Consider the following 144,179-nt stretch of genomic DNA (forward strand, 5'->3'; position numbering starts at 1 on the left):
ATGGGCACCTTGAGCTTGTTGGAAGTGTTGGTTGGTCCCCCCGCCTGCTGTGGTCCAACCGACTGCATCGTAATGCAGCAGTCGGACCACTGTGCTGGATTTCAGTGTCATCGCCACCGATGTCCTGTAGGTGGCGGTCCCACCAACATCATAATTGGGCCCAAAGTAGTCAATTGCACTTTTCTATGCCAGAGAATGGCCAATCTGGCTGACAATACTGTGCCCATGCAGGTCTGGAGAATGGAATGGTCAAGTGGCAATACATATGAATAATGGAGCTGTGGTAGGGCATGAGTGAGATTTTTGTGGTGGGATACCCCACAAAAACTATATTTCAATGTGGTACAATCTCGTTGTTGGGCAGAAATGCAGCCCTTTGACCAACACTACCGTGTATACCTATGGTAAGTTCACTTAACCTTAACCTTCCTTTCTGTATTAAGTTATCAGTCTTCCCTACAACAACCAACGCTCTTTTTAAAAATGTATAGAAGAGAGATACCACCTTCACTCTTAGGCTTTATGTAGTGAATAATTCAGCTTCGTAGATTTGCTTTTGATCTGGTGAGTCTAATGTGCACAAATGTATGTATTATTTTAGTGTGTTAGAAGATATTCAAAGCATCCTTGCATCCTCTTCATCAATGCATTACTGCTTTCGCAAGGAGGATATGATTGAATCTGAAAGTCTTTGCCAGGGATCATATTTGCAGTTTGTTGTTAGTTAGCATAATACAGAAACCAAAACGTTTGAATGTTTTTCACTGCACTGACTTATCTTTCATTGTACACTCTTCTTGTCAGAGATTTCAACAAGTGAGGGAGTCTAGAAGCACCACTATTGGAGAAAAATAGATAGAAACTTTTTAAAGCCTTATAAAAATTTACCACTTTTGGGAGTGCAAACCTATTTGCAGTTTAGAAGTGCTGGCATGACGATGAAGTTTGTGGGTGGCTGTTTAGAATCCAGTGGCTTAAAAATACAAGCTTCGAAAATATTTTGCCTCCAGTTAGTTGTTTCCCATCTCACCCAAGGGAGCAGTAGTGAGCACATGTTCACACCATGTGTGGGCTCTTTTGGTGTTTGACTGTGAAATCAGTTCACAGTTAGAAAAAGGTTCCTAATGTCAGGCATTCATTTGACATTCAGCCACCTCCAGGGATTGAACAAATGCAGCACACACAACTGCACGCTTGCACGGTTGAGGCACTTTGTAATGCAACGTTACAAAAGGCCATGGCTTTCAGTTCTTAAAATGGCTTCTTTCTTGAGCAGTGGAATGGCACCAGAGAGCCAGAGTTCATGACACAATACAGGCACCTGTTCAACATTTTAGCTCCTGGGTGTTTGCAAAGCACAGTTACAAACGCTGCAGCAAATAGGTTCCAGTGAATTAAGAAGCAGACAGGGGTAACATATCAAAACTGCTTACCTACTTTGTTTGCACAACAGCTATGCATTATGAGAAAAATATTTTCCGGTATTTAACTAGAAAGGAACATGTCTGTGGTTTTCTGCGGAGTGATGTGGTCCGTTTTCCTTCTTCTGATGAAATGTGGATATCTAGAAAGGGTATGCTACTCTTATCTGAGTGGCAGGTGACTTGCAGATGAGGTTGGGTGTGATTGTGATATGTAACAAGCTCTTGCAATGTATCCTATGACTCCCTCCCTTTGTTAATGATATCATCGATGTATCTTTTCCAGCACACAATGGATGCCATATAAGGGTTGTTGAATGTCAGGACATGTTCGTGTTCAAAGGCGCCCATTTAAATGTTTGCAAATTTTGATGCAAAAATGATTACATTCCTCATGTTCTCAGTGCATACTTCGCCCATTTGATTAAGGTTCCCCCCTTCAGCTCCACAGCCATTCCTGCATGATTAGCATGCTCACTTTGCATGCCTTGCCCCATCATTAGGGCCCACAGCTAATTGTTAGCCCCTTCTCCATCTCATTGATTTTTCATTTCTGTTTCACACAGTATGTCCCATTATTGTCAGTCCTGATGAGAACCCTGCATCCAGTTGTGGGTCGAAACGTCGTCGACAGTATAAACAGACAAACGTGCTTATTATTTCCCGTAAACCATTGATAGTATTAAGCTCTTTTAGGAGTTGTCGCCTAACAACAACTTTATTTCTTTCTGTATATACTCTTGTGTTTGTTATATTTTTGTGTTGTGTTCTTTGGCACCTGGGTCATATTATATGTATTGGTATGCACACTAGACCTACCTAAAACTGGGGCTCTAGGATAGAAAAAGTATTTACATTCTGTCATGCCCATTGTATTATTGTTTATTTTTTTGGTCATTATATGTATGTGACTTGTCTGAGGCAGTGCTGATTAGATTTGGTGAGAGTCCTTTTTTCACAAACCCCTTTTTACCTTTTTCGTGTGGTACAATCTTTATTGAATATAATATACTATGTTTTATGGTTGCCTGTGGGAACCATTGTAGCACTTAAGAATTGTATACCCAGGTTCCCATGGGGTAGAGGGTTGCTCTTGCAGCTATGATCCTTCTTGGAATAAGGGCCTTACTCAGTTGAGATAATTTCTGTTCCAGCCATACTCACAAAACAAGTATATTTTAACAACACTTAAAAATATGCATTTGTTTACATAAGGTGTAAGTACAGATACTGAGAATACAGCAGTAAATGCATTTTACTAAATATTGAAAGCAAGCACCAAAACCCTCTATGTCAAAAGACAAGAATGCTCGAAAACCAAGCAGATGTTCTTCTGTGTCTGGCAACCATATGTGGAAAACCCGTACCAGAATAGCACATTTAAGAGGTTTTACAAGTCTCTGTACTCCACAATGTTAAATTGTTGTTTTTATAAATCTCCAATTATGTTCTCCACGTTACCATTATGCGCATCAATTTGGTCTCAGATGGTATCTGGAATTTACGGTTTGCTTGGGTTAGTTAGAAGTTATTCTGCAGTTTCTATGATTTGTAATGCGTATGCATTAGAGCTCTCGTCCAAATAATTGTGTGAACCAGATTACAGAGCTCAGACAGATGTGTGGCGTTCTCTAGACTAGCAAAGCAATTCGACGTACCTTGTATAGCCGAAATCATAAACTAAGTCATTCTGCAAAACAAGTCCCATTTCGATGCATTTTTTATTTGGAAAACACTCATTTTAAATCACAAGGACATCATTCATGTTCGAAATGCTTACATACTGAATAAAACAGATCGAGAAATAAAACATCATGCCAAATAAAGACCACACAACTTGTCTGTTTGTACGTTCTCAGGGAAGCAACATCTTAAATGCAGACTGCATGTTCCCTGGTAAATCTTTAAGTGCACCCTCAATCGTTGTCCTGCTTTCGCACCTTCTCAATATTATTGCTTGTGCTCTTGATGTTTTTTTCTTTTTTTGCTGAGTTTGAGAGGATTCTAGCCCAAGGCCTCAAACTATATTCATCAAATGGTCCAAGGATAGAATATTGTTGGATCCTTTATGGCCTCTCTACTCTTTAGTCTTGAGAGTGTAGCTCCGAACACCATTCCAGCGATCCTGGCTTGTAGTTTTTTGGGGTGCAGTAGTAACATGCAAGGTTGATGACTACCGGCTCCCATTGCAAGTTAAGTCCACCCCTGGTAAACATGGTCCCTTTTGTGTTGATGGAACTAAACTTTAGTGAACATAATCTGGATTGAGAACATAAGAACAAATTGGACCTGAAGACCGACCACAATCCCTTCAGCCATCTTTTGTTAGGTTAAATTTACATGATTGTGAATATCTTTTGGTTTTTATAGTGAAGGTTAGAAGAGAATAGATGCTTATCACAGAGAAACAATAGAGACGGCACATCCACTACTTCATCCTCTGTCTGCTTCTTTGTCTTGTGGAGTTTGTTGAAGGAAATACACAACACTCTTTCCCCGAAGAAAGTCGCTCCCGGGTGTTACTCAGCAACAGCGCCCACAGTGCATTCTGAGAACAGGACAAGGCTTTTTCTCCCGAGGATCATCTTCTCGGTGGGGGAATTCCCTGACCTAGTATGAATGGTTGGATTGTCAAAGGTTGAGGATGCATTGATAGTGGACAGATGCCTATCTGCCATGGACAGTGCTTATATGGAGGAAGGCCCCTCCGTTAAATGAAAGATCTCTATGGTCCCTGATGTAATGCTACTCGAAAACAATTGTGTGTGAATCCTATTATGTCAAGGCTAGGACTAAGCCTGAGACAATACTGAAACCCTATGGCCCAACGGCATAGGAAGTAGGGGTACCGGAGGTTCTGCAGAACCCCCAAGATGACCGTGCAGGAGATCAGAAGGCGAATGGCAATAAAGAGGCCATTCAATTTTGTTTTTCACTTGTCCATTTGGTTTTAGTTCAAAGCATAGATAAAGTGTCAGACCTGGTCCCCTGACAAACAGATGCTTATTTAACATGGAGATTGGTTTTTACTTTTCCTTTCCTCAATATCAATGTGAGGGGAATTAGTAATGTGAATCAAGAGACAGTCTTGTTGGAGTGCAGAAAGTATGAATGAAAAGTCTGCAGGATCTCAAATGTTTTCTAACAATATTTAAATACATGAAGATAATCTAAAATCTTTCAAAATATATCAGCAGAAAAGGACAAATGAGGGATATTTTTTGAAATTCTGAAGTGTGGTGGAAACAAACCAAGAGACTTCACTTGTGAGCTGCACAAATTATACATATGCACAGACATGAATTTCACACGTTATCAGTTGTGCACCATATAGTTTTAGCAGGTAAACTGCATGTTTGATGCAAATTTAGTTACCATTTCAGGAGCCCATTTCAATGGAAATTGTGCTCTTTGTAAATGACATTAATATAGCACACATGCTTTAGTGATATATTTTCGACATTGTGTTCCAAAATGCACCAGTGGACACACACTACTCCCCACACCGTTCTGAACAGGCAGAGCTCATTTCTCACATTTGTTCTTCGTGCTTGAATTTTCCACTATTCCTATGACTTTACTGATGTAAAATTGATCGTAGCACCCCCACGCTTAAGATTGTTTCAGATCCTCTGCTGCAGCCATACACCACTGCTTCTTGTGTCCTTAAGGGTGTGGAAGAACCAAGGCCACCCCAGAAGTCCTGAGACATCCACAGAGAGTAACAATAAGTTCTCAATGCCTCCTACCAGAGTCTAGAGATCAGCTACGCTGTGCGATGGCCCTCCCTGTTGATCGCTCTCTGTCCCTGTGCCAATGCTTGCTTCATTTGTTCATGTTTGTTGGTCCCCCAACTATATCGTTGCTATCCTACAGTGATGGCAATGATGTTATATTATCTGGATTTATAAAGTGCGGCTTATCACCTGGTAGGGTACCAGGGGCTCCAGCAGGCCTGTAGGCATCAGTTTGGGGTCAGACATGGAGTTATTTTGTTTGTCTACACACTCAGCATTTCCCAACACCCACTAGTATCCGTCCAGCACTCAGGAGCACCTCCCCCCTCAGTGGTCTCGGTGCTATAAAAGGTGTTCCTGATGTACACGTTGGGGCATCTTCACTTTGCCTTTCTGGGCAGAGGCTCATGGTCCAGCTTGCTTGCATGCTAGCTGAATTCAGGATCTGTTGGAACCCTCTGACATGTTTCATGTGGGATGCCCTAGGTCTGATGGCTGTTCCTAAATGTCGGTCTGGATCTCACTGTACAGTTGGTCTCAGCTGCATCTCACTAACACAGCAACAAAGGCCGTACCCAGTCTGCGGTTGCTTATATTTTTATTTGTAGAAGACCAGGCCTGAATAAGACATTCCAAAGCTCCACAGATTTTAGGACAAATAAAAAACTCCTCTTCTTTCTGATATTCTCTGTGAATTATCTAATGCCCCCAGGTTATGCATCTGTATTTTAAACAGTTGATGAAAACAAGCTGGATTCATGCTAAAACGTGAGACCAGCTTGCCATTTTGTGCTGCCAGGGTGAATATCTTTGTTCTTGCAGCTTTCTGTTTTTGTCGGCAGCTACTAGTGAATATTTTTTATTATACCATTTTGATTTGCTTATTGCCTATGCATGTAGGTTTCGCTAAAATATTAGCGATTCGTACATATTCCTTAATTGCGAATAGCAAATTGCGATTCACAATTACGGAATAGCTTCCAATTCATACCTATGGGCCTAGAGGCCCTTCGGTATGAATGGAAATCGCATGCACAATTTGCGAGTACCAAATAGGTACTCGCACATTGCACATGCAATTTCAAGGGTGCAAGGGAGTCAAAAGGCCACCCTGATACACCCCCAAAATTGGGTTGTGTGCACATGTGGCACACACACTTACCCTAAGGGCACATGGCACTTTGAAAAATGCACTTTTGTGAATTTTACAAAGTTTTTGCAAATTACCATCAACTTGCAGTAGATGGTAATTTGCGTTTCCTAAATGCGATGTCGCATGTAGGAAATGCTTGTTACATTCCAAATAGGAAATAGCAATTTGTGATTCCCCAATGCATTCACAACTTGGATAATCACAAAATGTGTGATTACCTAAACTGTGAATTTGCATTTGGGTTGATGCATCCCAAATGCAAAAATACAGATCGTAAGGGGAGAGATTCTTGTGATCATTATTTTCATTCATGCATGTGCCTCCAGGTTCCTCAGGCTCTTTTGACTTACATTTTTGAATTGATTAATTCTAAAATAATTTGACCATGTCCTGAATAGTGGACTAACTGCTAATGCCTATACTTGATTAAAAGATCCAAAATGATAAAAGACACACAATTGATGGACAGAATGCAGAACACATCAAAACATTCACCCCAGTCAAGTGATCTGGGTTGAATCCATCATTCTTTTGCTCACCATGACACCCCAGTTTAGACCTGGCCATATGCAACTCAGTCTTAACCCTGTGCCTTATACGAACAGACCAGCCTGAACTGCCAAGCCAGGTCCTCCCTGGACCTGAAACAAGCATCCTAGGACCAGTTTCAGGGTTTCACCCACATCAGCCAGGATAGCTTGATTCCAGAGGCACAGAGAGCCCAGGACACACGTCTGAGCATACCTGGATCACTTAGGGCGAGAAAGCAAAAGAAACACAATTGATGGACAGAATGCAGAACAAATCAAAACATTCACCCCAGTCAAGAGATCTGGGTTGAATCCATCATTCTTTTTCTCACCATACCACCCCAATTTAGACCTGGCCATATGCAAATCAATCTTGACCCTGTGCCTTATGGGAACAGTCCAACCCGAACTGCCAGGCCATGTCCTACCTGGACCGGAAACAAGCTTCCTAGGACCGGTTTTGGTCTACCGTACATCATTGGTTTGCGTAGCACATTTCACCCTAAGTGGGATGGGTATGCCCAGATGTGAGTCACTTGCTAACTGTTCCATCGGATTCAAGCTACCCTGGCTGATGACTGGTAAAATCCAGAAACCGGTCACAGGATAATAGTTTCCGGTCCAGGGAGGACCGGAAACTAGCATCCAGGCTTGGCAGTTTGGTCTGGACTGTTCCCATGAGGCACAGGGTCAAGACTGATTTGCATATGGCTGGGTCTACACAGGGGTGGCATGGTGAACAAGAGAACAATGGATTTAACCAGGTCTCTTGACTGGGGTGAATGTATGATTTATTCAGCATTCCATCCATCATTTCTTTGCGTAGCACTCTATTTAGTTTGAATCATTGAAATTTGATTATCACATTGTCATCTAATATGCCTTATATATGTATTAGTAACCCCCTATAAGCACTAGCATATTTGCCCAAGGAGACATGGAGACACACAAGTCATTATTTGATTCCAATCATCGATTATTTCCTATAAGTGTATGTTTGTTATGATGAAAGAAAGTGAGAGGCACTCCTATAGTCTAATAGCATGCTTCTAGTTCATATATTCATATATCTGTATTTCAATTCTTGATACTTAGAGAAAGGTATTAGGGTTGTAATGTGTTTGTGTATTAGAAATATCGCTCTTTACCACCATGTGACATAATGAATCACAATGTTGATTTTTCCCGAACAATGGCATGATTGATGTAAATGTCGGACTCAGACCACTCAGTAAGACTTGGATTCAAGGATGAGCAGCCAGCAGAGTTGTTCTGGATACAATGGCACCTAGGTTATTGTCTCATAAACTTGCAGACAGAGGCACAATTCAACCTTGTCTCTGAGGCAGGTTCTAGGATTGGAATATGATTGGCAAAAGATCTAGGACAGACGATCTGGATGTGGGCCAGTTAGTGCCTGTCAACTCAAGGGACCTAGACACTCTCGCTATACCCGTACCTATAAATTTACATGAAGAGGACATTTTGAAGCGGATGAAGACTATGGTTTCTTTTTTATTGAACCCTGTCCTGCATAAAGTAACTAAAATAGAAGAAAGGTTGTCATTACTGAAGACTGGCCTCAGATTGCAAATTACTCATGATTCTAGATCTCAGGCCAATCCAACAGAGGGGGTGTTGACACAAATACAGAATACTCCGGCCATAGTTACATTCCCAAGCCTGGAGACAGATAGCCATGACTCTAACCAGTCTTCTGGGCCCATTGCGTCCATAGTGGGGCCAGCTCTTCAAACAACAAAGGGTCCTGTACTGTCTACTAATAATATAAATAACTTACAAGGTGAAACTCTAGGAACCAGAAGGGACCAGCCAAATTTACCCTTGGCTGTAGCTTCCACTAGACCTACTCCTTTTACTAATCCCCACTTGGAACAAAGGGGTGGGGTGACAAAGTAGCCAATCAAAGTCAGTATATGAATAGTGAGAATCACTCTATTCATCTCCCCCCGGCAGCATGCCATTAGTAATAGTACTGAGAAATGTTCCATCTTTGAGGGAGGGCCAAGTGAAAACTACTCTGCAGCTTATAGACAAGTCCCTTCACTGGCTGAATTGTTATGTAGTGGGCCCTAGTAGTGGGGTCCCATCCCTAGCGAACCAAATCATTATGGCCAGAAGGGCAGGGTGGGTGGGCGCATCCCACAAAACTTCCTTAGGCGATTGCATTGTAATACATTTTTATAATTCCTATGTCGTAAAAATTCATTTGGACCATTTGTCCAGATTTCCTCCCGTTGGGACGCAGATTTTCGCAGTTTTGCTAGGTTATTTTTACAGGCCATTTTCACCTCCTGTGTTGGGCCCTTTACTTCATATCATGAAAAACCTAGGAAATTTGAACGAGACAAACAACCAAGGAATCCCGCCAGAGAATAGATTTGCCCCCCTTTCAGGGCTAGATCAGTGCGACTGACTTCCAGAGAGCAGAGAGATGGAGCAGGTGGTACCGCCCATAACAAGTCCCACAACTTAAATTAGTGTAGAAGTGACTATAACCCAGAGTAACACCATAAGCAGGTTGTCAAAGGTAATAAAAATAGCATCCTGGAATGTGGCAGGTCTTGCAAACAAACTTGGGGACACCGAATGGCTCAGTCTGTGGCAGGGCTATGAAATCACCTGCATTCAAGAGACATGGGCCATAGAAGATATTTTTGTAAATGGTTACCGCTCTTTCCAAACAAAAGCTACTCCATCCCCATTGGGAAGAGCAAAGGGGGGACTAATCATTTTAATTACCAATACACTACCAGTAAAAGTAAAGATGATGGAAGGAACTTGCCCAAATTTTCATCTCATGATCTTAGAGTTTACGAATCGAGACCAATGGCTTTTATACATTTTTATAATAATATTTTTGGCATAAATAGCTTTAAAATCTTGGATGAAGTGAACTGTGCCGTTGACAAGGTAACTATTTATATTAAAAAAAAATGGCCCTTAATATTCTATGGTTGGGAGACTTTGATCTACATCCGTGCAAACACAATTTAGAGAGGTTTTGTGGTGTGGGGGATTTGACGGGCAATCCTGTCCATCACTTCTCGCACAATACTTATGGAAATTCTCTCAATACCTTAATGTCAATAAGAAATACGGTTATGGTTAATAAATTAGCCTCTAGAAATTATACCCTATTGACAACATTTTGTAGGGCTCACCAGCAATCGACAATTGATTTTATATTGGCTTCAAATTCCTTGAATATTAGATGTAGTAAAGTAACTACTGAATTCAATATTTTTAGTGATCATGCAATTTTAATGTGTGAAATTAAATTTATCCAGAAGTTGGTGACAAAACCTCAGATAACAGATCAACTAATATTAGCAGGGCAAAACGAATATCAACTGAAGTGGCCAAAAGTTAATAAAAAGAAGGTCATACCAAAAATCATCAGGAGTGCCCTTCCCTCCATTAGTATTTGTTTAGATCCTGACAACGACCCCCAGTCTGTGACATCTTCCTTTGTAGATTTTTTGGAATGTATAAGGACATCACTTATCAAGAACAGTACTTACAAGTTGAAAAGGGGGAAGGGATGGTTTGACTCTATTTGTTCCCAGAAAAAGAAAGCGCTTATTAAAGCTTTAGGGGTCAAGCCTAGAAATATGTCAGACATTTCTATACTTAGAAGGGAATATAAAACGGTGTGGAAAAATAGGGAAAAGGAACTCAAAATGGAAATCTGGACAAACTTAGAGCAGACCTCAGCCTCAGGCAACTCAAAGGAGTTCTAAGGAATATTAAATGGCCCGCATTTTAAAACTTCAAATAACCCAGCTCTTGATGTTAATGTGGGGGAGGAGGATTGGGTGACTCATTTTAAAGGCATTTTTTTTTTCCAACTGATTACGTATCACCACCAGTAACCTTTACCCCTGAGATTTACCTGTCATTCAACTATAATGAAGTCAGGAACGGGATTCAGGCATGCAGCAGTGGGAAAGCCCCAGGGCCCGATGGTATCCCAATGGATTTTTTCTTTGAGAACATAGATATATGGTTTCCCTTTTTAACTAATCTTTTTAATAAAATTGCCATAATGGGCCCCCCTAAGTCCTGAAAAACAAGTATTATTGTCCCCATTCATAACAAGCATTGGAAATGCAATAGGTCTCGCATTAGAAAAGTTGGAGCTATTGGTCTTGTAAATGACAAATATTTTATTTATTTGTTGGTTTTTAAAACAGCTAAATTGATAGCTTTGTCATTTACAATGCCAATAGTTATAACTTTCGCGAATGTGACACCTAAAGCATTTGGAATGCAACACTGAAGAGAGGGTGGTGCCACAGCACTTAGTCATTCAAACTAAAACCTCCCTCCTCTAGATTTGCTTGGTGTGTTTGGACCATGGAGGCTGCGAGCATTGGAGGTTCGGGCACTGTGGCGGTGGTGTGTGTGTGTGGGAGGGTCTCTGTTTACAATAAGAGCTGAGCATAGGTATGTAACCACCTCCCGCCTCACGGGGTTCACCGGTGGCCTACAAGTTGGAGACCCCCGGGTGAAATGCGCTGGGCCGGAGGCTCCCCGGATACATATTTTGGCACCTATAAGAAGTGGTGGACGGACGAAGTGGGAGAGTGGTGGGGGGGGGGGTCAAATGGGGAGGCTAGAGAATGGAAGATATCCCGTGACGGGCTCCTGATCAGCTGCGACTTTGTGCTGATAAAATGTGTTTTCATGTTACAGCTATAGAGATGCACCTGCTCTCGCGCGCGCTTGTCCACATGCCACAAGCCTGTACTGTACTTCCCAAGACATGTCTGCTAGGATCACACCCCCTTTTTGCTATGTACAACGGAATCCAACAATTCCACAGTTGCTGCTCCACTCAGTTTGCACTGAGCCCAGCAACTTAAACCTGACTTTGGCCACATTATTTCTAATTTGCTTATTTGCTGCTTTTTGCACCGTCTCCATAAACGTGTCCCTACTTCGAATGAAAAAAGACTCATCTTTTATAAAAAGTCGACAAAAACACCAACATCGCTGGATACATAAGAAAATGGAATACTGTATTTGATTTAGAAAGTTCTTTTTACATATAGATAAACACGCAACTTAAGGAAACAATGGCCAGCGCCCGAGGTAGCTTAGCGGGGGCCATAAGCTGCTATCATATTCTCAGCAGAGCCTTTGCATAAAATGACTACAGCTGGCTCCTAAGCTCTCCAGAGGCCGGGGGCTCCTGGGCCCCCGGGGTCGAACAGTCAGGTTTGTCTGGGAACGGTAAGTGCGGGAGAGAGTGAGCGATGAGTGAGCATAGTGGAAGAAGTGGGGGGATGAAACAAAGAAAGAGAGAAGGGGCGAGAGGAGGAGGAAGGATAGAAAGATGAGAGATGGAGAGAGGGGAAAAGAAATCAAGAGAAATAGAAGAGAGACGAGGGAGAAAACAGATGCTCACAGACGGAGAAACAGCACGAGAGGGGTTGTGTGGAGATATAGAGAGAGAAATAAAAAAAAGACTGAGAGGGGGGTAGCGACAGAGAGAGAAAACATGGGAAAGGTGACAAAAGAAAGATGAAAGCGATATATTAGGGAAAAATGCGATCTGAAAGGGCAGAGCGTAACAGAACGAGCTGTCAAGAGAGGGAGACGTAGAGAGCGGGAGACCGTCAGGTAAATGGAGGAGAGTGAAACAGAGCAGGAGATATGAAAGAGAGGGCAGGGGGAAGACACGAGCCGGGGAAGGAAGGGTTGGTGGAAATAATGGGGATAGTGCAGAGATAAAGTGAGAGGGTGATTCAGGTAGACAATGAAAGATAAGAGAGTGGAAATGTGTGAAACACTGACAGAGAGGATTGGAGAAAGAAAGAAAAAGAAAGTGGGGGGAGAAGGGAGCAAAAAGAGATGAAGGTGGGACACGAGTGAGGCTGAGAAACATAAAAATTATTAAAAAATGCAGCAAGTGTAACAGAAATAAATGATTTACTAAGTAGGACATTTTGAGTGAGAGAAAAAAGTAAGAAAGTGGGACTGAGACAAAGAGAGGAATGGAGCGGCAAAGTAGAGACTGACAGCGAGGTATGAGAGTGAGAGAAGAGAGTGATTAGGAGAAATGGGCGAAGCTAGGAGAGAGAAATGAAAAAGGGGAGGCTGAAAAAATAACACGGCCTGGCGGCCATGAGAGAGAGGGGAGGTGCTGGCGGCTGGGGGGGGGGAGGAGAAATGCGAGCAAAATAACATGGCCTGGAGGCCGTGAGAGAGAGGGGAGGTGCTGGCGGCCGGGGAGAGGGAGGAGGAATGCGAGCAAGGGTTTGTGAAATGCGAGCAAAATAACACGGCCTGGCGGCCGTGAGAGAGAGGGGAGGTGCTGGCGGCTGGGGAGGGGGACCAGATGGCAAGAACTGGCGATTTGATGCTGTGCACGCGCATTTTAACTCATTGCGCTTACGCATTGAGCAAAAAGCGCACATGCACTTCATCAAATCGCCAGTCTAGTTAAAGTCTGTTTAAGCCCCTATAGTCTTGCTCCGCTCAATGCGCATGCGCATTGACAGGCGAGACCTAAAAAGGGAGACAAAAATAATCCCAGAAATTATCGACCTATCTCACTGATCGATGCAACGGCCAAACTTATGGGCCGCCTACTTTTAACGAGACTAGAGGCATGGGCAAGGAGTAAAAACATTTTAATGGAGTCCCAATATGGATTCCAAGAGGGAAAAAGAACAATAGACCAATGCCTGAATCTGTCATTGATCATGGATAGATATGTCAGAGCTAAGAGTGGGAAGATCTATCTCGCCTTTATGGATTTATCCGCAGCTTTCGACTATGTGTTACACCATAGACTCTGGCAGATAATGGAGGACATGGGAATAGATCAGGCACTGGTGGATTTCATCAGTCAGTTGTATTCAGACGCCTCATACTCAGTCCGCCATGGGAGGAACGGGGAATGTACCCGCTCATTTAAGATCTTGAGAGGGGTAAGACAAGACTGCGTCCTGGCACCATTTTTATTTTCCATCTACACTAATGGTGTGGGAAAACATCTTGAGGGCGCAGCCTTGGACGTCTCCAAGCTCGCCAACCATCAGCGGTTACCAATGTTAGCATATGCGGACGACTCCGTATTGATGGCAAGAACTGAAAGGGGGCTCCAGCATCTTATATCTGCGTATTCAACTTTTATGGCATCATTAGATTTAAAGGTCAACCAGAGCAAATCTTTTATTATCATTGCGGGTGGGGGGGCAACACGACAGACCTCCTTCTTGGACTATTTGTTTAGATCCTGACAACGACCCCCAGTCTGTGACATCTTCCTTTGTAGATTTTTTGGAATGTATAAGGACATCACTTATCAAGAACAGTACTTACAAGTTGAAAAGGGGGAAGGGATGGTTTGACTCTATTTGTTCCCAGAAAAAGAAAGCGCTTATTAAAGCTTTAGGGGTCAAGCCTAGAAATATGTCAGACATTTCTATACTTAGAAGGGAATATAAAACGGTGTGGAAAAATAGGGAAAAGGAACTCAAAATGGAAATCTGGACAAACTTAGAGCAGACCTCAGCCTCAGGCAACTCAAAGGAGTTCTAAGGAATATTAAATGGCCCGCATTTTAAAACTTCAAATAACCCAGCTCTTGATGTTAATGTGGGGGAGGAGGATTGGGTGACTCATTTTAAAGGCATTTTTTTTTTCCAACTGATTACGTATCACCACCAGTAACCTTTACCCCTGAGATTTACCTGTCATTCAACTATAATGAAGTCAGGAACGGGATTCAGGCATGCAGCAGTGGGAAAGCCCCAGGGCCCGATGGTATCCCAATGGATTTTTTCTTTGAGAACATAGATATATGGTTTCCCTTTTTAACTAATCTTTTTAATAAAATTGCCATAATGGGCCCCCCTAAGTCCTGAAAAACAAGTATTATTGTCCCCATTCATAACAAGCATTGGAAATGCAATAGGTCTCGCATTAGAAAAGTTGGAGCTATTGGTCTTGTAAATGACAAATATTTTATTTATTTGTTGGTTTTTAAAACAGCTAAATTGATAGCTTTGTCATTTACAATGCCAATAGTTATAACTTTCGCGAATGTGACACCTAAAGCATTTGGAATGCAACACTGAAGAGAGGGTGGTGCCACAGCACTTAGTCATTCAAACTAAAACCTCCCTCCTCTAGATTTGCTTGGTGTGTTTGGACCATGGAGGCTGCGAGCATTGGAGGTTCGGGCACTGTGGCGGTGGTGTGTGTGTGTGGGAGGGTCTCTGTTTACAATAAGAGCTGAGCATAGGTATGTAACCACCTCCCGCCTCACGGGGTTCACCGGTGGCCTACAAGTTGGAGACCCCCGGGTGAAATGCGCTGGGCCGGAGGCTCCCCGGATACATATTTTGGCACCTATAAGAAGTGGTGGACGGACGAAGTGGGAGAGTGGTGGGGGGGGGGTCAAATGGGGAGGCTAGAGAATGGAAGATATCCCGTGACGGGCTCCTGATCAGCTGCGACTTTGTGCTGATAAAATGTGTTTTCATGTTACAGCTATAGAGATGCACCTGCTCTCGCGCGCGCTTGTCCACATGCCACAAGCCTGTACTGTACTTCCCAAGACATGTCTGCTAGGATCACACCCCCTTTTTGCTATGTACAACGGAATCCAACAATTCCACAGTTGCTGCTCCACTCAGTTTGCACTGAGCCCAGCAACTTAAACCTGACTTTGGCCACATTATTTCTAATTTGCTTATTTGCTGCTTTTTGCACCGTCTCCATAAACGTGTCCCTACTTCGAATGAAAAAAGACTCATCTTTTATAAAAAGTCGACAAAAACACCAACATCGCTGGATACATAAGAAAATGGAATACTGTATTTGATTTAGAAAGTTCTTTTTACATATAGATAAACACGCAACTTAAGGAAACAATGGCCAGCGCCCGAGGTAGCTTAGCGGGGGCCATAAGCTGCTATCATATTCTCAGCAGAGCCTTTGCATAAAATGACTACAGCTGGCTCCTAAGCTCTCCAGAGGCCGGGGGCTCCTGGGCCCCCGGGGTCGAACAGTCAGGTTTGTCTGGGAACGGTAAGTGCGGGAGAGAGTGAGCGATGAGTGAGCATAGTGGAAGAAGTGGGGGGATGAAACAAAGAAAGAGAGAAGGGGCGAGAGGAGGAGGAAGGATAGAAAGATGAGAGATGGAGAGAGGGGAAAAGAAATCAAGAGAAATAGAAGAGAGACGAGGGAGAAAACAGATGCTCACAGACGGAGAAACAGCACGAGAGGGGTTGTGTGGAGATATAGAGAGAGAAATAAAAAAAAGACTGAGAGGGGGGTAGCGACAGAGAGAGAAAACATGGGAAAGGTGACAAAAGAAAGATGAAAGCGATATATTAGGGAAAAATGCGATCTGTTACCAATGTTAGCATATGCGGACGACTCCGTATTGATGGCAAGAACTGAAAGGGGGCTCCAGCATCTTATATCTGCGTATTCAACTTTTATGGCATCATTAGATTTAAAGGTCAACCAGAGCAAATCTTTTATTATCATTGCGGGTGGGGGGGCAACACGACAGACCTCCTTCTTGGACTCCGGCAAGATTGAGGTGGTGGACTTGTTCCCCTATTTAGGAGTCCTTTTTCATAGAAATCAATCATGGTCTAAATTATTAGAGGGAAGAGCATTGGGCATGCACAGAAACCTTATGGCACTGAATACACTCACTAAAAGGCTGGGCGTTAAACCTCTAATCCCAATGAAAAACATTTCTCATGCTAAAACAAAGGCGGCAGCAATATATGGGGCAGCAATTTGGGGGATGGCTCCCTATGATACTCTGCAGGCCATAGAGAACAATTTTTAAAAGTCCTTTACTTCTGTTCCACAGTCATACTCAAACTATGTTTTACACATGGAACTGGCTTTACCATACATCATTGACACAATTAAAATGGCACAACTCCTACTGTGGCACTCTATCTGGTGCAGGGTGACAGTCCCCCTCACTCAAAATTTGATAACACTTATTTCAAAGTCAGACAATTATAGTAGGGTTAAGTGGATACAGTATGTGGAGTCGGAATTATCTGCTATTGGTTTAAGCCCCCTTTTTAAAGACCCCTCTACTTGTAAGTCCATGTCTAAGCAGAAACTGGCTGAGATATTAATTTTGAGAGCTCAATATCTGAGAAAGGAAAAAAACTCCCACACCCAGGCGGCTCGTCTTCATGAACTAACACCTGTGCTGATGGAGGGAAGTTTTTTGTATCTGGCGAATGTCACATTCTCACACCACAAATATATACTACTGAGATTTCGCTTAAATATGATTCCATTGATTATAGGATTTCCAGGGAAGTTATACAAACATTCTGATCTCTCAGTATGTCCTTGTGACAACAAGTCCCCACAAAATGATCTCCACGTCTTGTTTTTTTGTGGTTTTTATTGTCAAGAACTATACAAATTTATTGTACCAATTGTAAGAGTCACAATTTTAAATGTTGCTGTGTACCTCTGTTTTTCCTTAAATCCTTGCAGAATTCTTATATTTGTTTTTCTCTAGCCTCATTTCTCTGGGAATGTCTGAAAAAGAGAAAGAAGTTGGGCCCTTAATATACAGCAGGATGGCTTACCATGTTTTTATTGTATATATATTGATGAATTAGCTTTTATGATATAATGAATTTTAGCATCATTTTCATACTTGGGTTTATGATAATTTTTATTATGTTTTTCATAAGCTGTGACTGTAAACACTTTTATGATCTTATGAGCAAGATCGAATAAAGTACTGGAGATTGGCATTTATGTACTGGTATGTGACAATATTTAAATGTGACAGAGCATTGATGTGAATATTAGACATATAAGGGTCATCAAATTGTATTGTGTACTATATTGTCTATTTTAACAATTTTTAAATTTGAAAGAAGTAAAAATCCCTTAGAATGTATACAAACATACTGCTGTTTGTATGTCATCTACAAAATGGTTATGGTAAGCTAGTCATATTTCAGTGAGATGAATTCATCCCAGAGTAAAAGGGAACCCACATGGTACAGGTTTCAGCCAGAATTAGATGGCTCAATTATGCAGAAATCTGTGAGAAGCCTGGAGGTCAAACACTCTAATGCCAATAATATTGCTTGGGTGGGTAATGTTTCTATAAGAGCAGTGGTCTTCAAACTATTTTGCTCTTGAACCCCTAAGCTAAATGTTTTGAAGTCACCCCCTCTAAAACTTTATGTCAAGGATTTGACGAGGTGGAGAGTCATGAGTGAGCACAGGGGAGTTGTGAGGAAGAGCAGTCCGGAACCCCTGCAAAGGAACATTTTCCCCATTATCTTTCCCTGTCTCCTCTCATGTATTTGCAGAGCTGGCCCGAGGAGTGCTGGTCCTTTAATGCGACGGGTCAGTCGAGCGGGTCACGTGGGGAGGAGGTCTTCAAATCGGGGGCCGCCGGAGGAAGCGGGTGTTCTCTGGGACCAACGGACGAAGAACGCCAGAAGAAGACACTTGCACAAACCTTCCTGGTGAGCCCGTGGGTGAAAGCAGGGAACCTACAAGACTCGGCAACCGAGGAGAAGAATCGGAGCGGATCGGAGCCAGCCGAAGAAACAGACGGGCAGCCAGACCCTACCTGGCAACTTGCAGACTCGAGCCACGGCCCCGGAGGGACGTGGCTCCACAAGGTACGGGGACGGTTTTCCTCGGTGTGGGGATGCGCATTAGAGGGCTCTAAAGGGGGAGTGAAAAGGGGAGACCAAGTCTCTGGCTCTTTCTCAGCGTATTAGTAACGCGCCCTGCACGGCACGTAAAACTGGTGACTGTATTGGTGGCAATTCCCTGCACTTCCCCTGACTCCCTGCGCCACTGTTGCGATAAACAAACAAGTCCCTTATTGGGATTTTCTTTCTTTTTATTTCTTTCCTTATGGTACCGATGGGGCACGGCCGCCAAGCTTAAGATCCAGCTGAACTCCCACCTTCCATCAGAGAGTTCAAGAGGAGTGGCTAAACCACACTACAACATCCAGAATTCCTCGCCCAGAGACCCGGGTTACTTTGTCTTTTGCCTTTCGCCCTTTGCCTTTTGACTTTTACTAGGGGAAAGAGTGGGACATGTTGCTTCCATTGGCCTTATACGTGGTAAGAAGTCAGGTGCAGTCAAGCTTAGGCTGTTCCCTATTCCAACTACTGTATGGAAGGGAACCAAGGAGTCTCCTAGAGATTACTAAAGAAGTATGGGAGCAAGAAAAGGAGGAAGAAACAAAGTCCTTTCTTGACTATACCAGAGCCCTGCGCTCCAAAGTGCATAAACTAAGGGAGTTTGCTGATTCAAACCTAGAGAAAGCACAAACAAAACAACAAATACTGTACAATAGAGGAAAGAAGTGGAGGCAGTTGTCTGTTGGTGACTGGGTTTTGGTCCTTTTACCTACTGCCATAGGAAAAACCAAATCAGGGTGGCAAGGACCCTATAAGGTAACAGAAAAGGTTGGGTTAACGTCTTACAAGGTACAGGTTAACCCCCGAAAATGTCAACTATACCATATAAATCTTCTAATGAAATGGATAGGTCCTCCCCCTCAAGACATACAACACGTCGAGGACCTCTCATCTTCCACGTCTACAGTAAAACAATTGGTCATTAATCCAGAATTAACCAAGGAACAGGAGGACACCCTTCAGAAAACACTAACCCCTTTTGAACCTGTCTTTTCTTATCTGCCAGGGAGAACTACTCTAGCAGAGCATTCTATCAACACAGAGCCAGGGAAATTAGTGAAACAAAAGCCATATAGGATACCAGCTGCAAGGAGACAGGCTATAGAAAAGGAAGTAGAAAGCATGCTGGTCTAGGCGTTATCAAACCATCAAAAAGTAACTGGTCTTCCCCTATAGTATTGGTCCCAAAACCAGACGTATCTGTCCGCTTCTGCATAGATTTTCGCGCTGTGAATGCCATCTCTAAGTGCGACTCATACCCCATCCCTAGGGTGGATGAACTTATAGAGAAACTAGGAGAGGCCCAGTTCATCTGTACTCTTGACCTTACAAAAGGATATTGGCAGTTACCACTCAAACCGGAGGACCAGGAAAAGACAGCCTTCGCTACCCCCAGCGGCCTCTATGAGTTCACAGTCCTTCCCTTTGGGCTACATGGGGCCCCTGCCACTTTCCAACGACTAATGAACCAGGTGTTGCAAAGCCACCAGGAATATTCCTCGGCTTACCTGGACAACATAGTCATATTCAGCCCTGACTGGGATACCCATCTGCAACATTGTACCCAAGTAATCACCGCCCTTCAAGACGCAGGTTTGCATATTAATGCAAAGAAATCAAAAGTTGGGTTTAGAAAGGTGAAATACCTGGGTTATCTTTTGGGTAATGGAGTCATAGAGCCTCAGTCAGAGAAGGTGAAGGCTATCGTAGAAGCCCCCTTTCCTTCCACAAAAAAGGAAGTTCGGGCGTTCCTGGGGCTCCTTGGGTATTATAGGCGGTTCATACCTCAATACTCTGAGCTAGCGACACCCTTGACTGATTTACTGCAAAAGAATGTCAAGAGCAGGGACCTCTAGCAACCCACACCTGCGGCTAGGAAGGCTTTCCAAGACTTAAAAACAGCCATAACAACTGCTCCTGTTCTCCGCTCTCCCGATTTCACAAAACCCTTCTTACTACATACAGACGCAGCTGAACATGGTCTGGGTGCCGTGTTGTCCCAAGCTTCACCTGAAGGCATTGAACATCCTGTCCTTTTCATCAGTCGAAAACTGTTTCCTCGGGAGCAGAAATACCCTGTAATCGAGAAGGAGTGCCTCGCCATTAAATGGGCAGTTGAGAAACTCTGATACTATCTAGAGGGCGCCCACTTCCTCCTCTTAACGGATCATGCCCCATTGCTGTGGATGAGTCGCAATAAGGGGAATAACCCGTGCGTTCTCCGGTGGTTCCTCTCCTTACAGCCATACTCGTTTGAGGTAATCCATTGGAAAGGTACTGAGAATGCGAATGCAGACTTCCTTTCGCGTTTTCCATTGTTCCCCGATCGTGAAGAAACTGGGGGAGGGGTGTGTGAGGAAGAGCAGTCCGGAACCCCTGCAAAGGAACATTTTCCCCATTATCTTTCCCCGTCTCCTCTCATGTATTTGCAGAGCTGGCCCGAGGAGTGCTGGTCATTTAAGGCGACAGACTTCCCAGGTCAGTTGAGCGGGTCACGTGGGGAGGAGGTTTTCAAATCGGAGGCCACCGGAGGAAGCGGGTGTTCTCTGGGACCAACGGACGAAGAACGCCAGGAGAAGACGCTTGCACGAACCTTCCTGGTGAGCCCGTGGGTGAAAGCAGGGGACCTACACGACTTGGCAACCGAGGAGAAGAACCGGAGCGGATCGGAGCCAGCCGAAGAAACAGACGGGCAGCCAGACCCTACCTGGCAACGCGTAGACTCGAGCCACGGCCCCGGAGGGACGTTGCTCCACAAGGTACGGGGACGGGTTTCCTTGGTGTGGGGACGCGCATTAGAGGGCTCTAAAGGGGGAGTGAAAAGGGGAGACCAAGTCTCTGGCTCTTTCTCGGCGTAGTAGTAACGCGCGCTGCACGGCACGTAACACTGGTGACGGTATTGGTGGCAATTCCCTACACTTCCCCTGACTCCCTGTGCCACTGTTGCGATAAACAAACAAGCCCCTTACTGGGATTTTCTTTCTTTTTGTTTCATTCCTTATGGTACCGACGGGTCACGGCCGCCAAGCTTAAGATCCAGCTGAACTCCTACCTTCCATCAGAGAGTTCAAGAGGAGTGGCTAAACCACACTACAACATCCAGAATTCCTCGCTCAGAGACCCGGGTTACTTTGTCTTTTGCCTTTCGCCTTTTGCCTTTTGACTTTTACTTTGGACCAAAGAGTATACCGAACGAAAGTATTGCCTGTTTTATCCTACTGATATTAAAATCCTTAAATAGGAAACCTGCCTACCCTGGTCTGCTTCTCCACCGCGCCACAGGAGTGTTGTTTATGGGATCATTTCAGAGATACTTTTTGTGTAGCTGATAATCCACACTAAGGGCTAGATTCCAATCTCATTTGGAAAGCATACCGAACGACTTGGTTCCAGAATGCTTTCCATACGACTCGGATTGGGGGAGTCCGACCAAACGAGTATGATGCATCCGTATACTATACGGATGCAATGGGAGCTTGTGTTCCGCACTTGAACACAGGCTTCCATTGAAGAAAGGGGTGGTTGGGAAAAACCTTGCACTCTGTGCCGGGCACCCCATGGTGCCTGTCACACATTGCATGGTTGTGAAGAGGGGACACATGGGTACTCCTATGGGCCCGGTTCGGAGGGCCCTAAGTAAAGGGGGACCTGCTATGGGCTCCCAAAGACCAATTTCAGCAGCCATTTAGTTCCGGGCAAATCAATTCGGAAAGACTGTCCGAATCGGTCATCATACTTGCTTGCTTGGAAACCCAGTCCATAGAGCTGTACGAATCAGCTCTGGAAAAGCTTGAACTATTGAATGCCTTTTGGAACCGATTCAGTCAGCACTAACAGTTTCCAGACATCATACTTGGTCGTTTGGAACTGGGAACGAGTCAGTCGGAAACAAGGGCTCTAGATCGCAATCGGAATCGACCCCAAGAATGAAACTTACAAAAAGGTAAATGGATACAAATAAGAAATTGATCAACAAACACTGATCCACACGATTGCTGTGTTCTGAGCCCCTCACACTCCTGGACCCCATTTCAACATTACCTGCTTCTCTAATGATAGATACAGTCGTAGGTAGCCGAGTATCTTCTGCCCCTTCACCTCAATGCGTGGCCATCACTCCAGTGTTAAAACACACTCTCTATTCCTTTCAGAAAATAAATTGCCCTCATGTGTTGCCCCACTCCGTGCAGCAAGCTCTAATGCCAGTAAGGAATATGAGCCAGGATGCTCCTCTTGTAAAGTAAGACATTGATAATTTTAATACAGATAGTGCCTCACTCTCTTCGGCTCCAGTACCACTGCACCTGCTTCATTAATTATAGCTACTAGCTACCTCCTTGCAAGTGGCCTGGTTCCTTTTCACTTTTATAGAACTATGGGTTCCTGTCTTCCAACACCCTTCCCTCGTTTTCTCTGGGGCCCAAGCTAAGGTGTTGCCTATGCTTTAGTGTTGCCCACCCCTGTGCAATTGCTCCTAGGCCCAAAGCAACAGTTGCACTGCATGGGTACACTGGGCCCTAATGCAGGCCAGGTAGAATAGTAAAACAAAAATAATTGGGGTTTATTTAGCCACTCACACCAATTAGCCCTCGTACCACTTCTCCTGCAGCACCAATGATACCTACAGGCTGTCTCCTTTGCCAACGCCACTGGACTATTACTCTTAGCCCTAACACCTGAACAGCTGTCTGCCCTGTTGAGTGAAAAAATTGAAAAAGCCCCACACATCACCTGTCTTTTGCTTGAGCCCTGCACAGCAAGGGTCACATGGTCCTTAATGCTATCAAGAAAAATGTGCATGTAAACAGAGTTGAAAGCAGGCAGAATCTATGGGGAATGACACTTCCAAACACTTTCATGGCTTTGCACACTTTCAATAACCTTTTGTGAAAAAACAACCAGTCTATCCCTGAACTGTTAATATGGACCTTGGGGGCCCTCTTCCTGAAATCAAGGAAGGGGCAGGTCTCCTCTTCTGGAAAGCATAGGGAAGGACAGAGAACTAAAGAAGAAATAGGACGTCTCACCATGGTGCCTGCTAACTGAAAAGAATGTAAATGTATACAATAGGTAATCACAGTGTGCAGACAAAGATCGAGTTTGATATGTCGAAGTACAGAAATTTCGAGTTCTAAATATCATGAGTGAGAAATATCGACAGCATGAATATTGTGGTCGAGAAAATTGATTTAAGGTACGAAATATCAATTTAAAAACTATTGAAGTCATTAGTATCGTTTGCAATAATATAGTTGTTTAAAATATCGATTGTTTAATTAGTGTTGTGTATTTATTATATATTTTAAATGTAAGTGATGTATTTGTTTTGTATAAGAATTGTTTATATTTTTTAATACATGTGTTAAATTGTTAGTACTTTCAATTTAATTATAATTAAGTTTAGCATTTTTTAGTTCTGTGGTGGGTTGTTAGTTTATAAGGGAATAGGGTGGGCAGTTATTTACTTTTAATAAATTAATGATTATTTTTTATTTATGAATATTTATTTTATTGAGATGTTATAGTGTTAATTGTGTGAAGTAATTTATTATTCATTCATTAATAAATGGTTGTTAGGTAATTAATTATGGTAATTGTGCAATTATTTTAGGTGCAGGTTCTGGGGTTTACAGGGGTAAAGGGTGGAAAGTAATTTTTTTATGGGAATTGAGCAATTAATTTTAGGTGTAGGTTGTGGGAGTATAGGGGCAAAGGGTGGGAAATAATATATGTTTAATTAATTAATAATTAGTTGTTAATTAATATTAATTAATTAACTGATATTTAATTAGGGTATTTGTTTATTTTTGTGTATGGGTTTTAGTTTTATAGTGGTAGTGGCGGCGGAGTAAATACATTTTAGTTACTTTATAATTTGTTGTTTAAAATTAATAGTTTTTTAATTGAAAATAAGTTTTAATTGTATAAATTATTCTTATACAGTTCAATTTTACCTGTAGGTTGTGAGGATTATAGGGGTAAATTGTGGGAAGATAATTCATTTGTATTAGTTTTTTTTAATAATAATATTTATTTTATTGGTAATTCATATGTTAAGTCTGGAAGAACATGTTTATTTACGTTTAGATGTGGTGTGTGAATTTTGTGGTGTTATAGGGTAGGAAATAAAAAAATGAAATTTATGTAATAATTAATGTTTTTGTTTCTAAATATTTTCTAATTAAAAATATTTATTTGTTTGAAGTTTATTTTTTGTTTTATTTAATATAATACTTGTAGGTAGTTGGTATATGTAATTAACATTATAATATGTTCACATTTCTTTAATTGTGAATATTGAATATATGTGTTTTAATTTTAAAAATATTTACATATTTATTAGATTTTCGTAAATTTGTTTATTGTAGTTAATATTTTGTTTATTTTTAATTTTGAACTGACTGGAGTAGGAACAGTAATTTTTACCACTCTGCTAGCCAACACTTTCACTATTGTTGCACTCACTGGAGGAGGAATAGTATTTTTTAGCCCTCCTCTATCCAACACTTTTCCTACTATTGCACTGACTGGAATAGGAATATTAGATTGTATTCCTAAGCTATCAGGCACTTTCCCTACTGTTGCACTCATTGGAGTGGGAATAGTTATATTTACCAACTGACCATGTCATGAATGATGTAATATGTGACAACATCAGCAGTGGATTGCGGGCGCGCGAGTTATGGTTTGTACAGGGAAATTTCAATGGTTTTGTATGAGTGAAATGTCCAACTAACTATAACACCCCTAAAACAGATGTATGATGTTACAACGCAGGCTATTACAACGTCTGCCTTTACAACGCGGTTTTTACATCGCATACCTTTACAACGCATAGCGCTTAGAGGTGCTGGATAGTGAAAAGTTTAATTTTCTATTCCAACTCCAGTCCCCGTGGACACTAGGGAAGGTGTTGGATAGAAAATTAAACGTATTCCCTATCCTAGAGCGCCCCCGCGCAATGCGTTGTAATGGTTTGCGTTGTAATGACCGCGTTGTAACAGTAGTGTGTTGTAAAAGTTTTGTTGTAAAGGGTGTTTACCCCCCTAAAACCTATGGTTTTTTCTGTGAATTTCCAAGGTTTTTCAAATGCTAATTCCTAACTATAACATGTCTGATACCTATGTTTTTTTTCAGTGATTTTCAAAGGTTTTTTAAATGCTAGTTCCTAACTATAACATGTCTGAAACCTATGTTTTTTCAGTGAATTTCAAAGGTTTTGTAAATGACAATTTTTAAATGTATTAATTCTTATATTAATTTTTTGATACTGATTTACTACATTTTTTCAAACTATTTATTTTTAGATATTTTATTTTTTAAATTACATTATACAATACATTACAAAATATACTTTCTCAGAATGAATTAGTTTAGTTTAAATACTTTGCAAATAGGCAATAGACTTTTAAGTACAGTAGTTACTGTTGTTGTAATGCGGAACACAATTTCAGACACAATGCAACATTGAGCTCAATGTGAATTTCTAGTTAAATGCAATTAGTTACTTTTTGGATTACTTTTCTAACCCCAAGACTAGATCCTAGATTCAGTCCTGGGATATCTCCTGTAAACAGTTTAGAAAAAACATTTTGGTTACATTAGTGATTTTTAAGTAATATTATTGTATTTTAAAAGTTGACAGAAACTTTTTCACATAGAATCAATATGTTATCCTATAGGAGGAAATTCACTTATCAGGTAAGTAGTGTTAACTTTACTTTTTCTTACTCAGTGGTGGATCCTGGATCCAGCACGGGTGCATCTCCTGTAAACAGTTGAAAGAATGCATTTAATTCATACAGGCAATATTGAAGGAATATTTTAAGTTTGTGAAAATAGACACTAAGAAACCCATTAGGATAGCGGGTGGAAAATCACCCCGACCGCCTTGGAGGCGGGAAAGAACTGCCCGCCGGGACCGCACATAAACCGGCGGTCAAATTAGGACCGAAACCACCCGACGCGGGTGGTGACGTCCAAAAACCGACCGCGGTGGTTGGAAGCGCTGCAGAAAAGATACAACCCGCCGCAAGCAAAGCGGAGACACCGCACGGGAAATTAGGATATCCCCGATGGTCCCGCAGTACGATCCGCTGTTTCTGACCGCCGCGGTCGCAGACAGGAGTGAATGGGAGAGACAGCTGAAGAGCTGCAGCATAGCCACCGCAGCGGACGGTACATGAAAAACATGGCGGACGATGCCAAAATACTGCAACAACGCCAAACTTTGCACAAATCAAAGTAGCCATGCCCTCCAAATACACAAAACACATACCAATGAAAAAACATAAGCCAAAAAACAAATACATACAATTCCCAAGACAACACCCACAACACACCTGACAGCAAAATCCCATTTGGACACACCCACACAGCTGAGTATAAAGCCAGCCCCTTTACTGAATACAATCCTTTGCAACACTCCAGAAGAGAAGGGCACACACCAGATCTGACAGGAGAGGCAAATGAACACAGCACAAACACCACCACCACCACCGCCACCATCACTACCACCATCACACCAACACCAAAAATCCTCCACCACACAACACACCTCAAACATCAACACCACACCCACCACACACACCTGCACCCACAAACACTTCAAACATCACGCACCATGGCAGCACATAAAATGCCCAAATTCACAGAGAGTGAGTTAACAGTCATGGTAAATGAGATAGTGAGAGTGGAACCACAACTGTTTGGTAGCCTGATCCAACAGACACCATTAGCCACAAGGACACAAATATGGGAAAGGATAGTTCAAAGGGTCAATGCAGTAGGGACCAAGATCATGAAGCGGTGGCATGATCTCAAGAGGGTTGTCAAAGAGAGGAGGAGCAAGAACTGGGAGCTAGCTAACCGGACTGGCAGTGGCCCTCCCATCCCACTGAAAACATTCACACAATGGGAGGAGAAGGTGCTTGCCATACTGCATCCTGAGAGTCTCACAGGAGTATCTGGGGGAATGGAGGCTGGTAAGTACAAATAAATGGCAACCAACACACTGATAAGTACTTCCTTGTACAACCCAAACACCATTGCATTGTTCACCCTCACCTAACAGGTAGCTAGCCATCTTACTTGGGAAGCTTGTTTGTGGGTGGGAGGCCTGTACAACGACTACCACCATGCTCACTGTCCCACACCTGAGCAGGATAGAGGCCTCCCCCACCCAGGAGCATGTGTCAGCCGTTGCACTGTTCACCCTCACCTAACAGGTAGATAGCCATCTTGCTTGGGAGGCTTGTTTGGGGCTGGGAGGCATGTACCACGACTCCCACCATGCCCCCTGTCCCACACCCAAGCAGGATAGAGGCCTCACCCACCCAGGAGCATGTGTTAGCCATTGCACGGTTCACCCTCACCTAACAAGTAGGTAGCCATCTTGCTTGGGAGGCTTGTTTGGGGTGGGAGGCCTGTACCACGACTCCCACCATGCCCCCTGTCCCACACCCCAGCAGCATGAACCACTCCCTCCCACCCACCCAGGAGCTACTGGAAGGCATTGCACTGTTCACCAAACAAACTTACAGGTAGGTAGTCATCTTCACTGGTCTGGCTGTTTGGGGGTGGGAGACCTGCATCACTACACGCAGACACAATTGCAAGCAATGCATCGATACCTGACATGTACGAGTAATTGATGTTCCTCTGCACCATGTAATTACGCCCAGTATTGCACTTAATAATAATAGTGAAGATCTCTCAATTGTGTAGTGTACAGGCAGTCGATGACACGCAGCTAACACAATACTTGCACAGTACCCAACAAAGAACATTCCCCATCTAATCCACAGGTGATGAAGAACTCGCTGCTGAGGACAACAACGACCAGCAGAGCCAGTCTCTACCCCCGGTACATGGACTCTCGGATGTTGATTCCCAGGATAGTTTGGACGATGAGCTCCAGGCCGGCCCATCTAGTGTGCCAGGGACCAACAGGTCCCAGGCCCCCATCCTCCCCACCACCATGTCTGCTGCAACAACAACAGCACAGCAGACCCCTGCAGTCACAGCCTGTGCCTCCACCGCTGCCACCTCTGCCACCACCACCACCAACAACTGTGGAGGGCAGGGAGAGCGTGCGTGGACCCACAGTGGTGAGACAACATGTCCGTGGCATCAGGGCAGGTGGGAGGGCCAGGGTCTCCCCCATACCTCAGGAGGTTGGCACACCATCCCTGGACCACTTCACCAGAGTCATTGGGGCATATGAACAGGTCCAGGGACAAAGTGGCCAGTCTAACAAACTATTAGGTGAGCTCATCCTGCTGATGAGGTCCATCGACACACGCATTGGACAAATGGTTGACCTCATGGCCCAGCAAGTGGCGTTACTGAGGGACAGGCCTGCGTTCCAAACATCACCTCCAACCCCCTCCGTTGTGCTGCAGGATGACAGTGCACCATCCTCCCCTGCGGCCACAGAGAGGGGTGAGTCCTCAGACACCGCTGGCCATGCAGCACACCCCCGCCAAACTCGATCAAGGGGGCGTCCAAAGATGAGCCTGGGAGTCTCTGGAGGCAAAGCACTAGCCACACGCCAGTCACAGAGCCAGCCCTAATGGCAACCCTCTTCCCCACTGCATTGACTGTTTGGACTGTCCTTCCCCACAATGCCTTGTAAATGGCACCTGTCTGTTGGACTGGGTCACCACATCGATGTGGTGTCTACTCTTGCATCTCTTTTACCATGAATGTCAACTCACTGCTCCATCACCACCTTCATGTAAATATGCCCACACCCCTCACATGTCAACGTTTGTAATAAAATACCTTACACACTTGAATTTGTGCAGTTTTGTTTTCAGTGCAATATTTACAGTGTAGAAAATGTCCATAATGTATCCAAAAGATGTACAGTATGTAGGCCTGGACAATTTTGCGGCACCTAGGGTGACACAACAGAATAACAGTCACTGGCGTTAGTGTGGCATCACAGACATAACACCACACCAAACATCCATAAAAGTCTACAGGCAGACAACACAATGTGCAGCAAGTGTCAACAAACAGAGTTCTGTATACGTTCACATGTGACATGTCACTGCCACATTTCCAAACACTAGTGACTCAACATGTGCCTGTCTGTACCATCGGCGCATAGCCCTTCACAACAACAGCAATCCCACCAGGCAATGTACAAGTCGTACCTTGTCACCCACCTGCAAGTGAAGTAGTGGATGTAGCGCATGTCAACTCCTTCCTCCTCTCCACTGTCCTCATCACTGGACTCAGGGCCCTGAACAGGCAGGGGCTTTGGGTCCTCACCATCATCCAGGAGCAGGGCCATGTTGTGCAGCATACAGCATGCCACAATGATCTTGCAGACCTTCCCAGGCGAGTATGACAGTGCACCTCCAGTCCTGTCAAGGCAGCGGAATCTTGACTTGAGCAGGCCAAAAGTCCACTCATTGACACGTTAGGTCCTGCCATGAGCCTCATTGTACCAGCTGGGGTCCTGGGATTCTGTAGTGGGCTCAGCAGCCATGGACGGCTAGGATATGCAGAGTCACCTGTGAATGACAAACACACATTGCAATTTTGCACAGGCAGAGGGCAGCAGGTCACACACACAGCACCCCATATCACTAGGCATACTCACCCACAATCCAAGCACGCTCGGGAAGCAGATTTGCCATCATCAGGGGCACCATTCTGTTTCTCAGGATGAACAAATAATGGGCTGAGCCAGGGAATCTTGCACATATGTGATATGGTCATGCCTGCAAGGCATTCCACCTGCACATTGATTGAATGATAATGTTTACAATTTCTAAAAATGTTCTCACTTGCCTGTGGTGGCACCATACCTACATGGGTGCAATTGATGGCACCAACAACATGGGGGATGTGCCCAAGGGGATAGAAGTCACCCTTAACACTGGCCAATTCTGCTCCTCTGGGGAAATGTATGTATCGATCCGTATATATCATCATGGCTGCAAGAACATCCCTCAGCACCAGGCTGAACATGGGTTGCGACATCCCTGCAGTGCTGGCCACGGTCTCCTGGAAGGAATCAGTTGCAAAAAAGTGGAGGGCTGCCATCACTTTGTATGTGGATGTGAATGATGTTGGGTAGTGCCAACGAGCCTGCATTTGGGGCTCCAACAGATCACGAAGGGTCTTCAGTGTCGGTCTGTCGAGGTGGAATTTGCGAATGATCGCTATATCCTCCATGTCCTCCAGCACTGTCAGGTGACGTATGAGATTAGGCCTGATTGGAGATGTAAATGGACAAATGTCACTGACAGCCATCATGAGATGGCCGAGATCCGTTAAGGATGTCACGGAAAACCAAAGACTGCCATGAGAGATGCGTGGCACACCAGGTTACATGGGTGTACATTTGAGACACACAAAGGGCGCACCTCTCTATTTAAAATACACAAGTGCCGCAAACAACACATAGGTCAGTGTGAATGCACACATACTGAACCCCACATTTCACATGTCCACGCTTCGTACCGTACCATCCACCAATGTGTGTAAAATGACCATGACTGTCTCATATCCATCTGCTGTACCTGTCACACCTCAGTGCATCATGTGAACTTGGCACACATCCACAACACAATTATCACAGTAGCTGGAAAACTGTCACTTGTGTGCATGAACTGATATGAAAGCACAAGTAAGTAACAACACCATAAGTGAGACAAGCCTTGCCAAGGTCAGCACTGACCCACAAACACATTGATTTGTTACACATTATTGACACCAGCTAAACACTGTGAAGCATCATCAACTATCAAATGCATAAGTGACATGGCAGGGACCACAGACCAATGTGTGTCACACATAATGTGCGTCCACCTGTGGATTATATGGAATAATGGCATTGTGTGCCCAAAGATGTGCCCTCAACCATGCTGCTGCTGTGTACTGATGCAGTGTTCATGATGGACATTGGCATTGCATGTGCCACAAATCACGGTAGCTACCGCCTGGCCACGGCGGTGTGACACCAGCACCACCCCCTTTACAAGTGCGGTAGCCATTGGCATGGAGACATGGGTAAATGGCTGTGGGCATGCTCCGCCACCCAAATCACGGTAGCTACCAGCACCACCCCCTTCACAAGTGCGGTAGCCATTGGCATGGAGACATGGGTAGACGGTGGTGGGCATGCTCTGCCACCCAAATCGCGGTAGCTGCTGCCTGGCCACGGCAGTGTGACACAGTGGGCATGCTCCGCCTCTCAAATCGCGGTATCCACTGCCTGGCCATGGCGGTGTCACACCGCCATGGGGCATTGCCTACAGCCAATGATTGCAATGGCATGATGCAGTTTTGAAAAGCGTGGAAGGCATGCTACGTCACCATGGAGGCGGTCATTAAATGCATTTGAACGATGCACCATCGCGGTAGCGCACCACGGGCCCCTGTGGTGCATCACTACCATGGAGCATTGCCTACAGCCAAATGGGAGCGATGATTGCGGTAGCATGATGCAGTTTTGAAAATCGCGGAAGGCATGCTCAGCTACCGCGGAGGCGGTCATTGAATGCATTTGAATGAGGCAGACCTGGAAAACCAATTGTTGCAGCTTTGCACCTTACAAACGACCCCAGGGAGGTATAAATCTGTGGGAGTGACCCTCTCATTTCCACTGCTCACAGAACCTGCTGCCTGGGACCCTCTCCTGCGCTGACTCAAGTGCCTGCTGCCAGGGACCCTCTCCTGTTGCTGCCTCAAGTGCCTGCTGCCTGGGACCCTCTCCTGCTGCTGCCTCAAGTGTCTGCCGCCTGGGACCCTTCACCACTCACTTCCACCACAGGTGTTCCATGTCCACAGGGATGGCAAAGACAGAGAAGATCCGTGCCAGTCCATTCTCAAGCGAGGAGCTGGAGGTCCTAGTGGATGAGGTGCTGGCACAGTACCCAAGGCTGTATGGTGGACCCAATGTAGTGGTAAGTCATCATTAAGGGAGCTGGAGGGCAGGGGGGGTGTCAGACATGTAGTTGTGCTGCTGCAGTATATGCCTGAGGGTGTGGGGTTGTGTCATACACTCACAAACAAGCTGTCTCCAGGGCAAGGGAGTGTGTGTGTCCACATGCCACTGTTTTCCCTGCTTGCAGTTGTATGTGTGAGAGGAGTGTGTTACATTGTCAGCCATACAGAGCCACAGGATGTTGGACATGTAGGTGCCAGGACACTAATTGCTCGGGAGAATGTTTCTGTGTGTCCCTATTGTCCGACTCAGTGTGAACCCAGAGACTAGGCCCAGTGCCTGCCCACCCAAATGACAACACACCACCGAACTTACATGGTCCTTGCTCCTGTTCATTCACACTGAACAGAAGATATGCACCATCTCAGCCCTGTATGATTGCACACAAACACACTTCTGTAGATGGCTATTACGTTGTTGAGTCCATGTGCCCCGAGGCCATACACATTACAAACACATATGTTCACAGAACAAGCTCATTGAATGCTGCCCAATCATGCACACAGTGCTTATAGACACAGAAACAGGTAGATATGTGAGGTATGTAGTGGGCAGACATGCATGGGACTGGTGATGTCTGGAAGCCACTGAGGGGGTACAGTGCAGTCATCCAGCATGTGTCTGAGATTATCAGGGACCCTCTACGCCCTCATGTATGCATGCAATCACACCTGTTTGGCTCATGCAGAGTGCCCTTGTGAGGTGTCCCCCAGTTTGGGATGATGGAGATTACAATAGGTCCTGAGTCTGTGTCCTGCTACTGTACTGATAGATGTTGGTACATGACACTGTGTAACTTGTCATTTACCCTTCTTTTATCCCATACCTGCAGCTCAAGGTACACCAGCGTAAGGCCATGTGGAGGGCCATTGCATCAAAGGTGTGAGCCCTGGGAGTATCCAAACGACGACGCACCCACTGCCACAAGAGGTGGGATGACATCAGCCGGCTGGCAAAGAACGTGGCAGAGATGGCATTTGGGCTGCTACCACATACTGGGCATTTGGCACTGCGCAACATAACACCACTGATGGTCCGCATATTGGCAGTGACTAATCCGGAGCTGGATGCATGTCTGAAGGAGCATCGCCAGCAAGGCAGGGCTGAATATTTGTGTGGGGTGACTTTGGCTGGGATCGGATGCATGTGTACAGGGCCTGTGGCAGCGGTGGCCCATGTGATATTCGTGTGGTGGTACTGTGCTGTGTCATGTGAGTGGCTGCTGGGTGGTGTGCCAGTGTCAGGCATTGGGCCAAACTGGCCTTACAAAGCTGATCCTCCCTGCTGTGCTTTCACATAGCCAGATGTGTTAAGATCTACATGGTCATTCAGCATTGGGATAGTGTGGGGAATCTATTAGGGGATGAACAGCAGGGTCCACTCTCTGAGTGTGACTTCATGTATGCCTACTTTGCATGCACCATGATCAAAGAGGCCTACACAACTGACAACAAGGTGCCCCAGAGTACCACATGGTGCTTGGTATGGCCTACTTGGCATTGTGGACTGTCATGTCCTAATAGGTGTGTGTGTTGTCCCCTCCTGTTCCCTGAAGGTCTGTCAGTGGCAATTAGTGTTGTCCCCACATCATGTCCCTAGGTGTGGGCAGGGCAAGTTGTGTGTCTGGTACACTTCATCCACGGGCAGGAAGTGAGCTGTGTGGCCTCAAACTTGGCTCTGTCATGGAAGATATCCAGGGTTACAGGCACTGTTGTGGTCTATGTAGTGTGTTGCTGCAATGTGTTTGCAGGGTGTGGTGGTCACCATGTTGATTTGGGCATCTCCTGTACTGCATTGATTGGATTGCTTTGTCCTGATGATGACACTAACACAACCCTGCTTCTGTCTCTTATGCAGAATTGACAGTGGACACAGAGGAACGGGAGCCGGAAACCAGTGGTGGCGAGAGTAGCACCACAGCTGCACCGGAGGCCAGTGACACAGAGCTCACCAGCGTATCTGAGGAGGACCGTAATATGCAGGAGGAATCTGTGGCTGAGACACAGAGTACTACATCATCTGATGCCAGCGGTGATGCATCCATCTTGGCAGGCACAGGGGATGGTAAGTCTGCAACATCATCTACCAAACAGCGGCCAGTGCCCAGCCTCCCATCCACTTCATCTGGTGCTGCCCGTGTCCATGTCATTAAGAGGGGATGAGTTACATTCACACCTGGCACCGCTGAGCCTGCACCTGTCCCCCCTGCTGCCCTCATTGCAGAGTCTGTAGAGCTCCTGAGCCAGCGTTGTGTGGGCCAGATCGCCCTGCTCAATGTCTTCAGTAACCATGACAAGAAATTAGGCCAGGTGGTTGCCTACATGGAGGGCGTACACTCTGACGTGGGTGGGCTACACCGTACAGTCCAGGCTTTGTCATCCGCAGTGACATCTGCCCTTCAACAGGCACATGCTCCCATTCCTGCTCAGGTGCCTCTGTCCACCCCCCAGTCAGTTGCCACATCAGATGACAGTGACCACGGTTCGCATGCGTCACAGACACGATACAGCACAAGGAGCACACAGCAGACACAACCCAAGCGGTCACGCCCACAGACACCATCCCCACAGTAGACCAAAGCCAGCCCAGAATACAAAGACAAGAACCCATCAGGGAAGAGCAAGGCTGAAAAATCTATGGGGCTGATATCAGGCTCACATGCCTCAGAGGCATCACCAGCAAAGGACTCTACTGTCCCTAAAACTTAACGCAGAGCTAGGCATGCAGTGTCTGTGCCCAATGAGGAGGTGTTGTATGGCAGGGGTATACCTAGGAAGGGCACAGGCCCACATCCCCCCACCACATCAACTCCAATTCCAAGCCCAGTGAAGCAGGTGGAGGAGGGCACTGTTGGGGCCACCCCTGGCAAAGAGGCAAAGGAAGGCACTGTAAGTGGGACACCTGGCAAACAGGGGAAGGTGGTCCAGAGGCGTAGCCAGGTAAAGCGTGCCACAGGATCCAGCACATCACCAGAGGGAGTGCTAGTGTCTGCACCTGATGCGGGACAGTTGGTGTGTGCCTGTTGTGTCATCACCAGTTCCCATTAACTCCAAGACAGAGAAGACATTTCGTATTCCCAAGAAGTGGAAGGGCACCCCTCTAACCTCTACCACCCACACTGTGTTACATGTCTGCATGACTCCACCTCCACGGGCCACTATACCACCTGGTCCAAACAACCCTCCAGCTTACCAAGCCACTGATAGCCCTACCTCACCTGGGCCTCTGTCTCCCCAGTCAAGTGTTTCTGCTATCTCCGATACACAGCCAGCTCCAAGTCCGCCTGACAGCCAAATGTGAGTGGCAGTCCCCCTTATACACCTGTCTCTCATATAGGTGTGCTAGTCCTGCCCATTGTCTGGCACCTGGGTGTGTTGCTGGTCAGGGAAGGGTACAGTCAAACACACTCACTGTGCAGCTTCTCATGTTCTGACTCCGCATTTCTCCCTGGCAACTTAAATTGTAATTCACTGCTGTGTTGTACTCTCACCTGTGCCATGGCCACTGGCCCTGTTGCTCTGCTGTGTTGGAGTCTCCCCTATGCAGCCTCTTATGCATTTGCTGTGCCACCTGCCACGGACACTGGCCCTGTTGCTCTGCTGTGTTGTACTCTCCCCTGTGCCATGGACAATGGCCCTGTTGCTCTGCTGTGTTTGAGTCTCACCTGTGCCATGGACACTGGCCCTGTTGCTCTGCTGTGCTGGAGTCTCACCTGTGCCATGGACACTGGCCCTGTTGCTCTGCTGTATTGTACTCTCCCCTGTGCCATGGACACTGGCCCTGTTGCTCTGCTGTGTTGGAGTCTCACCTGTGCCAGGGACACTGTCCCTGTTGCCCTGCTGTGTTGGAGTCTCCCCTGTGCCATGGACACTGGCCCTGTTGCTCTTCTGTGTTGGAGTCTCACCTGTGGTGCCACGGACACTGGCCCTGTTGCTCTGTTGTGTTGGAGTCACCCCTTTGCCATGGACACTGGCCCTGTTGCTCTGCTACGTTGGAGTCTCCCCTGTGCAGTCTCTCATGTACCTGCTGTGCCACCTGCCATGGACACTGGCCCTGTTGCTCTGCTGTGTTGTACTCACCCCTGTGCCATGGACACTGGCCATGTTGCTCTGCTGTGTTGAAGTCTCCCCTGTGCAGCCTCTCTTGTACTTGCTGTGCCACCTGTCATGGACACTGGCTCTGTTGTTCTGCTGTGTTGGACTCTCCCCTGTGCTATGGACACTGGCCCTGTTGCTCTGCTGTGTTGGAGGCTCACCTGTGCAGCCTCTCATGTACTTGCTGTGCCACCTGCCATGGACACTGGCCATGTTGCTCTGCTGTGTTAAAGTCTCCCCTGTGCAGCCTCTCATGTACTTGCTGTGCCACCTGCCATGGACACTGGTCCTGTTGCTCTGCTGTGTTGTACTCTCCCCTGTGCCATGGACACTGGCCCTGTTGCTCTGCTGTTTTGGAGTCTCAACTGTGCCATGGACACTGGCCCTGTTGCTCTGCTGTGTTGTACTCTCCCCTGTGCCATTGACACTGGCCCTGTTGCTCTGCTGTGTTGGAGTCTCCCCTGTGCGGCCTCTCATGTACTTGCTGTGCCACCTGCCATGGACACTGGCCTTCCTGTTCGGAGTTTGTCTGTGCAGATTATCTTGCATATGATCAGCATTTTGTGCCTTGCTCCTGTCTACTGTTGTGCTACTGTCACATCTGTACAATATGTGAATAAAGACAGTTACTCCTGTTGTGTGTTTTGTCAGTGTCCTTGCTGATTAAAGTTATTTTTGTGTGTGCATTTGGTTGCCTGTGCCCCCTGCTCTATGTGTCACTTCAACATTGCCAAGTTCTTTGCCTGCATCACATTTTATTAAACAGGGGTGACAGGGTCTTAAGTCCATTCAGACACTGATACTTGTGTTATCTGTGTTGCCTCTCTTGCCTATCATGCAGTTCACTTTTTAGTTTATTTGCTATTGTTGGCTACATTGTTGCCATGTCAGGTTGGGGTACACTGCCAGCACAGGGTGTGATGCTGTGTACAGGTTTGCATGCAGGCTGGGAAATGTCATGATGTATATGTGTTATTCCTGTATATGTGCCCAGCTGTGTATGTGTAGGGTCATTTTGTGTTGGCCCTTAGTCCTGGTCCCCTGCCCTACATGAGATGTGTGCTCTTGGGTGGTGAAGAGGTGTGCAGTGTGAAGGGCGTGACTTTGTAATGGTTGTGGATGTGTGTGTGCCCCTGGATTCTGATAGACACACATGTGTCAACCAGGACTTGTGTGCCTGTTGTTTGGTTTGTACTACCCTGTGGAAATGATTGTATGCACTTGTGTGAGTTGGCTGTTGTGCACTGTGCAGTGTGTTGGTGTGTCCATGCAGTTCTTTTTGACTCATCCTTGTTGTTTTGGTAACTTATGATTGTGCAATGTGTGTGACTTGTACACAGTGTTGTGTTTGTTTGATCATCAATGTGTCTTGAGTGTGTTTGTGTAGACTGTGTGGCCCTGCATCTCCTCACTGGCATTGTGTTTGTGTTTGTCATGCATTGCAAGTACATGGTGCCTTTTTTCCTCCTGTATGGCATGGTGTGTGTGGTGTAATGCCATCACCTATGTGTGCCACTTGTGCCTAGCCATTGTGGGTCTGCACTCCCTCTATTTGTGTATGGTACACCCCTTCCATGTCTACTACTGACATGCTAGTCAGTTGACTTGGATGTCAGCTGTCCCCTTGGTTTACATGTGTATGTGCCTCCCCATCACTTCATTTGTGACACTGTGCCTTGTGGTGCAGTTCTTGGGCCAAAAGTGATGTTCCACTCTGGACATTGCCCCAATGGTTTATGTTCTTGAGCTATTTATCAGTGAGGATTGCTCATGTGCACTTCAGCTGTGTGTGCTGCCCAGTGCTCTAGTGAAGATGGTTCTGCTCTTGTATCCCAGAGTGGTGCATCCTGTTGTTGTTGTGTTGGATGTATGTGTGTTGGCTGTGGTATTGCTTCACTTCCTGTGTGTGCTGTTGTATTTGTACTGTGCTGATTTGTGGTGTGTGTGTGTTGAGGTTGTATCAGTCATGTCTGTGTGTAGCTGTTGTGCTTGGTGTGCACAGACTGCTTGTTGTGCATACAGTGCTGTGTGTATGCGGGCTTGGCATTGCCTGATGTGCATTCCCTGATGTCCTGTGGTGTTTGTTGATTTTTGCTTTCATGTGCATGTGTGGTTGGTTGGTAGCCAGACGATCTCACCAAATATCCTGCCCCTATGGATTTGGCCAGGAACTTGGGAGTCAAGTTTGACTGTCATTTCTTCATCAAATTGTTGCGGTACAGGAACTTGCTTCTCTGTGATCAAAGAATTCAGAAGGTTTTTTGCATTTCTCCCATTGCAAGCCAGAAAAGTAGTGGCCTATGCTCTGATCACCTCCAGGATTGACTACTGCAACAGCATCTATCTTTGAGTAACTAAATAGGTGATCAAGAAACTCCAAATAGCACAAAATGCTGCTATTCAACTTGTACTGAAATTCCCCCAAGGACATGCATAGTAAAATGATGAAGAGACCTCCACTGGCTTTTGGTCGAAAAACTTATTTTGTTTAAATCCCTTACAGCTTTACTCAGAGCCATCTCTCAGGCTGGGCCAAAATTAATCTCAGACCAATTTACACTATACGCCTCTACCAGAGTTTTAAGATCGGCAAAGGCAAAACTTTAAGCAGCCCCCAGGTTCAGATTAAAGTCTAAGGGCCAGATGTAGGTAAATACTATTTACTGATTCTTAAAAAACAAATTTTACCTATTCGGTATTTAAGAATAGGTAAATAGTATGTAGGTAATTTTACCGTAAATTTTACCGAATCGGTAAAATTCGGTATTTACCGATTTGGTATTTACCATATCTGTAATTCCCGTTCATTCCTATGGGCCTGGAGGCCCATAGGAATGAATGGGAATTACCGAATCGGTAAATACAGATTTGGGATATGGGGAACACATGCAAGGGTGGCAGGGTGTCACATTGACACCCTGTTGCCCCCCTGAATAATACACAGTGCACATGTGGCGCACATACATGCCCTAAGGGCATGTATGTCTGCAACATCGCAGTGTTGTAAAAGCAAAAAATTGCTTTTTCAAAGGTTGTCTTTATTTACCAACTACTTGTAGTTGGTGGTAAATACCAAATCCTTAACTGAGGAATGCACTCACTTGAGTGCCCTCTACATTACGGATTTGGTAATTTACCAAATCAGTATGTTAAGAAATCGGTAATTTACCGATTCCTTAAGTTACTGATTCGGTAAAATACCGAATCCTACAAAATTCCACCTACATTCCAAATGCCGAATACTGGTCGGTAACGGCCGAAATTCGGTAATTTTGTCCGTTACCGACCGATATTGGGCGACCTACATCGGGCCCTTTCTGAAACAAGCAGAAAAGTAAACATTTTCTTAGAAAACATCTGAAGACCTGGCATTTCTCTAAGGCATAATCTGACCGTTTTTCTGATCCTGATATATGGGATTGAATTGTGGATTCTAGCACTGAGATGGCCCATTTGAGGTGATTGTCACACTATTTTTTTTATTTTTTATTGTTGACTGTTCAATTAATTAAAATCATTACAGTAAAAATAAAATAAAATGCTAAAAAAAAAAAAATGAAATAAGGCAAAAAAAAAAAAAAAAAAAATTGGATCCCACCCCCCCATATTTTTACCCTCCCCTGCCACCTCCCACCCCGCCGAACTGCGTGTCTTTCAAGCCCTTTTTCTCGCAGTCCGGTCCTGTGTTGCCAGGTCCCTTTTTGCCTTCAGCTCATGGAGCTTGATTTTGCTTCGGTAGAAGATCATCGGGCTGGCTCCTCAGTGACTTTGGATTGTTACTGAAGCACATCGTTTGCCTGTTTCTGCCTCTATGTTGTTCGTAAAACCTAGGGCCAGTCTGAGGTGATGAATGAATTTTGCTGCTCTGGCGAGGGAGTGGGCTGTTATTTCTGAGAAGCACCAATCTGATGCCTCCCTGCATGTTCTAATGCCAAGGTTTCTGAAGATGGGGCGAAGCATCCTTTGTCGCTCGTTGATTAGTTTGGGGCAGCAACATAGTAAGTGGAGCCAGCATTCCTTTTGGTAATTGCAAAGGCGACAAGAGGAAGCACCAACTGCACGTGCCCATTCAGGATTGAGGTCCGCTGTTCTTAAGGGCACTAGTCTCATAAAAATAATTTTCCGACGGGCCTGGGCCCCTAGTGCTTCATTTAGATATGGTTGGGCTTTTCCCATGATGTAAGACTCGTTCAGTGCCTTAGTAAGGGTGTTCTGGCGAAGAACGTTTAGATCCAGTTCGAACGAAATAGAGCGGACCTGCCGACTCATGATGTTTGACCCGGTCTTGTGCGGGATTTCTGTTAGGCACAGGCTTTGTGGTTCAATGTTAAGGTTAATATTGTCACACTATATAAGAATTAAAACACATAACAAAACTCCAATAAGGGGAACAAGGGATATGATATTTTTTTTAAGTCTTAAGGGTTTAAGAAAAAATAATGCCCAAAATCACTGAGTACCAATGATAGTCTATGGAAGTAATAGAAGGGGATTTAGGTGAAATTTCAGGCTGACTGCAATATGAGATACACTAAGCAGGATCATCACTGTCAAAGATTATACCTTCTTTTTTATTTATTAAACTCAAAATCCTCAAAGCCTGAAGCTGTATTTACTGAAGTTGCATCAAAATCAGACACCTTTGCAGTGAGGCCCCGCTCACGGCTCCAGAGGTCTTTTAAGTTCAACTATTTTGTAAGTCTAAATTTTGCTGGGTTTTTGTAGCAGCTCCTCTGGGTCATTTTTAATGCTCCCTTGACCTCAGTGATAAAGGTTCGCCTTCTCCAGGTCTCACTTGCATTTACTAGTGAAAGGGGACGCCCTTTTAATAGAAAATAGTAACTAGTCTTAGTGCAAGTTGAGGAAAAAACCTCACCACGCCCAGGCCATTGTCTCTGCTCTGGAACTAGTTTTCACACCTCATTACAGTCAAACACTGACTGAGCAGCTGCTGGAAATCTACTGCTAATTAGGCTCCAGGAGCTTCAGGGAGGGAAACTAATGGTTAAAATTACTTTTCCAAAATATCCATTAAATATCCAGCTTTATTATTAAATTGAGCTGTTAATAAATATCAAAATAGTGGTTGAACTATTTCTTTAGCTTGTCCCAAACCCAAGATAGCAGATTCATATTTTAATATGCACTCCAGTTTCTTAACAGAACAGCCTGAATGTTCAAGTATGAATAGCTTTCTTGGGGTCTGTCACTGCAGGGACGTAGTCACATTAAATATCACATTAAGGGCTAGATGTAGGTAATTGAAATTTACCGACTCGAAAATACCTAATTTTACCGATTCGGTATTTTCGAATCGGTAAATGGTATGTAGCTAAAAAATCGGTAAAAATTACCAAATCGTTAAGATTCAGTATTTACCGAATCGGTATTTACCGATTCGGTAATTGCCATTCATTCCTATGGGCCTGAAGGCCCATAAGAATGAATGTCAATTACCGAATCGGTAAATACCGATTCGGTAAAAGGGGGATAACATTGAAGGGTGGCAGGGTGTCACTTTGACACCCTGTTGCACCCCTCAATTGTGTATGGGTGCACATGTTGCAGACATACGTGCCCTAAGGGCACGTATGTCTGCAACATGGCACTGAAGCAATTAGCATAAAATTGCTTTTTGTTTTTTTTTCGTTATTTACCACCAACATGTAGTTGATGGTAAATAACGAATCCTAACATGGGATAAGCACTCATTTAAGTTCTCCCTACATTAGGAATTCTGTAATTTACTGAATCGGTATTTAAGAAATCAGTAATTTACCGATTCCTTAAATTACTGATTCGGCAAATTACCGAATCCTTCATTTCGGCCCCTACATCAGAAAAGCCTATTACCGGTCAGTAACGGCCGAAATTCGTTAATTTCGGCCATTACGACCGGTAACAGCCTTCCTACATCTGGCCCCTAATGTCTAAATGTCCCACTTTTAAATACCATGCACACTATCTTGTGGGTCATACCGCATACAGCATACATAGAAGTAACTTCATATTCAAAAGGAAGGGTTTTCCTCCTATGTCAACAGAGTTGTTATGACAAATGGGGTGCAAGGTTTAAACTGCAGCAGTCAGGTTACATTGGTAGGCCTCAAGCCATGTTTTCCTTGTCACACTAGTGGATGGCACAATAAGCGCTTCAATGCTAAGGGTACATATACTACACCACAACTGTGGCTTTATAGGAGAGTTAGATATGCTAATCAGGGATTAGCAAATTGTTCTAAGTTTTAGGGGTCAAAGCATATATATTGGGATCTGGAGAGCAGCACCCCTGTGTGCAGAGACTAGAAATTAGTGATACAATTTGGCTACAATAATATGGTGACCATGCAAAAAGGGATATTTTACCACAAAGCATGAAAGGCATACTTTCTGTAGATGGGTTCCAGCCTTCAGCATGTTAATAAAGCATGTATCAATTTTTTCCTGCTGGTCTCCGAAATCAATTCTCAACCATTACTCTTCTGTTTTCTTTATACCTGCATCAGTCCTTTTACAGAGCTCATTAAATCATTCCACATGACCTGCAACAACTATACCAATGGCATACAGATAATTTTAAAGATAGAAAAATATTCCTCACATCAGAGGCCTTTCAACAGCAGACCTTCTGTCACAGAACAAGCTACCAGTTTGTGTATGTCTGAAGGTCTTCCCTTTTCAGAGCAGTAGGCCACTATAATATGGAGGCCTGCGTGTGCTTGGAGATTCTGAAATTGCCTTTCGAAAGCAAGCTCTCCACCAACATGACGAGGATTTCTAAATATGGAGGAAGCTAGAGTTGGGTCCTCTACTGACATGTTGACCCGGCGGGCTTCCCTTTCCAGGGTGTAAAGTTTTCTACCAAACTTCAAATCCAGAGGAAAGATCAACCTATCCGATCTGCAAATCAATCCAATCTTGCTTGGAAATTATTGATGTTTATTATTAAAATACAATATATTTTCAATCAAAGTACAGGTTCGGAAAGAGCTGTAAGGGACAAAGCTGTTATAAAGATATATTCTAAAATATTTCAGTTCCATTTATAGAGTGATCCATACGAGGTGGCAAAAACGTTGGTGGATAGAGTGAATATAACTCTGTAGAGGAGTACTTGGCTGAAGGAGTGATCTAAGTGGGAATTGTAATAATATTTTTCATGGCTGACCATAGTAGTGGTCTGGTTTAAAAAACTGGACCTAACAATCTAATGGAGGAAAAATAAATTAAGAATAAATCACATATGCCTTGTCTGGTGGAAAGGGTGTGGACTATTTGGTGAGTGTTATTGGAAACAAGTCGTGTACGCACAAAGTGCTAATACATCCCCAGGTGAGGCACACCATGCATGATCATATCCATGATTCAAAAGGTTGTTGAAAGTGTGGTTTTATTTATATCCAACAATGTAGATTTGAAAGATAATTTGGCGATATTAGTTCCATATCATTCCAATGTTAAACTCATTAAGGTTGCCATGATGCGATTGAACTGCTCCAATGCATTTCGGGCAGAAAGCCCTTTTTCACGGAGAGCTGAAAGGAAGACAGGCGAAAATAAGGGGTTGCTGTGGTACGGGCGTGCTAAGTGATGTGTACAAAGTGCTCGATGTTTGGGGAGGACAAATGATACCGGAATGTGAACTATACTATGGTGATGGGGGGCGTGAACAGGTTAGGGTCACCATGCAGGATGTGCATAGGACTTAAAACATTAGCTGAGTGAAAGGCGCGGTTAGCGAGAATGCAAGCGCTTACGCTTCGAGCTGCTAGAGATGGTGAGGACGAACTTACTTACTATCGATGGTGGTGGCAGCCGCTACCTTAACGAGTACGGGCAAATGCGTAGCGTTGTGACGATTTACAGAAGGGTGTGTTGTGAGATTTAAAGAGCGCGCGAGGTGAGAAAATAAACGAGGGACTATGATCTGGGTAGGGATCGCGGAAACAAAGTGGCGCCATGTTGTAGTGGTGTTTATGAGACGCTATAGAAAGGTTAAAGAAATGTAGGTGAGCAAGAAATAAAGGGTTCAAAGAGCAATGCAGAACATATATACAAGTATGTACAATAGATTTACAGATAACAACTATATTCAGTGCGGTCGTTTAGACCGAATGGTTTAAGAGTCTGTAGACGGTAAGTCCATTCAAGTTCTCTTCTGAGTAAGGTCTTTCGGTTATCCACACCTTCTTTAGGGGTGATGGTTTCCAAGATGATGAATTGGAGTTGCGCTATCGTGTGGCGAGCTTCGAGAAAGTGTGTGGCAATGTTTGATTTCTCCTGTTTTAGACGTATGTTTGATTTATGCTCATTCAGACGCGTTTTAATTTTGCGTTCAGTTTTGCCGACGTATAATTTCCCGCAGGGGCATTTTAAAGCATAAATTAGGTTGGCCGAGTCACAGGTAGCATTGACTTGGAGTTGGATTGAATGTCCCTTCATCGGGTGTCTGATGGTGTTACCTTTGATTATGCTGTTGCAGTGATTGCAATTAAAGCAAGGTTGGGTACCTTTGTAAGGTTTAGGTGTAGGAGTGGGTTTGGAGAGGATTTCTTTGATGTTTTTGTTCCTGGTATATGCGAACAAAGGTGGGTTTTGAAACATGTCCCTGAAATCGGGTTCCATTTGTAATATGGGCCAGTGTCGGAGTATGATTCTTTTATAGGCCAGGCTCGCTGTGGAGTATTTGGAAACGAGTACCATGCGTTGTTCCATGTTTTTAGAAGTTCTAATCAGACTTTCTTGTCTGGTGATTTTAGACACTCGGGTTTGGGCTTCCTTGATGATTTGTTGGGGATATCCTCTATCCAAAAATCGGTCTTGCATTTCTTTAATGCGTTGGTGATAGATTTGTTCATCAGACACTATGCGTTTGACACGCAGCATTTGCGAGAATGGCAAATGTTTTTTGAGCGATCCCTGGTGGAAACTGGTATAGTGGAGGGTATTGTTACGGTCTGTGTCTTTTCTGAAAAGGTCTGTGGTGAAACCTTGTTGTGTGACTTTGATCTTGACATCCAAGAATGTTATTTCTTTCTCGCTGATTTGCTACGTGAGTTTAATGCGCTCATCCTTCGTATTGAGCTCAAGTAGAGATTGATTTAGGCTTTCTTTGGAATCCGTCCATATCATAAATAAGTCGTCGATGTATCTGACGTACATTTTAATTCTCTCATTGAAGTTGATGTTGGCGTATATATGAAGTCTTTCAAAGTTTTCCATATAGATGTTGGCATAGGTTGGAGCAGCACAGTTTCCCATAGCCATTCCAGATAGCTGGAGGTACCACTTGTTATCATCTTGAAAATAGCTGTGATATAGAGTGTATCCCATGAGTTCAATCAGAAAAGTTTGCATTTGTGGGTTGATATCACTGTTGAGTAAGGCGTGTTCAATGGCTTCAATTCCACCCTGATGGGGAATCGAAGTATATAAGGAGTTGACGTCTGCTGTGCATAGTACAAATGTTTCATTGCTGTTGCGTTGGATAGTAGATAGTTTTAACAGAAATTCAGTGGTGTCTTTGATGTAACTGGTGGTTTTGGTCACGAGTTGGTTGAAGATATTTGTCGATGAATTTGCCTGTGGGCTCATGTATCGATCCTTTAGTAGACACAATCGGTCTGAAGGGTGGATTTTTGAGATCCTTGTGAATTTTTGGACACATGTGTATGGTGGGACTCCTGGGATATTGTTGTGAGAGGTAATTCTTGGTGCGTTCTTCGATGATTCCAGTGTGGTGTGCTTTAGTTACAATGTTTTGTAATATGTCCTGGAATTCTCTGGTGGGATTGTGACCAAGTTGCATATAGATATCCGTGTCCTGTATGTGTTCATTAAGTCGTTGTGTATACATGGTGGTATCAATAATTACGAGGGCGCCGCCCTTGTCCGCTTTAACACATCTGATCTCGGGATTATTCGCCAAAGATTGGAGGGTATCTCGATCTTTGGTGGTCAGATTCTGGTGTTTGGAGTGTCTTTTGAGATTGATTTTAGATAGATCATTACGCACGAGGTTCTCAAATGTGTTGATACTTTTATGGCTGTTAGGCGCTTGGTATGTGCTAGGTGGTCTTAAGCCTCTCAATTCATCGGGTTTCGTTTGAGTGGTTGGAGGTAGAATATTGTCAAAAAAATGACGTAGTCTGAGTTTCCTTGTAAATTTGAAAGTGCTTACTTCCAGTTCCAATAGGTTAGTATGTGTCATTGGAATAAATTAGGTGCCTTTTTCAAGAAGAGTAATTTGATGTGGTGTGATATCAGTTTTAGAGATGTTGATAACTAAGTGTTCTTTTTTGTTTTGAGATCCTCTTTGGCGATTGTGCTCCGTGTTGTGGGGGGACTTTTTTCCTTTTCTTTTGTTTTTGCTCCGCCGGAGTCTTCGATTCTGTCCTGGCCTGATTCTAAAAAAGGGACCGCGGATGCTTGGTCTTGTCCTGTAGTGGAAGTTGTGGCAGAAGTTGTAGCTTGGTCAGTGATGGATCCTTTGTTGATGTGTCTTGGTGGTCGGTATGTAGCATCACTTTCAGAGGAGGATGTATTGGTTTGTGCCTTTGGAGGTCTATTGCGGCGACGTTGGGCATACACATCGGCCCACGTGTATACTTCATCAAGCTTGTAATCAAGCGTATCTCTTCGAAACTTTCTAATTTTTCGTTCATTGACTTCCTTGTGATGTTTGTCTAAGATGGTTTTTACCTCGTCGAGGGAGTTAATTAGGTCTTCAGGTGTTAGCATTTCTTTCAGCTCTTTGTCAATTTCTTTGATTTCCTGTTTGAGATCTTTGAGTATACCTGAAAGTTCTTCTACTATCAGTAGAATCAAATCAAGGCTGCATTTGTTAAGTATCCCATCCCACTTTTCTTTGAATAATTTGGAGTTCTTGCAGAGGGACGGTTTAAGTGCTATCCGTAAACCGCGAGGGATCCTGAGTGCTCGATGGTATTTAAGTAAAGTACTTGCATGAAGTTTTTGGTTTATGTGCCATTTAGATAGATAAATTAATTGTTTGATGCATTGCTCTTTGTTGCGGGTAGTAGATGTCGGGCTAATGTCCTCCTCGATCAGCGAATAAATTCGTTTGCGTTCATCTTCATCATATGCTAGAGAATGGGCTCTAGCTTCAGTGCTTTTGCTAATTTCTTCAAATTGCATTTCAAATGCGTGCAACCCACCCGTTGGCGGATGAACAGGATAATCAAAATGAAGATGTGGGTGGTGCACTGCTGTGTTAAAGATAAGAACTGTTGACTGTTAATGTCAGAAGTTCAAAAGTTTAGGGTGCTCTCGTGGGTGGTGTTTCCGTCAAAACACGTAAGTCAATGCAAACAAGTTGTGTACGCACAAAGTGCTAATACATCCCCAGGTGAGGCACACCATGCATGATCATATCCATGATTCAAAAGGTTGTTGAAAGTGTGGTTTTATTTATATCCAACAATGTAGATTTGAAAGATAATTCGGCGATATTAGTTTCATATCATTCCAATGTTAAACTCATTAAGGTTGCCATGATGCGATTGAACTGCTCCAATGCATTTCGGGCGGAAAGCCCTTTTTCACGGAGAGCTGAAAGGAAGACAGGCGAAAATAAGGGGTCGCTGTGGTACGGGCGTGCTAAGTGATGTGTACAAAGTGCTCGGCGTTTGGGGAGGAAGCTAGAGTTGGGTCCTCTTCTGACATGTTGACCCGGCGGGCTTCCCTTTCCAGGGTGTAAAGTATTCTACCAAACTTCAAATCCAGAGGAAAGATCAACCTATCCGATCTGCAAATCAATCCAATCTTGCTTGGAAATTATTGATGTTTATTATTAAAATACAATATATTTTCAATCAAAGTACAGGTTCGGAAAGAGCTGTAAGGGACAAAGCTGTTATAAAGATATATTCTATAATATTTCAGTTCCATTTATAGAGTGATCCATACGAGGTGGCAAAAGCGTTGGTGGATAGATAGAATATAACTCTGTAGAGGAGTACTTGGCTGAAGGAGTGATCTAAGTGGGAATTGTAATAATATTTTCCATGGCTGACCATAGTAGTGGTCTGGTTTAAAAAACTGGACCTAACAATCTAGTGGAGGAAAAATAAATTAAGAATAAATCACATATGCCTTGTCTGGTGGAAAGGGTGTGGACTAGTGGTAAGTGTTATTGGGTCATGTGTGATAAGTGGAACACAATCCATATCACTCTGATTATGTAACTGACCTCATGCGGGTTATTTACCCGTCATTGAAGAAAATATTCTTCATTTGATTTAGGCCGAAAATAAGCAACCATATGATCTACTCATTAAGGCAGTCAGGTTAAATGCTCTGTGGACTCTGCTCAGGAGTGACAGAGGTGTGACACACGTGAATACAGTGGATAACAGGCTACCATGGTAAATGCTTTTGAGGGTTTATCCTAAAGCAACAGAAGGTCAAGAAGCCCTAATGAATGCACTGGGTATAGTCCACCTAGTAATGACAAAGGTCAGCCATAGGCATGCAGTGATTTTGTTCAATCACTGTCCATGATCTGAAGAGTCGACTGATGAGTGTTGGAGTGGCAATTGACAGGCATTCACTGAGTACAGGTAGCCATGATACGTGACCTGCAGTATCCATCCAGAAGCAGACATGCATTGTTTGCTGGCAGTCATTGTAAATAAACTGAAGATTCCATCAAAGAGTATTAAGTTACAGGCATGCACAATAACAACTCAGCTAATGAACGTTTTCTGCAGACTGTCCGTAAGTGACAGAGAGGAAACCATAAGGACATTTTGGATACAGACAGCCAGGGGGCTGCAGTTATGATTGGGTTAGGATGTCCACAGACAAGATGTATATATATAAAGATGTGAAAAATCTTCTCAGTTTTTGGTAACCTTAAACAAGGGATTATTTTTATACCCAACAACCCTGTTATCAGGTCTGATATTATCAATAGTGAAGCTCAAATGTTACGATTTAGGAATTGCTGACCCTAAATGCAAATTAGCGATAGCTGCCCATATTCTTTTAACCTTCTGGGAGACCTTAGCCAACAATGACAACGCAATTCCACTTAAATGCTGTAAATTATTGGATGGCAAGACACTGTACTTAAGTGGGTTGAGTCTTTTCTGACAAACCAAGTGCATGCTATCACCTTTCCTCTGTGTACATACCAGCCCTGCTAATTAACTGATGGAAGATTTCAGAAATCTTTACTCTATTCAAGCCACATCAATGGTTACTTTGAGTCTATGGAAAGCCCATTACACTTCCTGGTTTATTTATTTCTACAAAGATGCCAACAACAACATCTTCCTCTATTTTAGTGAGAGTGTGGATATCATCGTGTCTTTGAATACTGTATAGTGGAAGTCCAGGACAGGATGGGAAGCCAATGTCTTATATTGAACTGTATTATGAAAAGGCTAATAATGGTTGGAGGCCTGCAACATCTATGCATGTAAACCTGTTAGTCTCAGGCAACTGTCCAACAATGGAGCAGGGTATAGAAAATAAGAGTTTGAGGTTTGAAATCTAATTGATTCCCAGCATCTAGGGATTGACTCAGTCATTTCAGCATGGTTTCTCCAACTTACGCAACTGCTCTATATCCAACAATGGCTTACTCAATAAGGGAACTATTCCACTGTTGCTGCTATTTGTGAGTCCATTATTTACTATGGTGACCCCTTACATGTTAAACTATCTACAAAGCTATTCACGCAGATTTATGTTCTTCAGGACCCTGCAGTTGCTTGACCAATTGAGCCGTGATACTCAGCGGATGTGTGAGTGTTTGTATGGATGTGTGAATGGGTATGTAGGTGATTGTGTGGAGTGTGAGTGAGCGTGTGAGTGCTTATATGGGTGGGTGAGTGGCTGTGTTGAGACGCTATATGGGTAAGTGAGTGGGTGTGTGAGTGACTGTGTAGATGAAAAAGTGGGTGTGTGAGTATCTGTATGGCTGAGTGTGTGGCTGTGTGAGTGGCTGTATGAGCGAGTGACTTGTTATATGTGTAACCTTATGGAAGAGTGAATGGTTGTCTGAGTGGTGGTATGAGTGAGTGAGTGAGTGTTTGGGTGCTCTATGGAGAAGTAAGTGGATATGTGAGTACTCATATGAATCTGTGAGTGGTTGAGTGTGTGAGTGGACATACGAGAGGTTGCATGGGGTATTAGTGGGTGTGTGAGTGACAATGTCATCAGTGATGTCATTTGAGATGTCATCAGTGGTGTAACTTACTGTGTCATGAGTGATGTAATATGTGAGGCCATAAGCAATGCATTGCGGTGGCATACGTTATATTTAGCTCAGGTAACTACAACTGCTGAATTTCACTGGTTTTGCATGAGTGAAATCCTAGCCTCACTATAATGTATCTGTAACCTTTGGTTTCTTCAATGAATTTTAAGGTTTTTCAAATTCTATTTCCTAACTTTAACGTCTCTGTAAGCTTTGTTTTTTAAGTGAATTTCAATGTTTTTTAACTAGTAGTCGCATTTGTAGAGCGGTGGAAAAACGGGTGGTGACTTCAACAAGCTCTCAAGAATCTTGCTGTGTGGGACTGTTGGCTAAAGTTCCCTAAACATTTTACTTTCCCACTAGACCTTTTTTCTGACATGATGTTGCCAACTTAGATGCTTTGGGCACTTTGCCACTGCTGATGACTGTCAAAGTGCAAGTGCTCCCTGTGTAAAGTCTAATGGTAATTGGTTGTCCATGATTGGTATGTTTGACTTACTAGTAAAGTGCACTATGTGTGCCAGGGCCAGTAATGCAAATGCTACTAGAGGGCCTGCAGTACTAACTGTGCCACCCACAGAAGTAGCCCTAAAAAGAGAAGTCAAACGTGCCACTGTAGTGCCTGTGTACAGTTTGTTAAACTGCCATGTTGTCCTTACAAGTGCACCCACTTGCCAGGCCTGACTCTTTCTATACAGATTAGACACCCCTATGGTAGGTCCAGGGTGCCCCCCTGGGCAGGGTGCAGTGTATGTGAAAGGTAGGACATGTACTAAGGTGTGTACCATGTCCAAACAGTGAAATACTCTCCATTTTGTTTTTCACTGTTACAAGGCCATCTTACCCATTGGACAGAATGGGGAGGCTGTGTAATATGTTTCCAGCCTATCTTTCCAAAGGCTTAAGATGGAAAGGTGAAGTTTAGTATGCCTGAATTCACAATTAAATAACACATCTTTTTATGAAGGTGGTTTTTGTATTGTGTCTTTAGAAACCACTCTTTTAGAAGTGGCTGGGATTGTGTGCTCTAAAATTTCTGTGCCTCTGCCTGGTTGTGGATTGACTTCCTGGATCTGAAATTGTAAGGATCTGAGGAATGTCTTGACCCAGGGGAGGAGGAGAGACAGCAACAGGCTGACCTGCATCTGGAGTGTAGGGGGAGGAGTAGCCCCAGGAGGTGAAGAGGCCTAGGCTGCAGCCTTAAAAACAATGGGTACATCCCCTGCTGTGTGATTAAGAATCCAGACCCCCACTATAAAAGGAAGAAGGTGCCACTGGCAAGGAGACAACCAGAACTGGTTTGGACAGGGATCAGTGCCCCCTGAACACAAAGACTTCAAAGACATTTAGGGGTATAACTATGAGAGCTGAAACCTCTGGATTTTGGAAATTGAAATGTGCAATACTGAACAGGAATGGAACTATTCAAGACTGTAAAGGTTTGAACTACTTTGTGGTCAAGAGAAACCTCTACCAAGAACGAAACAGCTAAAGAGACTGAAGGAAAGGACTGACCCTTGCTGTGTGTTCTGGGGCTGGCCTGCTTTAACGAAGGAAGAGGCTAAAGAGACTTTGCTGTGTGCTGTGTCCCCATGCTTGAAAGGACTTTGCTGTGCTGTGTCCTGTAGTAACTTAACCCCAAGGGCCCTTGGGGAGCTGGCTGCCTGTTATGGAAACTCAGGAACATAAAAGATTCCAGAAGTGTCTCAGCGGCGCTGTGTGCGTGTGCTTTCTGCTGCCTGAGACCTTCATAAGAAGTGCCCTGTGATCGCGGGCACCTGGAGTCAAAGCGAGTCTTAGCGACGCAGTGTGCATGTGCTTTTTGCAGCCTGAGCCCTTCGTGAAGATTTTCCTGTGATCGTGTGCACCCGGAGTCCAAGTGAATCTCAGTGATGCTGTGTGTGTGCTTCATGCAGCCTGAGACCTTCGTGAGGATTGCCCTGTGTTTGTGGGCACCAGAAGTTCAAGTGTGTCTCATCCACGCTGTGTGGATGTGCTTTTTGCAGCCAGAGACCCTCATAAGAATTGCCCTGTGATCGTGGACACCAGAGGTTCAAGTGTGTCTCAGCAACGCTGTGTGTGTGTGCTTTTTGCAGACTGAGACCCTCGTAAGAATAGCTCTGTGATCGTGGGCGCCAGGAGTCCAAGTGAGTCTCAGCAAGGCTGTGTGCGTGTGCTTCGTGCAGCCAGAGACCTTCGTGAAGATTGTCCTGTGATCGTGTGCACCCGGAACTTAAGTGAGTCTCAGCGAGACTGTGTGCGTGTGCTTCGTGCAACCTGAGACCTTCGTGAGGATTGCCCTGTGACCGTGCACACCCGAAGCTCAAGAGACTCTCAGTAACGCCCTGTCACAGCCTGAGATCTTCGTTATCGCCATCGGCCCAGAAGCAACTAAGTCACATCGGAGGCCCAAGCCACAAGAGGTGGGGAGGAGTGTGAGGTCGCACCCCCAGGTTACGTGTGTCGCCGCCTGGGGCAGGTGGGGCTTGGAGAGACACGCTCTCTGCCTCTCCCCCTCTTGCAGGGCGAGCCTCTGTTCCACCTCGAATCATGGCCTGTACGTGCCAAGGAGTGGCAGTACCGGGGACAGAGTGTGGAGCTGCACTGTGGTTTACACCAGACCCGTGTTGGGGCATATATTGGTGGAAACTGACAGCGAGGGGAAGGGAGGGGCGGAGAGACCATCTGAAGCACCATGATGGAGTGTATTACGCATTGCATTATTTCTGCATAACAAACTACCTGATTGTTGGATCACTGACATAATATAGAATGACAAAATATAGACTTACCAAAATATAGTCACCAAAATATAGAATGCCAAAATATCGAATTCCTATCTACAAACAGGTAAGTACAAAAATATCGAATCCAAGGTATAGTCTGTAAAAAATATAGTCAGTCAAAATATCGAATTTTTTTAATTAATGAAATAATAAATATAATTAACTAAAACATACTTAAAAATACTCAAATAACCTTAAAATTAAGATATAATTAATTTAAGTTATTAATAAAAAATGTACAATATTTTACCGTAGGATAGCAGGAGGGTAACATTTAATATTACCACTCCAGTGAGTGCAACAGTAGGGAAAGCGTTGGATAGCGTAGGGGTAAAAAATACTATTCCCACTCCAGGAGTGCAACAGTAGGGAAAGCGTTGGATAGCGTAGGGGTAAAAAATACTATTCCCACTCCAGAGAGTGCAACAGTAGGGAAAGCGTTGGGTATCGTAGGGGTAAAAATTAGTATTCCCACTCAAGAGAGTGCAACAGTAGGGAAATCGTTGGATAGCGTAGGGGTAAAAAATACTATTCCCACTCCAGTGAGTGCAACAGTAGGGAAACCATTGGATAGCGTAAGGGTAAAAATTACTATTCCCACTCCAGAGAGTGCAACAGTAGGGAAAGCGTTGGATAGCGTAGGGGTAAAAAATACTATTCCCACTCCAGTGAGTGCAACAGTAGGGAAAGCGTTGGATATCATAAGGGTAGAAATTACTATTCCCACTCCAGAGAGTGCAACAGTAGGGAAAGCGTTGGATAGCGGGAGGGTAAAAATTACTATTCCAACTCCAGAGCGTGCAACAGTAGGGAAAGCGTTGGATAGCGTAGGGTAAAAATTACTATTTCCACTTCAGAGAGTACAACAGTAGGGAAAGCATTGGATAGCGTAGGGGTAAAAATACTATTCCCACTCCAGAGAGTGCAACAGTAGGGAAAGCGTTGGATAGCGTAGGGGTAAAAAATACTATTCCCACTTCAGAGAGTGCAGCAGTAGGGAAAGCGTTGGATAGCGGGAGTGTGAAAATTACTATTCCCACTCCAGATAGTGCAACAGTAGGGAAAGCTTTGGATAGCGTAGGGGTAAAAATTACTATTCCTACTCCAGAGAGTGCAACAGTAGGGAAAGCGTTGGATAGCGTAGGGGTAAAAAATACTATTCCCACTCCAGAAAGTGCACCAGTAGGGAAAGTGTTGGATAGCGGGAGGGTGAAAATTACTATTCCCACTCCAGCGAGTTTAACAGTAGGGAAAGTAATGATTTAATATATTATTAAAAATAAATTAAATATCAATCCCAATAAAACATTAATTGAAATTAATAACCAATTTAATATTATGTAATAATTAATTAGAAATACAACTACATATTAGTTATTGAAAATTAATAACCTATTCATAATTATTTACCAACTAATTAATTTTCAATAACAAAAACTAATTAATAATACAAATTAATACCAATTAAAAATTAACAGTAAATTAATGATCAAGAAGTATTTTTAACATGTAATTAATTACAATTACATTACTTCCCAACCTATTCCGCTATAAACCCACATCCCACTACAGAAAATACATTAATACAATTATCATAATTATCAAATATTCAATAATACAAAATAATTACCAATTCATAAAAATTCATTGCCAATTAATAGAAATTAATTACCAATTAAAAATTAATTAACAATAAATTTAAAATCAATACCAATGAATGAAAAAAATTATTTACTTAATTACAATTAAATTACTTCCCACCCTATTCCCCTATAAACCCACAACCAGCTACAGAAAATAAATTTAGAAAATTAAGATAATTAACAATCAATCAATTAATACAAATTAATTGGCAATTAATAAAAATTAATTACCAATTAAAAAATAACAATTCAAAATGAATACCAATAAATAAATAAAAATATTTAATTAATTACAATTAAATTACTTCCCACCCTATTCCCCTATAAACCCACAACCCGCTACAGAACTAAAAAGCAAAATGTATTTAAAAATTAATAATAATTGCTAAAAATTAATATTTAATTTAATATAATTAAATTACTTCCCTCCCTATTCCCCTATGAACCCACAACCCGCTACAGAATTAAACTACGCAAAAATTAAATAACATAAAATTCATTACTTAAAATACATTACAAAAATTAATATACACTTTTCACACATATACTAACATACAAAACACTTAATAAAAATTGATATTATTAAAAAATCGATATATTTAATGCCTATATTGTATACTTCGATATTTTGACTTCTATATTCTGAAAATCGATATTACTTACCTTAAATTCGATATTTTTAACCACTATATTGTGTCCATTCGATATTTTGTCTATACTATATTTTTACTTCGATATTATGTCCATTCTATATTTTGGAATCGATATTATGACTGTTTACCCTGATGGTTGTATTACGCATTGCAGTAGTTTGCAGAATGAACTATCTGATTGTTGCATTACGCATTGTGAGGGTCCCTACTTGGCCTAAGGTATCTACCTCACCCAACTAGGGAATCTCGGTTCTAACAGGGACTTAGTGGAGGTAAAAGGAGGGCTTCTGGGACCCCAAGAACCCTCAGCATCCAAGAGGGTTTAACCCCCCTACTAGTAATGTGCCAGATGGAATTTCGCAATGCGGGACTTACTGGAGGTAACAGGTGGGCTTGTTGTCTCCCAAGGGTACACTAGAGCCTAGGGGACTTCATCCCCCAACCAGCAATGCACCAGAAGGGGCATTTGCAGAGTGGTGGAGAAAGGGGATGTGGCCTCCAAAGTCCTCTCAGCAATTGAGCTCTGTGAATCTTAATGAAGGTAACTGGAGGGTTTGTTGGTCCCCTAGCTACCCACAACATTCAAGGGGACTAAATTCCCAACCAGCCGTGCACCTGGAGATCCATTTGCAGAGTGGTGGAGAAAGGGGGAGTTGCCTCCAAAGATATCTCAGCAATCCCGCTGTGTGGGACTTACTGGAGGTAACAGGAGGACCTGTTGGCCCTATGGACTCTCTGAAGCCAATGGTACTTTATCCCCCAACCAGTTTATCTTTTTTTTAATTATTACCGGAGGGGGAGTGGGGGGGCAACTTCCTTGGGTTAATTTCAGCCACGAGAACCCATTCCCATGGGAACTGCCCTTAAAAAAAAAAAAAAAAAAAAAGGGGAGGGGGCCATGCAGAGCCCCTCCCGAACCTGTTTTGGACCCATGGATCCAATCCCCAGGGGACAGGCCTCTACTGTGGGTGCCTTAGTCCCACCCAAGGCATACACTCTCCATTGATGGGGGCTGTGGGGGCAGCCTGAAGGCCTCCTCGATTCCTGCGGTCCCCTGCCTCCTGTGGGAGTCAGGGAGCTGCTCAACATTTTATATGCTCTCGCTTTCTAGAAGCAGAGAACAGTTGTTTATGGCTTGACAGAAATGGTAAAGCTCCCGCCAAGTCATAACAAACACCTATGTCCCAGGGTAAGCACCCCAGAACATAGCAGGTGCCAGTCCTGGGGCTAGGTGCTCCCCAGGCCCATCTATGGCTCCGTGGCCTCCCTCCTTGCCTGAATTTTGCCCCATGGAAGTGTTTGACCTACATTCAATTTGCAAAGGCCCACATGATCTGGCCCACCCAGGGGCTGATTATTAACGAAGCATGGGAGCCAGCAATTCATTTTTTAAATTTTTGGTGGGATCCATGGATCCTTCCAAAACCTTTAAAAATATGCTTTTTTGGCACTGCCGGCAGCAGCTCAAGCAAGTCCCAAAATGGCTGCCGACAATTCCTGGTTAGAAATATTCATAGCCAATCTGATCTCAGCACATATATACAACTGGTGATTGCTTTAAATGACTTCTCATCTACTGAACTGACATTCATTAAATCACACAAAGGCACTTCCCTAGACCAACATCTACCTTTCCGCCATATTTGGAGTAATTCCATTCAGCAGTTTGGGCTGTAGCTGTGTCTAAAGTTCCTATAAAAACGAACATGGAGAAAAAACCTGCCAAGTTTTCTGGAGTAAAAAATCCAATTGTCATATTTGAATGGTAGGTATTTAATTCCGACATATGTGCAAACAGTGGTTTGGTCGGGTGTTGGAAGTTTGCGAGGCATTCGTAATAGAATCCTGAATGCATTTGCTTTCAATCCTAAGCCAAAATAACAGAAGAAAGTTCAGACTCATAACTGAATACTGAAACAAATAACATAAGCAAAAACTTAGCTTTAACAGCGGGTATTTTTCAACCAGGGGTCAAATTTTTTAATTCTCCTGATCTGGTTTTCAATAGAAAGAATTCTAGTTTCTTTTAGTTTACTTTATAGTTAATTTCATAGAATTTAAAAATCTCCTAAAAGCTCTTCTAGGTGTTGTTTGGTTAAGGGTGGTACAGTTCTAAGCAATCTAAAAAACACCAGTGATTGTGGCCTTCACTGCACTTGAGATGGATATTGGTTGCCACAGATGTATATAAAGGGAATACCCAACCTTGAGAAATGGCACTGGGAGCAATCTTCCACTTCTGCATTGTTGTCTGTGACACAAGAAAATTAGAATACTTTGTTCAAAAGAACAAATGTGCATATGCTTCAAGAATTGAGAAGACATTATATATGGTGCAATGGATGGTATGACTAACTTTGGATTGGATTTTCACTGTAACCAGGACTCACAATAATTAAGTAAGTTTATTGTACAGTTAACTGAAACAGTTACAAAATAGATAAATAGATGATCCAATTAAAAGAACAGCATCATGATGAACAAGAAAACACATTCTAATTTTAAAAGTGATCCAATATATATACATATAGATATGTATCCACACAAACAACAGTCTTGTCGACACCAAGGACCTGTGGAGGGTGGTGCATGCACTGGGAGAGCAACCGGTAAACGAATAGCCAAAAGCTTGCTTTGCATCGCGAAATAATATACTCTAAGGACTCAATTCGATATCACCAGTTCAGGAAGTTTATTATGCTTCTACGCTACGTGTTTCGGCAGTTACGCCTTGCTCACACATAAGAGGATGGAAATCAGTCATAGTTTCATACATGTAAACCACACTGTACAAAACCTCCATAGACAGAGGACTGACAAAGCAGTTCAATTTCGACAAATTGGCAGCGGCCATCTTGCAATGTGTTGTGTATACCTTGTATCAACGATCTGCCTAATGGAATTGTCCAGTGATACATAAACAGTGACAAATCGGAAAGTAAAAAGGACATGTAACGGGTCCTAAAACAACTATACAATGCATATTGCAGGTTAGTGCTAAATCTGTGCTAGATTTGTTTAAACAAGACCAAGTTGCTATACTTTTGTGGATCGCGGCATTCGTGTGTAGCTGGTATTCCCCCACAGTCTCCTCACTCGGCGACCACGTGACTACTCCGTGGACTGCCGAGAAAAACATTGACCGAGTGTGGTCCAGTTAACATATAAATACACCTGTGTGCCATAATGATGTAGTTATTAGACATAGAAATGCAGTGCAAATAGAGTTCTAGCAATTGCAGCTAGACATATACACAGTCCGAAAAGTAAAACAGTTTGGGCAGTGTTCCATGAAATGAATATCGGACACCAAGTTGAAACCCACAGTGATGATAGAATAAGAAGTCTCATTTCAACAGCACTTGATGCCTTTAGGGCCTGAGTCCCGAATGAACGCTAATAGTACACAAGTGTGAATCAGTGGTACCATGTAAATACATTCCTAAATGTACCCCATGTTTCAATTGATTATCACTGTGGTTTTCAACTTGGTGTCCAAGATTCATTTCATGGAGCACCCCCCAAACTGTTTTACTTTTCGGAGTGGATACAGCCAGCTGGTGAGCCTGTTCCCTGGGGTGCATGGAGCTCTCCTCCTGAGGCTCATTGAGCCCTAGGGACCACACCACCCCAGGGCATTATTGGTTAAAAAGAAGGGGGATGCATGGGGCCTCCTTCCATGGGCTCTCTAAGCCCTGGGGACCACCATCATACCAGGGCTAACTAAACATTGATGAGGGCTGAGTGGGCCCCCCTGGACACCAGGGACCACCACCTCCCCAAAGCCAAATATTTACAAAGAAACTAATGGGGGGGCACTGCGAACCCTCTGGACCCCGAGGACCATCACCTCCCCGGGGTGAAATATTTATAAGGAAAATAGAAGAAGGCCGTGCGGCGTCCCTCCTAGGCCACATATTGCCCCAGAGACCACCAACTTTCCTGGTACAGCACTGAAAAGTAAAGGAAGGGGCCACATAGCCCTCCTCACGGAGCCATCCATGGCTCTGGGGACCTCCGCCACCCAGGGCTGGCTCCTGCTATGTACCGGGGTGCCCATCCTGGGACATAGCTGTTTGTTTGGTGGGAGCTGCGACAATTCGTGCCAAGCCAATGCAAATGTTCCAGCGGGTGGGAGCAAAGGTTTGATCTCTTTACCTACCCACAGGTATGCAGACAGGGAAAGAGATGAAGTGATTGCTCTCACACACATGGAGCTCCATGTTAAGCAACTCTCTGCATGAATAAGTAATACTGGCTCCCACAGGAGGAGAGGAGCCGGCTGGGACCACTGTGGTTTTGAGGCTGCCCCTGTGGTCCAGGGGAAAAGAAAAGCAGAAAGAGAAAGAATACATTTCAGAAACAAGAAAAAAGAGGTAGAATAAATGTCAGTAACGAGCAGGAAGAAGCAGAATAAAGGACAGCAATAATCTTGGCGATTAGACTTCCAACTGGAAAAAAAGGCACACTACAAAGAGGCAATCAAGGCCTACAGAGAAGGGGTCAGGGCGGCCCAGGCAACCTACTATTCGGACAAAATTTTGGAAGCCAAATCCAAGCCCAAAGAAATTTTCCACATAATAAAACAATGTCCCACTGTCAACACTGCCCCCCCCCCGACCAAAACTCAGGACCAGTGTGACGAGCTTGCGGAATTCTTTCATAATAAAGTCTCGAAAATCTACTCCACCTTTCCAACAGTAGCCTCAATCCCTGACGCAACTGTCCCACCTCCCCCAAGACCCCCTCTCCCCCCAGACCAGCCAACTCTTGAGCACTTCCCTCCTCTTGATCTTGACACCCTTGGCAAAGTGGCACGCCAAGTTAAATCGGGCTCTCCTCGCGATCCAGCGCCACCGGAAGTCTTGATGCAGGCATGCCAAGCCACCCTACCTGTAATCTTGGAGCTACTAAACTCCTCCATTTCCGCTGGCACAGTGCCCACCGCTTGGAAGCAAGCCATGGTGCGGTTGCTGTTGAAAAAACCCAACCTGGATCCAGACGACCACTCCAGTTACCGCCCCATCTCACTCCTCCCCTGGGCAAGCAAGGTTCTGGAGAAATATATAAACGCTCAGCTGGTCCAGTTCCTAGAGAATAACTCCCTATTACACACGTCCCAGACTGGCTTCAGACCGAAGCACGGTACCGAAACCGCCTTGCTAGCGGTCACCGAAGGATCTCGAAGGGTACTGGATCAGGGAGGATCAGTGGCAGTGATCCTCCTTGATCTAAGTGCTGCCTTCGATACGGTCAGCTATGCCACCTTGCTGAACCGTCTCTATAACATCGGAGTATCAGGCGACGCACTGAGGTGGTTCGACTCCTTCCTGTCTAATAGATCTTTTCAGATCTTTGACGGTGACACAGTGTCATCCAGCAAACCACTAAGCTGCGGAGTACCGCAGGGCTCCTCCTTGAGCCCTGCGCTATTCAATGTTTACATGAGACCGCTGGCTGGGGTCGTCGAACCGTACGGTATCAAAATCGTATCGTACGCCGACGATACTCAGCTAGTGGTCTCGTTGGCACAAGAGAACAACAGGTTATCTCCGGAAGGTCTGTTGAAATGCTTAGAGGACGTCATGGAGTGGATGACTAACTCCTCCCTCAAATTAAACGGAGAAAAAACAGAGCTCATGCTCCTAGGACCAGCCTCGCCAGTGCCTTTCACTTCCTTATGGCCCCCCTGCTTGGGCTCTCCCCCTACCCCGAAGGAAAATGTAAAGAGCCTGGGAGTATGGCTGGACAAAAAGCTCTCCTTCTCCACCCAGGCCACTAAGTTGTCCGCCACATGCTTCGGCCTACTTAGAAACCTGAGGAAGGTCCTTCCACTCTTACCACTGGAAGCCAAACAGGTGGCAGTACAAAGCCTCATCCAGTCCCGCCTAGACTCAAACAATGCCCTATATGTAGGGGCCCCTGAGATGACTCTTCGGAAGTTGCAGGTGGTACAAAACTGCGCAGCCCGTACCCTGCTACAGATTCCGTGAACCCAGTCAGCCAGATCTGGACTAAAAAGCCTGCATTGGTTGCCAGTGAGGCAGAGAGTGGCATTCAAGGCCCTATGTATTGCGCATCGGGCCTTCTGGAAGACAGGCCCAGCAATCAATGACAATCTAGTCATCCCCTACCACCCAAATAGGAACCTTCGCTCCACGGAGGCCTTCCTGGCAGTTATTCCCAGGGTAAAGAGAGCCAGGACCGGTGGTAGGTTGTTTTCCTTGAACACCGCTAAGCTTTGGAACGCTCTTCCCCTTCCACTCCGGTCCAATCCAAATCTGCTTTCATTCCGTAAAAAACTGAAAACCTTACTTTTTGCCAAATCCTCCGAGCTCTAACTCTCCCGCTCCGCCCCATCTCTGTCACTATTCAGTGCTTGGACGCCCGTTGGGCAGCAACCGCGCTTAACAAATTTGTTTACAATTACAATTACAATTACAAACAGAAAATTCAAAATAAAGGCAGAAAGAAGCAGAATAAAAGTGAGAAACGAGCAGAAAGAGGTCAAATAAAGGTGAGTACTGAGCACCAGGAGGTAAAATTAAGGCGAGAAACAAGCATTAAGGGGAAAATAAAGGGTAGAAATGACCAGAAAGAGGCAAAATAAACATCAGAAACAAGCAGAAAGAGACAGTATAAATGTCAGCAATGAGCAAAAAAAGTTAGGGTAAAGGTGAGAAACGAGCAGAAAGAAGCAGAATAGAGATCAGAAAGGAGCAGAAAAAGGCAGAATAGAGGTCAGAAACGAGCAGAAAGTGGAAGAACAAAGGTCAGAAAAGAGCAGGGAGAAGCAGAATAAAGTAACCCCGGGGGAGAACTCCACTTCGCCAGTGGAGTTTAGAGACTTTTGCCTACTCTGTGCCCTGTGAGAACGCGGAGTTCAGGCAAAACTGCGACTCCATGGCGGAGCGGAGTTAGAATGACGTACAACGTAGGCGTTTCCATGGACAAAGACGGCGAGGACGAGGAGCAGAGAGAGAACATTGCGAGGAGGAGGCAGCCCGGAAACGCCAAAGCAGGGAAGTGCCTTTTTTAAAAATAATTAAATTAGGGGGGGAGCGGAGCAGAGCAAAGTTCCATTAAGTTTTTTCCAACTCTGTGGAACTCCGCGTAGTGGCATTACGCCAATTCCGCCTGAGCTTAGAATAAACGTCAGAAACTAGAAAAAAAGAGGTAAAATAGAGGTCAGAAATGAGCAGCAAGAGGCAGGATAAAGTTCAGAAATGAGCAGAAAGAGGCAGAATAAAGGTCAAAAACAAGCACAAAGAGGCAAAAGAAAGGTCAGAAACGAGGACAGAAGAAGCAGAATAAAAGTCAGAAATGAGCAGAAAGAGGCAAAATAGAGGTCAAAAAAGGCAAAATAGAGGCAAAATAAAGATCAGCAACGAGCAGAATTAGGCAAAATAAATGTGAGAAACGAGAAGCAAGAGGCAGATTAGAGGTTAGAAACCTGCAGCAAGAGGCAGAATAAAGGTCAAAAATGAGCTGCGAGAGCAAGAACAAAGATCAGAAACGAGCAGAAAGAAGCAGAATAAAGGTCAGAAACTAGCAAAAAGAAGTAGAAAAGGGATTAGAAACAATCAGCAAGAGGTGGAATAAAAGTCAACAATGAGAAGAAAGAGGCAGAATAAAGGTCAGTAACCAGCAGAAAGAGGCAAAATAAAGGCTGTAAACGAGCAGGAGAGGCAGAATAAAAGTGCAAAATGAGCAGAAAGAGTCAGAATATTGGTTAGAAGAGAGCAGAAATAGGTAGAATAATGGTCAGAAACTAGCAGAAAGAGGCTCAATAGAGGTCAGAAACCAGCAGCGAGAGGCAAAATAATGGTGAGAAATGAGCAGAGAGAGGTAAAATAAAGATCATCAATGAGCAGAACGAGGCAAAATAAAGGGCAGAAATCAGTAGAAAGAGGCAGAATAGAGGTCAGAAATGAGCAGAAAGAGGCAAATTATAGGTCACAAATGAGCATTAAGAAGCAGAATAGAGGTCATACACGAGCAGCACAAAACAGAATAAAGGTCTGAATGGAGCAGAAAGAGGCACAAAGATAGGCAAAACAAGCAGAACCATTGAAAGACTCGCTCATACACTCACAGGCCCTCTCAAAGACTCAAACACCCACTCACACACTCATGTACCCACTCACAGATCTATTCAGAGACACCTATACCCACTCACAGACCCATTCAGTCACACACCCACTCACATATCTCACACATTCTCACAGACCCACTCAGACACTCATCCAAGTACACACAAATCCACTCACTAGTGTTCTCATTCACAAACCTACTCAGAGACCCACTCACAGATCCATTCAGAGACTCATGCACCCACTCCCACACCCATACCCACTAAGACACTTACAAACCCCCTCATAGACCCACTAAGAGACTCATAAACTACTCAAAAGACCCACTCAGACACTCACATACCCACTCATCTACTCAGAGACTCACACACCCACTAACCTATCTATACAGCCTCTCACCTACCTCCCCGGGGCAATACTAAATTAAATGCGGGGCACATGGCCTCCCCGCAGCCCCGGGGACCGCCACCTCCCCAGGGCTTTTTTGTGATAACAAAAAATATGCATGGGAGGCTCCTGCCCCCATGCAGCCCCCGGGGCTTTAATTTTTACATGTGGGGGGACCACCCCCTCCCTGGGGCTCTCCTTTTAAAAAAATATGTAGTGTCGTGAGGCTAAAGCCCCTCCACATGCCATGAGTACCGCCACCTTCTCAGAGAACAAATTAGGAATAGGTGGCAGCCACGCCTTCCTGGGGCAATTAACATGATAGGAGGGGCCCTTCATGGTCCTGGGGACTGTTAACCCCCAGGGCCAGCTCCAGCAATGTCCCAGGGTGCCCATGCCTGGGACATTGCAGTTTGATATGGGAGGGTGGGAGCAATGCTCCCGCCCTCCCATAGCAAACAGTGCCCTTGCTTTGAACAAGCGAGAGCACTTTGCTCTCACTTGTTCAAAGCGAGCACACTTCACTTTTTTGTCTGAGGGAGCTGCATGTTAGCAGCTCCCTGGGAGTAAAAAGCAATGCCGGCCCCCACAGGAGGCGGGAGCCAGCTGGGACCACAGGGGCCTTCAGGCTCCCCCCACAGTCCCTTTAAAGATGGCCATGCCCTGGGGGATGTGGTCCCTGGGGCCGAAAATGGCCTGCCACCTCCCTAAGAATTACATTTTTTTTTTTTAAAGGCAAAGCCCCGGGGGATGGGGTCCCCGGGGTAGCAATCAACAAGGGGCGGGGGCCATGCAGCCCCCTCACCTGAAAATAAATGCATTTAAAAAATAAAATGGCCGAGCCCCGGGGTATGGGGTCTCAGGGCCAAAAATGGCCTGGGAAGGGAGCCACTTGGCCCCCTCAATGAAAACAATTTTTTAAAAATGGCCGGGCCCCCTCTCCTTTAAAAAAAAATGATAAAATCAAAGGCCTTGTCCCCAGGGCCAGAATTGGTCTGGGGAGGGGGAGGTTGCGCCCCCCTCCCTTTGTATGTTTACAAAAAATATATTTAATCTGCCCCTAGGGGGGATGGGGTCCCCGGGGCCCAAAAAGGTCAGAGGAAGGGGCCACAGAGCCCCCCTTCCTAAAATAAAAAAAATATGAAAGCCTTGCAACTCTCTGAAGCCCTGCCCCCTTTCACTACTACTCTGCAAACACGTCTCCTGGTGCGTTCTATGTTGGGGGATGAAGTCCCCTTTTATGCTGATGGTCCTTAGGGAACACCTCTTACCTCCAGTAAGCCCCACACAGTGGGATTGCTGAGAGGTGGTCCAAGGCTGCACCCTTTTTTACACCGCTCTGCAAACACGCCTCTTGGCGCACTGCTGGTGAGGCTATGAGGTCCTCTTGTGTCCTGAGGACCTCAGAACTAAAGTGGACTTCATCCCCCAAGCAGCAGTGCGCCAGGAGGCACGTTTGCAGAATTGTGTAAAAAGGGGGCGTGGCCTCGGGCTCTCTCAGCAATCCAGCTGTGTGGGGCTTACTAGAAAGAACAGGAGGGCTATTTGTCCCCCAGGGACCCTCAGGAAAAAATGACGAAGTTCCCCAATCAAAAGCACACCAGGAGTCACGTTTGCAGAGTGGTGGAGAAAGGGGGCATGGCCTGTGTCTACCTCTCACCAATCCTACTATTTGGGGCTTACTGGAGGTATCAGGCAGGCTAGTTGGCCCCTAAGGACCCTCAGCAATGAAGGGGATTTTAATCCCCATCTAAGAGCGCACCAGGAAGCACGTTTGTAGAGTGGTGGGCAAAGGGGGCATGGCCTGCTATGAGAACTTAGCAATCCTGCTGTGTGGGACTTACTGGAGGTAATAAGAGGGGTAGTTGGCCCACAAAGATGTCCTTGGGGGCCAATCACCACTCCTGTTACCTCCAGTATTTCCCACAGAGTGGTATTGCTAAAAGGGCTTTGTCGGCCATGCCCCCTTTCTCCACCACACTGCAAACACACCTACTTGCACACTACAGGTTGGGGGATGAAGGTCACTTTACATCTGAGGGGCTTTGGGGGCAAAGAAGCCCTTCTGGTACTGCCTGTTGGTCCTACACAGGGAAATTCCTGAGCACTGATCAGAGGCCAGCTCCCTTTTCCACCACTCTGCAAACGCGACTACTAGTTAAAGACGCATTTGCAATGTAATAGGTTTCGCATTTGCGATAGTTAGAGCTATTGGTGTTGTAAATGTAAATGTTTTTTACTAATGTTTTTTGGAGTGGAGTGGGTGTACATTGTGTGCAGTGGAATTATGTGGTATGTTGAGCAGTGAAATTATGTGGATAGAAATGTGGTATTTAGTGTATAGGAATTATGTGGAGTATGATTATGTGTTATGGAGAGTAATTATGTGGGATGTAGTCTGTATTGTGGAGTGGTAACCTCTGGCTTAGTCTTCCTCATTTCCAGAGAAGCTAAACTATAAACTCAATGAGAGAAAAAAATGAAGGAACCATTGAGGAGCACTTCTGGACCTAGTCAGAGGTATGAGCAGGGCCATTGGAATTATGTGACTGTTTGGCTGCACTGACTTTCGCACAATTATACTTTTTCCGCATTTGCCACATAATCCATCATCTGCTGCATAACCTGCAGATTTTAACCAAACAAACCTTGTTTCTAGCTCAAATGGCTCAAACGTTACCAGAAATGCAGCAACAAGTGTTACAACGTGGTCGAAGGCCCTTTGCAAACCTAGAATGGCCACTTGTTACTTATTGCTAACTGTAGGTGTTAAATTGGTACGAATGGTGTGCAAACCACTCTTGCTTCTTTCTGCGCCTCTCTTGCCTTTTTCTGCATTTCTGGTGCTTCTTTCTGTACCTTTCTTTCTTTTTCTGCACTTCCCTTGCCTCTTTATGCACATTTCTACTACTTTCTGCACCTCTCTTGCCTCTTTCTGTACCTCTGTTGCCTCTTTCTTCATCTCACTTGCTTCTTTCTGCACCCCTCATGCCTCTTTCAGCCCCTCTGGTGCTTCTTTCTACACTTCTCTTGCTTCTTTCTTCACTTCTCTTGCTTCTGTACACCTCTTGTGTCTTTCTGCACCCTTCTTCCCTCGTTGTGCAACTCTCTTGCCTTGTTCTGCACCTCCCTTCCCTCTTTCTGCATCCTCTTGCCTCTTTGTGCACCTCTGTTCCTTCTTTCTACACTTCTTTTGTTTCTTTCTGCACCTCACTTGCTTCTTTCTGCACCCCTCTTGCTTCTTCTGCCCCCTCCTTCCCTCTTTCTGCACCTCTCTTGCTTCTTTCTGTACCTCTTTTGCTTCTTTCTGGACCCTATTGCCTCTTTCTGCACCCTTATTTTCTCTTTGTGCACCTCTCTTGCCTCTTTGTGCACCTTTCTTCCCTCTTTCTGCACCCACTGCCTCTTTCTGCACCACTGCTTCTCCTTTCTGAACTTCTTTTGTTTCTTTCTGTACCTCTCTTGCTTCTTTCTGCTCCTCGCCGGGTTCTTCTGTTCCCCTTGTGCCTCTTTCTGCACCCTCATCCCTCTTTCTGCACCCCTCCTGCCTATTTCTGCACCTCTGTTCTTTCTTTCTGCCCTTCTTTTGTTTCTTTTTGCACCTTTCTTGCTTCTTTTTGCACATCTCTTCCCTTTTTCTGTATTATTCTTGCCTCCTTCTCCACCACAATTTCCCCTTTCTGCTTCTCTGTTGCCTCTTTATGCACTTCTCTTGCCTTTTTCCATACCTCTCTTGCTTCTTTCTGCACCCCTTGTGCATCTTTCTGCATCCCTTTTCCCTCTTTCTGCACTCCGCTTCCCGCTTTCTGCGCCTCTCTTGCTTTCTTCAGTACCACTCTAGCCTATTTCTCTACCCCTCTTCCCCCATTTTATATCGCTGTTGCTTCTTTCTGCACTTCTCTTGCATCTTCCTCTAGCCCATCTGTGTTTCTCCACCTCTGTTGCTTCTTTCTACACCTCTCTTGCTTCTTTCCGCACCCCTCTTGCCTCTTTCTGCACCCCTTTTCTCTATTTCTGCACCTCTCCTGCCTCTTTCTGTACCCCTGTTCTGCCTTTTTGCAACTTTCTTGCCTGTTTCTGTACTTGTCTTGCCTGTGTCTGTACATCTTGTACCTCTGTTGCTTCTTTCTGCACGTGGCTCTCTTGGTGCTGAGTACATAACTGCTGTATGGGTGAGTGAGTGAGTGAGCGAGTGAGTGAGTGAGTGAGTGGATGTGTAAGTATCTCTGTCTGACTATGTGTGTGAGTGCTTCCATGCTTTATTAAATAGGCTTATGAGTTTCAGTATTGGGTTCGAGACTGGATGGGTCGGATGGGTCTCAAAATGTCAATAAATAAATCGTAAATCCGGCATGTAAAGCGCGAACTACTCACCCTTATGGGTCTCAAGGTGCTGTGGGCTGTTGTGGAAATTAAGTGAGCTACTGCCCAGAGTCACATGGTGCTGAGCTGAGCTGATCTGCCACCGGGGATCGAACTGTGAGCCCTGTGCTCCAAAATCAGCTGCCCTGGCCGCTGCACCACACCTCTCCACATGTAACTCACTGAAACTTCAAAGTACATATATTAACTTTTTAAATAGATGACACCCTGGTCAATGCTCTACCTAAGGCCTATCTCAGATGTGTCTGATATGTAGAAAAAGGGGAGTTTAAAGCCGTTCACAGGGTTTTAAATGTCGATTCAACCTGGCAGTAACTCTGCCCATGCACCATCTGCAGTATCAGGCCCAAGACATGTTCAAAGGGCTAATTGTCGGGATGAGTGACTAGGAATTTCAGTATGTGAGTACATATCTCACTGAGTGTATCAGTCCCTTAGTGAGTGTGCCAGTGAAGGTGTAAGTAAATATATCGGTGTTAGACCTGACATCCTTGGCGTGGCTTTTCCCCCATCTTTTTGCCTCTGACTCATGTATTTTTGATGCTGTGCTGGATTTCGTTTTTGCTGGTTTAGATGCTTTGGACCCTCTGCCACTGCTGATCAGTGTCAGAGGGTAAGTGCTCCCTCTGTAAATTGTCATATTGATTGGGTATACCTAATTGGCATATTTGTATCACCATGAAGTCCCTAGTAAAGTGCACTGTGTGTGCCAGGGCTGGTGATGACAGATGCTACTAGTGGGCCTGCAGCGCAGATTGCGCCACCCACATGAGTAGCTCTAAAATGGTGTCTCAGGCCTGCCAGCGCAGGGCCTGTGTGCCGTCAGTGGACTGCCATGTCCGCCTGGCCAGTGTCCCCACTGGCTGGGCTTAACCCTCCCCTGTCTGTGCACATCAGCCACCCCTATGGAAGGCCCCAGGTACCCCCCTGGGCAGGGTGCAGTGTATGGATAGGGTAGAGCATGTACTAGTGCAGGTAACATGCTCTGGTAGAGAGCAGCAGCCACTCTGGGTGCTCACTGCTGTAGGGCTGTATGGCTCCCTAGGGTAACATGGGGAGGCTGGTCCCATTGGATCCCAGCCTATCTTCCTATAGGAACAAGATGGAACATCCATGAAAGATATCCCTGAACTCAGAATTAAATGACACATCTTTTAGTGAAGGTTGTTTTTGGATCCTGGGGTTGAGAATAGCACTTTTAGAAAGTGGCAGTTCTTTTGTATAAACCTTTCTGTGTGCCTGGGCCTGTGTGTGGAATGCATGTGGGACAGGAGCTGCAGGGTCCCGGAGGGGGTTGGAGTCAGCCCAGGGGTGAAAGGCGACATCTGTTGCCCGGGGAAGGGGAGGAAGAAGCGCCTGATAGTGCTGGGCTGTGTCTGCCTGACCACCATGCTGGCTAACTCCCCTGCCGGCCCACTGTCACCTCTGGCCCTGAAGCTGACAGGAAGAAGAACACCAGAAACATTCCAGCGCTCAGGGCCCCCTTGCCCCAAGGACTTCAAAGGCGTTCAGGGGTATAAGGGAAGAACCCCTGACTACAGAAGATTAGATTCTGAAATTCTACAATCAAGAAGGAACCTCTGCTGGAAGGAGGACGGCGAGAGAACTAAAGGAAGACTGCCTTGCTGTGTGCTCTAAGGGCTGACCTGTTCTGCTGTCTGACTGGAAGCTGAGGAGGAGAAAGGGGCTTTGCTGTGAGCTGTGACCCTGCCTGCTTGAAACTGCCAAGACTTTGCTGTGTGCTGTGTCTGCAACTTGAATCTCCAAGGGCCTGAGAAGAGCTGGCCTCCTACTTGGAACCCAGGGCTAAAGGTTCCTGAAGCTTTGCCATAAACTACAGAAAGATCGCGTGGGGAGCGGCCCCAACCCGTGGGTCCCCATTGCCAGCTGTCTGGAGCTCGCTGTGCTCATCGGCACAGATCCCAGGAGCGAGGAGAGACCGTGGTGTGGTCCTTTAACGAGGATTCCCCCCCACTGCTGATTGGGGGGCCACAGAGACGTCCTGCAGCGATCCCAGGACCCAGGGGAACCGTGCCGCCAAATCACCGACGCGGCCCGGGGCCAGAAACACCCTACGTGTATTGCCTTGCGTGGGGGAGCTGAAGCGCCAGAGACCGAAGGCGCCGCGCTCCCATTGGTGGAGGGAGCCGAGCCCCCACACTAACGCCGCGACGGGATTGGCCCGTGCGGCGCAGCATCCTCAGCGGTGGTGGGGCGTGATTGGCCGAAGTAGCGGAGCGTCATCGCCTGACTGTCCCGGGAGCCGCTCTGTCATTGGCTGACTCCCGGGTACTGAAGGGGCTCGACCAGAGGGCCGCGACCTGATTGGCCCGCAGCGTGGAGCAGCCTGGAAGCCGCCGAGGGAATCGCAACCTGATTACCCCCCCCAGCGAGGAGCCGACCGCCGGAGCAGCTGGCTGACCCGTCCTCGCCGAGGGAGTGAGTCCGCGTGAGTTCCTCACCCCGGGCCTGTCGTCCCCCGAGGTGTGCTGCATCCCCCGCCGCTCGTTGGATTGTCGAGAGCGGGCGGGAGAGCACCAGGGGACCGGCCGGGGCAAGGGCGAGTGTGCGCTTCTAGGCGCGAGGCACCTGAGACCATCCGGCGCACGCGGAAATCCCCACACAGCAGAAAAGAAGTCCCCAGGATACCGGGTGAGGCGCGCTTGCCGCGCTAGGGGGGCTAAGTGCCTATGAAGGCTGGCTGTACATAACTTCGCTTTGGCACTGCTTTGACTGCTCATTTTTGAGAGCGGACTGAATAGAGATCAGGGGCCATAGTTTTAGACCCCTGATTGGAGAGACTTGAGACTGTTTTGTTTTGATTCTGAGAACTGCCTATTTACAAGAACCATTAAGAATTAAGTGCAACCTTTAAGATAGAATGCTAAGTTGTCTACAGAAGTGATTATCATGCAACTGCTTCATTTACATGCTGAAACTAGATAAAGCTATATATTTTTTATAAAAATATACTTACCTGTGTGGTCTCAGTTTGTGGTGGATTGGGGATTATTGTTGTGTTAAGTGCAAATGTTATCCACATTGCCTCTGTTTAGCCTAGACTGCTTGCGCCATGCTACCTAGAGGGTGAGCGGGGGTTATCTCAGAGGGTTATTCCTTCACCCTGACTAGAAGCAAGGGTCCCTACTTGGTCTAAGGTACTTACCTCTGCCAACTAGAGACCCCCAGTTCTAACATTGTTGGACAGCGGTGTAGATTTTGAACTAATAATTGCACTTGACCTGCAGTGATTTCTTGTACATCACTAGTCTAGTTTAGCAGCACAGGTTGCGCAAGATTTTTTCTTTTTGGAGTGAAACCTTTTTAGTTGAAAAGGGCAGGAAGCATCATGTCTCGGAAAGCGCAAAGCGTGACTGTAGAAGTGGTAGGCGAATTTGAAATCCAGGAGTTGTTCATCTATAACAAGGAGCAACTGAAAGCATTCTGCAAACAGCTTGGATGCCCAGCAAAGGGCAGCGCAAACAAGGAAGAGCTACAGAAAGCTCTGAGGGCCTGGTGGGAGGCCAAACATGGTGATCTAGCGGCGGATACTGGAGAGGGTGGCGCACAGGAGAATGCTTTTCTGCCTAGTGATTTGCCAGTGAGGAAGCCAGGGTCTCGGACAGGCAGCAACCACTCCGGTAGGATTATTTCTCCAGAGGAAGTGGAGGAGAATCGGAGAGCTAGGACCCATGAGATTGAGCTTTTTAAGCTCAAAGCCCAAGCAGAAGAGGTGAGACTGCGCCTTGAAGCTGAGAAGGCGTTGGAGGAGAAGAAACTCCAATGGGCTCATGAAAGGAGCACGAGGGAGCTGGACTTTAAAAACCGACAGGGGAGGTCCAGCCCTAAGGGTGGCAGCGCACAACCAGTACAGGCGGGTAAGGTATACATACCAAAAGATCTGGTACAGAATTATCAGAGGGGTGAGGATATTTATGCGTGGTTTAGATCGTATGAACTTGCCCTAAAGATGAATGAAGTGCCTGAGAGGAATTGGGGGGCAGGATTGTGGAAGCATTTTGAGGCCTCTGGGAGGGATGTCTTGGCACCCTTAGAGGTAGCAGGTACTTTATCCTACCCCACCATGAAGGAGGCTTTATGCCTCAGGTATGGGCTCACTGCAGAACAGTACCGCCAGAGGTTTAGGAACTTCAAGAAGCTTGATTCAAGTACTTGGGTGGAGTGTGTGAGTATGTACACGCGTGCACTGGAAGGTTGGATAAAGGGCAGCAAAGTTACTGATTATGTGGGGTTGTGTCACTTGATTAGTAGGGAGCACTTAAGTAGTTTATGTGTCCCCGAGCTGCGCCAGCATCTTTTGGATAGCAAGTTAACTGATCCCAGCGAGCTTGCTAAAGAGGCGGACCGGTGGACTAGCACCAGGGTCCACAAGGGGGTGGTAAGTACCCCAGCCAAGGGTGGGCAGGGTCCCCAGCAGAAGAGTGGGGGGGACACGGGTAATCAAAAGGAGTCTTCTAAAGGGCCCCAAAATGGTTCCCAGGAGAAAGCGTCTCAACCCCCCAAGTCCAAGAAGTCCTGGCCCCATAAGGGCAAGCAGGACAACAGGTCTCCACCTACTTGCTATGCCTGTAGGGAGGTGGGGCACATTGCCCCCAAATGTCCAAAGAAACCTCCAGCACCCTCTAGTGCTCCAGCACCGGCGTTAGCCAGTGTAGCTTTGGGAGGGGATTTGATTTCTAGTGGGGAGGAGGGGTTAGCAGTGATGACCCTTGTCTCTTTAGGAGACCAAGAGATGGCCCCGGAAGCCTTGCTGCCCTTAAACACGAAAAAATATGGGCAGAAGGTGACCATCAATGGAAAGGAGATAGAAGCTCTGAGAGACACAGGGGCCAGTGTGACATCTGTCAGGTGTCAATGGGTGTCTGAAGAGCAGATCATTCCCAAGGTACTATGTCCTGTGGTGGCAGCTGACAGCTCAGTGCGCCTCTGCAAGTTGGCACGTGTTCCATTTGAGTGGGGAGGAGTCTCCGGTACATTGGAAGTTGTTGTAAGTGATGCCTTGCCTGTAGATTGTCTATTAGGTAATGACCTGGAGAGCTCTCCATGGAAAGATGAAGAGCACAGGACTCACTTGGAAATGTTGGGCTTGCCTGCGTGGATCTGTGTGACCACGCGTGCCATGGCAGCCAGTAAGGGTGGATTAGCAGAACTGGAGCCTGGAACAATGGCCCAGGGACCTACCAAGAAAGGAAGGGGTAGAGGGCGCGGGAAACCGGCCCCCACTGTTCCCACGGTCCAGGAGGAGGCAGACCCAGAGGGGGAGGCCCTGGAACCTACAGGGGAGCAGGTGGCCGAACTAGGGGAATTGCCTGAGCTGTCCCAGTGGCAGCAAGAAGGTGGTCCCTCCAGGGAGGAATTCTGCCAGGCTCAGAAGGAGTGCCCTCCTCTCGTTGGTGTGCGGCAGCAGGCTGCCGACCACCATATATATATATATCCATATATATACATATCCATATATATATAAATATTCAAACAAAGAGTTTAGCCCTCAGTGGAAGAAGCCACAAGAATGGTAAAATTTGGATCCATTTCTTTAAGGAGCAGCTGCAACAGGAGACACAGAGAGAACAGTCACCATCTGTTCGTGTACAGCCAGACCGGTTTCGGGAGTCTATCCCTTCTTCAATGGCTCCTGCTTGGCAATGATGATGCAGTATGCACTCGTGATATTAAAGCCTGCCTTCAAGGGCGTGGTCAGATGAAATGGCCTTCTGGGTCTTGTAGTGCATACACCATTTACCTCGTGTGAGTTCATCATTGTGGCAGTTAATGAAAGTACGATTAAAACCCATGTGGGCTGGTGAGCATGTGGCTCTGGGTGTCCTCTTGTCTGTGGTCAGCTGCTTCTGGACACCACTCCCCTGTGTACTGATCGCACCGCTGAGCGCAATCACGGGTCCGCAGCAAGCGGCAGGCTTTGCTTCCGCGACTGGACTCAGCCGCAAAATATTCAAACAAAGAGTTTAGCCCTCAGTGGAAGAAGCCACAAGAATGGTAAAATTTGGATCCATTTCTTTAAGGAGCAGCTGCAACAGGAGACGCAGAGAGAACAGTCACCATCTGTTCGTGTACAGCCAGACCGGTTTCTGGAGTCTATCCCTTCTTCAATGGCTCCTGCTTGGCAATGATGATGCAGTATGCACTCGTGATATTAAAGCCTGCCTTCAAGGGCGTGGTCAGATGAAATGGCCTTCTGGGTCTTGTAGTGCATACACCATTTACCTTGTGTGAGTTCATCATAAACATATATATATATATATATATATATATATATATATATATATATATATATATATATATATATATATATATATATATATATATATATATATATATATATATATATATATATATATATATACATATATATACATATATATTGAAAAAAACAAAGGTTACATTATAGTTAGACTGACATTTCACTCGTACAAAAACAGAGATATTAAGCAGTTATAGTTAGCTGGACTAACTATAACTTGTGCCCCTGCAACACACTGCTTATTACCTCACATATTACATCATTCATGACATGGCCAGTGACATCACTCATGACATCTCATATGGCATCACTGAATACATCACTGATGACATCATCCAGTGATCATGAGTGTTTTCTAAAGTTTACTGAGTGTAAAACATATATACTAAGGTAAGTGCTGTGGGAGTTTCAATATGGGTGAGTAAGTGGTATATACTAGAGTGAGTGGGTATGTGAGAGGCTGGGTGTGTTAGTGGGTGTATGAGTAAGTGAGTGGCTGTGTGAGCATCTGTATGGGTGAGTGAGTTAGTGTTTAAGTAGGTGTAATAGGGAATGTGATGATGAATAAGTGGCTGTATGTGAGGGTGCAGGTGTGTCAGAAGCTGTACATGGTGAATGGGGGAGTGGTTGAGTGGTTGAATGGGTGACTGAGCAGGTACATAAATGTCGGTATGAGTGAGGGGGACTTGAGTTTGCCTAATGTGGACATTACTTGGGTTGGACAAGGAGGGTTAAAGTGGGATCAATTGCTGCCATTCATCAAAAGCATTTAAGATTGCAAACATCCTGACCTCATTATTGTGCATTGTGGTTGCAATGACCTAGGCACTCTTACTGGGGTTGGCCTGGAAATCCTAATAAAGGATACCTTTGATCAATTAAGGCCCCTTTCCCTCACGGGACATATTTTCACACGCCGCCACCGCCGAGAGTCACTTACCTGCAGCGAAGGCTCCCTGTTGATCCTGCCGCCACCGCCAAGAGTCAGGAAGGCACTTGACTCCGCGCCGCCGCTCCGGGGGACTACAGCTCCCAGCAGGCCACGCGGCGGCGCATCTTGGGTGACACACACGCGCCAGAGAGCGCGAACGGGGAGATTAAAGGACGGAGAAGCCCGGCAGAGCGGGGGACATATTTTCACACGCCGCCACCGCCGAGAGTCACTTACCTGCAGCGAAGGCTCCCTGTTGATCCAGCCGCCACCGCCAAGAGTCAGGGAGGCACTTGACTCCGCGCCGCCGCTCCGGGGGACTACAGCTCCCGGCAGGCCACGCGGCGGCGCGTCTTGGGTGACGCACACGCGCCAGAGAGCGCGAACGGGGAGATTAAAGGACGGAGAAGCCCCGCGTCGCGGGACGCGAGCGGGACGCCCGGGGCTAAGCCCGGGCAAAGGGCGGGCCCTCTACGGCCCTCATCGGCAGGAGGAGGCAGGGGCAGGGCCAGAAACTCTGTAGGTGTGCGTATACTGATCGTCCCTCAAGTAAGTCTAGTGCACGCTATCTAAATATATTATACAGTCTGAGCAATGTCTAAGAAACCAGCAGTAGTGCAACAAAACAAGATAAATAATTACATGGTCCAGACTGTTCAGAAAATTAACATGCAAAGGAGGGAGTCTTTGGGGTTGAGCCTATTGCCTGATTTGCTATGCCCGTCACCACCTACATCTGCTTCCATCCTGTTTGATGGAACAATAACACAGGACATTCATATTGTAGACTCTACTGCTGATATTACACCCCAAGTTATACCCGGATCCCCGGAAAATGCAATTCCGGCTTTTGAAGGCTTGCCTACTGAAGTTAACATAGATATTGACATTGATCACGACCCTGAGCAAGACACACAGTCACAGGTCTCCGTCCTAGATCAATCCCTTACTGGACATGCTGGTAGACCTAAACGTCAATGCACAAAGAATCCCTCCAAGCGGGGGGGTTTACGCTCAGGGACTAAGCGGAAGAGGGCAACCACTCCAAAACATAAACAAGTGACTCATGTTGAGGATCATCCTATCTGTTCCTCCGAGGAAGCCCTACTTGACAAAATCGCTGATCCTATTGAGATGAAAATCAATATCATTGTCAAACCTCTCATATCCAAGATCGATAAACTGCAAGCAGAGGTCAAGAAGTTGGGTGCACTCCAAAATACAGTTGCAAGTGGTATTGAGAAATTCACTACGTTAATTACTCACCCAGATAACAATACTAGAGGAGCTGAAGCAGGAAGTGATATGGGTGTTGGAGATGGAATGGAACTGCTTGGGGCGAACCGAACGCAACAAACACCATCAGTCGCAATTGAGGGCTCCATACCAGCATGCTCCACATCAGACCCAACTCCCTCGCTTAACATTCTTCCCGCACAAATACAAGTGCAAGCTCAAACTCATTCTACGGATCCCTTGCAATTCATCGTTGAGGCCACACCCGTGGTCTTGGTCCTCGCAAACGTTCCCCCATTAGAAGGGGGCATAGCTGAAACTTCAAACTCACTTTGCAGCAAAGCCCTACATTGGTTAACTAGCAATATGCGACTAGCACCAGGGGGGAAACATCATCTTGCAAGCGTGATTAAATCTGCAACCAGGGTTCCTTGGCTGGGAAACCGGCCAAAAAAATTAAAAGGGGACTGTGTGGCAGTGAGCTTTTCAAACCCAGACGTTCTTCCCAATATTCTTGCAAATATTCTTCCTCCTCAACGAAGAAGAGGCACTGTGGTTCCCCTTACTTTGAAATTTTTTTATGGAGAACAGCAGAATGTCTCTTTCCCAAGGACTCCCGCCCCAGGGTGGGATACCAACTGGGATTCTCACTTCAGATGGGGACAAGACCTAAGGAACAACGCCTCAGTTCATCGTCATCAACCCCCAATGTTTAACCCTGTTACACAGCCACTCGAACTCTTTAACCGTTTTGCGCCACTTTCATTTATGGACCAAAACGATTGACTTTTGTCAGCCGGAGATAACAACTCCGAGGGTTTACAGCCTTTTCTTGGCCCTTTAGCTCATTCTTCAGTAAGTGTTGGGGTCCGAAGAATTATGAGCTGGAACATCGCCGGGCTTAGAGCTAAACTTAAAGATAAGAACTGGCTGGACCTAATTAGAAATTATGATATTCTTGCATTCCAGGAAACTTGGGAAACATCAGATTGTCTGGCTATAGATGGCTACTCTCATTTTTATGTACCTGCAGATCCCAGCAAAGCAGGAAGAGCAAGGGGCGGGTTGGCTATATATATTTCACTTGATGTTAAAGGAAAAGCAAGGCACATTAAGTCTAATACTAAAAATTGTTTAATGGTTGAATTGAGCTCATCAAACTCCCATCCTATTTTACTTATAAATTTTTATAATTCTCCAGCCAGTCAATTTCCTACCGAGCACTTAGCATCCCTAGAGGATCTCTTATCGACTTATAATGTGAACAGTTCTCATGGGTATGAGGTGATCCTCATGGGAGATTTTAATATTCACCCTTGCCAGGCGGGTTGCCAAAGAGAAACAGAGGAATCTTTTCTATATTCTCCCACGCCGCACTTTGAACACACACCTAGTGGCGAGGCTCTGGAACTGTTTTTGGCTACCTTTAACCTTCATGAATTTTGTACCTGTTCAAATGACTTACGGTTGCCGCATTATGAGGGCAAGGACCGAGGCACAATTATTGACTACATCTTCGTATCTCTTAGAGTTTTATCTGATGTATTTGTTTGTAAAGTATTAACTTCTGTTTTTAGCGATCACAATCCCGTGATTTTAGAGGTTTTAGCTCAGGGAGTCTTGGGAAATAGGACGTCTGACAATTTTTGTGCAACAGACCTTGCGCTGAGAGATCAAAATCGAAGGCTTAAATGGGACAAAGTTACCCCTATAACCTTCTTACAAGACACACTGGCCAAGGTCGAAGGAGAAGTTGCCATTTGTTTAGACAACAAAAACTCTAGCGCTTCTATGGTTGAGGCCTTTAGCGCTATTTGTCAACAAGTCAACTCAGATCTGACCGTGAAGGCAAAGTCAAATAAGACAATGGGCCCCAAATGGTTTGACACAAACTGTTCCAAGGCTCATTCAACTTTACTTAAAGCCTTAAAGAACAAACCTAGAAACAGAGCATTGGTAGCATCCCTAAGAAAACAATATAATTTGGCTATTAGAAAGAGGAAATCCGAGATAAAAGATGAAGCCTGGAATAATCTGTTACTGCCTGAGATACAGAAAGACAGTGCTAAATTTTGGGCAGTTATAAATCATCCGTATTTTGTAGGATTAGACCATCAAAGAGCGGATTGTATTATCCCAGATGAACAATGGGTGACACATTTTAGCAATATTTATCGTCACACTGATACGATTATAGAATGTGTATTTCCTCTTTCTCTAACGCCAAATTCCATCTCTCCTTTTACTCAGGAAGAGGTGAAAAAAGCTATCAATGATACACTCTGCAAAAAGGCACCAGGACCAGATGGGGTCCCGGCAGACTTGTTCCAAAGTGCCCCTGATTTTAGTTCAAAAATCTTAACTAATGTTTTTAATGCTACACGGGAATTTATCTTCCCCTCTAGCTGGGCAAACTCGACCATAGTGCCAGTTTTTAAGAAGGGACAAAGGACAGATCCGGCTTGTTATAGGCCAATTTCTCTTATTGACTCGAGCGTAAAAATTATGGGGAGAGTCCTACTATCAAGACTAACCCTTATTTTAGAAAGTAAGGGCATTTTATCTAATGCACAATATGGTTTTAGAGCCAAAAGGGGAACTTTAGATCAGTGCCTAAATTTAGAATTAATTTTAAACAAGTATGTGATCGCCAAGGAGGGGTCTTTATACATGGACTTCATGGACCTGTCATCAGCTTTTTACCTGGTCAACAGGGCAAAGCTGTGGAGGATACTTTTGGCCATGGGTCTCGACCCCCCTTTGGTTGAATACCTGGCTGAGTTACACAAGGATCTTATGACCTCAGTCAGAGTTACTCTGGAAGGAAGATGCACTTGTCACTTTAAGTCAGAGAGGGGGGTTAGGCAAGGGTGCATACTTGCCCCCCTCCTCTTCACTTTATACATCAATGACCTAGAGGCAGTAATGATAACAGCCCACAGTGATATTCCGCGTGCAGGGGAGACAAAGATACCTGTACTCCTGTATGCGGACGATGCTGTCCGTTTGGCACGCTCCGGAGTTGCGCTAAACAAACTCCTTGCATCCTTCGGGGCTTTTATGTCATCTTTGGACATGAAAATTAATACAGACAAATCACATGTAATGATCGCTGGACCCGCAGGAAGGAAAAGAAAGTTACCAACTTTTTCCTGTGCAGGAAAGGAGGTTAAGAGAGTCTCCTCCTTTCCATATTTAGGAGTCACTTTTGACGATAGGGGCACTTGGGGCCCTCAGCTTTTGGTCAAAAGCAGCGCTGTCGCTAGAGCGGCCGCAGGGCTGCTGGGGTTTGCCAAAAAACTGGGCGCCCGCCCCATGGAAAGTATCATCAAAGTTTATAAATCCAAGTGTCTGTCAGTCGCCCAGTATGGCTCGGTAATCTGGGGATATACTAGCCCAGCTAAAATACAGATTGTAGAAAATAAATTCTTGAGATCTTTGCTCTCTGTCCCCCAATCAACTTCGACCTTCGCATTACATACAGAGTTAGGTTTGGGCTATATCTCAGATATTTTAAAACTAGCCCCAGTGATTGGTTGGATAAAAACATGGCTCAATCAGGAGCTCACTTTAAATCATACCATCTTAAAAGATTGTTTAGCCCTGGATAGAGCCCTCTACATTCCTTGGTTAAGATACGTTAAAGTGCAGCTTACTTTGGCAGGCCGCCCGGAGCTCTTCTCTTCTCCAGAGGGGATAACTTATGGCGATGTAAAATCAGTCAAAAACACCCTGACAAATTTATAATCCATGGAGAGGGAAGAAGTAGAGCTAAAAAAGACTATGGTTAGGAAACATTGTATGCTCTCCTTAGCTTCAGGAATGGAACCTTATCTCCTTTTTACTACAAATTCCTATCATCGCTTTCTCTTAACGAGATTCCGCTTTGATTTAATTCATTTTGTACTGGGTAACTTCAGAACTTGGTCGCGACCTGAGGATGCCGAACCATGCGACTGTGACCACTTCTCAATACAGGATACGATGCACTTTATTATGTTCTGCGGACATTACACTGAGATTAGGAAAAGTTATCTGCTCCCTATTTTACGTCACCAGGGCTTCATTCAGGTTAAACCAGCCCTGTTGTTTTTGCAACTTCTCCCTAACGTAAAAGTAGCTTTCTCAGTGGCTAGTTTTCTGGTTGCAGGTGCACGTCTAAATAAGCACCGCACAAGGCACAGGCACTTTACCTTTGAAAAATGAACTTCCTCTTTTTTCTACTTACCTAAATGAATTGTGCTTTAATAAATCCTTCTTTTTAGCTTTTTTAGATATTTATGTATGTTGTATCGTAGTTTATCTGTTTTTACAATATTGATTGTATGTTTTAAATTTGTTAAAATGTTTTGTGCTTCAATGAAATTGTATGTAACAATGACATGTAACACTGCTTGCTCTTTTATGATTTTCAATAATCGAATAAAGAAAATTGACTGACTGACTGACTCACACTGCAGAAATGAAAGTGTTAAGAATATTCTGTCCACAGATAGACAAAGCCAGGAAACGTGATTTAAATTGTTTCTGCATTCCTCAGAGACGTAATATGGGCTCCATCTACAACAAAAATGTATCCTCTGACATGGAGGATATGTATGGAAGTGATGGAGTTCACTTCACAGAGAAAGGCAACAGAGTGTTCCTTGTTTTATGTGTACTTATAACCTACACACAATAAAGGCTCTTGTCAGAGCTGCCCCTTTTCCCAAACACTGCTTCATTTTCTTTTTAAATCCCTTTTTAAAATATTCGAGGGAGATTCACAAATTTATTTTAAATTTGCAAAGCACACATTCAAGACACAAAAACAAATTTACAATTCATTACTCTGCATTTATCTGGGAATAGACAAGGGCCAACTGCGCCACCTTCAGCTGGTACAAAATGCCGCTGCTAAGCTGGTACTGGATCTTCCCAAGTGTCATTCGGCCTCTTCTGCTCTCAGTTCATTGCATTGGCTCCCGGTGGACCGTAGAGTCTTGTTAATGCATACTACGGACATGGCCCTGTGGGTATAAAGAATATTTTTCATAGGTACGCTCCCTCTAGGAAACTCAGGTCAGCTAATAAAAATCTGCTCGAGGTTCCCAGATTCAAAAAGACGAGATGTGGGGGAAAAACCTTTTCACAGGCTGCAACAAAGGCTTTGAACGCTCTCCCTGTTTCTCTCTCTCGGTCCAGCAAGTTCACTCAAATTTCAGTAAGACCCTTAAGACCTGGTTGTTTCCTGTGAAACGAATCTGAGTATGTATGCTGGCTGTGCCTGTAGGCTTGTCTGTACAGAGCAGCTTGATGACCTTGGGCTTAGTCCGGGCTTTTACAAATTCCCTTTCATTCATTCATTCATTCATTGACTCTGTACAATTGTCAATGGCTGTGTGAGTAGTTGTCTGAGTATCTAAGTGCTTCTGTGGGTGGGTATGCCAGTCGCTCAGTGGCTCTTTGAGTGGATGTGTGTGTTACTGAATATGTGTATGAGTGTGTGATTGGGTGCATAAGAGTCTGAGTGGGGGAGTGATTGCATGTGTGAGTGTCAGTGGGAGTCTGTGAGTGTCTGTGTGCATATGTGACTGGGATGTATGAAAGTCTGAGTGGCTTTGTGAGTGGAAGCAAGCATGTATCTTTGACTGGATATGTGAGTGGATGCTTGTATCTCTGACTGGATCTGTGAGTGGGACTGTAAGTGTTCAAGTGGGTCTGTGAGTGGATGTGTGAATATGCAAGTGAGTCTGTGAGTGGATGTGTAAGTGTCTGAGTGGGTCGGTCAGTGGAAGTGTGTGTCTCTCCCTCTGTGAATGGGAGTGACTGAGGGGGTCTGTGAGTAGATGCATAAGTGTCTGTGTAGATGCAAGAGTCTCTGAGTGGCTCTGTGAGTAGGTGGATGAGTGTCTGAGAGGGTCTGTGTGCATAAGTTACAGAGTGTCTCTGTGAGTGTCTGAGTGGCTCTCTGAGTGGGTGCATGAGTGTCTGAGACGGTCTATCAGTGGGTGCATGAGTGTCTGAGTGGGCCTATGAGTGGATGCATGTGATTTGGGTAGAGCTGTGGGTCAGTGCCTGACTCGCTGAATAGATCTATGAGTGTGTGCATGAGTCTCTCAGTGGGTCTGTGAGTGCCTGTGTGGATTTGTAAGTAGGTACATAACTGTCTGAGTATGTCTGTGAGTCCGTATATATGTCTCTCATGGGGCCTGACTGTGAGTAAGTGCATGAGTGTCTAAGTGGGTCTGTGAGTGTGTACATGATTGCTTGAGTGGGTCTGTGAGTGGGTGCATGAGTGTCTGAGTGGTCTGTGAATGTCTGAGTGGGTCTATGAGTGGGTGTGTAAGTGTGTGAGTGGGTGTATGAGTATCTAAGTGTGTGCATAAGTGTCTGAGTGGGTCTGTGACTGGGTGCGCGAGTGTCTGAGTGGGTCTGTGACTGGGCGCATGACTATCTAAGTGGGTCTGAGAGTGGAGGCATGAGTGTCTGAGTAGGCCTGTGAGTCAATGCATGACCTCAATATCAAGGTTCCTGTTCCAGAAGCCTCAAAATTTAAATTACTTGACGATGATATGGTGCAGTAATTAAAGGTGGAGAAAGCTAATCTCTTTAATGTAATGAAAAAGATAGAAGTCTTCTCCAACCTGGGAGGATATCAAATAAATCATGCAAAATCCAACCTCTCCTTTTTAACTTCATGAAAGATGTATTACCCAATGCTATGCAATTGTACTTCTCGCCGAATAGACCCATAAGACACCTGGGGATCTTCGTCACTGATAACATAGGTGATCTGTCCAGCTAAATTATTTATCCACGCTTGACAAGATTGGTAGTCTGCTGAACAGATGGTATAATGGTTCTATGACGATTTGCGGGACGAGTACCTTTGGTGAAAATGAGTATTCTACCATTGCTGCTGTTCGTGTTTACTAATGTACAGACCAAAGGTCCTTAGTCCTTTTTTTAGGTCAATTAATTCGGTCATCCAGCATTTTGTTTAGCAGGGCAAAAAAACAATATTAAAATTAGAGGCCATTGAGCTAGACTATGAGGACGGAGGACTAGCACTACCTAACATAAAAGGATACTATAGGCAGCCTTCATAAAATGGTTAGTGGGGACTTATTCCAACATTCCTAGAGTCACAAAGTTTTATCTAGAACAGATGGTGAAGATATCAGAAATCAACCTGGCCCCTTACCTGCTAATGCCAAGACTCCCGAAAAAAAACAAGATATAAGATACCTCATATTATTGTAGTGAGATTTAACAGGTTATGGGAAAGGTTATGGGAAAGTTGGGCAATACTGAGGCTTCCTCCATCCCTGAATGTAGCCAAATGTAGGCTTTTAGGACTGCAATTTTCTATGGATATGTTTAGTAAGTGGTATAGAGTCGGATATAGGAGGATTCAAGATTTATTTTGTAACAATGAATTCATGACCTGGCAACTCAAATCTGGTTATTAGCCCTTTGCTTTTGTTTTAGTTTTCTCTCAATCGAAGTTCTTTATGAGGGCGGTAATATGGACCCTTATAGAACCTTAAGTACAGCATACTTTCTATGTAAATTAGCAGGTATAGGAAATTGGTACATACTGCTGCATTGCAGAGACAGTAAGATATCTGAGTTATTACATTGGATTGAATCCTCTACCAGGTGCAAAGTGGATATTTCACAGTGGAAGTTCTTTAATCAAATTAGTGCTGAGCGTTAGAGCCAATAATCTTAGAGGAATGTCATTTTATAGAAAGGGGTTGCTGTATCATACCCCAGCGAAACTGCATAAACTCTATCCTGAGTTGGAGCCAAACTGCTATAGGTGCGATGATAGGAATGGCGACTGGTTCCGAACTATTTTCACCTGTAGCCATCTAAGTGATTATAGGCAAGATATTTTTGTGAAAACTAGCTCAAAATTAGTGGGACATATCATGCCAAATCCATATGGAGCTCTTTTTGGGCTAGTAATTCGGGAAGGAGAACTATCTACTAGACAGCAACAGTTATTCTTTATTTCAGTACTGGTGGCTAGATCGCTGATCTTAGCAAACTGTCAATTGGATAAGATCCCCACTTTACTACAGTCGATTAACAAGATGCAAAAAGTACATACTTACGAAGTGCTGTACGGTAAAGGTACAGGATCCTTGCAAAAAAATAGATAGAATCTGGAAGACATGGGAGGTACCAACATCCGATGTAAACGAGGGTTGAGAGTAGAATGCAGAAAGGGTGGTGCTAGTTCATTGAGGCTATTAGGTTTTTTGTACTGTATACACGTGATATGCTAAGCTCATTGTACCTACTTATTTTTTTCTTTTTTTGCCTTTTTCATCTTTCTTTTTTTTTTCTTTTTTAACTATGTACACCATGCATGAATATTTATTTACAATTGATTGGACTATGCTGCATCGATATAAATAAGAAAAAAAACAGTCAGTGCATGAGTCTCCGAATGGGTTTGTGAGTGGGTGCGCGTGTCTCTAAGTGGGTCTGTAAATGTAAAATAAAAATGCATTTACACACTCTTTCAGACACTCATGCACCATGAGTGTCTGAAAGAGTTTGTAAATGCATTTTTATTTTATTTATTGTGATATTCACTATTCTGACATGAGGTTACACCTGTGGCAGTGAGAAGGTAAGGATGGGTTGGGTTTGAAGTTTTAGTAGATGGTGGAGATCTTGTGGTGGAAGGAGTCCGTCAGGGTGTCGCAAAGTTCCTGGGAAGGGGTGATTATGTTTTTGGTGGCGGAGAGTTTGGAGAAAACTCTGACGGTGTTGAAGAGTTCTTTCCTGTGGTTAGAACTGGCTTTGATGTAGTCGGCCAGGGCACTCCGTTTCATCTTTTTCAGGAGTTGTGGTATTGGTTAAGAACTGTCTTGAAGGTGGCTTGATCTGTGGAATCCTTGCTGATGTAATGGTATGTAATGGTGGTGGAATGTGATGTAATGTATACATATAGCGCTATCTCCTAAGGAAATGTACATTGTGCCAACAGGTGTTCCCATTACTCACTTCAATGGTACTCATTAATTTCATCTCCGAGCTCAAATATGAAGGAGGGACCCACAGAGTCGTCAACAGTGCGTGCATTAGTCCACTGAGCTTTTCATTTGTTCAAAATTAGTTAACATTGTTGTACTGGAAATATTTCAGTAGGTCTAATGATTTTTTTTGTTTATATTTGGTTTTTGAAAAGAACACTATGGGACGTTATGCTGTTGTCATTTGTATGGAACTTTCTTAAACTGGATGTCATTTTAGTTGGGGACGGCAATCATTCAATTATGAATGTTATTGGTCTGATAGCTTATTGTTAATTCTAGTACTGGTTTGAGTAATTTTGTTTGAAAATACGAGTTTGATCCAAGTAAAATCTTTGCAGTTGAGATGATGTATGGATGAGTATGTTAAAAATCTGTTCATCTTTATCCTTGGATTTGGGGGTCGGCTGACCTTTGCTATGTCAGTTCAGAAAATGTTCTATACAAACAGCACAGCACACATTTTTCAAAGGTAATGGATGTCAATTGCGGGTAGCCAGAAGTAGCAGTTGCTACTAGTATTTTGCTCTTAGATAGCTCTGATACAAGCCTTGGCATCCCTTGACCCATGGACAAAGCCCAGGGCAGGAAGTTTCTAGAGTTTCTGCTATTTGCCCTTTCTCGGCCATGTAAGCAGCTAACGAGTACAAGGCTTTAGAAGGAGTGGGACAACGGGCCAAACCACGCTGTAATCTGGCGTCAAAGAGAGAATGATGTCACTACTGCGACCCCTGGAATGTTGTTGAATTAACAATTATGCAGTGCTAAAGGTTTGATCTTTAGAGTCCCTGCCCACATTCTTCTTTGCAGGCCTCCAAGTTTGACTAACAACTTCACAACTACCACATAGGAAAACAGCCTGCTGGGAGCAACGTGTGTCCAGTCAAGCTGGAGTCCAAACAAGCTCGACCTTTAGTGACACGCATTGCCTCTATATATATTGTGCATGTGGCACTGACAACTGTGTGAAACACATGGTGCAGGTCTACATGACAAACGTGCAAATAAACATAATAATAGCCCTAGGTGGAAAGCTAAAAATCCAAGGCCCTAAAGGAACGCTTTAAACTGCTGTGGGCTGTTTATTTCCAGTATGTGTGCAGATTTGTGGGACGAGGAGAGCGGTGGCCGAGTCAACGCTTTTGATGGAAGGCCACAGAGAATGCAGGATGAGCGAGGGTAAATTGTTGGTGTAGTGGAATGTCAGTGTGAAAGGTTAAATATCTGCAAAACGTGTTGGGTTTGTTTCAGTTTCAAGTTTCAAGTCAAATATATCTCAATGACGAGTCCTAAAAGAGAACACGTGCATGTTGCAGTGAGGTGCCCAAGAACGCGGTGCGCCAAAAGGCGTACCTAGCAGACACTTCTCAGGCAGCTGCGGGTAATTTGCACAAAGGCATTCTGGGATTGGTAGCAAGCGTTCTATGAGGCCAGGGGACCGAGGTTCAAATCTACCAAAAGTTGCTAGAGTTGGGAATCGCGAGCTGCTGTCAGCGGCGTAACTAAACTGCAGAATATGGCGTGGGGCCCCCGAGTCTCCCATACCTCACAGAGACTCGGGGGCAGATTTACAAGCCCCGTACGCCACATTTGCGCCGCCATTGCGTCACTTTTGTGACGCAGCGGTGGCGCAAAGCCAAGGCCATGCTCTGGGGAATTTACAACTTGAAGCATCTAGGGAGATGTGTCTCGTTGTAAAGCCCTGCGCCACATGTTGGCGTTCTGGCGCAGGAACGCCTTCTAAAGTGAATGAGTGAAATGTACAAGATTTCACTCAGTCACTTTTAGGGCCATGCTGCTTCAAAACCCTGCGCCTGCTTGAAGCAGGCGTTAGGATTGACGCAGCATGTTAGGCTTAGGGGCACCTCGAGCCCACCTTTCCGGCAGCTGATGCATCATTCATCTGTCTATTCTTGTCCCATGGTGCGCCGCATTGTAAATGCAGCGCATCGATTGTGGCGCAAGAGGTGTATGCCGTGAGGCACAATAACTGCTGCTTCCCTGCTGATATGCGGGGATGCGCCAGTTATTGTAAATCTTCCCCTCAGCCTTTGGGTGAAAGGGGCCTCCCTTTGAAAGAAGCCTCCAATAAAGGGAGGGCCCTGGCTTCTGCCTGCTGCTGGAGTGCGCGGAACCTACAAAGCAACATGAACACCCTCATTGGATACTATGTAATTACAACTCGTCCATTCTGTTCTGTTTTAAAGATCTTAAAGTCCATATGGTTCAGTGTTCGAAATAGCTTCGGTAACGTGTAGTGCTTTACAAAATAACTTAATGAATAATTACGTGTTTCTCACTAAAAGTCAATTTATTTGCTCCGTCTGCATTTTTGTGCTTTATTTATGGGGCTAAACCTTTTGCGAAATCTGCAACATTTCGAGGGTTTTCTTTTTCACAGATTTTAGAAAACAGGTTGGTTCTGTGAATTGTTCCAACCCACAACCTCCTTGTGTGAGTTGTAGGTGATGCTTAGAACATAAACAGATGGGGATTCATGATAATTATAATATCCGATTTCTAAGAGAAGTGTTTAATCAATTAAACGTGAGCATGTCTTTAAAAACAGTTTAAGTTGCTGTTTTTTGAGTTATTAAAATTACTTGATTTATATGGGACCTAAGAAATCTATGCACATACTTTAAAATTATTTGCAACTGGCCCAGGGAAAGTGCACTCGCAAAGGGCCAGATTCTGAGAATCCGGCCCTTTGCGAGTGCGATTTTTGCATTTGGGATTCATCATCCCAAATGCAAAAATCGGTAATAACGAATTCGCAAATTTGCGAGGAATTACATTTAAGGAATCTCTATTTGAGATTCCTTAAATGCAATTCATCATCCATTTTCAAATTGCGAAATCGCAATTTCGGGCCGCTATTTACCGCGAGGTCAAACCTCGTGGTAAATAGCAAAAACTCAGAAAAATGCTTTTAAAAGCATTTTTCTAAGTTGCATGTTGCACAAACACATGTCCTTTGGACATGTGTGTGCGCAACACCTGTTTAAATTAGCATTTAAGGGGTGCTACAGGGTGTCCTCTGGACACCCGTGGCACCCTTTAAATCGCTATCTTATTTGCGATTAGCTAATTGCTAATCGCAAATAAGGAATACTCCCCATTCATTCCTATGGGCCTTTTGGCCCATAGGAATGAATGGGGAGTAATTCCTTATTTGCGATTAGCAATTTGCTAATCGCAAATAAGGAATCTGTAGGAATCGCAAAAAATGTTGCTATTCCTACATGAATACTGTTTTGCGAGTCTGGAATAGCGATTCCTTATGATTCGCTATTTCAGACTCGCAAAACCTCTCATTGATGAATCAGGCTGATAATCTCTTAAAACCCATCACTTATACCATACCATGTCACCGTGTCAACTCCCATGTGACATTCTTGCTAATTTAATACACTTTTAAAATGTTTCCTTAACATACAGAGAGCTATACCTTATAGTGGAGTCTCCCATCAGTATAAAGTAAACATATATATTCCTTTTAAAGATAATGATAGCAAAAATAAGTTATGTTAAATATTAATGCAAATGTATTTTATATATTCATTTTAAATGTACAACAAAATACAAAATGTGACAGCACTCAACTTAATTTTCAATTACATCTGTAAATACTATAATTATATTAAATTCTACAAAAAGTATTTTATTTTGAAAAATAAATTCCCACCTAAAGTATTTTTATGCATTATTAATTATTAAAAGTGATGTACAGAATTAATTGAAAGTAATTTCATTATATTTGAAGAAAAAATAATGCACCTTTATTTTTTTAATTCAAAAAAGGTTATCAAAACGTTTATAATTAAATACAAAATACGTTTTATTCTTAGATTTATTTACGTTACATTTTATTTATATATATTTTTTTTACCATTTTCAATAATTGAATTTAACATTACTTCCTATGGGTTCTATTTTAAGTCCCTGCCTGCATTATGTTCTAGGGGAGGTTGTTGTGTTACTACTGGTTGGCCATGTGTTGTGCTGGACATTGTCCAGCGCTGAGTTGGAGTAATTTACTACTGCTTTAGCAACCTTTGTGCCTGAAGTAACTTTAAAAGAGCAGTTGTTGGATAGTTTTAGTCTTTTGTGCGAGGGTGCATGTCCTTAGCTGAACCCCCCTCATTAAGTAGTAAGTATGCCCATTTTTCAAGCCACTCTTCTTGGTCCGTCCCACTTTTACTGCTATGTATTACATTTATATGTCTGAGGAAAGAAACAAAAAAAATAAAAGATATTGGAAGATTTGTGAACACTTTTTTATAGCATTTTAAAGAACTATTGTAGTACTTTTAAAAATTCAAAAAAATGCAGTTTGAGAATAAGTCCAGAATGCATTATTCACTACTCATTATGCTGTGTCGGTGTCTGGACTTGATGGTTAACATGGCTATGAGAAACTGGCATCTGAAGTAAATATCCTCAAACTACAAGACAGTGTTGGAGTCAGAATTACAAATTGCATAGTTAAAGCTGCGTGCCGTCTTTCCTACTGTGGGTGCTCACCTAGAAGATGACAATCGTATGACATTTCCTCCTGCAACTTTAAGAGCAGGCTTCCATCAGGTAAAAAAGTGCACAGATGCAAGCCCGCCTGGGTGCCCTACAGCTCAAGGGCACAAATCCCTTCAATAGTATTTCCCCAAAGCCACAATCACTCTAAATATATTCTTCTTTATGCTAATAAGGCCTCATTTAGAATTTAGCTGCACATTAGCCCCACAGGACACTGGCAAAGTGTGAAGTTACAAGACGACTGTAGGACATCAAGTGTCAATCTGGCTTCAGAACTCTGACGGTGATAGTGATTCCCCTAGCAAACAGATGAGAAGATCTGTGTATTAGCAAGATAAAGCAAATGGAAAGCCCTGATTTTGTCCAGCCTCGGTTTTCGGGAGTCTGTTGCAGTAGATCTAACTGTTTCAACAAAATTAGAGTCTGAATCGAATACTCTGAGAGGTGGAGGAGTACTCACACTATCATACAGGGCCACTTCCTTCACCCATATTTTTCACCATTCATATGCATCAATTTCTTCAATTTATCAACCCATTTGGACTTTCAAAACCATGCAAGCTAAACACAGCTCTTCATCAGACAAAGAAACAGATCTGAAAATCTGGACAAGTTAACAAAATGCCTTGATCACCACTTACATAAGCTGTTGAAAAGCCCATTGTGCCTTAATGACTCTAAAGTAAAGGTCATTATTTTCAGGAAGACAAATGAACGCTCCTCAAATTGGCGATTAAGTCTTATATGATATGTTCAGGGTTAAAACCCATGAAGTTGATGGCTTTTTATCAGTCTTCTATGCAGATAGCGGTGGTTCACCAGCCTTCAAATACCCATTGTCAAAATATGGAGGCTAGTCATGCAGCACAATACAGGGAATCACACACAAACATTCTCTTGCTGGTGATTTGGGCTTACTCCAGGTCATAGATTTACTTACCCTTTTGCACCTTACCATTGACTATGTGGAAAGATCAAGAAGGACCTTCTGCATTAACATGCTTCTGTTCCAGTGCAATGGTTCGAAATAAAAGGAATCCCCTGTTTTAAAACAGTTTCCCTCAACAATAGAGGTAGACTTTGGTCACCCTGGTCTCCAATGTGAGTTCCAAGCATATGGGGACCTGCCTTTCAAACGTACACCACTGCTGACTCCTAGATAATATTTTCTTCTAATGAAGGTTACAGATTGTTCCTGACTTTCATCATATAACTGAAATGACTGACTCCATGTTGTAGTCAAGTGACCTTAGCAGACAATGCTTTCGTCAGGGTGTCAAAGGTGTTAGACACACTATCTCCATTGTTTTGTCCTATTTTGCTTTTAAAAAAGCATCTTGGTCAAAAGTGCATCAATACTCCCATACTCCTTCATAAATCTGTGATAATACCTCATGAGACCATAAAAAGGGTCCCACTAAGTTTGGCTTTTGGAAGCTCCCAAGTCATAATTGTGTGGATATTAGATCAGCTTGGTACCCATGGTTTACAACAGTCCTTTGCCCTGTCTAACATGTATTGTCCTTGATAATCAATCTTGCCTACTGAAGGGCCTGAAGTACTTTCTCGAGGAGCAGTAAGGGGTCTGCTTATCTGATATTGTAAACGGCATCTCTGTCTTGGCATGAGGCAATGAAGTCTGCTGGCCTAACTAATAGACATGACAGTCTTAGGGTGGTTTTCTCCACAACGTTTTGCCTGCCTCCTTCACTGTTCTGATCTCGTTGTGGCTGGATTTAGGACTCTGCTCACTTTAATACTGCTAAACAATGCTAAAGTGCTTGTGTTCTCTCCAACAAACATGGAAATATAGGCTCATCTCCAACTGGCATATTTAATTTACTTATAAGGCCATAGTAAAGCAGTACTCTCTGTATTCAGGGCCTGTAAAGTAAATGCTACTATTTATTTTAACCCCTTCCATGCTGATGACAGAACGGTTCCGTCATCAGCGTCGGTTGAGCTGTGCTGATGACGGAACCGTTCCGTCATGACTCCGCCCGCGCAAGGCGGAGTCAGCACAGGCGGGGAATACGCCCCGCACGCAAGGGGTTAAAGGTGTTATCTAGCGCTGGCTAGACCCAGGGGTATCAGAGCGCTTTACAGGAGTGTGAGGAGGTACGGTACTCGAAACATTTGGTCAGAAACATTGTAATAAGAACCAATATAACATGGAAAGCCGATAAATATGAATGCTATTTACAGAAGTACAATATTAAGCTCAAGTGGGTAGAGAGTAATTAGGCTAGGGTGGGTGGGTGAAATGAAAAAGAAAAGATAAAAGAGGGAATGAAGAGAGTGGGAGTTAGGGGAATAGGAGATCATTCAGAGGTTGTGCGTAAGGCTAGATGTCATAATTAAAGATAGACACAGGAAGGGGGGTTAGGGGAGGGGAAAGAGTAGCGTGAGGGAGGGGCGGTTGGAGGGAGAATGTGGAGGGGAGAGAGTTGGAGGGCAATAGAGGGGAGCCCGGCGAGGCACAGAATGGGAGACAGTGTCAGAGGTAGGTATTATTGACCCCAATATTTGTTGAGGAGGTACAATTTGAGGTATTTTTTGAAGTTGAAGTAGGAAGGTCTTTAGGCAGGGAGTTCCAGATAGAAGGAGCGTTTCCACAGAAGGAGCGAACGTGTGTGCATTTCTTCTTTAACAGAGGGGGGATAAGAATGATGGTGTTGGTGTTCCTCTTCGGTCGGGTGCAGGTCGCTTTGTGGAGTTTGTTTGAAAGGTAACATGGGTGTTTTGGTGAAGGGCTTTGTGCGTATACATGCAATCTTATAGGTGGATCTGCCTTTGAGGGGTAGCCATTTGAGGGTTTTAAGGACGGGGGAGATGTGGTCGAAATGTTTGCAGTCAGAGATAAGTCTAGCAGCTAGGTTGAGCACAGATTTGAGTGGTGCAAGGTGGACTTTAGGTGTTCCAGCGAGGATAGCTTTTCCATAGTTGAGCCTCGACAGGCCGAGCGATTGTTCAACAGATTTGAAGTCATCAGCATTGATGAAGGGTTTAATTTTCTTGAGATGACGGAGAGTGAAGAGTGCTCCTTTGGCTGAGGTTTTTATGTGGGAGGTAAGGGCAAAGCTATTATCAATGGTGATGCCTAGAGATTTAACTGAGTTGGAAGTGGTGCGAGAGCAGTTGAGAGCATTAAGGTCGGATATCCAGTCGTGTATGGGGAGTGGGTTGATTTTAGGGGAGAAGAGGAGGATTTTGTTTTTTTAGGGTTGAGTTTGAGATGATTGTGGTGGAACCATGATTGTATCTTGGTAAGGGTGTCATTGAGGTGTAGGACATCAGAGTGGGATTTAATCTTATAGTAAAGTTGAGTGTCGTCGGTATTGCAGTGGTAATTGATTCCTGCTTGTTTGAGAATGAGGGTGAGGGGTTCCATGAAGTGGTTGAAGAGAGAAGGAGAGAGAATGGATCCATGGTGGACACCAAGGGAGATTGGAGTGGGGTTGGAAAATCAGTTCTCCATTTTGATTTGTTGGGTTCTTTGCTGGAGGAAGGAGGTGAACCAGTTGAGGACATGGCCATTGAGGTCAAAGCGGACTTTAAGGGTGTTAAGTAAGGCAGTGTGGTTAACTAAATAAAAAGCAGCAGATAGGTCAAGGAGAATGACTAGGCAAGACTCGCCATTGTCGAGTGAGTGATGTATGACTATATTGAGCATGGCATATCCTGTGCTGCATCCTTTTCGGAAGCCAGATTGCAGTGAGTCAAAGAGGTTGAAAGGGTTGATGTGATATTGCAGTTGGAGCAGGGCACATTTTTCAAGGGCTTTAGAGAGAAGAGGGAGGTTAGAGATAAGTCAGAGGTTATTTGGGTCATTGGGATCTGTGTTGGGATTTATGGGGATGGGTGTGATTTGACCCAGTGGGAGGGAGGCGGGAACACACCCTGTGGTCAGGGATAAGTTTATTATGGTTGTCCAGAATGAGGCAATGATATGTTTTAGGTCTTGGACAAGGTTAGAGGGCATGGGGTCTTTGGTGTGAGAGGGTGGTTTAAGCTTAGAGATGATGTTATAGACTGCGTGATCAGTGACAGGTTGAAAATTATGCCAGGAGGGATTGTTTTTTTGTTGCTGGGGTAGACAAGGGTTGGATTCAGGTTGGAAGGTAACAGGCGAGAGATGGGAAGACCCATGGGGAGGATTTGATGGGGATGGAGATTCAGGAGAAATGTAATAAGAAAATAGTGGGTCGGGGAGAGGAGATTTAAGAGGAAGGATTGATCTAATTTGGTGATTTTATCAGAGAAGAAATTAGCAATCTCTTCGCATTTCTCGTTTGTGGCCGTCAGCTTTTGGGGGCAGAGGATGTTTGGTTTTTGACGATGCTGAATAATTCTCTAGGTCTATTTTTGACCCTATTAAGCTGTGTGTGGAAAAGGAGGCCTTTTCATTAAGGATGTGTTTTTTGTAGTTGGGCCTAGCTGATCGGAGGAGGGCTAGATGGGAGGGGGACCAGTGTTGCCTCCAGGTTCTTTCAGACTGTCTAAGAGAGCGTTGTTCATTGTTAAGATCAGAGTTGAACCAGGATTTGGAAGGTATGTTTCTTTGGGCTTTTAGTTTGGGAATGGCCACTTGGTCTAAGACGTTGGTAACTGATTTATTGTAGTGCTCAGTGAGGGTGTTAGCATTTTGGGAGAGGGGAGCGAGCAGGAATTGAGCTTTGAGTTTCGTTTCTAGTTTGCTGGGGGATAAGATGAGGGTTTCTGGTCAATTTCTTGTGATTGATGTGTGGTAAATATTTTACCGTATACGAGTTTGCCAGATAATTTCAGAAAATTAAAGAAAATAGCTCAATCAAATGAGAGGCAGAGTCCGTGGTGTCTGAGTCATAAGGGCTTTAATCATAAAGGATGACTAAATGACTCGAGTCAATGGAGATCTAGTCCATCAATGCAAGGGTTCGGGTATGCAATGATGGCAGGAAAAGATGTCAACGATTTATTCACAGTACATGACATATATAGTAAAATGACACAATAGCATTGAATACAGTAGGCGTGACAAGTGAAATGTATATGATAAGAACACATGTGCGTAGCAAAAAGGCGTGAACATGGGTGTGCACAGAGGCGTGAACTAGAAACGGCACAGAAAAGTGTCATAAGTGGGTGGATGCTTGGAGAATTCTTGCAGAGTCAACTGAAACCTATGGCCTGGATGCGCGCGCAGCTAATATGACGTGTGATTGACGTGCACCGGGAGGAAGCTAAAAGTCTGACTTTTAACACTAGTAGAAGAGACAGAAGTCTGGCATGTCAGATCGACCTGTCCCTAAACATATCTGATATCTAGTATTTGGAGGATGTTTAATCTAGAGGAAAAGGTCTCTTGGGCAGAGGCTACTCTATACTGAATGATAGTGCGTGCATAGGTGTCTGCGTGTCTACGTGCGGATGCTCGAAGCCAAGGGCCTACTATGGTAACGGGAACTGTAAATTACTTGCACGGAGACAGGGAGACTTGCTCTTTGCTCTGTAGCCGGGGATATGTTTACCTAAATCACTAGACAGGAATGTGTTTTCGAGGAGCTTAGCTGGCTACGCTGATAACTTGAAGGCAAAATACTGTTTTTGGCAGGCAGACCAGGCCGAGCCGGGCACCGCTCAGTTGGCAGGAAGTAAGGCAGAGGTCAGGGATGCATCTCCATGCTGCAGCTTTCAGAGACAGAGGCAGAAGTGGCTTGAAGACAGAAATCAGGGCCTAGCTCGGCAGAGCCAGGAAAAACGTGAAAGTGCACCATATAAAGACGGTGGCACGGCATACTTAGGAACGCAATAATCGATCCATTCATGGTGGATCTGATAGAGAACATGTTAACGTTGGACGCAAATGTATTTGCGTCTTCAAATTCGGTCGTGGAGGGAAATTACATGTACTGGAAGTGCGTACATGGAGCCGTTGGGGTCTACGTTAGGGGACACAATTGACCATAAAAATTCCAATTACCTCATTCCCTCCTTGTCCCCTACGGACCCTTCATGATATGTCTATTTTCATGAGACCATCAATCTGTTCATATAACATCATTTGCTCTTCTTTCTTTCTTCTGGAATGGGAATGTGCACCTGAATGGGGAACACAAGCTGTGGCGCACAAGCCGCAAATCGCTGGCCCACATTGTAAACATAGACAACAACTGAAGACTATGGCCAATATGATTCCTAGGAATGACAGTAGCTTCCATCCCCAAGCTGTGATTGTATTCCAGAGCCAACCGGACCAAGTCCAGGAGCCTGGATTCTGGTGTATCAGATGGGCAATTTCATGAAGTCTGGTAATGGCCTTATAGACTGATGGCGCGTTATTTGGAATAAACACGCAGCAACTGGATCCGATGACTCTACAAGCCCCGCCCCTATTGGCCAGGATGACGTCAAGGACAAGGCGGTTCTGGAGAACAACAAGTCTCATAGCAGACTGCTCCTCTGTTAAGTTGCCCAAAGCTGAAGTAGTCTCATTCACTACCGCTTCGAGTATTCTGGTTAATTTGCGTATCAGTTTACTATTGGAGACAGTTCCTAGATATGGAAAGAATCCTTTATTGAAATCTGTATATTGTTCCCATGTAGTCTCAGTCTGATCAACTATCGGGAGGTCTCTCTTTTGCCTAACAATATTAAGACGGGAATTCCTGTGATAGTCAGATGGGGCTAGGAATACTGGTGGCAATAGGAATGCAATGAAACAAGTACCATCCCAGTCTGGAGGTTAACGGACATAAGCTGTCTGACCACAAATAAAATAGGAATGTCGGGAAGCCTTGAAAGTAGACTTGCCTTGATCACTAAATTCGACCACAGTAGTACAGACACTGTGACCTAGATGTACTGAACCATTCTTTCTGACACATAATACACTTTTCGCTGGTAGAACTGATATGGATGGCAAGTCTGGACTGGTTTCTGACTGAACATTTAGAATCATGAGGTTAAGTGTAAAATTGCCTAATCCATACACTTCGTTTTCTAGATCTGTCCCTGTCAATTGGGGAAGACCTTCTTCATTCGGAAAACATGCTTTGTTCATGACTGTATTCAGATTTCCCCATATCCAATTGCCTTGGGAAACCTTAGAGTCAGTGTCTACAGAAGATATTAAACTAAACCAGGCACCACAGGACCCATTATGTGTAAACGGGTAAGGAAAGAGGGGCAGAGCTCCCTTGTAGTTCTGGTAGGGAGGGAGTCGGCCACATATCCAACAATTAGTAGCATTGTTGATCTGGTGAGAATGGTGTAACATACGAATGAATGTATTGTTGCGCAGCGCAAGTCTGTAAGACAATTCGTGTGGAGGAAGAGCACTAAACGTGTGCTCGACAGTGTTATTAGAAAAAGCAAGAGGAAAATACATATAAAGCATCCAACTTAAAGCAATAATCATAAGACTCAGAAAAAACATAAGAAGTAATGTGCAGATACATCTGCTCCGAAGACTTTTACAATATTTTCGTTTCTTGGTCTCCTGTCTATCTCTCTCTCTATTTGGGTCTAACTTGTACATTGTCAGAACTGCCTAACCGCTTCACCCAGGGGGGGACTTAAACAATTAAACTGTCTGACTTACTAGACCTCAGTTTCTGGCGATACTCCTCTTGGGGAGTTTTCTCTAGAAGGGGAAGTTTGGTATCAGTCACTGGGACGTGGGAGTTCTGGGATTCAGATTTTGGCGGAAGTCCATAATGTCTTTTCACGTGACTCGAGTGGAGCCAGCCTTTACGGCCCTCCAATTTGACGGCAGTCCTTGTAGTTAACAAAACAATTTTCGGCTCCTTCCAGCGGGGCTCCAGCGGACTCTTCCGATCGAAGTTGCGGATATATACGAGGTCACCAGGGACGATCTTGTGTGGCTTCACCTCGGTGTTGTCTGGGAAGGCTGCCGCGACCTGTGAATGACATGATTGTAGTGCAGACATCAAGGAAGCAAGGTAATCTGTCAGCATAGTACTATCAACATCAGTAATCTTTCGCGGCAGAGGCGTCCCCCACATATTAGGAGGTCTACCGAAGACCACCTCATACGGGGATAGCCCTGTCCTAGAGTGGGCTACCATTCTCATATAAAAAAGTGCAACTGGCAACGCTATTATCCAATCTACTCCCTTCTCTTTACACACTTTTGCAAGGCGAGTTTTCAGAGTCTGATTGTGTCGCTCCACGAGACCTGCTGCCTCTGGATGTCGGACACAGTGAAACTTCCACTGGTACCCCAATAGAAGAGAGACCTGCTTCATGAGTTCGGATGAGAATGGCTGACCGTTATCTGAATACACGACACGGGGCAAACCGTATCGAGGGAAAAACTCACGAACCAACTGCTTGGCCGTGGTCGGGGCAGTGTAATCTGGGACGGGATATGCTTCTGTCCATCGGGATAGGGCACAGACAACTACGAGGACATATTTGAATCCTCGGCATCTGTCCATCTGAATATAATCCATCTGGAGGACTTCAAAAGGATAGTCGGGAGGATGGAATCCACCTTGCTTTACGGGAATCCCCTTTCCTGGATTGAACTGACAACAGATCATGCAGGTACGCACTTTCTGTTTCGCTGCTGCTCGTAAATGCTTGTTGAACCAAAGATTCTGTACACTGTCTAACATGGCTTTTTCTCCTAAATGTGCTGGACTATGTGCTGTGTTAATGATAACTTGAACCATAGAGTCGGGGAGAAACCATGTGGTCTTTCCCCTCGTCATCCATCCCTGGTCTGTCTGGACCCCTCCTTGTTCAGCCCATTTCTTTATTTCATCTGGAGTGGCATGTGTCTGTATGTCGATGACATCTTGTGTGGGGTCCCTGACTGTCATCCAATGTGTCTGTGAAGTCGCATCTGTCTTGGTCATGTCCGTCGTTTGAGTATGAGTCAGTGCTGTATGTTTCGCTATTCGATCTGCAAAGTCGTTACCCTGAGAAATCTTGTCTGTGACTTTCGTATGTGCCTTACACTTCATGATAGCTATAGCTGTAGGCAAATGTATTGCTTCTAACAGAGCTTGAATGAGGGGGCCATGCTGTATCTTGGCTCCGTGAGAGGTCAAGAAACCTCTTTCTTGCCAGAGTACACCGAAGTCGTGAACGACTCCGAATGCATAACGTGAATCTGTGTATATATTTACTTTCTGGTTCTTGGCTCGTATACAGGCTTGGGTCAGAGCAATGAGCTCTGCCGCTTGGGCTGACAGTGTGTCAATGCGATGTGTTTCTATGACATCAGTTTCAGTGGTCACTGCATATGCGGCCACTAACTCTCCTGTACTTGTTCTTAAACATGAACCATCCACATAAAGTGTCAGGTCTGGATCGGGTAATGCGACATCTGTCAAGTCTTGTCTGGGTTTCGGAACTGTGTCAACTACCTCCACACAGTCGTGTGGAGTGGGATCTGTTGTGCTCGATGTTAAAAGTGTAGCAGGATTCAGTGTATTACAGCGTCTGATTTCTATGTGTGGCTGGAATAACGTCAATTCATAACCTGTCAGTCGTGCTATAGTCAAGTGTTGAGTCTGTGTTCTGTTTAGGAGAACCTCTACAGAATGTGGAACTTGTACTGTCAATTGATGTCCTAATACAATGGAGTCACTTTGTCGGATTGCTAGAGCTGTTGCTGCAACTGACTTTAAGCACGCAGGCAGGGCCTGGGCTACTGGATCCAATGTGCTCGAAAAATAAGCACACGGTTGGTGTTTGTCTGCTTGTACCTGAGTGAGAACCGACAACGCTGTGCCATCGCGTTCTGTAACAAAAAGTGTAAAAGGTTTGCTGTAACATGGTGTTGCTAAAACAGGTGCTTGACATAAGGCTTTCTTTAATTCGTCAAAAGCTTGTGTATGTTCCTGAGTCCAAGGGAGGACAGTCGAAGACGCTGCCTCCTGTGTTGTCAACTGTATGAGTGGTTTAGCTAGAAATGCATATTGTGGAATCCATTGTCTGCAATAGGAAGTGAGTCCAATAAAGGCTCGTACTTCTTTCTGTATCTTGGGTTGCGGAAGATGTGCAATTAACTGAATTCGTTCTGGTGTCAGCTGCCTACCCCACTTGGTCAGCAAGTGCCCAAGGTACACCACTTGCTGAGCGCAGAATTGTAGCTTCGAAGGAGACACCTTGTGTCCCTTGTCCGCCAGGAAAAGTAAAACTTTCAGTGATGCTTGTTCACATTCTGGTTCACTACGGGCAGTGATCAATAGATCATCGACGTACTGAAGTAGGGCAGTGTTGGTAGGCATGTGAATACTGTCGAGTTGTCGTTTTAATGCTTGGCTGCAGATACTGGGGCTTTCTGTGAATCCGTGAGGTGCGAGTGCAAATTTGAAGCTTCGGCCATTTAAACAGAATCCGAAAAGATATTGGCTTTCCGGATCAATGGGAACACTAAAAAAGGCGTTCTTGAGGTCAATGACAGTAAAGAACGTCGCTTCGGAATCAATAGCAGTCAATAGGGACGAAATGTCTGGGACCACAGGATATTGTGGTACAATGCATTTATTCAATTCTCGTAAATCGATAACTAATCGATAAACTGGAGGTGCATTTGGATCGGTACGTTTAAGAATTGGAATGATAGGGGAATTACAAACATTTGAGTCGGTTTCTACAACCACTCCTTGTGCAATGAGCTCGTCAATGATTTTCAGTAAAGCCACTACAGCATCTGGTGGTAACTTGTATTGTCGGATGCGTGGTAGTACTACTCCTGGCTTGAGTGTGACACGATATGGAGTAATGTGCATACAACCTACATCAGTGGGGCCTTGTGCCCATAAATGTGCAGGAACATTCTGTAGCCTGGGGTCAAAATCTCTTAATACATAATGTCCCTTAAAATCACGAAGGAACAACCTTACTCCTTCCGGAGAACAACAAATTACAGCTCCTAGAGCTTTCAGGGTCTTTATGCCAAGCAAGTTTTCTGGACATGATTTCGTGAGCAGTAAATCTGTAGTGCGGGACAATGGACCAACTGCAAGGGGAACAGGTTTCGATACTTCATTAACAATAGGCTTTCCTGAAAATCCAAGGGAAACATTCTGTGAGCCTGAGAGGGGTGCCCCTGGAACCTCGTCGTGACTGATGGTTGTCCTGCTTGCCCCTGTGTCAATTAAAAATTTTCTATCCTTCCCTAATACCTGACTATGTACATATGGACCTTCTTGATCTACAGGAACCTCGATAAGGGGCAAGCCAACCTCCCTCTCTAGGCTGTTTCATGTGTATTGCTGGTAATCGGGGTAATCAGATTGCGCATACTGGTACATCTGTTGTGTGACATGTTGTGTTGCGGCAATGGGCTGTGGCTGCGGTACTGCTACGGTCTGTTGTGGAACCTGCATAGGCTGGACATTCAGTGGAACGTGTTGTTGGACCTGGTCCTGTCTAGGAGGACGCGGTCTCTCTTTAGTTTTACCTGTAGCTATGTTGTGTTTCAGAACTGCACAATCGTTTACATAGTGACCTGGCTGTTTACAATAGTTGCATATCCCTTTAACAGGAACAGCTGAATTTGAATTATTGGATTGTGTCGTACCCTTTCTATGACCGTCAGCTGGAACTGACTGAGCAACTAGTACTTTCATTTTCGTGTCCTTCATACGTCTCTGTTCGTGATCATGTTCTTCTCTAATTCTGTTCTGGTGGTACTGTAACATTTGTAACATTTGGGAAGGTGTATTAGCTTGCCATGTGCTCTCGACTTTCAGTACACGGTTCTTAACCTGGGGCAGTGAATTCTCGACTAATTTGGATACAAAAAGGTGTGGGTATGACTCGCTACTTGTTTTCAGGCCACTATTAATAATAAAACATTTCTCAAATCGGGAATAACAATCACTAGTGTCTTCATCGGGTTTCTGTTTGCAGGCTGAGATTGCATCCCAGTCCTCCTTTTTAGTTGCTAACAATCTTGGCAAAACCTGTACTAACAATCCTGGTAATGCTTTAGTTTTCTCCCCAAGACCTACACCTGGGGTTCGACCAGTCTCTTCGGCTTCTAATGCAGCCTAATCAATCTTTTTATCTCCCACCTCCCATTCTTTTTCTTTGAGTTTCTCGTAAATACCAGCAGGCAATAACACTTTCAATATTTTCATAATGTCGGGATAGGTGTAATCTCCCATGAGTAACATGTCCTTTATTTCACGATGGAAACCTGCAGGGTCTTTATCATGACTGGGCACTATTTTCTTCATTTCTAATAATTCCATTTTGGTTATGGGCGTGTATACATACACACGTGCAAAGGTATCATCAGGGTTCCGGATTGGATGTACTTCTCGTAAAGGATTCTGTTTGTCAAAGTGATATGGTTGCCTGACTGGGGGTGGAACAGAAACAAGACGTGGAGTCAAGAAAGTTCTATATTTGTGACGTTGTTCTAGAATTGTTTCAATTAGATCGGTACCTAGACCTCTCCATCTTCTCAGGAGTAAGTCCTGTAATAAACTATATAATGGACCTGGATCAGATGCTTGGTTTTCATACTGTATAATGAGGTGTTGGGTCATGTATATACCAGCTAGTCGCTGTTCTTCTGGAGTAAGACTTAAAAACGTGTGCACTACTGAATCGTCTTTATATATGCTGTCATCTCCGGCCCACTGTACTGCGGACCGAGCCAGTTCCTGATCACGTAAGGTATTGAGTTCGTGATAACCTACCCTCTCTTTCAGTACTTTGTCAGTGATTTGGAATACATGTTCAAGGGTACATCGCTCTGGTATCGGGCAAAGGTAACGTTTCTTGTTTTCTAACCGAATGGGTCTATCGAAGGGCCTATCAAGAGAATACGGTCTAGGGAGTTTCTCCCTACCTACATATGCCACCATGTCTCTATTCGGTAATTGCGAGGTTTCTGCTGGATTCTCTGGTTCTTCCTCCTCTGAGGAGTCCTTATCCTCTGACCCAGAATGTCTTTCAGATTCTCGACGGGCATGTATTGCTATTATTTCTTTACGGATCTTTCTAACCATAGCATGTACACATTTCTCTTTATCATGTTTACCCTCCGAAATATTCTGGCTCCACCTGGTCAATCTATCCATCTCATCTTGTGGAAAGCCTGTCTGATCTTGTTCCCTTATTAAACAATTAACCAAAAATCGCATAATTAAACCTTTGTTCTCAACTTTCTGACGTGACATGGCCTCACCAACACACTCCGGTCTTTCTCCTGTTCTAATAAAATGATACAGATTGTCTAGATGGTCTGGCATTTCTGGTAGCAATTGCAAATAATCTGATACAGTCCCGTCATAATGGCATTACTCTGTCTGTCGTGTTGTTCCATTCTAACTCGTTCTCCTTCTTCTAGTAGTTCTTTTTCTTTGGCTTTTCCAGAATCCTCTCTACTTTTCTCTGCTTTTCTGAGTGCTTTCTCTGTCCGTCTATGTGATTCTTTACGCCATAATTCAATGGCATCTTTCTGTGACTGTCTGGCTTTCTTTTTCCACAACGCTTCCTCTACTCTCATGATGCACTCGGCATCCCATGTCCCTGTAACGGGCCATCTCTGATTCTCTGATAAGTCTTTCGTGTATTCCACCCACAAGTCTAGAAATAATATGGCATCTAAGCCGTGCTTGTGGTACATAAAATAACCAGGAGTGTCCCTGGGTGGGATGGGAACAGCTTCTTCAAGTATCCCTTTCCTAGTTCCTATCTGTCTCAATTTCGAGAATAAAGGCATCGCTACCTATATACAATGAACACTGTAAGAAAAATGCGAACAATCACTCATACCACAACATTTAAAACACATTAAAACATTATGAAAACGAACAACAATAACTAGATACTTGATGCACTGCTAAACAGTACAGATACACTGCTAAAACAGTGCAGACCGGATCTGTGTACCCAAACCCGTCTCGACCGGACACAAATTAATGCACCCGTCTAGATGCGTCCCCAGCAACGGTACTCACCGGGAAGCACGGAACGGAAGGCCTCGGAAACTCGACTGGACTGGACCAACGTCACTGCTTCTGCTGCGCACTACGCATGCGCCTCGACACTACAGGTGGGCCTCTCGATACCTCGGACACTGCTCTCTCGGCTGGGCTCTGGTCGGGATCCTCCGCACTCCTCACCGCCTCGTCTGGATGTCGGCCGCAGTCTCCGTCACCTCCGTAGGCCTGAGGGAGATACAGGAAATCCTGCAGATGCGCATGGGGTCCGTCACAGCTGTAGTCGGGGGCAAAGCCTGCGACGCATCGCCGGCACGTGGGGTGGGGGAGGGTCCCTGTTTGGGCGCCAAATTATGTGGTAAATATTTTACCGTATACGAGTTTGCCAGATAATTTCAGAAAATTAAAGAAAATAGCTCAATCAAATGAGAGGCAGAGTCCGTGGTGTCTGAGTCATAAGGGCTTTAATCATAAAGGATGACTAAATGACTCGAGTCAATGGAGATCTAGTCCATCAATACAAGGGTTCGGGTATGCAATGATGGCAGGAAAAGATGTCAACGATTTATTCACAGTACATGACATATATAGTAAAATGACACAATAGCATTGAATACAGTAGGCGTGACAAGTGAAATGTATATGATAAGAACACATGTGCGTAGCAAAAAGGCGTGAACATGGGTGTGCACAGAGGCGTGAACTAGAAACGGCACAGAAAAGTGTCATAAGTGGGTGGATGCTTGGAGAATTCTTGCAGAGTCAGCTGAAACCTATGGCCTGGATGCGCGCGCAGCTAATATGACCTGTGATTGACGTGCACTGGGAGGAAGCTAAAAGTCTGACTTTTAACACTAGTAGAAGAGACAGAAGTCTGGCATGTCAGATCGACCTGTCCCTAAACATATCTGATATCTAGTATTTGGAGGATGTTTAATCTAGAGGAAAAGGTCTCTTGGGCAGAGGCTACTCTATACTGAATGATAGTGCGTGCATAGGTGTCTGCGTGTCTACGTGCGGACGCTCGAAGTCAAGGGCCTACTATGGTAACGGGAACTGTAAATTACTTGCACGGAGACAGGGAGACTTGCTCTTTGCTCTGTAGCCGGGGATATGTTTACCTAAATCACTAGACAGGAATGTGTTTTCGAGGAGCTGAGCTGGCTACGCTGATAACTTGAAGGCAAAATACTGTTTTTGGCAGGCAGACCAGGCCGAGCCGGGCACCGCTCGGTTGGCAGGAAGTAAGGCAGAGGTCAGGGATGCATCTCCATGCTGCAGCTTTCAGAGACAGAGGCAGAAGTGGCTTGAAGACAGAAATCAGGGCCTAGCTCGGCAGAGCCAGGAAAAACGTGAAAGTGCACCATATAAAGACGGTGGCACGGCATACTTAGGAACGGAATAATCGATCCATTCATGGTGGATCTGATAGAGAACATGTTAACGTTGGACGCAAATGTATTTGCGTCTTCAAATTCGGTCGTGGAGGGAAATTACATGTACTGGAAGTGCGTACATGGAGCCGTAGGGGTCTACGTTAGGGGACACAATTGACCATAAAAATTCCAATTACCTCAGATGCTTTTGGCGTGGAGGGGGGTGTAGTGGTGATCGTGAAGAGGATGAGGTGATGGTCGGACCAGTTGATGGGGATGATGTTGGAAAGGGAGACCAAATCATTATTAGTGATGATGGCATCAAGAGTGGCCCCTTTGGTGTGAGTTGGAGAGTGACACATTTGTTTAAGGTCACTAATCTCCAGAAGATTTGTGAGGAGATTAACTACAGGGTCTTTGATATCATTCCAGTGGAGGTTGAAGTCTCCAAGGAAGAGATTTTTAGAGTTGGAAAGTGAGGATTGGGTGAGGAAGTTGGAAAGTTCCTCTGCAAAGGGAAGGGCTTCACCAGGAGGATGGTAGATAGTATGTAGACGAATAGGTGGGACGCCCTGAATTTTAAGTTCTGCTCCGAGGTAGTCAAAGGTGGTATGATCAGAGTTCTTAACAAGCAAGAGTTGAATTACCTTTTTAAAGATGATGGCTAGACCACCTCCAATTCTATCTAGTCTATCTTTCCTGAGTATGGAGTAACCAGGGGGGATAAAATGAAGGTTTCCGGTCAATTTCTTGTGTTTGATGCTTTTGGCATGGGGGACACGTAGTGGTGATCATGAAGAGGATGAGGGGATGGTCGGACCAGTCAATGGGGAGGATGTTGGAAAGGGAGGCCAAATCATTATTAGTGATAATGGCATCAAGAGTGGCCCCTTTGGTGTGAGTTGAAGAGTGACACATTTGTTTAAGGTCACTAATCTCCAGAAGATTCGTAATGAGATTAACTACAGGGTCTTTGATATCATTCCATCGGAGGTTGAAGTCTCCAAGGAAGAGATTTTTAGAGTTGGAAAGTGAGGATTGGGTGAGGAGGTCGTAAAGTTCCTCTGCAAAGGGAAGGGCTTCAGCAGGAGGATGGTAGATATTATGTAGACAAATAGGTGGGGCGCCCTGAATTTTAAGTTCTGCTCCGAGGAATTCAATGGTGGTAGGGTCAGAGTTCCTAACAAGTGAGAGTTGAAGTTCATTTTTAAAGATGATGGCTAGACCACCTCCAATTCTATCTAGTCTGTCTTTTCTGAGTATGGAGTAACGGGGGGGGGGGGGGGGGTAGGTCAAGATGTAGAGTGGACATTGAGCTAAGTTTCCGTCAGGAAGGCAATGTCAATGTAATCACTGAGAATGATTTCAGCTATTTCAGTCGCATGCCGGATAGCTGAGCAGCATTTGACCAGCATATACATTAGGGGTTTCTGGTTGTTGATGGGGGAGGGCATGAATGGATAGCGGTAAGTTGTGTTGGGGGTCTAGGGGAGACGGGGAAGGAAGGGATTCTGCTCATCCCCAGGATCATGGGAATGGTAGAATGGGGGGTGGGAGTGTCAATGGATAGTTAGGGAGATAGGAGTTACAAAGGTCGAGGAGGTCTGAAGGGGAGAGATGGCTTGAGGCACGGGGGTCTGTGGGAACAGTTGCAGCTGGGGATGAGTCTCCACTGTTGAAGGTTGGAAGTTTTTTGTGAGTCAGGGCTTGGGGAGATCACGCTGTTTAGGAGGATTTCAGAGGAGAGGCAGTTAAAAAACAAATTGTGTTGAGAGAGTTTGGAGGACAAGGTAAGTTCTTTCATGAGCTGGGAGAGTTCAGACAACAAGGTAAGGAGATAGTTTTCGATGTTAGATAGAGTCTGTGTTAACAGAGTGATAGGGACTGAGGGTGAGAAGGTGGTAGGGAGAAGAGTAGGATCCAAGTTTTCCAGGGAGAGCGGTCTGTGGAGTGTGTGGGTTGGGAGGCTGGGAGGGGTGGTGAGGTGTTCTCAGGTTGGTGGACGAATGGAGGTCCTTGAAGTCAGAAAGGGAGTGCTTAGAGTCATAATCGGTGTTCTGAGATGGTAAGGGGTCCTGAGGGGAGAGAGGGGAAATAGCAACCTGGCTAAGGGGAGAAGGCAGTTTGGAGAAGGTGAAATTGGTACAGGCAGTCGAGAAATAGGAATATCGGGAGGAGGGTGCTGGAAGGAGGAAGTGAGGTAGGGGGTGTGCCTAGTGGTAGGTGGAGAGAAGTCATTAGAGAGAGAAAGGGTTTGGGAGACTAGGCATACTGTTAAGGTATCCGGATGAGGGTGGATTGCTAACGAGGGGATAATTGGGGGAAGGAGTTTGAGAGTCATCATATGCAGTATAAGTGCCTGTAGGGTGAGGGGTTGGGGATAAGGAAGTGGAGGGTGAGAGGGCATCAATCTGTTGGGAGGGTGAAGTGTTAGGAGGTGGGATGGATAGTAGAAGGTGCTGAAATGTTGTTCAAAGATGGTGAGGTGATTTTCTGAAGCTTGGATAGGGATGTTACTGGAATTGAAAATGGAGATGTCTATTTCACTGAGGAAAGCAGGGGAAGGAGAGGTGAACAATTTATAATGTGGTGGAGGAAAATGCTTTTCCATTTGGAGGGACGTTTGGAGTAAAATATGTAGTTGTTTTTTATTATGGAGGAGAGGCTACGGTAGTTATAGACAAATAGGGCTTCATAGTGACCTATAAGTGGTTGGTGTTTAAGTTATTCCTAGCATTTTTGGAGAGATTAGGTGAGTAGAGGATGGACCATGGATACGGGCCAAATCTAGTGATGGGTGAGTCCTGTGGATTGAGTCTGTAGTCTGTTGTAATTTGGGGGTCTGTGAGGGGGGCATGGTAGTTAGATTAAGGAGGCTAGGGGAGGGGGAAAGAGGTTTGGGAAGACTTAATGTAGGACGTAGAGAGGTGGGGGGGCAGAGTAGGAGCAGGTTGAAAGTGAGCGATTAGAGCAAGAACCAGATGGGGCGTGTTAGGGGGATGGAATAAAAGGATAGTTTTGGAAGGAGAAGATGCGGTAAATTTGAGTCAGGTGGGCTAATCTGTCAATACACATATTGAAAAACCTGGACAAATGTAGGTATAGGTAGAAATAAGGGTAAGGGAGAGCGATCAGAGCAAGGGGGAAGAGAAATGGTATAATCAAAGAGGGTCAGAAAGAGTAACAATCAGAGTAACGTAGGGAGATTGAATTACAAAGAGGGAGAGCGAACGGAAATTTACAAGCTTCGACTAGAATAGAGCAGGTTGGCGCCAGGGGAACATAGTAAGGAGGGGAACATTAAGGATTTAGTGAAAAACTAGGGGTGATAAAGACAACACATAGTGAGCAATATGAAAAACAGGTTGTAACTTACAAACACAGCCAATAGAAGTAAACCACAATGAGAAACAATACAAAAGAGCAAAGAGGGTTCCAACCATCGTTAAGAAAGTCAGTAGTTCCACTATGGAAAAATAGTTAGGCAGTAGTCAAAATAAATTACAGTATAGATTACAAAATTACTACTAGGGGGCTTGCAGCACTCATTGTGCCACCCGCTTAAGTAGCCCTTTAATCATGTCTCAGGCCTACCATTGCAGAGCCTGTCAACATCAACCTGGAAAAATAAACCTTTTGCCAGGCCCAAACGTTCCTTTTTTACACATATGGTAGAGGGTAGGGTGCAATGTATTTAAAAGGCAGGACATATACTCTTATGTTTTACATGTCCTGGTAGTGACAGACTCTCAAAGTCATTTTTCATTACTGCTAGGCCTATCTTTCCCATAGGATAACATTAGGATTATCTTATTAAAGTGTATAAGTGTAATGTCCAATTAAAGAAAAGAAAATCTCCAGTTCTGGTGCCTCTGGTATCCTTAATTAAAATCCATATTCATGGTGAAGTCGAATTTCAAATAACAATTCTATTTGCTACATGATGTCTGTCTCTGATCACATGTCTGGGTTGGGTGATAGCTGGGCTTTGTGTATTCTCCCTAGACAGCCACACAACTGGGAACTTTGGTGTGACTTGATAGGCCATCCTGAGATGACAGGAGGAACAAGCTGGATCCAGCCTCACTTAAACCTGGATATGCTGTGCCCTGTACACACATAAAGGGCTGTATACCCCCCTGTAGTGAATGTAGAGCCAGGGCAAGAGGGGTACGACCTCTGTGAACTTCAAAGACCTGTTTTTGAGGTCTGCTGTATTTCAAAGGCCCAAATGTGTATAAGTACTGGACCTCTGGCACCACAAGCTCAGCACACTTCTGGACTCTGCCAGGAAGAAAGAATGCAGTGCTGCTAAAAAGGACTGCCACTCTGCTGTTTCTGCCTTACTCTGTTGACCAGCTGCCCTAGTGCCTGGGTGAGGGGACTGGACCTGCACCACTTGAACCTAGAGTGACTCCAAGGACCAGCTAGCAGGCCTCCTGATCTGAAGTCTCAGAGGCAAATAACTTCCAATCAGCCTGCTTCACCTCAACTCTGACATCTGTGAGTTTACCCTACCCCTCCTGGAACCTTGAAGGGGGCCTAGGGTGTTTCTCCAGTGGCACTCATGCATACTCTGCTGAGCAAAGCATCCCCAAACAGAACCAATGCATTTCCTTGGCTGAGTGGTGCATCTTCAAGCAGATCCCATGAATCACCGCTGTTGTGTGGACTGGACCCATCACAAAAGACTCACATCTCAGCTGCATCCCCAGCTTGGAACTGATGCATTGCCTTGGAAACCACCACTGTGCAATGCTTTTCCCGACACAAGCTCTTCGCATCCTTTGTTGATGGCAGCCTCAATGGCAAACATCAGCATCGCAGCCTCTCCGCTCATTGGAACCAGCGCATTGCCTCAACTGCGCCTCAAATCTTCAACACCTGCCTTCAGCTCGCAATGACCCATCAACATGATCATCAGTGCTGATGCATCAGGACCTCACACCGCAACCTCATTGGTTCTTGGAACCGACGCATTGCCTCTGCTCAGAGCTGCATCTTCGACAAGGTTCCAGGCATCACTAGGCAAACAGGATTAAGATATTATAGTTCAACAGTCCTAACTAGGTCCCTGTAGCCAGCTTGTTCAAATTCAAATTCAAAAACATCTTTATTCGACTTCATTTGTAAAAATCATAAAAGCACAATTAGGGAATCAGTTAAAAAGTACATATTCATCCTACGACATATAATGCAATAAAAATTAAACACATTAAAAAATGTGAACAGTATCTTAAACGGTTAGATCAGTTCATTGAGGTCCTGTGTATAATTATATTTTTTTTAAACGATGACACTAGGGGCCCGATGTAGGTAATCTCGATTTACCTACTCTTAAGTACCGAATCATACGGATTCGGTATTTAAAAGTAGGTAAATGGGATGTAGGTAATTTCTATTTCTAAATTACCGAATCGGTAAGATTTGGTAATTACCGAATCAGTATTTACCGATTCGGTAATTGCCATTCATTCCTATGGGCCTGTAAGCCCATAGGAATGAATGTCAATTACCGAATCGGTAAATACCGATTCGGTAATTGGGGGAAACATTGAAGGGTGGCAGGGTGTCACTTTGACACCCTGTTGCACCCCTCAATCGTGTATGGGTGCACATGTTGCAGACATACATGCCCTGCAACATGGCAGCGTTTAAAAAGCAAAAAAATGCTTTTTCAAGGCTTTTCATTATTTACCACCAACTTTTTTTATAGGAAATGTATTGGTGCACTCACCGTGGTTCCCAACCCGTACCCTTGCCCCTGCCCCCCGATATAACAATTTTGATAAAGACCAGCAGATTTGGGTCTATGCCTAGTTGCAGTAGTATGGTCCATAGTTTATCATGAGTAAGACAGTCGAAGGCTGAACACAGATCGACAAATGTTAAAAATAATTTTTCATTTTTGGCCGCCACATACTTAGCTATAATCAACGCTAAGTTCAGGCCTTGTTCTGTTGTACCTAATCCTGACCTAAAGCCATATTGAAACTTTAAGAGAACACTTTTGTCTTCCACCCAGAGTTGTAAATTATTAAGTATTACCCTCCCAGCAACCTTCTTTAATAAATCCAATAAAGAAATTGGACGGTAACAATTTGGTTTGTTGCGCTCTTGCTACGGTGGGACTTTTGATCTCTTATCAGATCACTATAGATCTAGATCCCAACTCAGGTCGACTGAACCTTTGTTACCTGTCATAGAGTAAAAAGCAATCCACTACTAGGTTAATCAGTTCAAGACTTTACACAACTCTGAAGAACCACTTACTACGAATAAGTTTTAAAGTTTTATTATAAAGTCAAAGATAACTGGAGATACAAACATCTCAGTATAAGATTCAAAAGATACACTGGCATCAATGCAAACATGAATTCTCTAAATGCTCTTAGGCGACAGAAGAATATCACCAAAACCAATTCAAAGATCAACAAGTTTGCAAGAATAGACACAAGTTGTAACTTGTGCGACATTTACAAAAAGGAAGAAAAATCCAGATTAGACTGTCCTTACACTAGACTAAGTGACATCCCTACTTAGCAAGATCTTAACCCCAAAACAAAGTGTCAGCCGTGGTGACTTCCAAAGAAGATCACTCACTTTCTTTTAGTCTTTGTTGTAAATCTGTGCATCGCAGTTCTGCCCTATCTGCCTACCGGTCCGCTCTCTTAGGTTCCTCATGCCATCTGCACTAACTCCACCCAGGGGTGCTGTCCCTAATACAAAATCACAATTACAGTTGAAACGCCCCTCAGAGACGCCCCTCACGTACACCCCTCACGTGGTGTCTGTTCTGGCTTTTTCCATGCTGATACTCCTCTGGGCTCCTTGTTAGCGTTGACCTTGCTTCTCAGGCTCTTCTCCGGCAAGACGGTACCCCCCAGGAAATTCCTAAACCCTCCTGCAAACAGACACCCATGAAGTGGGCCCCAAATTCCGGCCTCCAGGTTATCTCTCGAGTCGTAAACCTTCGAGCATGGTCCACAATTTATGCTTAACACGACCTGATTCTAACTAGCACATGCAGATCAAAAGAAACGACCTTATCTCTTCAGGCCTACTAGAATTACATGAAACAGGCCTGTGCACTCTATGAATCTTTATTTCTTAGCCTAAACAGTATTCTAACTTATTACACATACTGGTTATAAGGAACACTTCTATAAAACATATATTTTCAATTCTATGAAAATTGAAACCATTCATCACAGAGTCAGACCTCAAATTGGCAATCCAATCCTTAGTTATCTCGAGGATTGAATATGGGTGCACCACCTTGGCTGGATTACCAAAAATGTCCACAGCACCATTGAAAGCCTGCCTTAACGCTGCAGCAAGACTTATCACTGGAACTAGGAAATATGACCTTATATCCCCGCACCTGAAAGCATTAAACTGGCTACCATATGAAGCAAGAATCCAAATAAAGATAGCATGTATCACACATAAAGCATTACACGACAACACCCCAAGATATCTAGCAAAGAAAATTCAGTTGTCCGGTGGCAACCGACTATCTAGGAGTGCTGGGGAACTGCTACTACGACCAGCCTTCTTCCGAAAGAAAAAAACCCTATGACAGAGCGTTCTCAGGAGCGGCCCCCAGAATATGGAACTCACTCCCTCCAAACATCAGGAAGATTCAGAATCTGGTAACATTCAAACGGGAAGTGAAGAGCCTGCTGATGAATAGATACATTACTTAGCGAAGATCACTGATCATGGATCTGCTATAATACTGCCTTAGTACAGATCATGTACGCCATCAAAATGGGAGGCACAGACATTACTATAATGGAATACGTATCCTATGATATGGGAACAACCCAAAGGCCAATAGGAATGGAGATTTGATTGAACAGGAGAACAGCATCTTTCATGAACTTATACCGTGCTACCTCATACATGAACCTATACCGTGCTACCTCATATTTGTTATATATACATGTTTTGTTATTATTTAATCATATCATATTTACTTATGCTAACGTCACATGTGCTACGAATATATATGTCATCTACCTCACTGCGATTGCTTGCTAACTGCTTATACATATGTTAACCTTGTTCCCTTTTCTTATTTCATGTTAAGCGCTCTGATACCCACGGGTCTTGTTCGCGCTATACAAAACTTTATAATAAATAAATAAATAAATAAATAATACTTTGAATTATAACAACAGTGATCCATATCATGTGAAATTGTAAAGGCACGTATTCTTTCTCAGTGAACTGCCATGAGGCCTACACATTTCTACGTTTAGCAACATTACATTCTCCTCTGCAACAGCCACATAACATGGAATTTAATATCATTCTAACATCTCTAAACACTTCTACATTAGCTTTTCATACTGATATATGCACTCTGTATTGATTAAACACTCTTATATGTAAGCACTCTATAAATTCGACACTCTTTTATGTATGCACTCTATAAATTCGACACTCTTATATGTTCCTTTTACTAAACTGGTGCAACGTGCTTGTAAATATGGTGCACCTCTACATTTTACTTGATTTGCGCTCTCTCAGTTCCCCCCTTTGATGACGTTTAGAGGTCATCACCATCACAACACCATCCCTGAGGGTATGAATTGAATCAAACAGAACTCATTGCATTGCTCCCTCGCTTCATCATCTCTAGAGCCCTCAGACTCCTGTACTGGTTATCCTGCATCGCAGCTAACCTCTGCTCCTGCTCTCTCATGGATCTTTGCAACCTATTTGATCTATACCATTGATACAGCTGCACCAACCCCCACAATGTGATCACACAAATCACTATTATGATGATAGGTTTCAGTATGTACCAAATGATACCCTTTCCTAGGTTGGCAAACCAACCTCCAACTTTACCCATTCCATGACCCACTTTTTCCCACACATTCACCTGTGTTAGATCCTCAATCTCATGATGAATTTCAGTGATGTTCTGTATATATTTTTCAAGAGGTTTTGAATTGTCCAGAATGTAAGTGCAACATTCCTGGACCTTCAAAGCCTTACAGATTCCGCCCTCTTTGGATAACAGGACGTCTAGAGCAAGTCGGTTCTGGAGAACCATTGCCCTTATCGATTGCATCTCTCCCTCCACCAGCATTAGTGATCTCGCAGTACTGGCGGATAACCTATCTACAACTGTTGCCAATCTCCTAATCTTGACATCATTCAGTATTAGCCCTAAAAGAGGGAACATAGCACCAAATACATCTCCAACTACCTCATCATTGCTTACATCCCTTCTTCCTCTAGCTTGTTTTCTTCCCTCTATGATTTCTAGATCCTTAGCATGGTATATTTTGGGGAAGACAATTGCTAAATAACATGATCCATACCAATTATCCGGTAGTTTCACGTATGCATTTCTTCCACAGACAAAATATACATTCGGGATCACCTGCAACTACAACTGTTGCCAATCTCCTAATCTTGACATCATTCAGTATTAGCCCTAAAAGAGGGAACATAGCACCAAATACATCTCCAACTACCTCATCATTGCTTACATCCCTTCTCCCTCTAGCTTGTTTTCTTCCCTCTATGATTTCTAGATCCTTAGCATGGTATATTTTGGGGAAGACAATTGCTAAATAACATGATCCGTACCAATTATCCAGTAGTTTCACGTATGCATTTCTTCCACAAACAAAATATACATTCGGGATCACCTGCATTCCCTTCAAAAAATCCTTTGTATAGTATTCTATTTGGAAAGCATGTTCACAACTTACCTCTCCCACAAACAAATTCTCATAGTAGGTTTTACCCCTGTATATACATAGTTTCTCTCTTTGCACTCAATCTAAAGCTATTGGACCATTACTACCCTTCCTCTTGTGTGACTTTTCCTCCTCTGTCCAATCTGTTTTCCATTGGCCCGAAGCCTTTAGGATCTTCTGCCTCCTATATCGATCATCCACCTGCCCTATAAACTTCTTCTCAATTTCTGACACTTTACAAGTCAAATTATTTCTTCGGGCATATGAAGTATCCAGTGTTCTCCAAGGAATGAAAAATTTCCTCAATCTATCTTCACCCTTATAGTAGTCCCACTTATTCATATGCTTGTAGGCCGGGACCTCTGGTAAAACAGCGTCAAAGTTTGAAAAATAATACTCAAAGCTATCGCGTTCATAAAATATACTAAGCAACAAACTACATGTGATTCCATAAGTCAATGGAAGATGATGGTACCTAATACCTTCGTCTACAGAGGCTGGCAATTGCATGCAGACGTAACAGTCCTTTGCATCTATAGCATCAATGTATTCATACAACAATTTAGCATATGCATTTGATTTGAAATTTCCTTGTGATTCATCTACGTGCAACCTACGAGCTTCTGCTGCTAGCAAAGCTTTATCTTTCTCTGTATTGTCCCCCCTTTGACCAGCAGTAGTAGGTTTCGGTGTCGCTGCAACTTTTGCTGCTTTTGTTGCCTTCTCTTCATTTTCATGTCCCACTATATATGATACAATAACTACTAAAACTATAAGAAAAATTACTCCCACTATAAGTGTGCCTACTATGCATTTTGCCTTGCGGTTCGGGTTGCCGGCCTCCATGATCTCAAGACAGTGTAGTTCTATTTTCTCTCGCAACACAAAGTCTCTTTTCTTTGCTCCTTCGAGAGTGTTTTCCTTGCTTATTCAGTCTTTTCGAACCACACCTGGAAGCTGATAATCCCTTTTGCAGGATCAGTCTTTTGAATTATAGCAACAGACAACCCTAGCCCTTCTCCATCCACTAAATGAAAAGTCCCTAAATTTCTTCTTCTTCCACTTGGCGCTAGGTTATCTCTCAATCTTGTTTAGTTACAAAGTCTTTAGCAGTCTGTAATCATGCGTGGTCCAGCGGCTCTAATCACGTATTCTAAAATTTCTAAGCGAAGAATGATCTCCTCGAGTGCTGGTATCGTTGGACCAAAAGTCGGAAATCCTACTCTGTTTAAAACCAGTTCTTTTATTCTACTCAGATAAGGAGGATTGGGGACAGTGAGTGTCAGCAACCCTTCGATCTTAAGTCCAGGCACCAACAACACCACTTCCAACGTTATGATTGGGTCAGTACTGGTCACTGTCACTTCCCTCACCCTCCCGGATCTCCGTGCACCAGACATCTGCTGCTAGGTAGGTCCACTCAGGAGTGGCGTATCTTCTGCAGGGCACTCGCACCCTCCTTGATCTTCTTGGACCCTCCTGTTCTTGATTCTGTGCACCTTCGTCCAGATCTGAGTCTTCAGATATAGGAGCAAGGGTTCTCCCTGGAGTTGGCTTTAAGCTCGGCCTCTTCTTCCTCTCAGGCCAACTAGCTTCTCCACGCCTTGTTCTCCTATTTCTTGTCCTCTCACTCGGTTCTTGGTCACTTGTGACTTGATCAGTGTCTGAGCCTTATTCACAGCAACTTTCTCCTTCTGTGGCAGCTTCAGTTTCACTGTCGTTTTGTCTTTCTTCCGAAATTTCTTCTGAAGCACTCCCAGCTTCCTCCGACACCCCCACAGCTTGACTGATCCCCTCTAGTGGTTCGCCGTCCACAGCTGGATTTTCATCTGTGAGAAGAGCTGTTTCTTCCAGGGGTGCTGGAACTCTTCGAGTATGGGAGGCGTGTATCCAATTTGGCAGCCCCCCACACTTTACAGCAGTATTCGTTGTCAGGATTATCTGGTATGGCCCCCTCCAGCGCACGTCTAGGCAGTTCTTCCGGACGTGTTTCTTCACCAGCACCCAGTCACCAGGGCACAGGTCGTGACATAGGTCTCTGGAAGATGGAATTTCAGCAGCCTGCACCTGTAGAGACACAGAATGAATGACATCAGAAAGTCCCTTGCAATAATCCAGGATCAGATCATCTGTGATATTCAACAAAGCTGCAGTTGGAACAGATGGAAGTCTCATTGCCCTCCCCATTAGAACCTCGTGTGGGGAGAGACCTGTTCTCCTGTCTGGTGTGCTACGTATACTCATGAGTACCAATGGCAGGGCATCAGGCCAGCTTAAGGATGTCGATGAACACACTTTGGCCATTCGGGATTTTATAGTCCCATTTATCTGCTCCACGATTCCCGAAGCCTCTGGTCGATAGCTACAGTGCAACTTCTGATCAATATTTAATGCAGAGCAAAGCATCTTCACAACTTCACTGTTGAAATGTGTCCCTCTATCTGATTCCAAAGAGGTCGGCACCCCGAAGCGTGGTATTGACTCTCTAAGCAACAACTTTGCTACTGTGAGTGTGTCGCACCTGCGTGTAGGGTATGCCTCGACCCATCTGGAAAATATGCATACGACCACCAGAACATACCTGAGGCGGTTGCATTTTGGCATCTCAATAAAGTCTAATTGCATTCGATTGAAAGGCCCACCAGACCTCCCAATGTGACTCAATGTAACTGGTGTCCTTTTCCCTACGTTCAATTGCTGACATGTTACACACCTCTGACACACTGCTTCTGCGGCTACTCTAAACTTGGGATTGTACCAAGTCTGCCTAAATACCCGCAGCATGGCATCTCTTCCTAAATGTACTGGACCATGTATTTGTCGGGCCATTGGACTCACTAATTCATTTGGTAATACTGCCCTTCCATCTGCTGAAATCCACAAATCCATTTCACTTTTTACACAACCTGCGGTTTCCCATGCCTTTTTCTCAGAATCTGATGCGTTCTCTTGCATGCCTTTTAAGTCATCCCAAGTGTCAACTGTTTCTAACATCATGTTCAACTCTGTCTTTTCCTGTGTCCCACCCACTTCCACTTCCGTGAAAGAGTATCCTTGCTCCGCACAGTAGCGAGCAACCTCGTCTGCATACCGATTTCCTTGGGACACAAAATCTGTACCTTTGGTGTGTGCTACACATTTAACAATGGCAATTGCTGCCGGACCTTGTAATGCTTCTAACAATAGTCGCACAAACTCCCCATTTCGAATAGGCGAACCTGAGGAGGTCATGTAACCTCTCTGAGACCACAATTGCCCAAAGTCATGAACTACACCGAAACCATATTGGATATCTGTGTAAATGGTGACTCGAATTTTGCTACCTGCTAAACAGGCACGTGTCAATGCAATGATTTCAGATACCTGAGCGGAGTGTACTCCTTCCAGGCAAGCGGCTTCCACAACTCCAGTAATGGTGCAAACAGCATAAGCTGCTCTAAACTGACCAGTATCGTCTCTTACACATGAGCCATCAACAAAGAAAATTTCATCAGGGTCAGTCAAGGGCTCATCCACAATGTCTGGTCTTGGCTTGGTGCACAGTTCAGTCACATCAAGGCAATCGTGATCATCACATTCCTCGTCTTCTATATCATTAGGGAGTGGCATCAAAGTGGCAGGATTCAAAACAGAGCACCTCTTAAGGGTCACGTTCTCCGCAGCAAGAATAACTTGCTCGTAGCGCGTGAGCCTATTATTGGTCAAGTGCTGTGTCTTGGTCCTGGTCATTAACAGTTCTACAGAATGAGGTACATACACCACTAATTGATGTCCCATCACAATACTTTCACTCCTTTCAATGCTGACACCTGTTGCAGCAACGGATTTGAGACATCCGGGCAACGCTGCGGCTACTGGGTCTAAAGTAGCCGAAAAATATGCAACTGGTCTACGGGCATTTCCATGAATTTGTGCTAGGACTGACAAAGCAAAACCTTCCCTTTCGCAACAGTAAAGTAAAAATGGTTTTTCGTAATCAGGCATTCCCAAAGTTGTAGCACGGCACAAGTCCTCTCTCAGCTGTAGGAACAACATCAAACAATCCTTGTCCCATGGTACCCGATCACTCACCTCCTTGTGCGTCAGTATTTGTAAGGGTTTTGCTTTCAGGGAAAAGTTAGCTATCCACTGTCGGCAATTACCAACCAATCCTAGGAACATCCTGACCTCTCTTTGTGTCGTAGGCGAATTCATCTTCATGATCGCCTCTATCCTGTCTGGTGACACCTTCCGCTTTCCTTTTTCAATTCGGTGACCCAAGTACTGAACTTCTGTCAGACAGTACTGCAATTTGCTCGGAGACACCTTATGTCCATTTTCAGCTAAATGGTTCAGCAAGGCGATAGTGTCTACCTTACAAGCTTCTTCTGTTTCTGATGCAACAAGTAGGTCGTCTATGTACTGAACTAGAACCGAGTTCTGTGGCAGTACTAGACTTTCAAGATTTCTCTTCAATAGCTGGTTGAAAATCGATGGGCTTTCTGTATACCCCTGTGGGATACGACACCATGTTAAGACGCGATTTTCCAGCTTAAATGCAAAAAGAAACTGGCTCTCCTCATCTAATGGAATTGAAAAGAAAGCCTGGCAAAGATCTATCACTGTGAACCACTCAGCTTGGAATGGTATCTGAAACAATATCACTGATGGATCGGTACCACTGGACAACATGAAACAACTATGTTATTAACCTTTCGGAGATCCTGTACTATTCTAAATTTCCCGCTAGGTTTCTGCAAACCCATAATCGGGGAGTTGCATGGACTACCCACGATTTCCATCAGTATTCCCTGCTTAATCATGGAGTCGATCACGGGTTTTATTCCTGCAATCGTCTCCGGGGTCAATTTGTATTGAGGCGTTCTTGGATATTCAACATTTGGTTTTATCATGATTTTCACTGGTTCTACTCCTTTAATCAATCCTATCTCTTCTCCAGTGAAATCCCATACTTCAGATGACACAGTATCCCTTAAGTCCCAAGGGAGCTCTTCCACCGTTAGGGTAGGATACAGTTCTACGCATACTTTTGAATTTGCAACTTTAAAGGCGGCATCATCGTCGTTAGTCTGTACCTCTACTCCCTGAGGCGTGCAGTATATTGTGCAATTTAGTTTGCACAATAAGTCTCTTCCTAACAGACACACAGGGCTAGAATCACATACTACAAATTGATGTTCATCGCTGTAGTTTCCTATTCTCACTAGCACTGGTTCCGTCAAAGGGTTAGTCATTCTCCTATTTGCGACTCCTACCACTTGAATTGTTTCCCCCGACATTGGCAGATCTGGAACCACAGCTGATCTCAAAGTGGATCGAGTAGCTCTGGTATCTACTAAGAATGTCGTAGGGCACCCCGCCACCTCAGCCTCAACAAACGGTCCTCTTTGGTCCACCTCTAGAACTGCCCCGAGGGTACAGTCCTCCTCTCTACCCACACGCCGTCCAGTCAGTGGATCAACGTAGTAACACTCTTCTCCTCCTACTAAAAGAGGCATTTGTCTATTGATCTTTCCCCCTGTCGCAATCTTTGGTGGTTGAGGGAACTGAGCTCGAGGAGCAGAAGTCCCCCCTTTTGCCACCTTACCCTTTGGTACTGTCACCCCTTGGACTGGAATGGTCTGAACTTCCTCCTCCTCTACTTCCAGTTCTCCGTTTTCAGGGTTATAGGGACACTCCCGTTTCCAATGTCCCACCTGGTGACACTGGTGACACTTTGTCGTCTTTTTCAATGTAGCAAAGTCTATTCTAGGTCTCGGATTTTCCTCGTTGTCCCTATTCTGACTATTTGATCTCCTTCCCATCGTCCCTGTTCCCTGTTGCTGCAGTCCACCCTTTCCAGCCGATTGCATCTGAACCATCATCAACTTCTCCTTAAGTTTCTTTGCTTTGGAATCTATTTCATCACTGCAATACCTTGCGTATCTCAAAATTTCATCCAATGGCTTGTTTTGCCAGCAAATTAAGTGTTGCTGAATCATCAAACAAATATCAGGTCTCAACCCCAAAACGAACTTCGATACAAATTGTCCTATGTCTTTGGGATCCATTACATCTAATCCACTGTATTGTTTGAACGTTTTCAGCAATCGCTCATAAAATTCATGGACTGTCTCTTTGGGTTCCTGTCTAGTTCGGTCTATTTTCACCCAATCTATATCTTGCGGTGGCACCTTATCTTTCAGCCATGTTATCACCTTTTCATATTTTATCATTACTCTTTCTGACGGACCATTGGTATGAGCATCTCTTTTTGGTTCTGCTGTGGGCCATTCGACACTAACTTTGCATGCTGTCCACAAGTCTCCTCGGACCACAATGTTGAATAAAGTGTTCAAATCAATCCACAGTACTTTCGAGATCTACACAAACCTCTCTACCTGTTTGTACCATTCTACAGGATTCTCTCTTAACTTCGGAAATGAATTGGTAAACGCAGCCAAATCTCCCCTACTCCAGGGCACATGTACATAACTCCCATTCGCTATTTCTCGCAAAGTGAATGCCTCCATCCGGCGTGGCCCTCCCTCCGGGGACATCACAATCGCGCTTCGCCTGACAGTCCCTTTCTTGGACCACCTTTCTTCCCATTTATCCAGATCTCTCCATACTCTTATTCCTGTGATCAGTTCCCTTATGTGTGTTTTTAATCCGGTTGTCCTCCTCTCATCTAGGTCCTGATCTGAATATTGCAACCTATGGTCACACTGTAATGCCTTTGTTCTCGACAGGTCTACCATATACTTGTCTGCCAGTTCAGACAATTTCTCGTGAGTTGCTCTTGCGTTTCGAGTAATATCCTTTGCTATAAACAGCAGCTCATTTTGCTCGTACATGTCAATCCTCTCTAAAGGCAATGCACCATCTATTATCTCGTCCAGGTCAGATTTTAAACTAGTCACATCGAGCCTTTTTGCCTTTATCATAGCTTTCAGTGTGCTGTCTCTAGAGAGCCCATTTACATCTCTCCCATCACAGCTCTGAGTCCTACGTCTGGGCTCAGGCGTATTATGGGGAGTCCTCCCATGTTCCCATCTCTCCAGGTCCCATGCAGCTCCATCCTCTCTTGGTGTATGGTGAAACACTGCTCTATTCCCCATAGTCCCACATTTCCCATTCTGCCTGGTATCTCTAGGTGCATGGTAAGACATTCCATTATTCCTCATGCTTTCGCAATTCCCCTGCTGTCCATGATCGCTCGACGCATGGCAAGACCCTTCGCGGCTCCCCATGTTCCCGCGATCCCGCTCCTGCCCCTGATCGCTTGACGCATGGTGAGACACCTTGTGGCTCCCCATGTTCCTGCGATTCCAATGCTGTATGTTGTCGCCAGGTGCATGGTGGGTGCACTTAAAGCTATCCCTGTACTCTTGCGTCCTTCGGTCTCCCTCACTGTGAATGAGACGAGACGCCCCTCCACACTCTGTACTTCTACCTTCTTGCTCCTGCCTACTTCCACCGTGGATATGACGGATATCTCCTCTACTCTCCTGACTCTTACCGTCCCACTCCTGACTGCTTTCGCTAGCCCCGCAGTGAGACAATGTCCCATTGCCTTGACTTCCCCATTCAGCTTCCGCTCTTGACCTGTTACTCTGTGTTTCTATGGCAGCATCCCATTCCCTCAAGTCAGCCCTCAACTCCTTAAAGGATTTCGGCCGTGGTCCTCTCAGATCCATCGGTCCTCTCTGACCCCCCTGTTCTGTTATGGGATCCACTGCTGAATCCAATGGGGTGCTCCACTTTATCGGTCTTGGCAATTGCCTCCAGGCATTTGTCATGTTGTTCCTTCTTTCCATTTCAGCCCTTTCTCTGTCTAGCCGTACCTGTTCCTCCTCTCGCACTTTCTCTGGGTTATAAATCGACACTATAGGACCTATGGTAACGGGTACTTGAAGAGCATCTGGCAATCCATGAGACTCAACACACTCTGTTGCTGGCACCTTCTGCACCACAAACCTTCCGACTACCCTCTGTACAGGACTAGGTTGAGGTGTTTCCTCACCTTTGGTAGATACCCAATCTATTATAGGGAGTGGTCTATTCTCCTCTATGCCAACCCTATCTTCCCTTGGGAGCTCGATACCTTCCATCTCCCTATTGTACGGAGGCGGTCTATCTATCAACAACCTATTTATTAGGCTATCCTTTGACTCGCTCTCGTCATCCTCCTCTGGTGTTCTCTTTTCTCCTGTAACCTCTATCACTGGGTACAACTTATCCACTTCAATAGTCTGTACCCTCCATTTCTTGGTTTCCGCATCCCATTTGGCATCTTGTACTGCTCTTACCGATCGTCTTACCCTTTCTTGACGCCTGTTCTGATTCCTGTCATGCGCCGCCCTAATCTACGCATTAAGGGCTTCAAACTGTGTTGGTCTTGGCAAAGGTCTCAATGAAGACATAACTGCTTTTAGCTGGTGCAACACTTCTAATCTAAACGTTCCGTATTTCGGAAAAGTCAGTTCCTCGTTCCCTTCTGTAATCTTACTCCAAGTGCTAAGCCACAGTATAGTATGCAACCCAACTTTCGTAGCCATATAATGAGCTGGTGTACCCTCTGACGGGGCCTCTTCCCCGTAATAAGATTCTCTACTTTTCCTCTTAAAGATCGCTGTCAAGCATTTAAAACACTTCATGTTCAAAATCTACAATTTTCTCTATTTCGCTGCGTTCGTTTACTTCCTGATGGCAATCCACCAATCCCAGCGCGGTTCTCGCTAACCGGCCTATCCCAGCACGGCTTCACACCAACCGGCCTATCACAGCGCGGTTCGCGTCAACCGGCCTTTCACAGCGCGGCTTCACACCAACCGGCCTATCACAGCGCGGCTCGCGTCAACCGGCCTATCACAGCGCGACTTCACACCAACCGGCCTATCACAGCGCGGCTCTCTCTGACGTCACTCGTCTCCCCTTCGCAGCAGTTCCCCTCCTTTCTCAGCTCGTCTCCCGGTCATGCATGCGTCCCATTCATACCCTGAAAAATGATTACTTCCGACCAAGCGATCACTTTCCTTGATTGTACGCCCACAGTCTAACTGTAATTGTCACCTTAACTGACGAAATGTCTTTCCGTGAACGTCCAGACGATCGCCTTAATTGATAGGTTACTTACACACAGTAACTTCCGACCTGCGTCCGTTACTCATACACTCACTCTTGCGTTCCTCCTATCACGGTCCTGCGGGCGATCAATGGTACCTCATGACCCCCTTTACAATGGTCGACAATTACTCTGGATGTCCGATACACCCGAACCACTTAAGCTCTTCTCTGAACTTAAGATTTTCACCAGGTTGCGCGCGCTCACAACCCTCCCTCAATCACACTACAGGCATTCAACTCCGCATGACATTACAATACAGATACAACACAAAACACCGCAATCTGACAACGCATGACCCTTATTATACTCACTCTCGACCGACTCTGCTGCTTTTCTCTCACACCGTCAGCACCTTCTTCAGCAGGCGATTCTTCTGCTGCTCATCTCTCGATCTCTAGGGGCCTCGGGGTAATCTTAACCTAGTCTAGATCACCTTCCTCTAGAAGGTAACCATTCTACACTGCTACCAACTGCTACGGTGGGATTTTTGATCTCTTATCAGATCACTATGGATCTAGATCCCAACTCAGGTCGACTGAACCTTTGTTACCTGTCATAGAGTAAAAAGCAATCCACTACTAGGTTAATCAGTTCAAGACTTTACACAACCCTGAAGAACCACTTACTACGAATACGTTTTAAAGTTTTATTATAAAGCCAAAGATAACTGGAGATACAAACATCTCAGTATAAGATTCAAAAGATACACTGGCATCAATACAAACATGAATTCTCTAAATGCTCTTAGGCGACAGAAGAATATCCAACAACAACTAATACCTGGGGGTCAAAAATAATAATAGAAGTGAGTCAGACAGATTGGATCACAAAACCAGGACTACGCAAAATAACACCAGTGAGAGTTAGTTAGTGGCTGCAGGCCTAGTCAAGGCTCCAGAGCACATGGAGAAAAATATAGTTCCCATCAGAAGCCACACTATACCGCCCTTTTTGTCATCATTTGGGATCTCCTTGCCCAGGAGACGAGACGGCCGGTCTGTTGTTACCGTAACCGATGAATGTGATATGTGGGAAGTACAGAGATGAATACAAGTGGCTACTGAAAAAGCAGTGTATAGTGATTAAGGTGAAAAAGTGAAGGGTAAAATTAGGTGAACTGGGTAGAATTCTATTATTATTTTTGACCCCCAGGTATTAGTTGTTGTTGTATATTGTCTTTGGGGCATATACCTGGTCGGTCGGTAAACCCGCCCTTAGACCCTTCTCAATTGTTTGTTGTATGTGACAGAAGAATATCACCAAAGCCAATTCAAAGATCAACAAGTGTGCAAGAATAGACACAAGTTGTAACTTGTGCGACATTTACAAAAAGGAAGAAAAATCCAGATTAGACTGTCCCTACACTAGACTAAGTGACATCCCTACTTAGCAAGATCTTAACCCCAAAAAAAAGGTGTCAGCCGTGGTGACTTCCAAAGAAGATCACTCACTTTCTCTTAGTCTTTGTTGTAAATCTGTGCATCGCAGTTCTGCCCTATCTGCCTACCCATCCGCTCTCTTAGGTTCCTCAGGCCATCTGCACTAACTCCACCCAGGGGTGCTGACCCTAATACAAAATCACAATTACAGTTGAAAACGCCCCTCAGAGACGCCCCTCACGTACACCCCTCACGTGGTGTCGGTTCTGGCTTTTTCCATGCTGATACTCCTCTGGGCTCCTTGTTAGCGCTGACCTTGCTTCTCAGGCTCTTCTCCGGCAAGACGGTACCCCCCAGGAAATTCCTGAACCCTCCTCCAGGCCTGTGCCTGTCTCCCAGAACAGAGCTCTATTCATCACTCTCTTGATTGGAAACCCCTCGCACCTGCAAACAGACACCCATGAAGTGGGCCCCAAATTTCGGCCTCCAGCTTATCTCTTGAGTCGTAAACCTTCGAGTATGGTCCACAATTTATGCTTAACACGACTTGATTCTAACTAGCACATGCAGATCAAAAGAAACGACCTTATCTCTTCAGGCCTACTAGAATTACATGAAACAGGCCTGTGCACTCTATGAATCTTTATTTCTTAGCCTAAACAGTATTCTAACTTATTACACACACTGGTTATAAGGAACACTTCTATAAAACATATATTTTCAATTCTATGATCAATAATACTTTGAATTATAACAACAGTAATCCATATCATGTGAAATTGTAAAGGCACGTATTCTTTCTCAGTGAACTGCCATGAGGCCTACACATTTCTACGTTTAGTAACATTACATTCTCCTCTGCAACAGCCACATAACATGGAATTTAATATCATTCTAACATCTCTAAACACTTCTACATTAGCTTTTCATACTGATATATGCACTCTGTATTGATTAAACACTCTTATATGTAAGCACTCTATAAATTCGACACTCTTTTATGTATGCACTCTATAAATTCGACACTCTTATATGTTCCTTTAACTAAACTGGTGCAACGTGCTTGTAAATATGGTGCACCTCTACATTTTACTTGATTTGCGCTCTCTCACTCTCCTTTCTTAAAAATTGGGACCACGATAGCCTCTTGCCATGTAGAAAGAAACCCATGTTTATTACAACTATTTAACACATTAGTTAAAAGTGGGGCCCATAGCTCAGTGTTAGATTTGTAAATATCTACCGGGACCCCATCCGGTCCTGGAGCTTTCCCTGCACCACTCTCATTAATGGCGATTTGGACTTCTAGCAGTGAAAATTTGATATTTATTGGAAATAATCCATGGGCCACAATTTCCTCACCTCCAATATGATCTATACTGGCCTTCTCAGTTGGATCATCTTCTTGATAAAGCTCAGTAAAGTAGTTTACCCATATATCTTCGGTAATTGCCACTTCCATTGTATTAGTTTTGTTATCTGCAAATAAAAGGACATTTACCGCCTTCCAGAACCCTATATTATCTTTAATCAGACAGGCTTGATGTAATGCCTGCCAAGCCTCCTGCTTTAGTTGATTCTTACGTTTTTTTGGTGCATTTTGATATGCAGTTCTGGCATATCTTATTTCAGCCAAATTTCTTAGTTCGCTTTTAAGCACCAGCATCAAATGTGCTTGGGCCTTACTACAGTCCGAGTCGAACCATCCCTGCGTCTTGACTTTACCCTTCTTTGAAGATCCTGTGAGGAGATTGCGAATTTCCTCAGAAATGTTTCGGAAAGCCTTAATGACTGAAGTATAATCGCCATTCTCTGAGAGGCATATTTCAAATTCTTGATGTTTATTTTTGACGAGGGTTTCAAAGAAGGCCGCATGTTCTACTTTGTTCCACTTTATTGCGTATCCATTCTTCTTTGCTAGGCTTAATTTATAACTATGAAGTCAGATTCTTTTCTATCACTCGCCGCAAAGGTGAAGGATAGGCTATTTGGAAAGTGTTCACTCATTGCCATATCACAAGTTTTATAGGTAAGAACATGACAAGAGTGGCGGTTTGAAATCAGTGCAAAATCTATCACTGATTTTCATCCCCTTCCAATAAATTTGGTAGTAATCAGAATCAGTATTGGATTTAATTGTTGTGTCATTCATTAGATTTGAAACATAAATACAAAGCACCCCTTTATTTCTACCCCTTGTCGTCTGTATTGCTGTATTGCTGGAGTATGAAAGGTATGGTAGCCATTAATGTGAATGGCCTCCCGTTACCAGCATTCCTGCAAGCAAATGATTGAGAAATCTTGCATAAAAGATAAACAGCCAGGATCCCTGATCCTAATTGACAGCCCGGCAATGTTCCAAGTAATCAGTTTGATAGTATGATCCTGCTCTATATTCTTGAATGTTATGCTTTCGATTTTACTTACATTTTCATTACGGCAGGCCAAAGGATACAAGCTAATTTCTATGGCCTGTTGATTGTTTGCCGTAGATTTTTCCCTTTCTCTTCTTTTTGTAGTTAAAAGCGACTTACAGGGGGTGTAATACTTATTTTAAGTATGTTGATTATTTAAAAAAAACAGCTTCAGGGTGAGTCGTTTTGTCCCTATTACCATCTACAGTGTATATTTTATACCCACCCATAACTGCGTTAGAAAGTCCCCTTTCACAGTGTTGTCTCTTAACTTCTTTTGCCCTCACCATTTTCCTAGAGTTCTTGGGAGTAGCGATTTTTGGCGTGAGTCAATCGACCATGTCAAGTGCACTCTATCTGTTACTGGTGGGGAAACCCTGTTCCAAACCATAACCTTCACAATCAAGTCTACTTCAAAAACAGTTTCCACCAATCCTCCCTTCCAATAATCTACCCTGTTGGGCATAGTTTGTTCTGTACGATTGGGGGCTGTAGAAGTAGGTTAGATCAAATGGCTGGATTCTTGTTTCCGAGGAATGGGACCACCCTCCGCAAATATGTTGTACAGCTTGCATGTCCTTGAAGTTTACAATAATACAATCCCCCAATATATTTTTTCTACTGCTACCCACCCAATTGACTCTACGTATGAATAACATCTTGCTATGGATATGATGAGGTAGGGGTCTATTGGCATTAAGCCAATGTATAGTTTTGTTTTTCAATTCTATAAATGATTCCTGACTACCTTTTCCAAGTTCAGGGACCCCCGTCAGAACTACAACATAGGGGACAGATTCCAGTGGTAGTTCTATATTTGGAAGCAGGGACCCTTGATCCTCTTTTGTACTAATTTAATTTCTGCCCTTCCCTTTAATAATACCACTATCCACTTTAAGATTTGTTACACTATTACTATTCGGTAAGTCCATTTTGTTTTGTACACTTATAGCATTCTTGTTGTACAGTCCACCTTCAGCATCACTCTGTAAGATGTCTATCGTCAAATCAAGTACAGGTATCTGGGGCGTAGGCATTGGCGTCGGCACATTTTAATTGTAAGAGAGAGGATTGTCTTGGGTCAAAGTTAGAGCTGTTGAATGTTTCTTTTTATGAAGCTCAAGATTTGATACGGTCAATTGCTCAAGTTTCTTTAATCTTTCTTCAATGTCCTTTAATCTATCCGTAATATGTCGGATAGAGGATGTTACAATTCCTCCAACTTTTGTCCAAAACCCCTCATCCAGAACCAACGGGATGCCAGCAGGGATATTAGTACTGGGAGTACTTAAACTCTGTGGTACTATTTCGGGGGGTAATTTGTACAGCAGGCGTTGAAGCTGCACTTTTAACTTTAGCGCTTTTTTTATTTTTTCCCCTTTTAGTACCCCCTCCAAGCTTCTTTTTTGGTACCGCTCCTGTTGTAGCTCCTGGCAAGGGTAGTTTAGCCCCCAATTCAGCTAGCGTTGATGCACGGGTTGATACCCCTTCCGGCAGCTTGATCACTATATTGGTGTTACTTGAAGGCTGCACATTGGGGAGCCCACCTGCCAAAGTGTTCATTGTATCTGTTGCTGTTAACAAATCACTATCCAGACTTGTAGCTTGTGAGTCATTAATGGCAGTTGAGTTTATGTTTCGTTCCGGGGTTTTAGACAGCGCGATGTTGCCCAGAGAAGATCGTTTAGTATAGGCCGGGTACAGGGAAAGTCGATGCTCTGTCAGATCAATTTCTCTTGCTAACACCGATGTTGCTCTAACAATAAATTGATCAATCGTACCCGCCACAGAGCCCCCAAAAGTAACCTTATTCTCTCTTCCTGAGTGGCCTGCCATTACAGATTCGTCAACATTTAGATGCAGATAAGTGGACTTACTATTTTTATAAGTTCTCTGCCGTTAAGGGGGTGGCCCAGCCCAGCCGCTCCAGCCTCGAATGGGCTCAAACTGCCCGCCCTTGGACCCGGCTTCACCCGGCGCCCGCCCACGCGCGTCCCGCAATGCGTGGAGTGGACGTGGTTAAGTACAGGCAAGGGGTGGGCAGGAAGAGGCCCCAGCTGTGTCCGATGCTAAGGCTGCTGGTCCTCGCAGTCCCGCGTCGATAGTCCCGGTCAAACCCAAGGTGAGGCAACAAACTGCTGCTAGCGGCTCCCTCGGTTCGGGGGCCACAAGCAGTTAAGTGCAGGCAGGGGGTGGGCGGGAAGAGGCCCTAGCTGCGTCCGATGCTAAGACTGCTGGTCCTCGCAGTCCCGCGTCGATAGTCCCGGTCAAATCCAAGGTGAGGCAACAAACTGCTGCGAGCGGCTCCTGCTTAGCGGGGGCCGCGAGCGGGTGCAAACTGCTGCTAACGGCTCCCGTGGAGCGGGGGCCGTGAGCAGTTAAGTGCAGGCAGGGGGTTGGCCGGGAAAGACCCCAGCTGCATCCGATGCTAAGGCTGCTGGTCCTCGCTGTCCTGCGTCGATAGTCCCAGTCAAATCCAAGGTGAGGCAACAAACTGCTGCGAGCGGCTCCCGCAGAGCGGGGGCCGCGAGCAGTTAAGTGCAGGCAGGGGGTGGGCAGGAAGAGGCTCCTGCTGCGTCCGATGCTAAGTCTGCTGGTCCTCGCAGTCCAGCGTCGATAGTCCCGGTCAAATGCAAGGTGAGGCAACAAACAGCTTGTTCACTATCGTGGTCAGCCTAAACTTTTGACTTTGTCCCAGTCCGGTGCAACCACAGATGTCCCAATTAGAGCTTTTTTCTTCTAGGCACAATTTTTGACTACAAACTTTAAAATTCAATATATCGTGGTCTACTTTTTAGATTTTTGTTGTTTTAGTCTTGCTTTATTTATTACATTAAACTCTACTTTTCTAACCTGGTGTGGAATCATTTTGTGTGCTGTTTTGACTGATTTACTGTTTGAAGTGTTGCACAAATACTTTATACATTTCCTCTAAAGTTAAGCCTGATTGGTCTGTGTCAAGGGTTTATACTTCAGTCAACCGCCAACCCGATTACAAACACTATCCAATACCCTGTTGACAAGAGGTGGCAGGAACATTTCTCAGCTCAAAGGTTCATTCATTTGTACAGAAAGTGGACCTCATGAATTAAAAATGTAGCCCTCACATTTGCACCCTCTGTTAGAGTGATATGTCAATACCAAGATGTCAAATCAAAAGTACACAGTAATTTTGCTGCCTTTAATCTGTGATCAGCTCCGGGTATGGTATGTACATGAGACTTGGTGAGCTCCATGAGCACACCCTGTGTAGTTCATTCAGAATCTCATTTGTTGTGTCCCTTTGCTGTGTAGGCATTTGTGCCAGATCCATCGGATTGGTCAAAAGAATGCTTGGTTGTTTATTCATCCCAGGGCTAACTTCTCAGGGACCTACTCCGTAAGAATGTCCCTCGTCTTATCTGACAGCCTATAAATCTAATTTTTAAAAGCCATGTTGGCACCTGTGTCAATATAGTGAACTCACCAGCTAGTGAGCCTAGGTGTCAGAGATAACAGCCCAGCAAATTGATCATGCAACTCTCAATTGGCCTGCTGCTGCTCTGGGAGATCAGGGCAGGTTTACTCCTCTCTTTTGTCCCTGCTGTTACCATAAGCATCAACATTTCATTCCTGGAATAGGGAGGTTTACGGTGATTGATAGGGACCATTCATTGGGAATTATTCAGGAGGAAAGGTTTACATAGTAAGTCGCCTCACCTACTCTTTCAGGCACAGTGTACATCAGAGTATAATTTTCCCTTAGAACTTGAGACAGCCTGGCTCTACAACACAAACATTCTATACAAGTTGTTCTCTGGTCATGTAACTGTTAGATTCATTCTTGACAATCTGAAAAATACTTGTTGGTCTTCTTCATGCGACAATATATCTTCCACCTAAGCTACAGCACATCTTTCAAAATATCTTGAGTGGGTTTTTTCTAAATATGAGACTCAAGAGACCTAAAAGAGGGTAACCAAACACATGTTACAAATGTCTGACAGAGAAATAACTGAATGTTCAACCCTGTGCTCTACCTCATAAAAGAAACATAATGTATTACACACAAAAACTAAATACTACACAGGTAATAATAAATAGGCTTAATTTGGTGAACAGAATACTGGAGCTATAGCGTGTGGATCTGCTATCCACTAATCTTCCACTGGGTTTTCCTCCTCTTCCAAACTAGATAGTTCTTCCCTTTGGGTAAGAATATCTCTATTAGCAGGAATCAAGGTTCAGGTACAGTTTACTATCCTCTAGCACATTTAGTGCACTAAGTTTATCACTTTTCTTATTAGCTTTATAGCATCTTACCATAATGAGGATCCCAGAAATAGAGGGCAGAGGCATACAGCCAACCACTGACAGTGCATCATATCTGTATTGCTATTTGGAGAGAGCACACTTCGCAATCAAAAGCAACTTCTTTCAGCTCTTGTGAGGTTGCGGTTTGTGGCTGCAGTAGTATGGTGCATAGGAGGCATCCGACGAAGAAGTTCAGGCGCCATGCCCACACTTTCCAGCTACAACACGCATATGAACCCATGTAAATATCACAAACATTTTTCTTCTATGCACAGAAGATTTTGTGGGAACCACAGACATCTTAGGTAATCTCATAGGCTCAATTCAGCACAAGGATTTAGCAGCTGCACTGCTCCCCAGTGCTCCTCCTCTAACAATAGTTCCAGGCTATATGAGAGCTATTGGCTTTGATAATGTATTTTGAACATGAAGTACAGAAACATGGCTGCTGTTCAGCATTTATAAAAGTTAGTGGTGTGATGTACAGTAGAGTGGCATAGAGTGCCACGGAATGGAGTCAAATGTAAATGTACAGGAATTTATATAGCGCAAATCACCACTGGTTTCTAAGCGCTTGCTTAGGGAACCCGTCCTGGTATTCCCCTGTGAGATAACCCCGGCAGGGTATCCACAAGGTGAAAGCCAGGCATCCCACCGCGAGGGGCTGTTGTGGAGATTAAGCAAGCTATTGCCCATGTTGCAGAGTGTGAACCTGTGAGTCGAGTAGGCACCGGAGCGAGAATTGTCGAGTCCATGGACATTTTAGGACTCAAGACCCCGCCGAGCCAGGAATTGAACCCTGGTCCCGGGCTGACATCTGCTTCCAGGTCTGCCTCCTCTAACCAGTGAGCCACACTTCTCCACTAGAGTCAGTTAGAGTGGAGTAGATTGGAATTGAGTGGAATGGAATGGAGCGGAGTGGAGTGACGTACAGTCGAGTGGCATAGTGTGGAGTAGTGTAGAGTTGAAGGGCACAGATTAGAGTGAAGTGGCATAGAGTGGAGTGGCAGAGTGGGATGTCAGAGTGGAGTGGTGCAGAATGGAGTGGCACAGAGTAGTGTGATGTAGGGTGGATTGGCTTAGAGTGGAGTGGCATAGACTGGAGTGGCATGGAGTGACAGAGTGGAGTGGCCTGGCATTGAGTAGAGTGGCATAGAGTACAATGGAGTCCAGTGAAATGGAGTAGAGTGGTGTGGAGTGAATTAGAGTGGCGTAAAGTAGAGTGGCATAGAGTAGCATGGCATAGATTACAGTGGCATGGAGTGGCAGTGTGTGGACTGGAGTGGAGTGGAGTAGAGTAGAGTAGAGTAAAGTAGGGTGGATTAGAGTGGCATAGATTAGTGTTGTGAAGAGTGGTGTAGAGTGGCTTAGACTGGAGTGTTGAGGAGTGGAGTGGCAAAGAAGAAAGTGACAAAAAGTAGACTGGCGTAGAGTGGATCCAAGTAGCTTATAGTAGAGTGGAAGGAATCACAGTGGTACAGAGTAGAGTGGCATAGGATAGAGTGGTGTAGACTGGCGTAGGGTAGAGTGGTGTAGACTGGTATTGTGTAGAATTGAGTTGCATGGAGTGACGTATAGTGGAGTTGAGTGGAGTAGTGTAGAGTGAAGTGGCAGACAGTAGAGTGGGGTAGAGTAGAGTGGCATAGAGTGGCATTGTGTGGACTGGAGTGGTGTAGATAGGACTGTTATTGAGTGGACTGGCGCAGAATAGAGTGGCATAAAGTAGATTTGGTAGAATGTTGTTGAGCGGGATAGAGTAGAGTGGCATAGAGAACAGTGGCATAGGGTAGAGTTGTGTATACCGGCATTGTGTAGAGTGGAGTGGTGTGGAGTGCTGTAGAGTGAGGTTCTGTAGAGTGCAGTGGCAAAGAATAGAGTGGTGTAGAGTAGAGCGACATGGAGTGGTGTGGAGCGGAGTGGAGTAGAGTGGCATAGAGTGTAGTGTCATGGAGTGGAGTTGCATAGAGTTAAGAGACATAGAGTGGAGTGCCACAGAGTGGATTGGAGTGGTGTGCAGAGGAGTGGCGTACAGTGGGGTGGTGTAGAGAAGAGTGGAGTGGCATGGTATATAGTCGAGTGGAGCAGAGTGGCTTGGAGTGTCATAGAGTGGAGTTGAGTGGTGTAGAGTGGCATAAAGTAGAGTGGCATAGAACAGAGTAGGGTAGAGTAGCATAGAGTATACTGCATTGAATAGAGGAGAGTGGCATGAATTAGAGTGGAGTGGTGTTGTGTGGAGTGGTGTAGAGTGGCATAGAGTACAGTGATATAGAGTGGAATGGCATGGAGAGGAGTGGCAGAGTGAAGTGTTGTAGAGTGGAGGGCCACAGCGTGGAGTGGTGTGGAGAGGAGTGGCATACAATGGGGTGGTGTAGAGTAGACGGGAGTGGCTTAGAGTTAAGTGGAATGGAGAAGGGCAGACTGAGAGCAGAGTGGCATAGGGTGGAGTGGCATAGAGTGGAGTGGTGTAGAGTGGAGTAGAGTGGCACATAGTAGAGTAGCATCGAGCAGAGAGGTTTAGAGTGGAGTTGAGTAGTATAGACTGCTTAGTATGACATATAATGTCAAAGTGGAGGTGGAGCTGAATGGTGCAGCATGTTGTAGAGTAGTGCAATGTGGCAGAGAGTAGAGTGGCATAATGTTGAGTGATCTAGAATTGAGTGGAGTAAAGTGGTGAAGAGAAGCATGGAGTGGTGTAGAGTGGAATGGACTGATGCAGAATAGAGTGACTCAGAGTGGAGGGGCATAAAGTGGCGTATAGTGCTGTAGAGTAGAGTGGCATAGACTAGAGTGGTATTGTGTGGAGGGGCATGTAGCAAAGTGGCACAGACTGGAGTTGTGCTGAGTGGAGTGGTGTGGAGTGATGTAGACTGGAGTGGCATAGGATGGCTTGGAGTGAAGTGGAGTGGCATAGAGTAAAGAGGCATCGAGTAGAGTGGCATGGAATAGATTGGTGTGGAGTAGAGTGCTGTAGAGTAGATAGAGTGGCATTGTGCTAGACTAGAGTGGTGTAGAGTGGAGTGGTATAGATTTGAGTGGAGTGCTGTATGGTGGCAAAGAGTTCAGTGGCATGGAGTGGAGTGGAGTGGCGCAGAGTAGAGTGGTGTAGAGTGAAGTGGCATAGAGTGAGTGGTGCAGAGTGGAGTTGTGTAGAGTAAAGTGGAGTGGTGTAGAGTGGCATAAAGTAGAGTGCCCTTCCATAGAGCAGAAAGGGTTGAGTGGTGTATAGTGCAGTGGCGTAGAGTGAAGTGGAGTAGGGTGGCATAAAGTAGGGTGCCATAGAGCAGTAAAAAGTAGAGCAGAGTGGTGTGGAGTGGCATAGCATTGAGTGGTATAGAGTGGGGAGGAGTAGAATGGCATAGAGTAGAATGGCATGAATAGATTGGCATAGATGGAGTAGACTGGTGTAGAGTAGAGTGGCATTGTGTGAGGTGGCATAGAGTGGTGTAGAGTGGTGTGGAGTGGTGTGGAGTGGAGTGGCATGGAATTGAGTGAAGTGGGGTAAGGTAGCATAGAGTGGAGTGGCATGGAGGGGCATGTGCCGGGACTTGTAGTGGATTAAGAAAGTATGAAACAGTTACATTCAAATATTTTTTATGCAGTAAACACATTGGAGGAGGCAATTCTCCTACTTCCTATTAAATATTATAGGGGCCATCAACCCTGTCAACAGAATAGTACATTGTGTAACGTTTCACATTTTGAATTACACCAGAATGTGTGGCACTGCATTCTAGAACACATGAAACCTGGTGCTTTCAGGATGGTTACTGTTAATTTTCTGAGCTCTATCTGTAACTACATGAAAGTGGTGCTACTGTTGTGGATGTGGGTGGAACCAAAGGGGATGATGGACGGAGTGTTGAACATTGCAAGCACTCACCCCAGTCAAGTGATCTGGGTTTCATCCATCATTATTCTTTAGCTTACTCCGTTACCCCATTTCAGACATGGCCATATGCAAATCAGTCTGACCCTGTGCCTTATGGGAACAGTCCAGCCCGAACTGCCAAGCCCTGTGTTCCCTGGACCGGAAACAAGCATCCTGGGATCAGTTTCTGGCTAATCAGCCGTCATCAGCCAGACTAGCTTGAATCCAGTGGCAAAGTGAGCAAGGGACGCACGTCTGGGCATACCCTGCCAACTTAGGGTGAACAAAGCAAAACCAAAGCGGATGATGGACGGAGTGTTGAACATTGCAAGCACTCACCCCCAGTGAACTGATCTGGGTTTAATCTATTATCATTCTTTAGCTCACTCCGCCACCCCAGTTCAGACAAGTGAGTAAGGGACCCATGTCTGGTCATACCCTGGTTGTGGGTGGGACAAGTACCGGTGTGGAAAAAGGAATTTGTTTCAACTAAATTTAAGGTTGGCAGTGGGTTCTGGATAGGGATTCGTTGGGGGATCCACGCAAGCCATAACTCCCTGGGCTCCCCAGGGTGTCTTGTTTTTGGAAATATGTGGGTTTGGTAGGCTTCCCTAGATGGCTGCGAGCCCGGAGCCAAAAACCCAGGTTCCCCCACCCCCCTGCAAAACCAGGTTATTTTATGATAGGTAATTGTGAAGTTTCCACAATATGTTTTGGACCATTGAATGTCACAGGTATTTGATCCACCCACACAAGTGAGGTACCATTTTTTTAGGGGGACCAGGGGAACGCTGTGTGGTAGGAAATTTGTGCCAGCCAGTGATCCTACAACTTTCCCACACATAAATTTAAGAAAAAATTGATTTTTTTCAGCTAAATTGGATGTTTGCAGGGGGTTCTGGGTAGGAAAACGTTAGGGGATCCATGCAAGCCATACCTTCCTGGACCCCCGCCCAGGTCTCTAGTTTTTAGAAATTTGTGGGCTTTGTAGGTTTCCTTAGATGGCTGCCGAGCACGGTGCCAAAACCCAGGTGCCCCCATTGCAAAACCAGGTCGTTTTGTGAAAGGTAATTTCGATGTCTCCACAATACATTTTGGGCCCTTGCCTGTTGCGGTTACTTGGCCCACCCACATGAGGAAGGTACTATTTTTATCGGGAGACCTTCGGGAACGCTGGGTGGTAGGAAATTTGTGTTAGGCTGGTGAACCTACAACTTTGCCACACAGATATTTGAGGAAAAACATTTTTTTTCAGCTAAATTGGAGATTTGCAGGGGGTTCTGGGTAGGAAACGTTGGGAGATCCATTCAAGTCATACCTCCCTGGACCCCCGCCCTGGTCTCTAGTTTTTAGAAATGTGTGGGCTTGGTAGGTTTCCTTAGATGGCTTCCGAGCACCATGCCAAAAACCCAGGTGCCCCATTGCAAAACCAGGTCGTTTTGTGAAAGGTAATTTCGATGTCTCCACAATACACTTTGGACCCTTGCCTGTTGCTGGTACTGGGCTCACCCACATGAGTGAGGTACTATTTTTATCTGGAGACCTGCAGGAACGCTGGGTGGTAGGAAATTTGTGTAAGGCTGATCCTACAACTTTGCCACACAGATATTTGAGAAGAAAATAGATTTTTTCAGCTAAATTTGAGGTTTGCAGGTGATTCTGGGTAGGAAAACGTTGGGAGATACATGCAAGCCATACCTCCCTGGACCCCCGCCCAGGTCTCTAGTTTTTAGAAATGTGTGGGCTTGATAGGTTTCCTTAGATGGCTGCCGAGCGTGGTGCCAAAAACCCAGGTGCCCCCATTGCGAAAACAGGTTGTTTGTGAGAGGTAATTTTGATGGCTCCACAGTACGTTTTAGGCCCTTGCCTGTGGCGGGTACTTGGCCAACCGACACAAGTGAGATACCTTTTTTATTGCAAGACCTGGGAAAACACTGTGTGGTGGTAAATTTGTGTTGGCCCGGGGAACCCACAACTTTCCCACACAGAAACTGGAGAAAATTTGATTTTTTTCAGTTACATTAGAGGATTGCGGGGGATTCTGGGTAGGAAAGCATTAAGGGATCCATACAAGCCATAGCTCCCTAAACTGCCCTGGTAGTCTAGTTTTCAGAAATAAGTGGGTTTGATAGGTTTCCCCAGAAGGCCGTCGAGCCCAAGGCCAAAAACTCTGGTGCCCCTCTTGCAAAACAAGGTCATTTTGAAATGGGAAATTTTTATGTCTCCACAATATATTTTGGGCCCATCCCTGCCGCGGGTACTTGGCCCTCCTACACAAGTGAGGTGCCATTTTTAACGAGAGACATGGGGAAATGCTGGTTGTTAGGAAATGTCTTTCTTTCTGAAGCATGACAATTAGGGCACAGTAATGCAAGGAAAATGTGACAGTCACGTTTTGAGGTTTGCAGGACATTGTGGGTAAGATAAGTTGTTGGGACCCACAAGAGAGACATCACCATGTACTCCCCTGGGTGTTTAGTTTACGAGAATATCTAGAGTTTGTAGGTTTTTCTTAGATGGAATCTACACCTTGGCAGAGAAAGACAGAAAAGAGAAATATTACTGCACAACCATCTATTCCTCAAGCACACACACACAGACTGGTTGGATATGGCATGCGGTTGAGTGATGGTTCAGTATATAACATTTTATTAACAAGACATTTCACAAAAATGAAATGCACTGTCAATAATTGAAAGGCCAAAAAACGTAACCAGTGACTCACAGCTCATGAGCTGTAAAGCTGTGTCAAGTATATACATAATAGGGGTCAAGCCAAAATTACCCTCATATACCAGGGCAATAACATCAACGATGTAAAATCACAAAAGAATGGTATGTAGGGATCAATAAAAACATTTATTTTCAGCCAGAGTACAATTAATTACCCTGCTAATCTCTATTCTTATTAAAGACAAATTAATTTCTGCCATTACAGCTTGTGTACGTTACAAGTGACGGGAAAAGAAACACAGTATAGTCACAACAAACTAATACATATACAATTTACATATATACACAATATACACATCATTACACAAATAATTGAATCAATCAATCAATCAATCAATCAATGACACTTATAGAGCGCGCTACATACCCGTAGGGTCTCAAGGCGCTGGGGGAGGGGGGGTGCCGCTACTGCTCGAACAGCCAGGTCTTCAGCTTCTTCCTGAAGGAGAGGTGGTCTTGGGTCAGGCGCAGGTTGGCCGGGAGGGAGTTCCAGGTCTTGGCGGCCAGGTAGGAGAAGGACCTTCCTCCTGTAGTCGCTCTTCGGATGCGGGGGACGGCGGCGAGGGCGTGGTTGGCTGATCGGAGGTGGCGTTTGGGAGCGTAGAAGTTGATGCGGCTGTTGAGGTACACTCATATATATGATACCCTACATATATACAATATACACAACATATACAACATATATCATACACATACATTTATCAAAAAAACTAATAAATCAATAATTGGTTCCCCTACTGAGAACAAAACAATCAGCGGGTACACTCTTAAATCAGAGCAATACACTATAAGGTAGTCCCTATTGCGCCTGAGGAATAACACCTCAACAAATATTCAGGTGGCGCTTTACTTTATTCACAAAATTCGACGTGATGAGTCTCCTTTAAACATGTTGACGCTGGCACATTCGCGTTTCAGCCAGAAGTTCCTTTTGGCATCATCAGGACATGGGATTCAATTTTTCTACAATAACAACATTAAATAATGTATTCTGTATCACATCGCATATGACCAAGGATCAAAAAAATCCAAAAATCTAAAATAGGCTCGCCCTTCAGTGATCGTGCAGTGCCAGAGAGGGTATACACACTGTGCTCTGTGATGTACTACAAAGCCCAACAAGCGAAAGTGCCCCACAATTACAACTAAGGAAAGTACAGAAACCGAACACCAAAGAAAAAAGCACCTTACAAAATCAAACAAAATCTCCCAGTGTCAATAAAGTTAGCCATCACAACACACAGAAAGAGCCTGCACCTAAGTGGTCAGACGGTCACACCCACAAAGCAACTACTCGAACTACTCGTACCTGAAAGGGATGTAAGCTCTTGTAGGTGAAACACCCAGCTGGCAGGTACCTAGCCCACTGTCGCTTGGCCAACAATGGCCCTTAAACCCTAATACATGAGACAGAAACACAACAACATACTCTATTTAAAATCCTGCGAAGGCAATGCAGGGAAGCTACAGTTAGATCACAGTACTAGTCGTAGGAGTGCCAGCTAACTCCTACCTTATGTGGCTATATTCCACTCTAAAGATATGGGGTAGCATCACCAGTCCGCCGGGTTTAAGAATCACGAGATAACCCTGACACTCAATACCTACTGGACCAAATTAGAGGAGAGAGACAAACAATTAAAATAATTCTCTACTCATGTCCACACGAAGCGCAACAAATCTCACGCACTAGTATCCAAATACCAGAAGTGGAGTGCCTACCTGGGGAAATTTCCTGCAGTCACTCAGTCCCGTCACCCGCCACAAACTGCAAACGACTCGGAGCAGCAATATTTGCCCAAACACCGAGTGTATGTGTTTCGTTAACTAGTGATTTCAAGACGTACACGCGCTGACATCATGTTCCATTACTCACAAACATAAAGAACGGACTATCACAGACGGCTATGTATACTCATACACTTCCCAACCTGCCACTGCTTGCATGACGTACACACAATAACCTCATGTTCTGTCTGCCGCCATCATTAAGGAAGGACCACCAGCGGAGACTCAGCTAATACTACACTCCCCGGTCTCTCACGGTCCAGAATACCGACGCTAAACCTCTGCCTGAAAGCAATGCAGGCCAAATAAACTCAACAACAGAAAAGTTAAATCCACTAGGGGCAAGAACAAAATAAACCTAAGTCAAATGTGTACTACAAAACACCTTACTACATAAAATGTGGAGGCACACGACCCACTGCTATCTTCCAGCAGGAATACATGGGTTCTCATAAAGCCATGTCAAGGCCCCAACCGCTTTACAGGCCCTTCACACACCTTTCGTATGCGGTACACACATGACCATTCACACCACGTGGCACAGAACCAACATATTGCAACATTCACAAAAAGGGAGAAGGTACACCTTGCTCATGAAAGGCAAAAAAGACAAATATTGCTGCACAACCATGTGTTCCTCAAGCAAACATACATACTGGTTGGATTTAGCATGAAGGTGAGTGATGGTTCAGTATATATAATTTTATTAACAAGAGATTTCACAAAAATGAAATGCACTGCTAATAATTGAAAGGACAAGAAACTGAACCACTGACTCACAGCTTGTGAGCTGTAAAGCCACGACAAGGCACCAACCACTTCACAGGCCATTCATACACCTTTCATACGTGTGATACATACAAAACAATTCACACCGCCAGCCGTGGCCCATTACATTACAGCACTCACATCAGCAGACAGCGCCATTCAAGGGCCCATCACTTTCACTCACCCACATGCATGACACAGCAACCACATCGGTTGATGGATTGTGTGGACTGGCATTTGGCTCCCAGTGTGTGTAGTGACCAGCAACAAGTCACTACTGACACACTGCAAGCCAAGCGCCAGTCCATGCACACCGCCAGTCAAGCACCAGTTCACGCACACCACCAGCAAAATGACAGCCCATTCACACCACCAGCCAAGCACCAGTCCACGCACACCACCAGCCAAGTGTCAGTCCATGCACACCAACAGCCACGCGCCAGTCCACGCACACCGTCAGCCAATCACCAGTTCATGCACCACCAGCCAAGCGTCAGTTCACACAACCTTCCAGCCAAGCGCCAGTCCATTCACCCAGCCATCTAAGCGCCATTCCACACACACTGCCAAGCAAGCGACAGTTCACACACACCACCAGCCAAGCGCCAGTCCATTCACACCACCAGCCAAGTGCCAGACCGTGCACACCACCAACCAAGCGCCAGTCCACACACACCACCAGCCAAGCCCCAGTTCACGACACCACCAGCCAAGCATCAGCCTACACACACTGCCATCACATTTAGGGGTTTTTTATACAAAAAGAAAACACAAACAAATTGTAAGTAGACACAAATCTGCTAACACAAAATCTGAAACTAAATACATTGTACTAATGTCAACCTTGTAACTGAACAAAAATATAAAACAATACATACCAGGGCGGTTCACTGTTCCACTCATGGGTGCTCCCAAAAATTATTTTATGTGTGCTACATTCTAAAACAAGCAGGCATATAAAGGGCAGGGTTAGAAGGGCACTCCGGACAGTACATACAAGTCTCCATCCTCGTACCTCTTCACCAACAGACTCTATGTCTTGAGGAAATAGAAAATGTTACGTGGCTAGTGTGTCCCCCACTCGCACCCTATCCATGTACCTATGCCCCATGTATGTCCATGTTATCATGTAAATCCCTTCTCATGCCTGTAATATTAATGCCTCTGCATTTCCGTCCAATATTAGCATGTCAGTTATTAGGCCTTCCATGAATGAAACGTCAATTCTGCACTAAGGCCTACGTTGCCAATGCATTTACATGGTACACGTTTAAAAGTTGAGATGCACACGTTTTTGTGGCCCAGCCGAGCCAGGCCCTGAATTCAGGCTCCGAGCCTCTTCTGACTCTGAAAGCTGCAGTTTAGTTATGCATCCCTGACCTCTCCCTTACTTCCTGCTCAGCCGAGAGGTGCCCAGCCTGGCCTGCCAAGACGGTATTTTGCCTACAGTTATCTGCTCAGCTCCGCAAAAACACATTCCAGTCTAGTGAAAGGGGTAAACATATTCCGCCTGCAGAACATAGGGCCTAGCCTTCCTGTCTCCATTCGAGTGATTTACTGAACCCGTTGCCATAGAAGGCCCATGGCCCCCACGTAATGCACGAAGAAATATACGCACACTCTAGCGTTTAGTGATGAACAGCTTTTGCTCGAGAGACCTTTACTTCAGACAATACATCCTCCAAACACAAGATATCAGATATGCCAAAGGTGCAGGTCGTTCTGACATCCCAGATTCCTCTACTAGTGCTAAAGTCAGCTCCCCCCAGCTCTCCCCAGTTACACGTCATGACCAGTTTTGCGCGCACAAGTAGGGTAAAGGTTCCTGCTGACCCTGCAGACCTCCTCTATGCATCCACCCACCTATGACACCCCTATGACTCATCAAGTGAATACCTACGTGTCCGCCTCCTTACACGCCTTCTTTCACGCCCATGTGTTCTTATCTCTCTCTCTTTCACTTGCTCCGCCTGGAGCGCTCCGCCTTCTCTATTCAATGCAA

The sequence above is a fragment of the Lissotriton vulgaris genome, chromosome 10 (genome assembly GCF_964263255.1).
Source record: "Lissotriton vulgaris chromosome 10, aLisVul1.2, whole genome shotgun sequence".
Lineage (NCBI taxonomy): Eukaryota > Metazoa > Chordata > Amphibia > Caudata > Salamandridae > Lissotriton > Lissotriton vulgaris.